Source organism: Gopherus evgoodei, chromosome 7 (genome assembly GCF_007399415.2).
Source record: "Gopherus evgoodei ecotype Sinaloan lineage chromosome 7, rGopEvg1_v1.p, whole genome shotgun sequence".
NCBI lineage: Eukaryota > Metazoa > Chordata > Testudines > Testudinidae > Gopherus > Gopherus evgoodei.
Genome location: NC_044328.1, coordinates 110,658,049 through 110,785,556, shown reverse-complemented (window position 1 = coordinate 110,785,556; position 127,508 = coordinate 110,658,049). Strand labels below are relative to the sequence as shown.

At 44.3% G+C, this 127,508-nt stretch overlaps 2 long non-coding RNA genes across 2 annotated transcripts; one reads left to right on the top strand and one right to left on the bottom strand.

The window, feature by feature from the left end:
• Positions 1-6,478: 6,478 nt before the first annotated feature.
• LOC115655558 lies at positions 6,479-81,391 on the bottom strand. The gene is made up of 3 exons (XR_004001412.1): positions 81,036-81,391; positions 12,336-12,421; positions 6,479-8,022 (listed from the first exon to the last, which is right to left on the bottom strand). It is a non-coding gene; the product is annotated as an uncharacterized LOC115655558 (long non-coding RNA).
• On the top strand, positions 12,459-50,143 carry LOC115655559. Its single transcript, XR_004001413.1, has 5 exons — positions 12,459-12,758; positions 17,535-17,633; positions 34,856-34,907; positions 35,458-35,583; positions 48,082-50,143. It is a non-coding gene; the product is annotated as an uncharacterized LOC115655559 (long non-coding RNA).
• Positions 81,392-127,508: the final 46,117 nt, after the last annotated feature.

The window sequence follows — 127,508 nt, the reverse complement described above, 5'->3', positions numbered from 1 at the left end:
TCACTCACTCTGGGACCCGCCGCCAAAGTGCCACGAAAACACAGAGCGGAAAGACCACCACTGAATGCTCAGAGGAGGAGTGCTGCCGCCAAGGGTGGCAAAACCCTGGTGCCGCTTCTGGTAAGGAATTAATTTTGAATTCTCAGTGCAACCATGCACACTGGAAAACTGGTTTTAACACTAACAGTCCTCCAGTTAGGGAACTGAAAGAGAGCATGTGACCGATGACTAACCAACACAGCTTGAATTTTGAATATTGAAAACCCGCAACAAATTGACTATCTACAACCTGCAGGCTGAGTGTCAATTCTTTGCAGGCATTTCACAAACAGAAAAAGAGACAAAACTCTTTAAATGAATGATTTGCTAGGAATTATTTGCCTAGCTCTCAGGTCCTTATTCAGCAGAACACTTTTGTACATGCTTAAAGTTAAGCATATGCTGAAGTTAAGTATAGACTTAACTACTTTTCTGAAAACACATTGCCTTAATTCATGCTTAAGTTCTTTGCTTTCAGGGAAATAATTAACAGACTATTACTTGTATAAACTTCAGCAACCAAGATTCTGAATGCCATGCCACTTTTGACGCAATTGCATTGGTCACAAATCAACTTTTATGCCAGTTACAACATAAGCCCTTTATAAACCGGGCCCAAGTTATCGCCTTACCACAGATATCATTGCCTCTCCAATTCTTTGATGTGTTAGCTTCGCATGTGGTCTTGTGGCCATGGTGCACCAGAACTGTTGATCTCATTGCATGTTGATGTGACAAATTGATGAACCTTCCCTTTATGACTTAATATGAGGCTTATTACTTTCACTGGTGTTTTATTTTTGACAAATAACTAGCTGCAATGTAAATTAACTTTCAGTGTCAAGGTCATTGTAAAGGCTCTGGACCAAGAAGTGATTCAGCAGGTTAAGGTGCTGTTAAAGTTCAGGGTGCTGTTAGCAGCTTCCAGCAGAGGAAATTCTTCTCTAGTCAGATGATTATTGAGACCGTTGATGCCTTCATTGTCCCAGAGTTGAATCAACAAAAATAAGGAATGAAGGGCCAAATCATAAGTTCCTTGTTTAAAAAGTGATCTTGCAAATGCTTACCCACATGAGAAATCTTTATTCATGTGATTAGTCCCACTGATATCAGGACTACTCATGTGAGTAAGTGCCCGATCCTTTTCCCATTGAAATCAATGGCAGAACTCAATGGTGAAGGATCTCATTATAACCAAGGGTCATAAAACCTATACAGAATAGAATAGAATAGAATAGAATAGAATAGAATAGGGTTCACTATTACCAACCACAAGATCAAGCTCTTCGCTTTTCATTGAGTCCTTACTTAGGCAAACTACCTACTGAAGTCAGTGGGAATTTTGTTTTACTAAAGAAGGAGTCAGTGAAAATTGAGTCACAACTTGAGGATTGAGCCCAAAGTGCATCTGTGATGGAAGAAGCTTTGGTATCGGTATCTGCAGTGTACCTGTTTAGTGGACAAATTGTACCTTTCCTAGACTTCTATACCACACACGTACCCTTCTTGCTTTTTTCCAACAAAAGCAAATGACGGTTCAACTTACTCCATGACATTGACATTGTGAAAACCTGCTGACGCATATGAAAAAAGTGTTTTTACAAACCAAAAACACTAGAAATACTCCTATGAAATATTTTCCTCTCATGGCATGCTGTTTTCTCATTACATCTGTTGACATTTTTCAGAATGACCTCAGCTGGATATTTTGTTCTGGAGTCCCCATTTAGTGGAACATTTAAACAATAACACTTTGAAACATGCTCATTCTCTCTTTTGAAGTCCATTCAGGCTCTGCCCTAGGGTCAGAATGTGCATTCCAGCAATGATGCCTGGACCATCTGCTGTACAAGTAGAAATCCTACTGGTTTTTTAACTAGAGGTACTAACACATTGCATAACTCCCACTGAAAACAGCCTATCAATTTAGATGCATTTTGGACTTGTTCCTGTAGTTGTAGCATGGAACCTTGGAGTGGGGATGACAAACTAATGAGGTAAATAATAAGAACTGACACTAAGTTATTTTATTAGAAATCTGTATTGTACCCGCAGTCTACACTTTCACTTTGTGGTTTCCAGAGCTGAATTATTGGCTTCTCATTCAGATATCTACATATTCCAGAGTGCTCCTTATTTCCTTATGGTAAAACAGGGGTCGGCAACCTTTCAGAAGTGCTGTGCCGGGTTTTCATTTAGTCACTCTAATTTAAGGTTTTGCGTGCCAGTAATACATTTTAACATTTTTAAAAGGCCTCTTTCTATAAATCTATAATATATAACTAAATGATTGTTATATGTAAAGTAAATAAGGTTTTTAAAATGTCTGAGAAGCTTCATTTAAAATTAAATTAAAATGCAGAGCCCCCTGGACCGGTGACCAGGACCCGGGTAGTGTGAGTGCCACTGAAAATCAGCTCGTGTGCCGTCTTCAGCACGTGTGCCATAGGTTGCCTACCCCTGTGGTAAAACCTTGCTACCCACATGACTGAATTTGCTTATTGTCAGTTAGTGGATAAGAGAACATACACAAGAGCAAACGTTAACTGATGTTGGCCTTATCAATTAATTTATATTTAACATATGTTCTTCACTTGGTGGGTTAGCACTGAAAAGTCTCATGGAGGAAGAGTGTGTTTACGGTGACAACATCTGAATAATGAGAGAGATGCTTGGCAACAAGGAGAGGTAGATTATTCCAAGTGTATGGGGTATCATGAAAGAAGACATGAAGAGAGAGGTGGGAGGAGGACACAAGTAGGCATTAAAGTGAGAGGTTTGGAACAACATAGGCTGCAGGAAGAGGAATACATATAGTAGGCCAGATTTTCAAAGGAGGTCAGACCCCATTTAAGCACCAAAATACCGTGCCATATTTTTTCTTTTGAATATCCATCTGCCCCTTATTTAGGTGCCTAAGTGGGACTCAAAATCTGGCCCCAGTTGTGCAAGCTGAGCACCAGAAAATCTGGTCCATTGTCTATCACAGTGTGTCATTCTTCTGTGCTAAGGAGCAAGTCATACAGAAGTAAATATTCAAATAAGGATTGAGATTCAGTCATACAGGCAAGCTGCATCATGCACTAAAGATCAAGCAGCATGAGCTACATTTTCATAAATTGAATGAAACAAAACATATAGCCACAAGGATCGCATTCAAATATTGCAGTAACACACTATAGTTGGAAGGTAGAGAATTTCTAAAGGGGGCCTGTGTTCTAGTGCTTCTGTCTTCCTCTAAGAGCTTGGCAAACTAATTTAACTTCTCTGTACCAAAAGTGCCTCATTTGTAAAAACAAAAGATGGGACTAATAATGATCATCTGTTAGCACACAGGGGGATCGTGAGCATTAATTAGGGCCAGAATCTGGCCTTAGCTGCCAGAGGCACGCTGCAGGGAAGAGCTGGGTGCAGTTACCAAGCGGAGGTGCTCTGAGGCATTCTGCCTGCACAGGGCTGAATCAGGAGCAATGGCTAACAGACTGCAGGGGGCAGAGTGATGAAGAGCAGCACTTACACTTCATGCAGAAAGGTGGAAAAAGTTTTCCCCCCCTCACCTCCCAGCAGCTGTAGGGAAGCCATCCCTCCAGAATCACTAGCCACACCCCACCATGGAGTGAGGAGCCCTACCAGGTGTGTTGGTCAGCCAAGCCAAGCAACCAAAGCTCCTGTTTTACTGTATGTCTTCTCATAGAGTGCTGTTTGCTATTGATTGCTGGTACCCTCCCTTGCCCCTGACCTCAGCATGCGAGTTGAAGCAACTTAAATGCACTAACAGATGTGTAAATGACACCAGCATTGACGTCACCTCAGAATTTGCCCTTGTCTCCCCACAGTGGGCTCCTATTTGAAGGTCAGATGGGGTAGAAGGGAGCAAGATAGGCGTGATCCTTAGCAAACAGGCAGCCAGACAAATTATAAAAAAACACATGAAAAGTCAATGGATTTGCACTTAAATCGGATCTACTTGGAAGTTTTCCTCAGCATGAACATCCCTCTTTAAAGCTGAGAGAAGCTGCCTAGTGATCTGAGCCCCATTAATTCCTGACTTCCAGTCCCAGCTGCGACATTAACTCTGAGGTAAGTATAATCCTCTCATTTTGACATGAAGGGCCCAATCCTCAGCTACTGTAGGTCAGTGAAGCTGCATTGAAATAAATGGCACTACATCAACCCCATTTGAGGATTTTCCCTGGCATCTTTTGCTTTGGGAAAGTGACTTCAACTGTGTGCCTAATTATTAGTCGTTATTTCTATGGCAGTAGGCCCTGGAGGTCCCAGGTGGGGATCAGGTGCTGTACAAACACACAGGAAGACATGGTCCTGGCCCCAAAGAGTTTGTAGCTCTAGACAATATGGCCTGGGTCTGGATTATGTTTAAACTGGGATTAGGAATTTGAGTTCAGGGCTGAATGAGAGTCTGAGGTTCCAATTCAATGGCACTGAAATATGGCAAGCTGTTCTCATGACTTTTCAGCCCCAAATAACAGACATTTCATGAGATCAGGTTTTCTTCTGAGGGCTGGGCATGAACAAGGTGGCTGTTTCACAGCAGCAATTGATCTCACAAAGTTTCTGCCAACAGGAATAGTGGACATCTTGTACTGTCCACTCTATCAAGGAACTCGATGGAGAAACTCTGGCGGCATACAAACCACAGACTCCTTTTGGTTTTGGATCCAGCATGGAACCAAATCTACAGGGGCCAGTTCAGAGCCAGCAACGGGAGAATACCCAATATTAAACAGGGTTTGGACTCAAGGTTCTAGTTTCTATGTTCTAATTTCATCCAGCCTTCTGCTGGCAAACATCAAACATATTTTGGAAACAGCCTCATTTAGTTACACTGATGGCAAAATAAACCCCAGCTCATCACAGAATTACCACAAAAACATCTGATCCCTCATAAAGACTGTTCATGACTCTACAACTCCAAAAGAGTTTATTTTCCTTCTCCCCCGAAACCATGCCCCCCTTTGCTCTCTCCTTGACAAGTTGGTGAGTTGGGAATGGTTTAACATAACTAAATAAATACCATGGCAGGACCTTGAGAGTATGTCTACAGTGCAGCTGGGAGATGTGATTCCCAGTGTGGAAATACAGACTTGTGCTATCTCAACTTCAGCAAGCAGACTAAAAATAACAGTGTGGACATTGCATGCTGGTGGTGGCCCAGGCTAGCCGCCTGAGTCCAAGTCCTCCCAACCCCCTGTGTCCAAGCTCAGGTGGCTGACCCAAGTCGCTGGCCATGCCACAAAGTCCTCACTACTGTTTTTAGCGTGTTACCTCGAGCTGAGCTACTGTGAATCTGTCCACCTGTACCAGGAATGAGACCTCCCAGCTGCAGTGTAGACACACTTCAAGTGAGAAAAATGAACAGGGTTCTTAAATACTTTGTGTAAGGCCCAAAGTACTTAACTTGATGCTTAACTGGCTGCAATCAGATGATCTCAGCGGCTCTGGGAAATAAGCAAATCTTAGAGGAGTGGGGCAAAGGGGAGGGGAAATGGGCTCTGCTACATTGGTCTTTATTTCAGCATGGATTTTATCACAGTATTATTCTTGATTTCCTCCTATTTATAGGCTTTAGCATGTTGTGTTACTTTTGTGTTTGTGTTCTCTCTCTTCCACCGACAGTTCACCTCCGCACTTGCCCAGAGCTGTATCTATGCGTACGTCTACACTGCAATTAAAAATCCGCACCTGACCCATGCCAGCCCACCTGACTTGGGCTAAAGGGCTCAGGCTAAGGGGCTGTTTCATTTTGGTGTAGACATTAGGGCTTGGGTTACAGCCCAAGCTCTGGGGCCCTCCCTCCTCGCAGGGTCCTAGAGCCCAGGATGCAGCCTGACCCCCAACATCTACACGATAAATAAACAGCCCCTTAGCCTGAGTCCTGTGATCCTGAGTCAGCTGGCATGGGCCAGCCGCAGGTTTTTAATTGTAGCATAAACATACCCTATAAGGCCAGGCCAATGATTTTAATGGTACATCTTCTCTCCCAGGACAATGCAAGTGAACTGCCCTTTTCCAAGGCCCTAAACAGTCTAAGACGGTTGATTTAAATAGTCGTGATTACTCTGCACACTATTACGTAAAGAATGTTAACAGTTTGCTGCAGGGCTTTTGTGTAACAAATGTTTAAATTCTTTAGGTTCTCAAATCTTTTATGGCAGTGGTTCTCAAACATGTTCCACCGCTTGTGCAGGGAAAGCCCCCGGTAGGCCGGGATGGTTTGTTTACCTGCTGCATCAGCATGTTTGGCCAATCGCAGCTCCCAGTGGCCGTGGTTCGCTGCTCCAGGACAATGGGAGCTGCTGGAAGCAGCAGCCAGTATGTCCCTCGGCCTACGCCGCTTCCAACAGCTTCCATTGGCCTGGAGTAGAGAACCGCAGCCTCTGGGAGCCGCGATTGGCTGAACCAGTGGAGATGGCAGATAAACAAACCAGCCCGGCCCGCCAGGGGCTTTCCCTGCACAAGCGGCAGAACAAGTTTGGGAACCATTGTATTATGGAATGAAGGGGACAATTTTCTTAAACTAAGTTTTAAAATAATTTGTCTGAAAATCCAATACCCCTCAAGGTCAGGCTGGCTCATTAAGCACTGTGTTAGTGAAAGCTGTTATTCATTATTTTACAGCACCCACATTTGTGCAATGCACTGAGCAGAACATAAACAGGGACTGATTCTCCTCCAACTTATACTGGCTTTACACTGATATAACTCCATTGACTTCAGCTGAGAACTGCGGAGTTAGTCCTGATTTAAACCCGTGTAAATGAAAGAAGAATCGGGCTCATAAACTTCAGGTCCCTGTCCTGAGGAACTTACTATCTAAATGATAGACGTGACGGGCAAGTGGGGATACAACAAACACCAAAAAGTCATGGGACAATGTTGGACACAGGTGTGTGCTCACTGAAGTCAATGATTTACATTAGTTATGGATCTGGCTCTTATTATCTCACTTGATAGTCATGTGTAACTCCTATGTAGTGTGGTTGTACCTTACCCTCCAACGCTAGTCATAAAAATAAGCAAGGTCATATAGTAAATGCAGGCGTCATGTTGCACTAAATGTCAAGATCAGTAATGGTTCGGTTCCTTAAATGGAAGGTTTAATCCCAGATGATAACTCCCTGTCAGGATTTAGTGAGAGAAAACAGAGAGGTTTCACATGGTGGCTTGAGTCCCTGTTTCTAGTTTCTTAAGCGCAGGTGAGTCTGTCTAGGAGCAGAACAAAGAAGCTGAAAGCAGTAGCAGCACTGACCAACCCTTAACCTAGCCAAACATGTCAGCCCTCTCCCTCCTAACAGAGAGCCCTGCTTTGGGTACCTTTCAGAATAACTATTCATCAGAGTTGCCTGTCGTGAGTTGGTGGAAAGTTCCAAAAACAAAATGAAAAGCTTTCTCAGTGATTTCTTACAGGGACTAGAATAGACTGTTGGTTGGAAAAGGCATTTTTAAGTGGTTTCCTTAGTTTCACTTGCTTTATATCTTACTGCATTTGGGGTCTGTGCCTCATTTACCCTAATGTCACTTTGCGCTACCAGGGCAGTGTAGAGGGGCCTTAAAGTGTTGCCACTTTAAACAACTAGAGCAGCATAAAGTGGCCTTAGTGTGAATGAGAATCAGGCCATTTACATTTAAATTATGCATTTCCATGTACACTAGAAGAAGAGACAGGACTTGGCCGTAGGTAACATAAAGGCAGTCCTTTAGTCAGGCTGTTTGACACATTCCGGCTTCTGGAGTTCTCCTTGACTCTCACCAGCTTCCAGACTAAATAAAACATGGCTTGTCCTGCCTGTTGTCATCACACAGGATCTGTCTAAATCTTGGTCTGGAATGAGATGTCCTGGAAGGGTTATGCTGAGTATATGCCAAGCCAATGTTCAAAACAGGAAGGAAGAAAGTGATGGTGGAGGCAAGGAGACACATAGGATGCTGCAGTCCAGTAAGAAAGCATATGAAGAGATGATGCTGGAACAGAAAAGGGATACTTAGATGCTCAGATTAGTTGAGTCTGTTATTTATTTTAAGAAGATACTGAATTTTAACTCAAGAGAAATGCTAATATAAGTGCCTTGCCCACCCCTGCCCCAGCACCATGCGTTATGCTGTTCACATAGGGAGGCTGATGTGAGACATTTGCAAAAAAAAGGTTGGAATTTTATTCTATTTAATTAGAAATTCAAAAACAGATCCATTCCGTGGGAAGGTCGGGGGTGGATGGGAATAATTTTATTAATTGTTTGCTTGAAAACCAGCCCTTTTCCAGTGACAGCTAGCCCATTTCAGAGTGAAAACTGTCCACATTATGAATACCGTATTTCCCAGATTTTCATATGTTGAAATTTGACATTTGAAAGTCTCCCGTACACTTTGAGAGTGAAACTAACCCTTTTGCCACACATGATCTGTGTGTAAAAATGTGGTGCTCTTGGAGCCTTGTTGATCTCTGCATATTAGAGGGACAAGGTGGGTGAGGTAATATCTTTTATTGGACCAATTTCTGCTGGTGACAGAGAGGGGCTTTCAAGCTTACATAGAAGAAGAAGAACTCTGGATAGCTCGAAAGCTTCTTTCTCTCACCAACCAACGTTGGCCCAATAAAAAATATTACCTCACTCACCTTGTCTCTGTGAAAATGTGACAATTCATTTCTAAACCATGAAAAGAGTTCTTTTTCTTCAGTCGTCCACACTCCAAAATGGTGGAAGGGTTTTTGCTCCAAAGTGACCCTAAGAAGTGATTATCTGGGAAACATGAAGGCATGGAAACAGGTGCTTAGAATGGAAATTGTTTTGCAATCTTACCTGACATGTTCGCTCCCAAGCAAATGCTATAAGAATATTGGAACTGATCCTGGGCAGTGCAGGACAGGGCAGATCCTGCGAGACACTGAATGTCCTTGATAATCATTGACACCAATAGGAACGAAGGGAGCTCATCACAGAGTTGGGCCTATCCTTGGGTTCTTTTTACATAAGAACATAGGAATGGCAATACTGGCTCAGACCAAAGGTCCATCTAGCCCAGTATCCTGTCTTCCAAGAGTGACCAATGCTTGGTGACCCAGAGGGAATGAACAGAACAGGTAATCATCAAGTGATCCATTACCAGCTTCTGGCAAACAGAGCTAGGGACACCCTCCCTGTCCATTCTGGCTAATAGCCAGTGAGGGATCTATCCTCCATGAACTTATCTAGTTCTTTTTTTGAACCTTGTTATAGACTTGGCCTTCACAACATCTTCTGGCAAAGAATTCCATAGGTTGACTGTGCATTGTGTGGAGAAATACTTCCTTTTGTTTGTTTTAAATCTGCTGACTATTACTTTCATTTGGTGACCCCTAGTTCTTGTGTTCTGAGAAGGAGTAAATAATACTTCCTTATTTACTTTCTCCACACGTCATGATTTTATAGACTTCTATCATATCCCCCTCTAGTTGTCTCTTTTCCAAGCTGAAAAATCCCAATCCAGATCCCTAATCATTTTTGCTGCTCTTTTCGATACCTTTTCCAATTCCAAACTATATCTTTTTTGAGATGGGGAGACCGCCTCTGCATGCAGTATTCAAGATGTGGGCGTACGAGGGATTTATAGAGAGGCAATATGATATTTTCTGTCTTATTATCTACCCCTTTTGTAATGATTCCCAACATTCTATTAGCTTTTTTGACTGCCGCTGCACATTGAATGGATGTTTTCAGAGAACTATCCACAATGACTCCAAGATCTCTTTCTTGAGTGGCAACAGCTAATTTAGACCTCATCATTTTATATGTACAGTTGGGATTATGTTTTCCAATATGCATTACCTGGCATTTATCAACATTAAATTTCATCTGCCATTTTATTGTCCAGTCACCCAGTAATCCATTGTTTCTTCTGATTAAAAAAAGACTGTTTCCTCTTTATTGTTTAAGAGTCTGGTGGTCCTAGGTGACCCCTGCTCTGTCTTCTGAGAAGCAATTTGATTACATTATCAAATTTTCTCTTGCTACCATTTAAGGAGCATCGGCAAATTGTGGTAATTTTCCAGTGAGACACTGAAATGGTTATTCACGCTTTAATCACAGCCAGATTAGATTACTGTAATTCTTTATTGGCTGGCTTCCCTAATAGGGCTATGAACAAACTCCAGCTGGTGCAAAATGCACCCACTAGGACTTTCATCTATTCTGCTCAAACCTCTGCCATGGCAACTGGATAGATAACATATTGATTTCAAACTTGTTTTTTTTATATGTACAGCTAGAGTCAGATCTTGGTCAGCTACCTTTTCACTCATTGCAGGCCTGAATCTGTTACCTTACTCCCATTGATTTACTACCCTGTCTTTGATTAGTAGTTCCAGCGAAGGAGGTAGGATTAAGCTTTGGCTCTGTGGACATGTTCTGTCCTGAGGTCTGTGCAAAAACTGTGCACAGACACATTACATCTCCAAATCGCTTTACAGACATTAGCCCAGAGTTTCACAAACACTACGACCCCTTTGTGCTGCTCTGATGATGCAAATGGGCTGCAAAGGAGCATCCTGAGGAATGCACCTACATAGAGAAATCTGGTTGTGTAGCAGTTCAATAACACCCCTCTCCTGGCTCACAGCATAGATGGCATGTCCAGGGCAAATGGGCCATGACCAGAATGCTGCTGTGATCCCCATGTGCCAGAAAGCCACTTAGGGATAGCAAGGCACAATTCAGAGTAGCCTTGAGGCTGCTCTGAGTTGCACCAATTAGTGAACTGGCTCCTGGCTAGAGCCAGTATCAGTAATCCACACAAGTGGTGTCAAGATATTTTTGCCCTCCTCATCCTCCTGTCCAATTCTAAGCACAGCTTGGACACTGCAGAGAATGTGGACCATTGACTTTTGGCATGTGACTAAAGAAGTCTCCTTTTTTTAAATCAAGGGGCCATACTGAGCCCAGAGTTTAGAATGTAGGCCTCTCTTTTAGCTTTTAGTGGGTAAATTCCTGCTGGGCTTAAAGGGAAAAAGTCTTAGGGAGGCTTGTATGATTTAAATGAGCGTTAATAAAAATCCAGTAGCGAATTATTGCACTATCTGGTTTTATTAACTGTTATGTACAAAGCAATTTTTGATTTGTTGCATGAAAGCTACTAGAGTCAGTACTGAGCCTTTGGTAAGATACCGGATGGAATGAAACGGCATGGTAAATACAACATGCTCTTGTTGTTTACCTCCTCTGTCACATTGGTAGGGAACCTGTGCTTTGTCACTCATGGAAGTGGATATAAAAGCAGTGTGTGTGTGTGTGTGTGTGTGTGTGTGTGTGTGAGAGAGAGAGAGAGAGAGAGAGAGAGAGAGAGAGAGAGAGAGGAAGGTTGTTAGTGAGAGGCATCTGACAATGAATTTTTGTTTTATACCCATAAACTTTTTGTTTTGAAGAGCATTAACCCCCCTCTCACACACACACACATAAAGAGTTACACTGACTTTGCAAACAGCTACTAAATAAGGAAGAGAAAGTGGAGGTTAGAATTGGGGTTATGGCTGTTGTCCTTTTAAATGCAAAACATCATGTTCATTTCAATTCTTTTCAGTAGCCTGAGGTAGGAGAGGAAGATCTGAAATTGTTTGCCACATGGATTTAAAAAAAAACAACAAAACAGAGAAAACAGTATTTTCAGAAACAGGACAAACCAGGATCATTTATCTGAGACCCCATGAACTTTGGAGTTCAGGTAAAATGAGATCCAGATTAGAGCCCTGCAGGGGACTATTTTTTAAATCCTGCTCCCCTCCCATCCCACAATAATAACTCACACCTGCTCCCACACTGTTTCTTGCATTTTTATTCCTCTCCTACCTGAAAAAAACCTTAAATCCTGCAAGAGAGACAGATTCCCTAATGCTACAAAAAAGAAAAAAAGGTAAATGAATATATTAAATCTATAAATGGAATTCAGCCACAATTTTACCACTAAAAGAATAAAACAAATCTTGCTTAAAGTATGTTAAAAAAATACTTTAGCTCCTGTTATAATAGACACCAAGTCTCTTTCTCTCACTTAAATTTAAGTATTACAAAAATAAAGTATTTTTCCACAAATTACCATAGTGGTTTTGTTTTGTACCACCCAATCCTGTCCACAATACAGTAAATTTTACCAGCTCCATCTATTATGGCAGTGGGTCGTGTAGGACCTGCAGAATCCCAGTCCGACTACAGGGATCTGATCCAGATCACATCCAGTCCTGGACCCTGATCCTTGGGCCCAGAGGATCTGCAGGATCCAAAGGAAGGTATAGGTGGCTTTTATGTTACCTTTATACACTCTCCATCAGATCATGGAACTGGCCTGTGGTCAGTCTGACATCCAGTGGCAAGTTAGAACGACGTCTGGAGGAGATCTGGGAAGGAAACATGAATCAAAAAGCAGTGCCCACTTACCCTTATGTACCTGGACCCAAAGTTCAGGGAAGACACATATATGTAGGAAGAGTGTTATTCCCAGCCCCTAATATCTTCACCTTGTATGGCTAAACTACCTGGGTCGTGACCTGACCTCTAATCTAATCTATCCTGTACATGTATGTGACACAGATAACTACATGAATGCACGCATGATAGACTGCGGAATCAGATGATAAACATCACCTGCTCGCCACAGGTCATCCAGCTATCCCAGACACATAGCAATGAAACCTATGAGCCAAAGCAGACTAAGGGGTAGGATCTCTTGATATGGTAAGTAGAACACTGGATGCTGCAATTCTCAATGGTGAATGACTGTCCTCACTGTGGCATGCGGCTTAGTGGTGCACGTATCATCTCCCAATGCTGAGTAATTACTGGGCAGTCTCCCATGTTTTTAATTCCCTTGCTAGGCTTTGGAGAGATTTAAAAAAAAAAACATTACACATTTTTTAACAGTTCAAAACAAAACAACACACAGCATAGGCCCTGTCTAACTTATTGAAGGTAACGGGAGTTTTGCATGAGCTCAGAAGGTCCCTAAAAGGCCAGATTTTTTAACAGTTAGGGAATTACTAAAAGACTACATGCAATAGTTGTATATGCAGTTTTGAATCTCCTGTGTATATGCAGTTCCTGTGAATGTGCATGTAAATGGCCATTTAGATTTCCAGTTGTTTGGAAGTCTGGCCTTAAATATCTATTATAATAAAATAATTAAAGTGAATTAACAAACATTTATATAGCACCTGTAATTAGCAAAAAAAATTACATACAAGACCTCATGGACCAGCTCCTCAGCAGATGTTGCTCTGCTGAGGAGTTACATCAATTTACACCAGTTCTGACCTGGCTTCATATGTGTATGATTGACTTCCTTCACCACTGAAATGCAGCAATGTATTGGGGGGAACAAAAGGGAACCACAGTACCTGTTTAACAGCAACGTCACTATCTACCAACAGTGTAGAAAAGGAAAAGGAAAACAATTTATCCAAGTGAACCTACAGGGGAGTGTACATAGGTGGAAATTAGCCAGGACATCAGGGCCCTCTCTCCTGCTCTATGTGGGATTGTAAATAAGTGTAAACAAACAGTACAATAACTCCTCGCTTAACGTTGTAGTTATGTTCCTGAAAAATGCGACTTTAAGCGAAACGATGTTAAGCAAATCCAATTTCCCCATAAGAATTAATGTATATAATGGGGAAAAAAAAATTTGCCAGACAAAAGGCATTATATACATTTTAAACAATTTTAAACAAGTAATTTAATACAGGTATAAGTTTTAAGCAATTTTAAAGAAACAATTTAATACTACAATCGTCACTGCTGAATATGAAGCTTGGTTGAGGTGGTGGAGTCAGAGAGTGGAAAAGGATGGATTGTCCGGCTGCTTCTCTTGCTGTTCTTGCAAGCACAGGAACTGTCTTTGCGGGGGGCAGGAGGCTCAACCCTCAGCCCATCCACTCCACTCCTTCCCCCAAACCCCCACCCTTGACTTGCCTCTTCTCCCCCCCACCTACACCCCCTTTACTTCGCACTCTGTGTCCTCACTCCTCCCTCCCTTCCCTTCTGGACGCTGCAAGCAGCTGATTGCCTTGGGCAGGGGACAGGGGAGGGAAGGGAGAGGTGCGATGAGTCCTCACTCCTCCACTTCCCTCCTGCCCGGGTCAATCAGCTGGCTTGCAGCCTTTAGGAGGTGGGGGAAGCGAGGACTTGGTGTGCAGGCTTCCCCCCCCCGCCCCCGCCTCCTGCCCAGGGCAATCAGCTGGTTTGTGGTGTTCAGGAGGCAGGGGAGGGAGGGAAAGCCTGAGTGCTGAGTCCTTCCTCCTCCCCCTCCCTCCTGCCTCCTAAATGCCGCTAGCCAGCTGATTGCCGCAGGCAGGAGGCGGGGGGAGGAGAGGGAAGCCACTGATCTGTGGGGTCTGCCGGGGGGCGGGAGGCTCTGTCGGGGAGAGGGGGGCATAGGGAGGCTGCCAGCTGTGGAGAAAGCAGGCAGCCAAACAAAGTAAGAGTGGAGCATTGCACAATTTTAAATGAGCATGTTCCCTAATTGATCAGCAATGTAACAATGAAACAACATTAAGTGGGACAACTTTAAGTGAGGAGTTACTGTGCTTTGGTTTTCCATTGTGACTAAACTCCTCTCATGTTTTATACAGAAATAGAAACATGTTTAAAAGCTACACGCTAAATCTTGAGGACACACTGTGCCACTTAGCTGTCCCTTTAAACTGGGGCCATGTTTTTATTTTATACTCAAATATACCCTGAACCATTCACAGATTTGGTGCCTTCTTAGATAAATATTTGATCTGAGACCATGCATGGCAATATCCATCTTAGAGAAATGAACCCCACATTTAGTGCTTGTGAAAGGTCCTGGATCGAGTGCCCTGGGGCGTGAAGTCCTCTCCCCAAGGAAAAGGTACAATAGGGCAGTGGCTTGTCAAGCTTGCCCTGCACCTTAGTTCAACCAATGTGCTTCAATCATTACTTGAGGAACTACTTCCAGGGTTGAGAGCGAGGAGTTCAGTTCCCATCTTCATTCATTCCTTGGCATCTCTGTTGAGACTGTCAACAAGAACCAATTGTGGGGGAGCTTGTGTGATGTACAGACAGAGGCAACAGGACTGAGGCCACTGTCTCATTCCTAGTAAGCCACCACAGTAAGCTATTATATAAGTGCAAGTTTCATACATTACTGATACAAGTTAAACTGAACCAGTGACCAAAGGTCTCTGTAGACCATTAAAAATCCACTAAGACATCCAGTTCCCTATTTTCTTGCAGGTTGTCATCTGTTGGACAAATTCAGCTGGATGTCACAAACACTTAATCTCTTACCAATAATGCTCACACTAAATGACAATAGGAAAAAGATCCATGAACACTATGGATAATTACAGTGCTATGGCTGTAGCAAAGAACAAATGTAAGCCAGGCCTGAGCACCCAGGAAATAGGTTGCTGATCTGTTCATAGCAAATATTTACCGAACAGTTAGGATGAGTGATTTTCCAACTTATGGGGTGTTCTCCAACTCTTTGCTTCAACTATTCAGTACTGGTTATTCATAGGTGTGTTTGATGGTCATTGCAGTCAGATGGTATTGTTTCTGCTCTGATTGGATGACAAACCTTCTCAAGAGGACAGAAGTGAACAGCAAATAAGAAATATCACCTGGCATGAATAATCATTCATGCTAAAATTCATGAAACTTTTTCAGTTTGTGAGCATTTTCATTAAATCCCAGTGGTGGCATGAATACCAACAAATATGACCGCACTGTGCTTCTGCCTACCCTACCTGGATTCCATCACTGCTGTAACTGGATATGCTAAAATCTCCATGATTACTATGTAACCAGCTCGATAACACGTACAATCGCAATTAAAGAGCAGAGGCTGGGCCACCCAGAATTCTGATCCAGAGCTGTATCTGGCTTTCCAACACCCCCAAATTCAGTGATGTTCAGATCTGGGAGGGGTTTGTTTGGTTCCCTATAAAAATACAAGATTAAGCAAAATTCAGATTTAGTTAAGGTTTAGCCTTCAAGTGGTTATTTACATAAGCAACCCGAAGTTTGGAGACTTATTTCAAGCTTTTCTGAACTAATCTGAACTTCTGGAATTTGCAAAAATTGGTTGGGAGGTTCACAAGAATAGGCTTCTTGTGTGATTACCAGTGCATCCAGTTAAACCAGAAATAGCAGAAGAAAGGAAGAAGAGGCAGATTTGCAGGGATCATATAATTAATATAATCAATAATGAATTCTTTGTACTTGAATAGCATCTTCCATGGGATTATCAGAAAGCAGTTCATAAATTTTCATCAATTAATTGCCTGTGAAAAAGTTGGGGTAAATTTTAGCATTTTACAGACATGGAAGCTGAGGCATTGAGTAGTGAGAGTGACTTCCCCTAGATCCCATGGTTAGTCAGTGGCAGAGCTGAGGATAGAATACAAGGCTCCATATACACAGTCCTCTACTCTAACCAATAGCCTGCACGGCATCCAACTTTGACATGCATTTGAAGATGCTGACTTCCTCTGATGACCTTTAACTAATTTTCAGGGCCCATGTGCCCATTACTGTGACCTGTCCCTTCTTCCCCCTTGCTGGAAATGTTATCCTTGTGTCCTGTTGCTGTACCTACATAAATATTGTGGCACATGGTGTACAGCATGCACATTTCCCTACCATTTGAAGGGTGATGCAACATTTAAGCTTTTGTGATGTTCCCCTGGTATCATCTGTACCGGTGATCTGCTAGGTCACTCCAATCCTTGACTCTGGGAGCCAGCCTTACCCTGCTCTGCTGTGAGAACCCCTACTCCTGGGCTGTTCACACACAGCGTCTGGCATATCAGCTGCTCTCAGCTACGTGCAACCAAATGACACTAGCCAATATCTTCAGTCCCAGACACAACCCTAGGAACCTCCAACTTCCAGTATCCATTCATGTCCATTGGACACCGCTAGGGTGACCATATGTTCTGATTTTATAGGGATAGTCCTGATTTTGGGGTCTTTTTCTTATATAGGCTCCTATGACTCCCCACTTCCGTCCCGATTTTTCAGATTTCCTCTCTAATCACCCTAGACACTGCAAGCTTATATGACTTTGTCAATTTAACAAAGAAATTGATATGTACCAGGCTTGTTATCCCAAGGGGAGTGTCTGACATGCTTCAAACCAAACACACTGCTTCAGGCAGAATAAATAAACTAATTTATTAACTACAAAGATAAATTTTAAGTGATATTAAGTGATAGGCAAAAAGTCAGAGTGGTTACCAAAATAAAATAAAATATAAGCACACAGTCTAAACTCTCAACCCTATTAGACTGGGCGGCAACTAGATTAAGCACCCACACACACTAGATATTGCAGTCCTTAATATACAGATTTGTTCCTTAAACCTGGGCCAGTCTCCTCTGTTGGAGTCTTGTCTTCTTCTCAGTGTCTTGGTTGCTTGCAGCAAAGGTGGGAGCAGGAGAAGGGCCCAGTATGTGTCTATTTTGTCTGTTTTATACCCTCAGTCCACATTCTTGGGGAGCACAAGTCCAGGCATGCCAAGGGGGCATTGCTGAATCTCTCCAAGCAAGGTTGAGCAGTTCCCCTGGTGAGGCCTTATGCAGGTGAGTCATTGCATTGTAGTTCCCTTGCTGGACAATGGCTTGACACCCCACCCAGGTGTTGCTTACTTTCCTTGTTGTTGCCTCTGGGGAGCTAATATCTGGCTGATTCCCCAACTTATGGGATGTTTTAGTGACAGCCATACAACACAATTCTCATAACTTCATATGCATTAATGTTACACATACATGGACAGAGAAATGACTTTCAGCAGATCATAACCTTTCTCCTGATACCTTACAAGGCATGCTTTATACATAAGATCACGATTATATGAAAATGAGGAATATGGGGGTTACAGTACGCTCCCCCAAGATATGCAATGTCACACTGTCCCTTCTTCCTCCTTGCTGCACATAATTATTGTGGCACATGGGGTACTGCATGCACATTTCCCTACCATTTGAAGGGCCATTGAACATTTAAGTGTAGCCAGCTGAGCAAAGGATGACATTTCAGCCATAACTCTACAGAGTTTTTGATTCTGTGTCTGTGCAGACTAGATGCATAGTTGTGTGTGTGTGTCTGTATATGGGATGCCTCTGAGTTGAATGCTTTCTACTCTAGACTGTGCCCTGATTCCTCATGCATGACTAATAGAATCAGCCCAAATCACTAGGAATTAAATGTTTCTTAAAAAATCTCTGTTAAAACAGCAGAATTGTTCAAATCACCCCAAACTAGGAAATTTGAACTCAAATCCTCACACCCTTATAGCTTCAGGTTGGGATGTAGAACACCACAAAACAAACAGGGTAGGAGGGCTGGTCACTCTACAACCTTTGTAACACTCACTGCTAGCTATTTATGTACCCCTCTCCACAGTCCCGTTTATCTGCATATCCACAAAAAACTCTCTGCTCCACAGTCACTGTCTGCAACTTCACATGACTCCTACATTCTGCTGGTAACATCAAACCCACTGCGGTATTGAACAGTGCTGGAGCTGCAATCCGCCTTTGGGAGTGAGGAAGTGTGTCGAAGCTTTGAACAGAACATTACAGAAGTAACTTTGTTAACTAAGGAGGCAAAGAATTAATTATAAATATATTTTAAAACAGGAAGCAAAGAATTAAGAGCCCAGTCCAGTGAGATGCCGAGAGCCCTTTAGCCCTGTGTTCAACAGAGGCTCTGTCTGTCTTTAGTGGAGACGTAGGGGAATGTGATAACTTTCAACAATACTGTAACACTGTTTTTATCAAGCATGGATACAAAATAAGGCTTAGACTTAGCCTGGTGTACATGTAAAGGGTGTGCTGGCACAGCTGTGTCGGTTTGGAGTCTGAAAAATTTAATCCCTAACCCACATAGTCATGCTGGCAAAATCCCTAGAGTAGACATAGGCACCGATTCCTATGTCTGGAGCACCCACGGGGAAAAATTAGTTGGTGCTCTGCACCCACCAGCAGCCAAGCTCCCCACCCCACCCTGCCTCACCTCCTCCTCTGCCTCCTTCCCTAAGCACACCACGTCCCCACTCCTCCACCTACCTCCCAGTGCTTGCCACCGCCAAACAGCTGTAGCAAGCTCCAGAAGGGAGGAGGGACGAGCAGGAATGTGGTGCGCTCAGGCGAGGAGGCGGGAAAGAGACAGGGCCAGGGTGGGGATTTGGGGAAGGGGTTTGAATAGGGGGAGGGAGTGGGTGGAGTTGGGACGGGGATTTTGGGGAAGGGGTTGGAATGGGGACGGGAGAGGGCGGGCATGGGTGGAGTCGGGGTGGAGCCAGGGGCAGGGGGGAATTGAGAACCCAGGGCCGCCCAGAGGAATCTGGGGGCCTGGGGTCTTCGGCGGCGGGGGGCCCCCGCTTCGGTGGTAATTTGGCAGTGGGGGACCCTTCCGTTCTGGGACTCACCGCCGAAGTGCCCCAAAGACCTGTGACAGGCCCCGCTCTCGCCACCAAATTACCGCCGAAGCGGGACCCACTGTTGAAGTGCAGCCAGGTCTTCAGCGGTAATTCAGTGGTAGGGGGTCCCTGCTGTGGGTCTCCGGGGCACTTCGGCGGCGGGTCCCATAATGGAAGGGCCCCTCGCCGCCAAATTACCGCTGAAGACCTGGCTGCACTTCGGTGGCGGGTCTCGCTTCGGCAGTAATTCGCCAGCGGGCGGTCCTTCTGCTCCGGGGCTGAAAGACCCCCCGCCAGCGAAGAACAGGAGTGGAGGAAGCTCTAGGGGCCCAGGCCCCACAAGAGTTTTCTGGGGCCGCCAGAGCAAGTGAAATGTACTGCTCCAGGGGCCCCGAAAAACTCTCATGGGGGGCCCTGCGGGGCCCGGGGCCTGGGGTAAATTGCTCCTCTTGCCTCCCCCTCTGGGTAGCCCTTCCCTCTGGTTCCAGTAGAAGTTGGCACCTATGAGTGTAGACATGGTTATACAGGCAAAAAAGTCCTTGTTGCAGTAGAGCCTCTTGCAGTCAGGGAACTGGTTTAAGGTATACTGACAAAGAACTCTTGCCAGTATGAGCTGGGCCTCCACTAAGGCAGTTTGCTGGTATAGCGCCACCTTTTCTAGGCATAGACAAGGTCTTATAGCAATATGCAGACAGGTCAAAACCGGAACTTCTGAATTTCAGGGTGAGAGGGGTCTTTTCTGAATACATGGATCTGAACTAGCCCTGTTAGGTTATGTCTACGCTGCACACCGTACAGTGGTGGAGATGTGCTGCTGCAGCCACGCCTTTGTAAAGTGTTCAGTGTAGCCGCTCTTTGTCGCCGGGAGAGAGCTCTCCCAGTGACAAAATAAAACCATCCCCAATGAGGAGGGGTAGATTTGTTGCCAAGAACACGTCTCCCGCTGACAAAACGCTGTCCACACTGGCGCTTTTTGTCATTAAAACTTTTGTCGTTTTTTTCACATCCCTGAGCGACAAAAGTTTTAACGACGAAAGTGCAGTGTAGACCAGCTTGCTTTGGCTTGGAGTTAGAAGATGCCTGTTTTAGATATGGGTGGAACTTCATAAAAAGCAACCACTCTGCAAAGATTCCGCCTAATGTTGGAAATCTTTGAGGACTGCCCTATTTTGAGCAAGATCTTAGGAGCCTGTGAGATTTCAGCACCATAAATCTCAAATCAGTTCCATGATTTGGCCTCAAACCTAGTTGGTATCTGGATCCAAACCATTCCCTCAGTCTGTCTCTACTGCACAGCAGCTGTTTTGCTGTGCTGTTTTCTCTATGGTTGGAAGAAAAGCCCCACAGCAACACAGTGGTAGATCCAAAACTAGAATCCACATTTACTTGCTCCCAGAGCTTGCTTTAGACACAAGGCCATCCTAACCCGCCAGTAAACAGACAACACATTGGAGAATTTATACATAACAACAGGTGCTTGCTTTCCCCTACGTACCGAGAGCTCTGTACAAAGGATCCTTTATAAGAGATCCTTGACTTATTCTCATTTTAAAGGAATAAAAGACACCAGACTGAGATGTAAACACACACAGAGAGATTTTAGGAGCAACTATTTTCCAGCATTTCATTTAATTGTCCAATTCACTGAGTTATAACTTTGGAATGACACATTTTTGAAAATTCCAAGATCATCATAAATTCCATTTTACTGAAATAAACAACGAAGTGCCAAAAGGGTGAAAATTATCACCGGCTGCGGGGTAGAGTAGGATGACAGGAGGGAGGCGTGAGACAGCTAGAATGTCTCCAACGTGCCACTTCTTCTCTATGCCGCTACTTGTCTTCTGCTTCAGAAATGCCGCTTGTTTATTAATACCCTAGTGAAAAATGAGCTCAGGTAATTCCAACTATGAGCACACACTCAATCCTGCTGGCACAAATGTTTCCCCTCCAGTTCCATAGCTCAGTCACACACAGGCTTACTCATATCTTGACCACACACATCACTACTACCCAGCAACATCAGTCTGTGGTTTGTTTGCTGTTGGATGTTCCATACTCCCACTCAGCTGGCTGTGCAATTACAGCACCCTTGGGTACATACCTCTGGTTCTTGAGCAGCAAAGATTTGGATTATTGTCGCAACACACATGTTTACCAGGATTCAAGCTACGTCACACTTCAGAGGTGTGGGGGGAGAAGGTGGTAGTTTGCCCGAACTCCAACCACCGAACAGAGTCTCCCCACACTCCCCAACTCTACCTACAGTCCCAAAATGGGATCTTTCTTCTAATATGGGAGTTCTCAGTAGTCTCCGGAGTTAGTACCCCACTGAGATGAAGGGGCAGGAGACTGCATGTCCCAGAGTTATTGTTTCAAGAAGGCAACACTGCATCATTTCTCATTTGTAAGGCTACACTCACAATGGTAAAGGCTAGAAAACGTAGGGCTTGTCTACATGCACTCTAGATAGGTGTGATTTCTAAAAGTGCACTAATGTCTTGTACATTAATTGGTCCATGTAGACCCTATTTGGCATGCACTAAAGGTTCCCTATTTCCAGGGCCGTTTGTCACTTCTGGGACCAACCCATCACTTCTGGGACTGACTGCTTTGGCCAATCACGCCAGCCCGTGGGGTCCGCCAAAGCATGAGGCCTGGAGTGGTCGCCCTGATTTGCCGTACAGTTTCAAAGAGCACTATGCTAAAGTGCACAAACATGGTCAACATCTAAATGACAGAAAATTCCAGAGACTCTGATGGGGCAATCAGAGCAGAGCTGGGTCTGGTTCAGGACGATCTCTTAGTCCAGAGATTTAGTCAAATAGCTTTCTTCTCTGGAACCATGCACATCTGATCCCTTACTCAGTAGTCCTCAGCTGGTGTTTTGGGAACCCACAGTGCTGGGGGAAGCAGATCCAAGCATATAGCTACAAGTGACAGAAGGAGGAATTTTGTGCCGTTGCAGAACACAGTGGGAAAAAGTATTTTCATATCCAAAATGACAATGTTAGGCACACTGTGTCTAACAAACCAGCTACATTCAGCAGGATGGTACGTTTAGTGCTGCCAAGTTTACCAGTGGGAACATCCTGACATTTAACTAAATTTACAAGAAGAGCTCAGAAAAAAGAGTTATAAAAAAGATACAGCTCCCCCTACTTACCTTGCTGACACTATTTTACCATGAGGGTGTCTTAAATGAACTGTTCCTGCCATTGTACTCATAGTAAAACCAGTGCATTACAATGAAAAATTCAGTCCCATCTTGGTGTGACTCTCATGGCAAAACAACTTTAATAGTAAATGGGCCTGTGGGGAGAAACATGGAGGTTTTAAATGAGATGGGCCACGCTCAGAACTCTAGACAGGACTATCCCCAAACATTGGTGGAAAAGGGACGGCAGTTGAAATCTGGATCTGAGATTCAATTTTTGCATTGTGGCCTCACCTCTACTTGAACCATTCACTTTCCTTTCAATTTTCACAAAAGTTCAGCATCTCAAACAGTTCTTTAAGATCTGCCGTCAGCGATTTGTTACTAACTGGCCACTTGTAACAAATCACTTTGCTTAAAATCATTTGAACTATATGCTATTGTCGTTTGAATGCTCTTTAACTAGCAATAAGGGATTCTGTCTCTGGGATTTTGTGTTTTGTTTAGGATTTCAGGACACACTGTATTAGCGATTATTAGTTACAGCAATAAAAAGGTATTTTGTTTTGGGAAAGAGTTATATATATATCTGTGTCCTTTATTGTTTCCTTAACGACCCTGGAAACGTTTACCTCAGGAAGAACACACTTAGGGCTGGTCCAGACTGGGGGGGGAAATCGATCTTAGATATGCAACTTCAGCTACGTGAATAACGTAGCTGAAGTCGAATATCTAAGATCGGATTACTCACCCGTCCAGACGGCGCGGGATCGATGTTCGCGGCTCTCCGTGTCGATTCCGGAACTCTGTTGGGGTTGATGGAGTTCCGGAATCGATATAAGCGCGCTCGGGGATCGATATATCCTGTCTAGATTAGACACGATATATCGATCCCCGAGCAATCGATTTTAACCCGCCGATACAGCGGGTAGTCTGGATGTACCCTAAGTGGGCAATCATAAGATTATAGCAGCATCCCAAAACCCATTTTTCAGGGTAACAGATCTACACTTTCTTTCCTCTTGCTCTTGCTCCTAACGTATTTAAAGAACCTCTTGTTATTGCCTTTTATGTCACTTGCTAGGTGTAACTCATTTTTTGCCTTAGCCTTTCTGATTTTGTCCCTACATGTTTGTGCTGTTTTTTTGTATTCATCCATAGAAATTTTGTAGGATTCCTTTTTGATTTTTAAGTAATCAAAGAGCTCATATTGGCCTCTAACGATTCTTCCAATCTTGCCTTCGCCTGGGGATAGTTTGCAGTTGTGCCTTTAATATTGTCTCCTTGAGAAACTGCCAGCTCTCTTGAATTACTTTTTTCCTTAGATTTGCTTCCCATGGGACCTTATCTATCAGTTCTCTGAGTTTATTAAAGTCTGCTTTTTTAAAGTTCCTTGTCCTTATCATGCTGCTCCCACTCCTTCCTTTCCTTAGAAATCATGAAATCCTCATTTCATGATCACTGTCACTCAAACTGCCTTCCACCTTCAGATTTGCTACCAATTCCTCCCTGTTAATCAGAATCCAGTCTAAAATGGCTGTCCCCCTAGTTAATTCCTCCACTTTCTGGAACAAAACTCCTGCCCGAACTGACAAACCAAAAAAAAAGCCGCTCGGACTCCCACCCGAACTGATGAAGCAAAAAAAAAAAAAAGCGCTCCTCCTGCGGTGCACCCCCAAGGATCCTCTTGTGCCCCCCTGGGGTGTGTGCACCCCACTTTGGAGACCACTGTCCTAGAGGACATGCTGGGTGTCCCTGAAGATGTTTATTGTGAGCTCTTTGATCTTAGTTGAAGGTGCAGTGATGTTGAAGCTTTAGCAAAGATGTCCTTTAACCAAAATGTCATTAGTTGTTGAAGTTAACAAAACCAAAGGCCCAGATCCTCCCCTGAGGCCATGTGACAAGCATGTTGGAAGTGACTTTAAGTCACATTGAGACCAAATGCAGACAAGTCTTTGCCCCATCCACTCCCTCTACCCTATGAGCACAGAGGGGGCAGGGCAGGAGTCAGTGCATCTGCTCTAAGTCACCCGAGAATCCACTAGGGAATCTTCAAGGTACTGGTTAAGACAGGTTTAGGGCAGCTTTACTCTGCAGGAGTGTCATAAAGCAGATAAAGCAGGGCCCGGGATGTGGCTCCTAATTTACAGAATGCTCTGGGATGCCTCAGGTGTGAAAGGCAGTTTATAAATGCAACATACATTTTTAATATTATCAATATTACCTACCTATCAGCTTGATCTGTGTTAGTTTGGAGAGCAGTGTGTAAGTGTCTCCAGACATTCAAAAAGAGTGAATAATTTATTTATTTTAAACACACACACATACACACACACACACACAGAGTTTCATTCTGTAATTCATTTCTCTCTCAGGCTATCTTGGCAACAAGCATTGCCACTGGAGATGTCTGAAAAACTGGGCAACAAAAGGCAAAACTACTTATTTTTATTTCATTTCACCACACACTCAAACCTGAGCTCTTGAGGCTGGAAAAAAAATCACCATATTTGATTAATTTTTGTTTTAAATACAAAAATCTCCTCACACTTCTTTCCTCAAAGAAAATTAAGCTGTTCCTGAACAATCTGGGTCCCATTGGATGAGTAAGGTGGCTTTGAAATTAAAGTTCTATTTTGGGAGACGTTTGGAATTTCAAAACAGCTGTTTAATTTTTCCAGAAAAGGAGCACTTGAGGGGATACAAAATCACCTAAAATGATACAGCAAACAATAATCATGCAAGAGTCATGGAGCAAAACATTCATCAGTTTGTTACCTCTGTTGCCATGTTTCCAAAACCAAGATTTCAGTCCTACAAACTGCTTCTACTGGGTATACCTCTGCATTTGAATCTATGCAGCTTTGTTTGTGTTCAACAGCCTGTATGTTTGGAACAGCTTCCAGAATTGAGGCCGGATTTTTAAAGATTTAGCTAGCAATAGGAGTTAGGCTTGAGCTTTTGAAAATCCCACCAGGCGCCTATCTGCACCTTTAGGCCTGTATATACTTTCAAACCCTGTCCCTAAGAGTGATTCTGAGCTCATTTACTCTAGTGAGGAGGAACTTGCTTGAAGGCAACAGAGTTGAGAGTTTGGCTGGTTTAAGTGAGATTTTCCCAGATACTGGGTATGGCTACATTTGAAATTTCAAAGTGCTGCCGCGGCAGCGCTTTGAAGTGTGAGTGTAGTCGGAGCGCCAGTGCTGGGAGAGAGCTCTCCCAGCGCTGCACATAAACCACATCCCTTACGGGTGTAGCTTGCAGCGCTGGGAGCCACGCTCCCAGCACTGCGGCACTGATTACACTGAGGCTTTGCAGCGCTGTATCTTGCAGCGCTCAGGGGTGTGTTTTTTCACACCCCTGAGCGCGAAAGTTGCAGTGCTGTAAAGTGTCAGTGTAGCCATGGCCTCAGGTACATAAAGCCTGTGTGACTCCACAGGGTCAACGTGGTTACACGGGATTGATTCCAGTTGTAACAGAGAAGACAGTTTACTCTTTTGCCCCTGTTATAATGTATCTTTCTTAGGTGGATGGAGTGGATCCGAACAGTTAATACTGTACTTAAACAGCAACTGCTAGAATCACCCCCCCCACCTCCTTGTATGGACTCCTTCCATCGATAGTCTGGCTATATTCACTTTGGCTGAGGTTCAGGGGCTTTTCTGGGAAAATGCAAAAGCATCCACAAAACCAGTATCAGATTTATTATTCACATAGTTTGCCTTTATTTTTATTTATTGAAGACTTTAAATAAAACCAAGTCATCAATCCAGAGCGCTACTCAGCTTCCCCAGTCTCTCATGGAAAATGGAAATAACCAGCTGTGCCAGTAAAACGCTAACCAGGTGGCATCCTTCAGGCAAACTTAATATCAAGTCTACAGTGTAATTATTATGGGATTTATTGTATTTCTCTTACACTGGCTTTTCGCTGTGGATTCTTGAAGAGACACTCTCCAATTCTTTCTTCTTTGCATTTCTTTTATCCCCTCCCACCCCTGTGTTTTGTGCAATATATTCTAGCTTGAATATAACATTTTTTGTACTGCTGTTTTCTCCCTCTCCTCTGTTACTTATGGAAGCCCAGCCAGTGGGCCTTCCCTTAAAGAGTTGGCCAACAAGGGTGAAAATCATCCTCGTGCAGAGGCCCAAAACAAGGTCTATGCATGTATTCTGAGAATTTTAATGGGATGTAAGTGATGCCTAAGCTTTGTCCTAAGCCTCTGCACAAGGTATAAGTTCACAAGCTGAGCCCATTTTGTGATGAATAATTCCCAAACCAATCCTGATGGCTGAGAACTTGTTCATAGTTCATACGCATTTGCTGAATAGGTTGGACAAATAATTTTCAACCAATGCATTGTTCATCAAGTGCTGAATTTGATAAGACGGCATTCATTTTACATACTGTACAACTAGTCACCTAACTAGTATAATATTGTTTCACTTCTTTGGCTGAATCTTCTTGAACATGAGGATAATGAATGACTAGTGAAGTTCTGTAATGAATTCTCAAATAGCTAGTTGTTTTGTGCTCACATGTGTGAAACATTTAGGATTTGTAAACAGCGAGACAGATACTTGTATAAATCACAGTTTCATTGAAGTCTGTGGCGTGATACTGACTTATACCAGCTGGGAATGTCACTTTTTCAAAAAAATGACTGATGGGAATGAGTATACAAGGTGTTTTACAGTGATTCCAGCTATTTGTGTAGCAGAACTTTGAATCCCTCCATTGGCTTCCCCTCTGATAGGGTATCAAATTTAAGCTTCATAACCTGCCCCTCCCTATTTATCCTCCTGTGTCAAACTTCATGTCCCCTCTGCTCCATAAATGCTCCCAACCTACTCTACCTGTTAATCAAATTCTCTCACACTGACCTCCATGCCTTCTTCCATATGGCCACCTCTGCTTGGTACACCCTCCTTGCATTTATTTGCAAGGCCCATACCCAATCCACATTTAATTCCCTCTTAGAAACCCACTTCTATTGTATGGTCTCTATAGTGAGTCTTGTTGATTTGTATCAAAATTGCCTGCCTATTGTTATTCCTCTTCCTCTGACCTCTGTACTTCGATTGTGAGGTTCTTGGAGCAGAGATGGTTCTTCTGAAGTGTTTGGAAAGCACCTAGCGAGTGCTGCTGCTAATTTTACAAACATAGCCCTGCCCACAATATTTCTCCAACCAGAGTAAAGCATATTCATAAGTATTTGTAGGACTGGAGTCAAACAGAGTGTAATAAAAAGACTGGACACATTTGTACCATTATGTTTTGCTGCATATTCAAAAACATTTTAAAAAGTCTTGGTACTTTTTATCAGTCTATTAATCAAATTGTCATTGATGGCATCCAGTGAAACTTCTGGAAGTCAGTTATGTACTGTTGGAATCTTTTCTGATTACCAGTGCCTTGTGATACACAAAATTGCTCAAGAAAAAAAGAATAGGCAGTGTAATGGGGGCTTGCTCCTTTACAGGCTAGATGGACTGCCGCCTGTTAGTAAGCAGGCACACCTGAGCAGGGAAAAGGTGATTTCCCTATAAGGCCAGCAGGAAGCTGTAGAGGAGGGAGATGCTCAGGGAGATCAGAGACTCCTGGATCTTGGTTGGGACAGACTAGAAGCAGGAAAGGCTGGGAGGAGCCCTAATAAGAGGGTGAATGCATGGACTAGAGAAGACTTTATTTTGAACTGTTTTTGGTGAAATGATAGAAGACTCCATAGGAGAAATAAAAGACCCCAGCCGGGTAGGAGTGAGAGTGGCCTGCCACAGGAGGGAAGAGCTACTGCAAATAGACTGGGGGGGGAAACAGAAGCCCCAGAACTGAGTTTTTTCTCCTGTTTGATGTCAGTACATTAGTTCCTAGATGAAGAGCAGGCCACTCATTGACATGCAGACAGCTGTTTGTGAAAAGAATAATCTTCCAGCAGGAAACCAAGCAGAACTAGTGGAGAATTTTCATTCTCTTCCAGACCTGAATGACCATGTGTTGTCTCTTTCCCCGCCCACTATTTTTGTGGTTTTACATCATTCCACAGTATATTTATGTCAACGTTACTTCAACTCCAACATGACATGTTTATTTGAAGTCTAATAAAAATAATGAATCAGAACTAATGTTGTACTTTAAACTGTATTATTTATTATGTTAGGGTAAAATTTATCTGCATCCAGACAGACAGTGTTAGGTGTATGCAACAGGTTAGTGAGACCTGAGTCCTATTTGAAGGCTTACAGGATGCGTAGCCCTTGTGCTTGCCCTATGGCCAGAGATTAGTTTAATCCTTAAAGTGCAAGAATGCTCCCATTTTTCCAATAGAAATCATAGAATATCAGTGCTAGAAGGGACTTCAGGAGGTCATCTAGTCCAACACCCTGCTCAAAGCAGGACCAATTGCCAGGCAGATTTGTGCTCCAGATCCCTAAATGGCCCCCTCAAGGACTGAGCTCACAAAGGTGGGTTTAGCAGGCCAATGCTCAAACCACTGAGCTATCCCTCCCCCAGATGCGTTTCCCCTACATGTTTTCATGATGGATTTAAGAATATGTGCACATGCTTCCCTGAAACAAGGCCAATGTGAATTCCTTCATGTACACTGACTTTCCATTAGTGGTTTCTGATACCTCTCAAACCAAACCACGTAAATGGGATTAATGGAAAGGACAAACATAAAGGGGATATTTTATTCAATGAGTTGCGTTAAGATAGTGGGTCTCGAGCTGTAGGCTGGGAGTCATCAATGATCCCTGGTGCCTTTCTTCTGGTCTGTGGAATAAAATATTTTGAATCCAGATGTACAAGAAAGTGTGCCTAGGCCACAATCCTAGTTTCACTGTTAAGAAGAAAAGAGGAAAATTAGGAACACAATTCCAAAGAATGGGAAGGGAATTAAGGAAACAAAACAAGACATGAAGAGATTGAAGCCAGCACTGGATAGATTGTTGATTTTGAAATAGTCCAATTGTTTATACATGTTAAGGCATATTACAAATTTTGTTTTGAGACAGAAAACAATACATTCAGAGTTACATAAGAATTGATTTAGTACTTATTTTGCTTTTAATATTTTACATTTAGTTTTGTGTTTAAGGCCTGGTCTACACTGGGGGGGTGGAATCGATCTAAGATACACAACTTCAGCTAGGAGAATAGTGTATCTGAAGTCGATGTATCTTAGATCAAATTAAAATTATTTACTTTGCATCCTCGTGGTGTGCTGCGGCTCCCCCGTCGACTTTGCTTGCGCCTCTCACTGAGCTGGAGTTCAGCTGTCGACGGGAGAGCGATCGGGGATCGACTTATCGTGTCTACATTACACACGATAAATTGATCCCCGATAGATTGATCGCTACCCGCTGGATCGGCGGGTAGTGTAGACGTACCCTACAGCAGAGGCACAATCCTGCAGCCCTACTCATGCAAACACTTCTTACTCAGAAAGTCCTATTGACTTCTGTGGGACCATTTCTAGGAGTACAGACCACTCACATGAATATGGTTTGCATGATCAGGCTCTTGGTCTTGTCCCATAATCTCCTTCTCTGCTCAGCACAGTTTTAATATGGCTGATACTTCTTGTGGTGTTGCTGCTTGAGGTGTGTCTACAACCAGCCTGCCAGTGGCAAATGTTGGAGACTATCTCTCTTTCTCTATCTGTATTCGTCGTTGGTACCAAAGCACATCATGAAATCAGAGATGAGACTCAACCTCTGGGAACAACAAATCACACACAAGATAAACTAGTAATCCTAAATGAGAAACAGTATTGACAGCTGGTGAATATCTATTATAAGTGAACAAACTGGCATAGAGTGCAAGTGGGTTATTATTTCTTAAGCATATATTAGTTCATTTTAACATATGTCTTGGTATGATAAGATGCACTGGCATGCAACAGTGTCACTTGACTTGCCCCACTGAACCCCAGTTAACCTCGAGACACAGAATCAGATATATAGTTTGTGGATATCCAGATAAAGCAAGAAAATTAACAAAAAAACCCAAAATACTACTTTGATGGAGTGTTTGCAGATACACAAAATGCCTAATGAACCACAGCTTGCTCACGAATGGAGGTCAGATTCAAACCATGGCTGATTTCAAGTGCATCTGAGATGAACCTTTCACACAGTTCTAATGAGAAGTTTGATGTCAAAAGAAGAAAAAAAAATAGCAATAAAGACAGGAACGACATTATTGTCCCTCATGGTTCTCTAGAATAGAAGTTTTTTACATTACCCTCGGAGTTCAGATATTGCAAAACTGCTTCTGTTCCTCCACTCCTTTTTAAAAAAAATAACTAAAGCCAGCAAGATGGCCAGCAAAGTCAAGAGCATTTCCCATCACTTAGCTTAATATTCTTATTATAATCATTGGGGAACTGGCAAGCAGGTCCCTAATTGTCACCTATGGTGCTTGGATATCATAGTGATGGGTGCACTAGAAATACACAGAGACATAGAACAGAATGGGCTCTAGTCATGTAAATGTTAGAAGCAGCTATTTTGCGCTCTGCTACCGAGTGTAGCCTGCAAGAAAACATGGATTCTTGCTGCCAATTTGTACTGCAGTTTCTAAAACCAGGAAGAGTGAAGTAGGTTGCTGGTAATTCTCACTGGCACAAATTCCTCACATCCCAACTGCTTGTGACCAACAGAAGTCCCTTAGGACGAACATAGAAGAAAGTACAAATATTTTTCATGGGCATTAATGAGCCCTCTGGAGCTGGGATCTTGTTCTGCCAACTACAGAGATAGCAGTCAATGGCATCTCAGATGCTGACTGAGAATCCAAGCTTCCTCTGTGTCTGGAGTTGTTCCAATCCAGGTAATTTATTGGGGTCTCTATCTACTTTTTAAAAAAACTGAAAACAAATTGATAGGGAATCCAACTAGAAAATGTAAATATCTAAAGTGGGATAAACATATACCCCAGAATATTCTCATTGGAGAATAATGTAGCTATGTCTTTCCATTAGCATTCATATTTACATGGTTAGGACCTGTTCTCTTCTCTCTTTATTCCAAGACAAAACTACAATAAAATGGGAGTTAAATTTGAGGGTACATACCCATAATTTAAGATTAAAACTTTACAGGTATATTATATTTATCCCCAAAATACACATTATAAACCAATAAATTGTTACTTAACACAAAATTTGAGAGAAATCCAAGCATGTTAAGGTATGGAAGAGCAGTTAAGGCAAACTTTGCCTCACAGAGATGCCCTGCAATAACAATACAATTATGATTGATACATACTAGTGTTTGTGGTCTCAGCTTATATTAAACCAATTTTATAGACACATTAGCTATCAATTGTTACAAACATCAAGGAGCTAATTCTGTTTCCCACTCTGGTCTCTATATGCTGTTTTATGTCTGTCACTTGCATTTCAAGGGTGACACCAGCACATTTCCTCTGTCACCCACTCATTCTTCAAGACACTCAGTACTCACATTTGGAGATTGAAATGGTCACATGCTATGGGTCCTATCCCAACAGAACTGGGGGGATAAAGGGAGAAGAGATAACTTTGGGGAGAGATTTGGACAGAGAAGTGAAGGGGAGGGTGATACAAAAACAATTAAGATATAAAAAGAAAGGTAAAGACAATGGAAAGGTCATATTAGAGAGAGTTTTCTGGCAGGAAACGTAGAACAGGAAAAAATAAAGGAAATAAGTGGGGAAAAATAAGGGATGTGGTTTAAAAAAAAAGTGCAAGAGATATCCTGGCCCCACTGAAGTCAATAGGGGTGTAGTCAAAAAGTTGTAGAAAGTTTGTTTTACCTAAGATTTTTAATTTGTAAATTAAGTGATTTAACAGGGTTTTTGCTATTTCAAGGACAAAATAACAATCTGAGAATATCTCCAGAATGCCTCTCCCTGCCCCCTGAGAGTTGCACATCTCACACACATCTTGTTTTGGAAAGCGTGACAGGTATTTTGAATAATTTTAGTTTGAATCTGTAACTTCCCAGTCCTTCCTCTACTTCCTATGCTGAGGATGAGGCTTGGAAACACCTGCTAGTGACACATGAATCACAACAGTGTCCCAGTGGAGGCCACTCTGGGCCACTGCACTAAGTAAAGGCATTTATTACCAACTATCTATTACTACGTGTAGTACATATGAAGGTATGTGATGCTGAATAGATTTTATTGCCAAGAGATTGCAGTGATTACATTAGCCGGAGTGGTGGAACCACGAGTGAGATAAATATATCCCTCATGAAGAGGCAATACACATTTGTTAATAAGCCCAACCTACCAATTAATTTGTTTGCACCATGGATTTGTCTTCTCCTGTTACACTTCTTTTGCTTTTCTGAATCGCCTTCTGCTTGCCCCAACCCCACAACACACACACACTGAAGGGTGTTGGTTACTATGGAAACAAAGATGTCACTGCTCTGGGCAGAACTTTGACATCCACAACGGCAGAAGGAGTGCAATTTATGCAACCATTTTGTAACTGATATCATGATTTGAGATGGGGATGGGGTGATTATGCTGTCCAGGCATGTGCTCCACTCACACTGCGAACTGCTGGGCCACATTCTGCACTGATTCACACCCATGCAACTCCATTGGCTTCACTGGGTAGCACAGGGCATAAGTCATTGCAGAATTATGCCCATCGTGTTCTGTTCTAGTATAGCTGAAAATTTTCTTTGACAACTAAATACGCTTCCTTGTTTATAGCCAGCTTTTAACAGACTCAGCTGCATTATGAAGCTTTGCAAAGAGATTACTTTGTCCAGGACTGAGCATATACGCTCTGAGCATGAACAATTCAGCATGATGAGCTGCATGTTGCACAGAGCTGTACAGTGTTCCTGCCTTTAAGGTGTCTACTTTGATTTGTGCTGTATGTTTTCTAGTCTGCAATATCTTTTAAAATTTTTGTTGGCTCTTTCGGATTAGTCTCTAAAACTTTCCTGTGTGGACTTGGGAGAATTTTCAATCCATTCTGCATTCTGTATACAAAACTGTGAACTAAGAGAGTCCATTTAAAATAGTTCTTGAGTGTGCATGTCTTGCAATTACTCTCTCATTCTTGCCCTAAACTACTAATTAGTATTTGAATTATTACGGTCATACTAAGAGACTTCAACTGAGATCAGAGCTTGTTGTTTTACGTGAGTGATCATTGTTCTAATCAATACAAAATTATCCACATTTAATCCACAATCCTGCAAGCAGCCTCATGCAAATGGACCCCTGGGCACATCCCGTCTCTCTGCAGAGTCCTGTGAGTCCTTGTCAATAAAAGGGGCTGCTTACAGGATTAGGACCTTTTACTGGAATTTGAGTGAGTTATGTAAGCCATGTTGACTGTCTTCTTTAATGGAGCTTGTCTCAGCAGTTCTGGTGGTCTCTCCTCTCTAGATAAGCTGGCCCTGTGTGGTTGTATGCTTCTAGCCACAGCTTGTTTACAAGTTAAATTAATTCAGTTGCATGCTGTGTTCTATCTTCTGGCGTAGCACAGATTTATGGCACTTTCCTCCGGCTTTGACAAACTTTGCTTCTCCCTTCCCTGGCTTTACAAACATGCAGGATTCACTCTGATATGTATACTATAAGGTCCAACATAAAGACGACTTAGGGCATGATCCTGCATCAGCTAAAGTCAATGGCAAAATTCCTGTTGACTTTGCTGAGTGCAGGAGTGGGCATTTAATTTGATTGCGCTGGGCTGAAAACCTAACTTAGAGATACCATTGGGGATTGTGCTCGAGTAATGACCCCAGAATTTGGCCTTCATGTGTCTTCTGTGCCATCAATTTTTATTCAGTCCATACTCTCGCAAAACTTTAATTTGCAATGAGTCCTGCATTTGTGTTGATCATTATTTTATTATAGTTCTGGAGACATGAGCCTTCTTCTTACAGACAAATTTGACATTTGTCAGACAAACTTCTCTCTTATCCCGTAAGTCAAAACTGTGCCTCATTTCAGATAATTTGAAGAACATTTTATTTATTTGTAAGAATGTATAAAAGACAAACAAACAAATAAAGGAGAAGACTTCTTAGCAGGTCAGTATTTGAAAACATAACAACCCTATTCCTAATGTGCACATTTCACAAAAACTGTCAGATTGTGTGCTAATTTCACGAATACATATTTAACAATCCACAATGTGTCTGTATCTTCTTTGTACTTGCCTAGGTCACCTAACTAGTGAATTCCTGATTCTTTCATCCTTACAGAAAACCACGGATTCTTGCTCACTACCAACACTGTACGAATGGTGATACAAAGGTATACGCAATAGCCAGGGGGTTAATGGGGAAAGTTAGAGCAAAGTTGCTCAGACTGACACATTTGTTTTGTTCTACAAAACTGGCTTAGGGGGAAGTTTTGGGATTTTGCAAGTTCAATTGGGGAAGTTTGTGAGATATTTAGAAACTCTGTACATTTCCATAGCAAATTCTCGCTTCAACCCTTGTAAACTTGGCTGAATCATCAAATGTGCATCTGAATCATTGTGCAACCTGCACTGCTTCATGATCAGTAGGAAAACTACAGTGCAGCTGAGAACAATTCTGTCTAACTCAGCAAGATGCCATTTGTTTTTATGCACCATTATTCGACACCGAAATTTAAAAAATAATTTTGCAAGAAGCTAGTAAGAAAAAGATAGCTGAGGTTTACAAGGAGGAAATAACTTGCTTGGGGGTTGGGTGTCCAGATAGAAAGAGATATTTGCACAGTAATGGAGCGGAAATGAGAAGTCAGTTGCATGAGTGAAGTTAAAGAAGTAAATAAAAAACAGTTCTGTGCATCATGAGGCTTTTTCTTCCCTTTTCAGTAAGGAGACAATAGGCTCATCCACTCTGTGAATAGAAACAGTATCATGTGTCCTGGGAGTCCAAACAAAGCTAACCAATGCAGCTGGAAGGAGGAGGAGGATTTAAGAGGAAGACTTGTTTGATGGGTAAGGCTCTGGACTGGCCTTGAAGAGGCTGGTATATAATGCCTGGCTCGGCCACTGACTTTTGTTCAACATCTTTGTTGACCTTTGTTCCACATCTTCATTAATGATCTGGATGATGGGATGGATTGCACCCTCAGCAAGTTTGTGGATGACACTAAACTTAGGGGAGAGGTAGATATGCTGGAGGGTAGGGATAGGGTCCAGAGTGACCCAGACAAGTTGAAGGATTGGGCTAAAAGAAATCTGATGAGGTTCAACAAGGACAAGTGCCGAGTCCTGCACTTATGACGAAAAAATCCCATGCACTGCTACAGGCTGGGGCTGAGCAGCAGTTCTGCAGAAAAGGACCTGGGGATTACAGTGGATGAGAAGCTGGGTATGAGTCAACAGTGTGCCCTTGTTGCCAAGAAGGTTAATGGCACATTGGGCTGCATTAGTAGGAGCATTGCCAGTAGATTGAGGGAAGTGATTATTTGGTATTGGTGAGGCCACATCTGGAGTACTGTGTCCAGTTTTGGGCCTCCCACTACAGAAAGGATGTGGACAAATTGGAGACAGTCCAGCAGAGGTCAACAAAAATTATTAAGGGGCTGGGGCACATGACTTCTGAGGACATGCTGAGGGAACTGGGCTTGTTTAGTCTGCAGAAGAGAAGAATGAGGCGGGATTTGATAGCAGCCTTCAACTACCTGAGGGTGGGTTCCAAAGAGGATGGAGCTAGGCTGTTCTCAGTGGTGGCAGATGACAGAACAAGGAGCAATTGTCTCAAGTTGCAGTGGGGGAGGTCTAGGCTGGATATTAGGAAACACTATTTCACTACAAGGGTGGTGAAGCACTGGAATGGGTTACCTAGGGAGGTGGTGGAATCTCCATCCTTAGAGGTTTTTAAGGCCCGGCTTGACAAAGCCCTGGCTGGGATGATTTAGTTGGGGCTGGTCCTGCTTAGAGCATGGGGTTGGACTAGATGACCTCCTGAGGTCCCTTCCAACCCTAATCTTCCATGATTCTCTGTGAACTTTGGCAAGTTGCTTAACCACTTCATTGTAAAATGTGGATAGTAATCTTTCCCTAACTCACAGGGAAGTTGTGAGGATAGATTCACTGTGGGTTGGGAGACCATATAAATAGAAGATTAGCTTGAATATTGAATACCAGCGATGAACTGCTCACAAATGATCTACAGACCAAGAATTATTGGGCAAATTCCTTTCTCTACATAATTCTGAATAATGAATAAATTTGAGGAAGTTGCTAGCTGCCTCTCGGAACTTAATGAATAAGAAAAGAGGCAAAATTCATTGAGTAACATATACATATTTGCTAGTGGTAAATTCTCGCCTCAGATCTGCATGACAGCTTATGGGTTTGATCCTGTTACTCCCTGCTGTTACTCACCTGAGTAAAAGGCTTTCAGGTTGGGCCCATCAATTCTCAAATTATGCTTTGTTGACCTGCATTGAACTCTTGATAGACAAGAAGAGAATATTACTCCAAAAAGACATCTTATATTTCTTAATTTAAATAAAAAGGTTCAAAAACTTAATGCTGATGCTATTAACAAACATATGCTTTTTGGCATCTTTATTTTTACAGATCGCTATGCTAGAGATCTTTGATACTTCTTGAAAAAAAATGGGCATGTTAGAAGCAGAATTAGGGGCCCAGTTCTAGATTACTTTATACTGATTAATTCAGTGGTGTTGTACCAGTGTATGTGTGAGCAGAATGAGGCTTAATGCTGAGTACTCAGAACCAGGGCATGCAAGGCTGCATCCAGTGTTCTACCTAGTAGAATCAAGCAACTGCAAAAGAAGAAGAGTTCAGAGGTTATTTTTATGGGTTCTTTAGTGTGGATGGTAAATGCCTTAAAGGTCTGATCAACTTTCCCTGGATTCTTGAAGTGGCTGCAGTGAAATCTACCTATTTGTTTAATTTTGGAAACCCTGAGGCCTAGGAATCTGTGTGTCATCCCAGCTCTCCAGCTAGTCTGCAGAGACTCTGGCCTGGCTACTAAGCGACCTTTGATAAGGTTAATGTTTTAGAAAAGCAAACCATGTGGGTATGACTCTTTCCCCCCATCATTGCCTTTTGTAGCATACTATGATATATTTTGTGCGTGTATGAGTTGTCCTTGACTTGGAAATAGCAATAACAATGCCATAGAGATTTTTGGTCTTCATTCTTCTTCATCTGGTCATTTTTTATAGTTGTTGCTGGATTGCTACAGGTTATTCATCTACCAATTAAATTGCTTTTGGTAATTCAGGTAATTTGTACAACCTTCACCTTTGTTGTCACTGCAGTAAAACACCTGGAGTCAGATCACAGCCGTGTGAGTCAATGTAGCTTCATTGACTCTGGTGGAGTTACACCAACTTACAGCAGCCGAGAATCTAGACCATAATGTCAATAGGAATGCAGGGGAGTAATTGGGAGCAAAGATTGGGTTACTTTGTGATGGGGAGTGGATTAAATTTATCTTGTAGTGCACCTAGCACACAAGACTAGCCTGTTTAGTCTGGCCAAACGCTAGCGGTGAATTGGATATAGATGGATGAAGCAGGAAGATTGGTAGCATTCTCGTCTGGACCAAAAAACATGCAGTCTATGATCAGTGAAATCTACTTTAGTAGGAGAAACTGGAGACACCAGAGAAGTCAGTGAATTGAGACAGCCAAATGACCATCCTTTTATCTTCGGGGAATTTGAACTCTCTAAAGCTTGGGCATAAGATTAAAATGATTTTTAGCAGGGTGGGTTTCAGTTATTTGGTTGTGTGGTTTGTTATTTTTTTCTTCTTTGTCGTCTGTGTACAACCTAAGAAAAATTCCCAGATTGGAGTCCATGTAAGTATCAGCTGTCTAAATCTGTAGATAAATAGCATTAAGGCAGATCAGTACTTTCAAGAAACACTGAATGCTGGTATTTTGGGGTCTGATCCTACCAACATTTTTTAACTTGAGCTGTGCCATTGTCTGCAGTGAGTCTGCTCATTGTAGGAAGCACTAAGATTAGTATGATATGTTAACAATAGCGGACCCTGTGTTTGTAAAGTTTTGGGGGATCCTTCAATATAAAAGGCTCTGTTCTATGTAAATTTACAATGGTATCATTACCATACATACTTAATCTTACAAACATTGTGTGTTTGGGCTTCCAAAGTGCCCCACGCTGGCCTAATTGTGCCCCCATTAAAGTCAGTGTGAGCAAAATAAGCCAATACTGTGCCTGTGAAAATCTCATATGTCAAGCATGAATGGCTCCTAAGCACAGAACAGCTGCATGTCTGTTAAATTCCTTTTGGGGTTGCAGATTAGGGGTCAATATATGTGAGCAGACAGGGCCATATCCCTGCCTCCTCCTCTCCTCTCCCTGTCCCCTTTGTGGCATCACATGCTCTCGGGGAGAAAGGAGTTGTCAGGGGCTGCAAATCTACCTGCCCCTTGCACAGACAGAGCAAATGGGAAAGAAGCTTCTTACTTCCCTCCTCCCTGCAGTGTGCAACCACATATAGACCAGGAAGAATCTAGACTGGTCTATATGTCTATATGGTCTAGCCACCGGGAAGCGGTTTGAAACCATTTCTCTGACTTTAATGAGATGGGAGAAACCAAAGGTGTCTCATGGGTAAGGGCAAAGTAGTAACAGACTCCACAATTCTCTGGTTTCAGACACACACGATGCAATTTTACTCAGCAAATTGCCACAACACAAGTCATCTCTTGCAGCAGCAGCACACAAACATGTTTTGCATCCTCTGTGAACAGGGCAGAAGTCCACATAATAAAGAAATGATTGGTGAGGAATCCCCATGACAGGACAGTACTGGCTTTAATGCTAGTAGGATCATCCAGCTCAGCACATCTTGCAGTGCTGTAAACAGAAATTGCCTCTGGATATTTAGAACAAGGTGCACTATTTAGTTATGGAATGGTGCTAATCTCTCGATAGTGAAGGTCAAAGTAAGCTATTATAAGCCCTGTTTACAACACACATACATCCCAGCAGAACAAAATCCGTTGACATGCTCCATGTGTGGTGCAAGGCCAGAGCAGGAGTTTGAGGCAAACTTGACAAGGCAATTCTGAGCTACGGGAGTTCAGAGCTAGAGCGTGCCTTTAAACTCAGCCCTGAACAAGAATGGTATGCAGGCAGCATCACCCCAGGAGTAACCCCACCAGGCAGTGGGCCTCTGACACACCTGTCTGAGGGCTTGTCTACATCAGAAAGTTGCAGCGCTGGTGAGGGAGTTACAGCGCTGCAACTTTGAAGGTGTACACATCTGCAGGGCATCACCAGCGCTGCAACTCCCTGTTTGCAGCGCTGGCCATACTCCCGTTTTGTCTCGGGTGTAGAGGATCCAGCGCTGGTGATCCAGCGCTGGTAATCCAATGTAGACACTTACCAGCGCTTTTCTTGACCTCCGTGGAAGGAGGAAGCCTCTGGTAATCAAGCTGGTCTCCTTCCCCGGCTTGCTCTCTCGTTCCCGGAACCCCGAGCAAGCAGGTCTCCTTCCCTGCGGTTTGCTGGGTGGCTCCGGGAACGCGAGAGCAAACCGCGGCGAAGCTGGTCTCCTTTCCCGATTTGCTCTCTCGTTCCCGGAACCCCGAGCAAGCAGGTCTCCTTCCCTGCGGTTTGCAGGGTGGCTCCGGGAACGCCAGAGCAAACCGCGGCGAAGCTGGTCTCCTTCCCCGGTTTGCTCTCGCGTTCCCGGAACCCCCCTTGAAGCCGCCCAACAGCGCTGCAGTGTGGCCACATCTAACACCACTTGCAGCGCTGGTTGCTGTAAGTGTGGCCACTCTGCAGCGCTGGCCCTATACAGCTGTACTAATACAGCTGTAACAACCAGCGCTGCAAAATTTTAGATGTAGACATGGCCTGAGGGAGAGTTCTCTCCCTGCTTCCCTCTTGCAGGGGGCAATAATTTGCTCCTGGGCTATTCCAACAGCAATTACACCACCTCGCCCGCACCCTATGCTGACCTCACCCCAAAATATTTTAAACACAAACATTGTGGCATTACAATGCCACTTAAGGCCATCGCATTGCTCACTCAGTATGTTTCATCCTTTTCCCCTAGCCTTTGTCTGGGTGACAGGGCTGAGCTAGTCACTGGTGCAGCCTAGAGGTCAGGTCACTGGGCCCAACCTCTCCCCAGTGTCCCTTGGAGGACATCACGCCAACACTGTGATATGTCCCCCTTCCAGTAGGTAGCAATTCAACTCTCCAGCCAGGTCACCAGTCAAGTCCACCTCCATTATGGGGTAACCATGTCCAACAAAATGTATGGAATCCAACATCCCAACAACAGAAAAAGGTCTTCAGCCCACCTCCAGGCCTCTGGGGGTTACGCACCCTTGTCTCAGGGCTTACATTGTCGCTATTCTCCCTTATCTCTGGGACGAGGGGTTTGTTCCCCCTTCACAAGAGTGTGCTTGGTAGGCGAGCCCAGGCCTTGCCCCTTCACAGGGCTACAGCCCAGGGCCCTACGAAAGGCAGCAAACACCAAAGCAAACATCCCAGAGTGCTTTGAGGCTGCCTCCCTGAGCCACTTCCTACCACTTTATTCCATGGCATGGTCAAAAGCCTCACAGATGATCCAAGTTAGAGTGAAGGGTTACCTAGTGCTAGAGAGAGTCAGTCCTTCCTCTAGGGCTTGGGGAGGCTGCTACACGCAGCCCTCTCCCCTGCAGCAAGAATGCCTACTGCAGCCTTACTCAGGCAGTCCCCAAACAAGCCTCTCCTACCTACTCCCGGGCTCTGTGTCTCTTTCTAGCTATTCCTCCAGCTGGAGCAGGCTCCTCAGGTGGGCCCGGAACTGTTCCTTAACCCCTTCTGTCCCAGTGTAGGGTTAAGACACCCCAACACAGTCAGTTTTGTCTCTCTAGAGTGTAAGCTTTAAGGGGCAAGGCTTGTCTCTTGACCCATGTCTGCCCAGTGCCTAACACAGTGGGGCCCCGATCTTGCCTGGGACATCCAGGCACCCCGTAATATAAATAATTATTAATAAGCCTCGATTTAATGTTACAGAGGGCAATTTATTATATGTCATTAAACTTGAAATTTGATTTCCAGGACAGGGCGACTTTGGGGAGATGGTTGATGCAGCTCAGATGCTCTTTCTTTGATATAACTTTTTTGTGTTCCTAGGGGTATGGGGTTATCTGTTGGCTTTGCTGACAAGTTTATTAGTAGCTGAGTCTAACACCCATTTCATTTTTACTGCATACATGGGACCTGTTTCTCCAGTTGGTAAGATAAGATTTATGCCAGTGTAACTCTATGCCTTCTTTAGGCCCTGCCTGGGTGAGATTGTTACACAGAATGCTGGCTCTGTTGGCACCAGAAAGCTCCTCCATACTTGAGGAACTCACAAATGGCCCAGAGCTGGCAGCTTTCTGGGCACTTCATGGAAAGGGGCTGGAGAACAATTGCGAATCAGACTTAATATCTTTGTATTGTTTAGATGAACTGAGATTGGTTTGTCAATATCAGCAGATAAATATTACCTTTGACTGGAATTCACAACGCTTACGCCCAGCTCTGGAACTCGGCAATGCACATGTAAGCAGAGATGCTACACTGGGATGCCTGAATATCCCCCTGGATGTTGCTGAAAGTGTCTCCATGCCAACCATGAGTAGACTGATGCAAAGGCAGCAACAGGCATGGGAAGGTGCTACAAGAACCATGTTTATGCACATACATTGGTTCCAGTACCCTATGCAGAGGATCTGGCTGTATCGCTTGTCCCCAGGAATAGTTGTATTCCCAGCTCACCCACACTTCTCCCACGCAGAGCCTGATCATTCGGGCTGTCTGTAGGAGGAATATATTTCACCCTTTATGAGTGCACGTTAATCAGAAATGAATTCCAGAACAGAAGGCTCACTAACACCTTATGTTGGTTCAGAGATAACCAATCTACTGTGGAAGCATAGAGAAATCACAGTGAAGAATTATAAGAATCTTATTATGAAGCCATATCCATCAAGAGACAGACGGGCTTGTGGCCAACTCATCGGGCTAGGATTCAGAAGATCTGGGCTCTATTTCTGATTGTTTCACAGATTCCCTGTGCAAACTAGGTTAAATAACTTAACTTCTCTAAGCCTCAGTTTCCCCAAATATAACATAAGGGCAATGGAACAAATGCCCCTGCTGTTACTCCCCTGAAGTCAGTTACACCCTGGCAAAATGTGATCACCTGGATATGTCTACACTGCAGAAATAAACCAAAACAACTGTGGCAGTAAGTCTTAGAGCCCAGGTCATTTGACTCAGGCTCAGGGGGCTCGGGCTGCAGAGCTAAAGCAGGGGAGACATTTGGGCTTTGGCTGGAGCCAAGGCTCTGAGACTAACTCCCTCACAGCTGATCCAGGCCAGCTGGGGCTGTGCCATGGATCTTTTATTGCAGTGCAGACATACCCTTAGAGTCAGAAAGTTTTAGGCTAGTAGGGACCACCAGATCATCTAGACCAATGGTCCCCAAATTTTTGAGGGTCACGCCTCCCCTTACCCATCTGTGCCCCTCTCCAGGTCCACCAAGAGCCAGGGCTGGGAGTGGGGTGTGGCTCCCAGGGGTGTGGGAGAGAGACAGGGATGGGGTAAGTAGGCTCAGATTGGAGGTGGATCTGGGGCCAGAAGCGGGGCTAGGGACAGAACCGCAGCCAGGGGCAGAAGCAGAGCTGGGAGCTGGAGCCATGGCTGGGAGCGGGGCCAGAGCAGAGCTGGGGGTGGGCCAGGGCAGGGTGGCATTACTTCCTCGCCCCCCTTGGGGATGGCCCATGCCCACCACAGCCCCCTGAATGTTCCTTCATGCCCCCTAAAGGGGGCGCACCCCACAGTTCTAGTCTGCTCTAGTCTGACCTTTTGTATGACTTAATGCTTCTTTCCTGCTCCCATTAACATTTATAAAGTACTTTTAACTCTCTGAATGGAAGGCAGTATATGTAAGTGCAAAGTGTTACTGTGTGGAGTTCTGCAGTCTATGGGGAGGTTGGACAGCAATTAGATGAGGTAGACAAGATGTGCTTTGGTTTACTTTAATTCACTGTTCTTGTTACATTAAAAAAAATCCATAAAATTGTTTTGAATGTATGTTCTGCCAATCTCAGGCTAGAAACATTTCTAGGAAAATTGTAGAGATGCTTTGTTCTTTAAGCTTGGAGAGTGCTGCTTGGCTGATGACATAGTGTCAATATGTTTTCATTATGAATTTGAATGTGACCTCTCCAGATGCAGAGGTATAAATAGCCTTCATAGTTACTGCGGTTTATCTTGACCTTGTTGCCCATCTACATGTTTACTCTGCTGACATATTGCAGCCTCATTGCTCAACCACTGAACACTTACAATTATAGAATTATAGGACTGGAAGGGACCTAGAGATGTCATCTTATCCAGGCCCCTGCACTCATGGAAGGACTAAGTATTATCAGGACTAAGTATTATCCCTGAAAGGTGTTTGTCTAACTTGCTCTTAAAAATCTCCAATGATGGAGATTCCACAACCTCCCTAGTCAATTTATTCCAGAGCTTAACTACCCTGAGAGGAAGTTTATTCTAATGTCCAATCTAAATCACCCTTGCTGCAATTAAAGTGCATTGCTTCTTGTCCTATCTTTAGAGGTTAAGGAGAATAATTTTTTCTCCCTTCTCCTTGTAACAGCCTTTTATGTACCTGAAAACTATTATCATGTCCCTCCTCAGTCTTCCCTTTTCCACACTAAACAAACCCAGTGTTTTCAATCTTCCTTCATAGGTCATACTTTCTAGACCTTTAATCATTTTTGTTGCTCTTCTCTGGACTTTCTCCAATTTGTCTACATCTTTCCTGAAATGTGGTGCCCAGACTGGGCACAATACTCCAGACTAACACTGTTCAGTCTGCTGGGTCATGCAACATTTGTCTGTGGGATTTGGTAAAGGTAAAGTTATGCTTAGCAAAATCAGTGCAGATTGCTATCAAGATTGCAAACTGACTTCAAATGTGACTTGATATATATCAGAGGCATGTTTTCTTTTCTGGGGGTAGTAACTTACAATGATTTCTACTGATGCCTAAAGGAGGATGAGACCAACAGGAAAAATGAAACCCCTTTAGAGGAGTTAGATATATTTTTAGAATCACGTGTCTGCCACTGACAATATTTTAGACAAAATATCCCTATAATACAGACTTTGAACTGTGTTCAACATTCGGAAAGAGATTATTTTTATATTTATTATTTTAGCTCTATAAATGGAGGACCAAAGCTGGAACAATTTGTAGATGTCATTAAAGTCTGGAATTTTAGGGTTTTTTTATAATGCAACCAGCACTGATATATTGCCTAGCCATCAATCTCCATGCCCATGTTAAGAAGTGTAAAGTAAGGTGATTTCAATGGGCTCTGGATCAGATCTTTTATCTCTTACTATTGCTCATGCCTCTGGAGTCAAATTTTCAATGTGCCAAAAACGGTACAGCTATTTTTACATTAAAAATTCTGCCTTTGCATGCATATTATGAAGAAAACTGAAAGAAAGCACCAGGGAAGGAGAATTGAGTTGTGGTAATGATGAAGGGATTATGAGGAAAGACACATGAGGTTCTATTCTATGCTCTGCTACTGATGGCTGGGTGACATTGGGTAAGTCACTTAGCCTCTCTGTGCCTCAGTTTCTCAAACAGTAAAAGAAAAGATAATCCTTACCTCCCTTTATAGCTTGCCTTGCAATATCAGGCAAAAGGCACTATTTAAGTGCAAAAGTAACTTGGTAACATTCTAGAGCAGAGGTGGGCAAACTATTTGGCCCGCGGGACTGTCTTGCTTGGCCCCCGAGTTCCTGGCATGGGAGGCTTGCTCCCAGCCCCTCCCCTGCTTTCCTCCCTCTCCTGCAGCCTCAGTTTGCTCGTTCACTCGCTTCTCCACCAGCGCAATGCTCTGGGCGGCAGGGCTGTGAGCTCCTGGGGCAGTGCAGCTGCAGAGCCTGGCCTGACCCAGTCTCTGTGCTGCGTGGTGGTGGCAGCGGCACGGCATGGCTCCAGCTGGGCGCTGTGACTGTAGCGCCGCTGCTCACCGGAGCTCCAAGCATCGCGGTAAGGGGGCAGGGAGCAGGTGGGGTTGGATAGAGGGCAGGGGAGTTCGGGGTGGTGGCATAGATGGCAGGGGTGTGGATGGGGGTTGGGTTGGTCAGGGCAGGAACAGAGGGGGAATAGGGGGATGAATGGGAGCAGGGGTCCTGGGGGGGCAGTCAGGCAGGAGAGGGGGGCTGAGTGGAGTGGCAGGAGGCAGACAGGGGCAGGGGTTCTGGAGACAGTCAGGGGACAGGAAGCAGGGGGGAATGGATGGGGCAGGGGTCCCAGAGGGGCTGTTAGGGAACAGGGAGAGTTGGATGGAGCAGGAGTCCTGGGGGGTAAGATAAGAGGTGGGGGCCAGGCCATGACCCTCTCCCCTAACCGGCCCTCCATACTATTTACAAAACTCGATGAGGCCCTCAGGCCAAAAGTTTGCCTGTCCCTGTTCTAGAGACATACTGAAAGTTTTCCCCTTTAGTCTTCTTGATTTCAAGATCTGAAGTTGGCCCATTACCATTTCTTTCTTTGTGATGTTTTGAATAGATTTGTGGGCGGTAGGTATTAAAGGACAGAGCAGGCTAAGCCACCCCTGACCCAGGCTGTGGCCCCACCCATGTTCCCCCAGGAGGCTTCGCCCTCCCTTCCCCTCTACCCTGAAGCCAGCTCAGGCTGCCAGAGATGGCACTTAGACCAGCAGCCGGGCCTGGTGCTTGGGGAAGCCAACAGCTCAGCCGGGCGCGTAGGCTGGTGCAGCACTTGGGGAGGGGAGGGGGTTGGCAACTTGGCTGGGCACTGGGGCCATCCTGGCACTTGAGGGGGCCAGCGGCTTGCCCTAACGCTGGGGTCGAGGGCCAGCGGCTCAGCCTGGCACTGTGGTGGGGGGCAATCACTGTGGCAGGGATGGGTGGGCCAGGGCTCCTCTGGTCACAGGAGCGTGTATCTCGAGGCTTCTCTGGTCAAGGGGGGGACATTGGGGCTTTGGTGTGCAGGGGAGGCAGAGCATCACACAGAAGGAGTGGGGTAAGCGGGCTAGCCTCCCCGAAGGGAGGGTTCACCCCTCACCTATGAATAGACTAATACAACTTTGCACCTTCCCTCCAAAGATACTGAAGATATTTACAAAAATACAAACCCTATTGACTTATTAAGCTTTACAACACCTTGCTCTGGTAAAGATGTATTATTATGCCCATTTTGCTGATGGGAAAACTGGGAAGTGAACTGACTTGCTTGGACCACCAGGAATGAAACCACGGTCTCATGGCTTTTAGTCCTCTACCTTAAACATAAGATAATCCTTCTTCTTAAGAAGGCTAATTACCAGCTGCTCTGCATTTAACCACGTCCATCATATTTTGCAGCAAATGGGTAGTCAAAAAGCTTTGAGATCTTTAGGCAGGGGCTGTTATGTTCTGTGTTTGTATAGTGCCCAGAAGCATGGGGCATTTAGTGCTACTGCATTAAAACTGTATAATAATAATAGCCATAGGGCTAAATTCAAATCTACTGACACATGAGGGTTCAGTTTGCACCTTTCTGATCCCAAAGGGATAGCTGCACTGCATGGGAGATATACATGGGGAATCAGTGGCGGCAATTCTGCTCCTTCCCTCCCCTGGGAATTACAGCAGGAAGAGCAGCTTTAGAATCTGATGATGGCTGCTATAGAAATGTTCGGATATGGTAGAACTGAGATCTTTGCATTCTAAGTTCCACATTGTCTTTTGGATCAGTGGTTTGTGGTCATTAAAGGTCACTCTGTGCGCTTCAGAAGAGTGACAATGTGTAGCCTCCCGCATTCTGATTAAATTACAGGTCCAGAAACTTTTATACATTTATTGCATTCTGCTTATACAAAAAAAGTCTGCAGTTTCAATTGCATATGTGTATTTTTCACTTGCTATCACAAACTGCTGTATAGCTTCATCATTCGTTGTTAAACAGCAGCCACGTTTCTGCCCAGAAGTGGTTGCATTTCAGAAGTGGAGGAAATCATTGCTGTATCTACGGTATGGTCAACATTTTCAGAAGTGGTCACTAACATTGGGTGCCTAGTATGAAATATCTAACAGCAGCCTAAGTGGTTTACCAAGGTCAAACAGGCTATCCATGGCAGAGCCAGGATTAGTAGCCAGGTCTGTGGAATCCAAATCCTATGGACTATCCTTCTTCAAGTCCATTTTTCTCTTGGTTGGTGCAAGATTGTTCTCTAATTTTTCCAAGAAGCATAAATATAGATTCCCATAGAAAAGTTTTTATAGGGTCCATAATCTTTGGGTATTTCATCTAGTTTCATAGACTGCAGGCTCTTACAACCTCAGATTTCATAGGATAATAGCATTAGCTGGAATCACAGCTGTCCCAGTCATAGAGGCAATTGCCTAGAGCAGCACCATGTTCATTCAGTGACTGTTTAATATATGAATTGGTTGCAGGGCTCAGAATGGTGAACAGTTGCCAGTTTGCTCAAGAACAACAAAAACCTTGTAGATGGTGCTGATGGTTTAAGACAATCAAGCTGTTTGACGCTGCCAGTATTGAGCTCCCCTACTCCCCCTTTGAAAAGAAGATGCTCCTTTCTGCTAGTTTTAACGCAACTCTACTGGCTACTATGACGTGAAAGGAATAGTCATGGACATCTGTGTCTCCTCAGATGGTAATGACCTTAGAACAAGTGTGGTCTTTGGCTACACGTGCATATTTCCTGTTAACGTCAACGGGAGCCATGCATGCATGTGTCTAACGGCACCATTTGACCTCTTATATTAGCCACAGGGATTTCAAGCCACTTTGCAAACTGCTTGGGCGAACTACTACATTAAGTAGCTTTTAGCCTCAGTGATCAGCAGGACTTTGGCAACCCTATGACTGATGCACCTGAAAGATTTCTGATATGCAGAAGGGCTTAAGAGAATACTAGGGAGAAGGCAATAACAATTAAGTTAATTAATTAACTTAATCTAATTAAGTTAGCAAAGTGCCTTGGAGAAAAGTTCCTTACTTCAATGGTGCCATGACATTTCCGACCCATTGTAAGTAATAGCAGCAGGGGGATTACAAGGAATGAATATAGGGAATTTACTCTGTCAGAAGAGAAAAGAAATGTGTGGAATTTAAATGTGTGATTTCTTCCTTACAACTAAATCATGTCAGTTCGGAAGACTTACTAAACATTCTTAGCCACTAAAGTGTCTTTATTTTGACAGCTGAGGAGGTAAATCATCCTCCTAAACATGGTAGAAAACCCCACTGGCCAAGCATGTTTAATTTAATTATTACTATTAGTTGTATTCCTGTATCACCTAGGAGCTTTAACTATATACAAGACCCTGCTGAATTCCCTGCCTCCAGTACAAATGTAAATGCATTATTCCTATTGACATAATGTGCTTGGCACTGAAAAAAGATGTCTTTCTCATTTATTTCCATCCTCCAAGCTCTAGGCTTTGAGGCTTTGAGGTTTATGTGTGATAAATTGTTCTTCCTTAGAGAAAACTTTTCAATATACTGCCTGTTTAATAATATTAATCCTTCCACTCAAGGCACGTTTCATCCAACCATTAATTAAGCTCTGCAATATCCCTGAAAATAATATATTAGTATACCCATTTCACAAATAGTTAAATTGAGGCCCCCAAGAAATTAAGTGACTTACCAAAGTCATAATGCAAATTAGTGGCAGAGTTGGGAACAGAACTCATGGATCCTGAGTCTGACTCCTATTTGCCTGCTCTATGCACTGGACAATACTCATTCCCTTGTCTAAACACTGAAATGGTGTAGTTGCCTTGAATTTCCCATCTCAATTAGATATGACTAGTGCCAGAAACATCTGCCCTTTCTATGATGGCTTCAGGAAAGAATTTCTGAAAAGCTAATTTATCTTGAATTGAAAGCCTGTGAGGCTATAATATTTGTTTAGGAAAGAATTTCAGGAGTAGACAGAATCCAAAGATGCTGCATTATTAATGATCGTTCATTTTTAATTTGGCCTGCCCACCCATTACTAACCATAACTGGTAGCACTCTTCATCTTAACTAACCATGTTATGAATGACAACCTGAAGAGCATGTTAAAAGAACGTAACCTCATATAACCTGACACTGTGAATACTAGAGTTGACCCTGAACCAAAACCTTGGATCCAAACACTTGGGGACTTTGGATCTACAGACTCATCTCTAGTGAGTGATACTTCCAGAGTTAAAATAAGAAAGTTGTACCAAATAATAGCCCTTTCCATTTGTGTATTTTTCCTTTGACTCTGGGGAAAAAAAAATCAAAACTGACCAAACTATTGTGGAAGTTTTCTGATCCATTCTGGCTGCTGAGAAGCCTGGGGAAGTCAAGGTAACACAATGACATATTGTGTGGTGTCCCCTCCCATCTTCTGCTTCTGTCCCTCACTCCAGGAAGAATATAAGAAAATAACATAAGGATGGTCACACTGGATCAGACCAATGATCCATCTAACCCAGTATCCTATCTTTTGTCAGTTGCCAGTGCCAAATGCTTTGGAGGAAGTGAACAGAACAGGGAAATTTATCTAGTGATCCATCCCCTGTCGTCCAGTCTCAGCTTCTAGCAATCAGAGGTTTATAGACACCCAGAGCATGGGGTTGCATCTCTGACCATCTTGGCTAATAGCCATTGATGGGCCTATCCTCCATCTAATTCTTTTTTGAACTTAGCTATACTTTTGGCTTTCTACTGCTATGAGCTACTTCTTTAGCTCAAGTGGTAGAAGCCCATGCTTTTAGTACTGAAGACTTAATGATGATGAACCATGATATGGGTAATTATAAAGGTAACCTTGTAGCAAAGCATTTACTCCCCCAATCTCCTTACCAGAGAGAATCCCCCTGCTCTACTGGTGGTGAGAAAGTTGGTAACCTGGGTGGGGAGATCTCTTTCCCTCTGGTGGTAGACAGGACCAAAGCAGGAGACAAGGCTGGCCCAGGAATTGCAAAGCTTGCATTGGGTCATGGGTCCCCAGGTGGCCTCTAGTTTTGCTTGTTCTTGAGATTGGTCCTAAAAAAAAATGAGTGTCTAAAGAGGCTTTTAGAATAGTTGTCTGTGCCCATTTCCTCCCATTCAGTATCAAATAATGAATTCTGGCTTCTCGCTCCTGTTGGCCTCACTTCCTCCTTGCTACTGTTAGACACCATTAGGCAGGCTTGGGGATCTGTGCTCTATGACTTTCATTTGACCTTCACTGCATTTGCTAATGCCAGCGTGCTATATCCAAGCTGCTATGTGAAATACTAAGCCGTTTGTAGGTATGACATTATAAGGAGGAAAAACTACTTTCTTTTTTGTTTGGATAAAGAATAATAACTGGTTCTCTCTTTCCCTCTGGCTCGTGCTATTAATAAAATGCATTTGAGAAATATACAACTATCTAACACGTGTGGAGCTCATCAACACAACTGATCCCTGGTTAGAATACTTTCCATGATGTGTGTCCCCATATAGCCCATCTTTCATGAACATGTGACCCAGAAGAATGTGTCATCAAGCAGTGACCAGACTGATGACAAAAATTCAAGGGAAACTGAAGCAACTTTGCCTCTTTCACTGCACTGAGCTTACTGCTAACGCTCTGTAAGTTACTGTAACATTAAAGGGATTTTGGCAGCTCAGATTTACTCTAGTTTTACATTTGGTAAAATAGGCTTTTTATAAAATCTAAGATCCTTCCACAGCTTACCAAAAAAAAAATCTAAAAGACTAGGCTTTTTAAATAAATAATCATTCCTTTGCAGTGTTTGAAAGCCAAAGTTGCATCTTTAAGACACTCTAAACGAAAATGACTATTAATGTAAAACTGACATCACTGATTTGATTTTTTTTCATTGTACAAACTGAGAGAAATGCAAAAAAAATAAAATAAACCAGGCATGAAAGAGAACAGTATGCTGGATTTTTAAAATTCCTCCACTATTCATAATCAAGTGTGTTGTCAGAAATACAAAGTAACAAAGGTGTTTGGTTGTGAGGTGTGCTTTTTAATTCGCCAGTCTCATTTTAAGTCTAATGTAAACATTTCAGATCAGGGACGTTCAGACAAAGATGAAACTCCATGAATAAATTGTTTTGTCTAGAATAGAAGACTCGAGAAAGAAAGAGTTCAAGAAGACCACTGAAGTCATCCAAGCCATCATCTTGCCAATGCAAGATTATTCCGTATGGGATATTTGCTAGAGTTTTACCCAGTTTAGTTTTAAATGGCTGCAGTGATGAAGCTAGATATAGAAGCTGTTCCATTCCCTGCTGTGCATGAAATGTCCTCCCAATCTCTGTGCACCATATCCTTCTAAAACCTTACCTCTTCCTTATAGCCCACAAGTAGTGAGTTATCCTGTTTAAACAATGTAGCTATCAGGATATGTACCTACTAAATCAGATCTCATTATTGCTATAACCCTTACCCTATTCTCCCCTTTTGCCTTTTACTTTCCCTCACTGTGTTAGGTCTAAAATTAGGTTGTCAGTACTTCAGGGCAGATATCATGTTATGTGTTTTCTCATGTTATGTAAAGCATGTAATGGTTCCTCACTCTCCCGTGGGAAGGGAGGCCACTCAGTCCGGTCATGTCTGACGAGGACCAGAATCCGCAGGACCATCAGGAGCTCACAGTAGGGCTGGACGACCAATAGTAACTGACAGGCTTTAGCCTGGATTTGGGCGACTCAAGCTGCCAGCCCCTAAACAGAGTCTATACCAGGGATCAGCAACCTTTGGCATGCAGCCCATCAGGGAAATCCAGTGGCAGGCCAGGACAGTTTGTTTACTTGCAGCGTCTGCAGGTTCGGCTGATCGCAGCTCCCACTGGCTGCAGTTTGCCGCTCCAGGTCAATGGGGGTTGCGATCAGCCAAACCTGCAGACGCTGCAGGTAAACACACCATGCCTGCCCGCCAGTGGATTTCCCTGATGGGCTGCATGCCAAAGATTGCTGATCTCTAGTCTATACAAACAGTCTATCAGTGGACTGGGGCCTGGGCTTGATGAGGCTCAGAAGTCAGCAACAAAACAGTCCATAGGTGAGCTGGGACCTGGGCTTGAGGAGACTCAGGCTGTCAGCAAACAAAACAGTCTCAGGGCTGACTTTAGCCTGGGCAGAGCTTAGGGCGACCAGACAGCAAGTGTGAAAAATCGGGAAGGGAGTGGGCTGTAATAGGAGCCTATATGAGAAAAAGACCCAAAAATTGGAACTGTCCCTATAAAATTGGGACATCTGGTCACCCTAGCAGGGCTCAGGCAGCCAGCAAACAAAGTCTCTAAGAGAGCTGGTATGGTAGGCTCCTTCTTCAGGGCTAGAGCTCCCCTGCACAGTGTAGGGAATTGGCCACCCTGGGGGTAGGGCATGAGGACTCAGGCCCACCCTACTCTACTGTGTTCCAGCCCATGGCTCTGGCAGGGGCAGGATTGGCTGCCCCTGCGTCAGTGGGGATCTAGCCACAACACACCGACTGAGCCACACCTGGCTCTGCAGGTGGCTGCTCTGGGCCACTTCCTGTGGCATCCAGGCCTCTTCCAGCTCCTCGGGATACACAGCGGCAGGCACTCAGGACCAGTCCTTCTCGGTGTCTGGGGATCGGCACCAGCCAGGCATAGGTTGTGCTCTGGGATTCTGCAGAACAGGCGGAGTGTCCTTCTCCGCAGGCTTTTCCCCAACTGTTCTGCAGGGCTGGCCTTTTATACTCCTGGCCACTCCCCGGTACTTCCAGTGAGGGAGGCTCCGCACTCCAACGAGAGTGTAATGGTCCCTCACTCTCCAGCTCGGAAGTAGGCCACTTGGCCTCACTACAAGCACCTCACAGGGTTTTGTGCACCACACATTCACTCCATAGTCATAATAATATGAACTGAACAAGGGATGAGGCAGAGGAGGATAAATCATTCTGAAGGCCTTGATGCCAAGTTCTTTGGAATCCATGGCAAAACTCCCATTGAGGTCAATGGTGCAGGATCAGGTGATGTTACCATAGGATTTTTTAATATATTTATTTATGTATTTATTTGCAAAGATAAGAAAAACAGGCAACAAAAAGAGTTAGATTGAGTCACAGCAGAGACATGTACCTTCATGAGGGGAGATAAACCTATTTCACCAAGTGCAAATAATCTTCAAAAGATGATGGACTAATCTATGCTACATTTGTGTAGCTACTTTGATATGCAACACAGATTCATCCTCAGTTTCTTCAGCTTTTGGTCAGTGTTATCCCTTGTTTTACATAACAGCAGAAGAACATTACGTTAAGTAATAGAGTCCTAGTAAAATATCTTCAAAAAGCTTAAAGTAGACCTTCTTTGTATAAATATATTTCCTCCATATCTTCCCCACCAAAGCAGATCCAAAGGTATAGCAGATTTTTTTAGAACTAAAGTGGGAGAAAAGCTTGGTTTCAAAACAATCTACAAGGCTCTGAAAGTCAATTTAAAAGATGAGCGCCATTTACAACTCGGAGGCCCAGTTAGGGCATGGCTGCACTTGCAGATGTAGAGCGCTTTAGGTTAAACCAGCCTTCATAGAGCGCAGTAGGGAAAGCGCTGCAATCGGTCCACATTGACAGCTGTGAGCGCACTGGCGTGGCCACATTAGTAGCTCTTGCAATGGCTACAGAGAGCAGTGCATTGTGGTAGCTATCTTGGCATGCAAGTGGCTGCAATGTGCTTTTCAAATGGAGGGGTTGGGGAGGAGTGTGATAGGGAGTGTGTTGTGTATCTGGGGGGGAGAGAGTGGGGTTTTGGGGGGCTGAGAGCATGTCAGCCTGCTGTCTTGTAAGTTCAGACAGCAGCAGACTCCCTTGCCCCCCTGCCTCTCTCTCTCACACACAGCATTCCACAGTAATGGTTGCTTTGTCTCGGAGCAGATAAGCATGCCGGATGTCAGAAACGAAGCTTTCAAAGGGCATATCCGCATGAGGCATTGTCCTTCAGGATAGGTTACAGATCCTTGATGACAATAGAATGCCACTAGTCATCACCTTCAGCCCCCAACTAAAACCTCTCCAGCACATCATCAAGGATCTACAACCTATCCTGAAGGATGATCTCTCACTCTCACAGATCTTGGGAGACAGGCCAGTCCTCGCTTACAGACAGCCCCCTAACCTGAAGCAAATACTCACCAGCAACCACATGCCACACAACAAAAACACTAATCCAGGAACCTAACCTTGCAACAAAGTCTGTTGCCAACTCTGTCCACATATATATTCAAGGGACACCATCATAGGACCTAATCACATCAGCCACACCATGAAAGGCTCGTTCACCTGCACATCTACCAATGTGATATATGCCATCATGTGCCAGCAATGTCCCTCTGCCACGTACACTATGAAGATGCAATCATGCAAGATCTCTGCCCTTCAGATTCAGAAAGATTGTTAACAAAATAGCTCAATAAATAGGAAAGCATGAAGGCTGTGACAGACTGGGGACATGACTGTCAAACCGGGAACTCTGTTTTGTTTCAGGGTCTCTACTTTATATTGTAATCTGTAGTTTGCAGTGTGATCTTGATGCTAAATAGCAACCTCTTTTGTAGATTGGAGCATCATTTTGTAGCAGAGGCTTGTCACCTAGTGGAAAGACTATGTCTAACAAGCTATGACAGAGCAATCAGGGGTCATCAATAGTGAATTACCTTAATCTATTGGAACAATGGGGTTTCTAGCAATAGGGCCACTGACTTTGAATTACTTTCCACACAAAAAACAGACAGGAGATGGGGGCTGGAGCCCAGAACTTCCAGGGCTGAAGCTCTTTGGACAAAGGATGACAGAGCCTGTTTTAAAAGAGGGCTGCTCCTCTAAGCGAGGGCCAGACCACTGCCACGTGCAAGACGACCAGACTGTCTAAGGAAGGCAGGAAAGGCTTCCTAGCCTGAGGACACTAACCAAACCCAGGACTCAAAGGTGGGGTGAGATCAGACTCCAGAGGTTACATTAAGGATTTTATTGTTTTTCATAGATCTGTAACACTCTAGAGCTTTCAAGATTAAAGTTCCTGTAGCCTCTGCTAGCCTGTGTTTCTTGCTTGCCTTCCGTGTGCTCCCTGAAAGGGTTAATCAGGATGTCCAGAGCACCCACAGTAAGGTGAAACTCTGCGGGACCATATATAAGTGATTTGTAGGAGGACTAGGGGGCTAGTTTGAGGGCCCAAGATAGTCTCACTGAAGGGTTCTGCTGCCCAAGAAAGGCATCAGATACAGGGTCTGCACCTGAGACTGTTCCTGAGGAACCCAGAACTAGGAACAATGATCATTCATTATCTAGATCCCAGGGGCTTGCAAGCACATGGAATTCAGTGGTTGGGTCCACTCTCAACAGGCTGGTATCCATCCAGACAGAGGGACAGGGACAGGAAAGGAAGTATTTCTTCACACAATGCACAGTCAACCTGTAGAACTCCCTGCTAGAGGATGTTGTGAAGGCCAAGACCATAACAGGGATCAAAAAAGAACTAGATAAATTCATGGAGGATAGGTCCATCAATGGCTATTAGCCAGGATGGGCAGGAATGGTGTCCCTAGCTTTTATTTGCCAGAAGCTGGGAATGAGCGACAGGGGATGATGATTACTTGTTCTGTTCATTCCCTTTGGGGCACCTGGCACTGGCCATTGTCGGAAGACACGATACTGGGTTAGATGGATCCTTGGTCTGACCCAGTAGGGCCATTCTTATGTTCTTAGGCTGTGATTATAGTAATTGAGGATTTTGTGTTGAATGAGAGAAAGATACAATACACATAGAAAAGACTCTTGCCTTTTTATGCTATCTTTTCTGATGTTTTTGCTATGTCCCCAGTTACTGAGGGCTCCTTTGATCAAAATTCTGACTGATCAAAATTCGGACTGGCCTGTCTCCCAAGATCAAATTCAGTAATTAAGTTCATGACTATGAGCTTTATTGTGTCTACACTGCATGGGTATCCACCCAGTACTCCGACTAAACCCCCAAAATTGTGTCCGAATATACAGTTGATTCACTGTAAAACATAGGAAGAATTCCCTGGGGTGCAAAGTGTTTTTAGTTTTTTCCAAACTCTTGATCAGAAAACTGAAGGCAATATCTCCAGGATCTTACCATGCATAAACTATTGCCCTATCCATTACCATGCAAAACCATTTGGCAATACTGGCCTATTGCACAGGTTTATACCTTCAGCTAAAGACTCTGTTTTTGATTAGGTTAGATGTCTGTCAGAATTCCCTGGTTTCTTTCATGCATGTAGTGCACATGTTTTTAGGGATGAGAAAATGGATTTGATTAAGTAGCAAATTGGTGCTCTCCCAGATGTCTAATAAATTGTACATTAATTTCCAGGTTGCAATATTACACAAACCAACTTTAAAATGAGGAATCCATTAGAGCTAATGAGGGAACATATGTTTGTTAGAACAAGTGTTCTAAATACCTATCCTGAAGAAAGATTAAATGCAATAGGTTGGACAGAGGAAAGGAAATGAGCTGGAGTGCTGATGAGAAGCACAGTAGGGAAAAGAACTCAAATACGTTCCTGATGGACTGTTTTTTCTAAATGGACACCGTATCCTAAATTCTCAATTACTGAGGGACAATCTTCACTCATGGATATATTTTGCTTTCTGCCACTAATTCTCTGTATTACCTTTTTCATTAGTAATGTATCCAAATAGTTGGATGTTAAATAGATATTTAACTATATTCTTAAAAAAAAAATGAGGAGTCCTTGTGGCATCTTGGAGAGTAACAAATTTATTTGGGCATAAGCTTTTGTGGCCTTATGCCTAAATAAATTTGTTAGTCTCTAAGGTGCCACAAGTACTCCTCACTGGTTTTGCTGATACAGACTAACACTGCTACCATTCTGAAATTCTGTATTCTTAAATTCATTCACCTAAGTTTGGGTTATTGCTGATTATGCATTATACACATCTTACGATTTTGTATTTGTGGATAATCTAAGCACTATACCGAGATGTACAAACACTCTTTTCTCAACCTGTATATTATATAATTTTAACATTAGCTTTAATAAACTTTTTATATCTTACACAACAGAGGTTTTCTCTACCTAGAAGTCTATCACTGTCATTTGCTGGGAATCACATGATTTTATTGATAACAGCCTTCTTCTGTTGTGTAAATAGCTGCGTCAGTTTCACTTTCTATTTCCCAGGCACTAATCCCAACGTGCTGCTGTGTGTTGCTTTTCAGCACTGCAATGGAAATTTTATGGACTAAATCCCACTAAGGTAAATAGGAATTTTTCCACTGACTTCAGTGGACACAGGATCAGACCCTACATCCATCCATCCATTTTTCTGAGGTGAAATTTTTTCCAAACAGTGTTTTAAAAACAAGCAAACATGAAAACATTTCTATTAATTGTTGTTAAACACCCAGAAACTACCCTTCTGGGCCTAACACAGTCCCCCTTAAAGTGCTGGGCTCACTTATCATGGACTGAAATCTCATTAATTGAATTAATGGTGGCATTGTTGGGAAAGAGGCTAATTAAATCTAATAATAAATTGCACTGCTAGCACCTTCTAGCTGAAGATTTAATTGTGCTAAGAATATGAAAGAATGGATTCATTTTAATTTTCTCCAAGAACATAATATTATTATTGTTGTTGATTCGCCTGTCTCCCAAGATCTGATTATTTGTATTGAGGAAGGTATATCATTTAGGGTGCTCTAGTACTTTGCTAGGAAAGTGTCATTAATTTGACAGCTGGGTATGCCTCAGGCTTTCTGCAAGATCTTCAGTAACTCCTGCTTCTGGTCAAATTGGATGTACCTGAAATACAGCTTCTCTCACTACACCTCTACCCCAATATAACACAACCCAATATAACACAGGTCCACAAAAAACATGGTAAAGCAGTGCTCTGGGGGGCGGGGCTGCACGCTCTGGTGGGTCAGCATGTCTGGATCCGACATGCTGATCTGAGTAGCGTGTTAAGGATGGGAGGCGGGTGGGCAAGTGGGGTGAGGCGGCGAATGGGGAAGAGATCGGCAGGCAGGAGGGAAGTGAGGAGGCAGGCGGGCAGGAAGACAATGAGCAGGAGAGCGGCAATCAGGCAGACGCGGGGAGGTGCGTTGGACAGACACTGAGGAGACTAGCGGGGACGTGAGAGGCGGGCAGCCAGGCGAGTACATGGGGTGAGGAGGCGAATGGTGGCTGGGCAGGTGGGAGCACTGTATGAACAGTGAGGAGACTAGTGGGGAGGCTGATTTGTCCCGGGCCCTGCACCTCTCTCGGGATGGCTCCGATACACTGCTCTGAGCGGCATGTTAAGGATGCCGGGCTGAGGCCTAGGGGTTGGATAAGGGGCAGAGGGTCTCGGGAGGCAGTCAGGGGACAAGGAGTGGGGGGGGAGGGGTTGGATGGGTCAGGCGTTCTCAGAATTTAGTCGGGGGGCAGGAAGTAGGTAGGGGTCAAATGGGGGCAGGGCCAGGCTGTTTGGGGAGGCACAGCCTTCCCTACCCGATATAACGCGGTTTCACCTATAACACGGTAAGATTTTTTGGCTCCCGAGGACCATGTCATATCAGGGTAGAGGTGTATATTTTGGCATTCCGTCTTCCAGTCCTCATCCCCAGTCAATGGAAACCACCCCACTGACCTTAGTGGTACTGGAATCAGACCTCTGGTCCCAGGGGGATTTCAGAAATAAACCCTGTACAATACTGAGAAAAAAGTTAAGCAAACATTTTTGAATTTGCTCAGTGTCTCACTGTCATTCTTTTGGGATCTTTGAAAGGGCCAGTATTGGATAGCTGTGTTTTAGCAGGTTATTACCTAATAGTAATTAATTATGAATGGCATTTTAAAGAAACTAAACAAGTTGGGGTGAAATCCTGGCACAACTGCAAGACTCCCACAGAGTTCAGTGGGGCCAGGGTATTACAGATGGTCTCTACCTTAAAGATTGGACAAACTACGGGCTGCAGCCATACGGCCATGGCTATTCCCAGTGACATCAGTGGGATTATTCACACTAGTGACCGCTACACTTGGCAGTACATGTTTACAGAATTGGGTCCTAAGTTAGACCTACCCAAAGGAAATGATGACCAGGAAGGGGAGAGATGAGGGCAGCAACAAATATGAAAATGCAAACCATACCCATGTAGTTAGTTAGATGCTACATATGTAATGTAGTTGTAGCTGTGCCAGTCCCAGATATTAGAGACACAAGGTGGGAGAGGTAATATCTTTTATTGGACCAACTACTGCTGGTGAGAGATAAGCTTTCAAGCAAAACAGAGTTGCTCCTCTCCTGTGTGTATGTGTATATATATATATATGTTTATTTACATAAATAACATAAGCTACATATGTTAAATATGAAGCTTGTAAGAACATGGTGAAAATTTACCTTGCTATAGATCAGGGGTCGGCAACTTTTCAGAAGTGCTGTGCCGAGTCTTTGTTTATTCACTCTCATTTAAGCTTTTGCGTGCCGGTCATACATTTTAACATTTTTAGAAGGTCTCTTTCTATAAGTCTATAATATAGAACTAAACCATTGTTGTATGTAAAGTAAATAAGGTTTTTAAAATGTTTAAGAAGCTTCATTTAAAATTAAATTAAAATGCAGAGCCCCCCTGTCATAAACAGATAGCTAAGGGTTAATGTCTCTTTCACCTGAAACACCTGACCAGAGAACCAATCAGGAAACCGGATTTTTTCAACTTTGGGTGGAGGGAAGTTTGTGTAAGAGGTCTTTGGTCTGCCTGCCTGCTTCTCTGAGCTTTGGAGAAGTACTTTCTACTTTCTAGTCTTCTGTTTCTAAGAGTAAGGACAAAGAGATCAGATAGTAAGTTATATGGTTTCTTTTCTTTGGTATTTGCATGAATATAAGTGCTGGAAATGCTTTGATTTGTATTCTTTTTGAATAAGGCTGTTTATTCAATATTCTTTTAAGCAATTGACCCTGTGTTGTATCATCTTAATACAGAGAGAACATTTGTATTTTTTCTTTCTTTTTTATATAAAGTTTTCTTTTAAGACCTGTTGGAGTTTTTCTTTACTTCAGGGAAATTAAGTCTGTACTCACCAGGGAATTGGTGGGAGGAAGAAATCAGGGGAAAGCTGTGTGTTGGATTGCTAGCCTGATTTTGCATTTCCTCTGGGTGAAGAGGAAAGTGCTTTTGTTCCAGGATTGGGAACGGAGAGGGGGACTCACTCTGCGTAGTTTCACAGAGCTTGTGTCTGTGTATCTCTCCAGGAGCACCTGGAGGGGGGAAGGGAATCAGGATTATTTCCCTTTGTTGTGAGACTCAAGGGATTTGGGTCTTGTGGTCCCCAGGGAAGGTTTTTTCAGGGGGACCAGAGTGCCCCAAAACACTCTAATTTTTTGGGTGGTGGCAGCAGTACCAGGTCCAAGCTGGTAACTAAGCTTGGAGGTTTTCATGCTAACCCCCAAATTTTGGACGCTAAGGTCCAGAATCTGGGAATAAGGTTATAACATGGTGTGCAGCGGCGGGATATAGACAGAATCCAGAAGCCAGTAGGAATATTATATTTTTCTTTGCTAAGGGCTTTTTAGCAGAGAGAAACAGTTTGGTTTTAAAAGGGAACCAGAGAGAATTTTTTTTTCTGCTCTCTCTAGCAGTTTGTGGTTTGCATATTAAGCGAGAAGACTGTTAAGGGTCTTTTGTCATGCAATAGCCCTCCCATTAGGTGGCAAGTACCAGCACTTATATGCATGCAAATTAAGTGGTTTTTCTGGTTTCCCTTCATTGAACATTAGCTAGAGAGAGAAAGGGAAAAAAGCACTGTTGCTAGGCAGACTCCAGGAGGGAACAGAGCCTGCAGTTCAAAAGAGAAACACCGGAGGGCACCCCAACACAAGAAAACAGGAACCATGTCTACCAGGACAAAAATGGAGGCCGAAGACCAATTCAAAGAAGCTGAACACAGGCGAGAGATGGAAAAACACAAACAGGAACTAGAAATAAAACAAAAAGAGATGGAGATAAAAGAAAAGGAAGAAAGCCTCAAACTGGCAGCCTTCCAAAGAGAACAGGCAGCCCAAGAGGCAGCACACAAAAGAAAACTAGAAGAAGAAGAGGTGGCCCACCGCCGAGAAATGGAAAAGCACCAAAAAGAAATGGAAAAACAACAAAAAGAGAATGAAGAGAAGGAAAAACAGAGAAAACATGAACTGGAGATGGCAAAAGCTGGGCTGCATGTGCCAGCCAACCCTAACAACCCGGCGCCAATTATTGCTCCACAGCACAGGAAATTTCCCACCTACAAGGCAGGTGATGACACCGAGGCCTTCTTGGAAAATTTTGAAAGAGCCTGTCTTGGGTACAGCATCCCCGAAGACCAGTACATGGTAGAATTAAGGCCACACCTCAGTGGACCTTTAGCAGAGGTGGCAGCTGAAATGCCCAAGCCGCAAATGAATGACTATAAACTTTTTCAAACCAAGGCCAGATACAGGATGGGGATAACCCCAGATCATGCCCGTCGGCGCTTCAGAACCCAAAAATGGAAACCAGAGGTGTCATTTCCCAAACACGCCTACTACATTGCAAAAAACTATGAGGCCTGGTTAACAGGAAACAACATTCAAACCTTGGAAGAAGTGAACCTCCTCATACAAATGGAGCAGTTCTTGGATGGTGTTCCTGAAGACATCACACGGTACATACAAGATAGAAATCCCAAAACTATCGCTGAGGCGGGGGAAATTGGAGCCAAATGGATGGAACTGGCAGAAAGCAAAAAAGCTACTGTCAAGGGGAACGATTACCCCAGGGGGCACACAGACCATAAACCCTACAACCGAGGACAGCCAAAGACCCTACATACCACCCAAGTAAAGCCACAAATACCCTACTCTTCAACCTCACCAGTCTCCAGTAACTCACCTCGGCCCAGTGACCCATCAGATGGAAGATGCTTTAAGTGTAATGAACTGGGACATATCAAGGCCAACTGTCCCAAGAACACCATGCGAGTGCAATTCATTACACCACCATCACCCCAAAGATCCCCAGGCCCAGATGCCTCTCAAATACCCTTGGAGCGAAGGGAAAATTTGAGAGTGGGCGGAAAGAAGGTTACTGCGTGGAGAGACACGGGGGCACAAGTGTCAGCTATCCACCAATCCTTCGTTGACCCCAAATTCATCAACCCAAAGGCCAAAGTTACAATTTACCCCTTCATGTCACAAGCTGTAGACTTGCCTACAGCTCAACTGCCTGTCCAGTACAAAGGCTGGTCAGGAATGTGGACTTTTGCAGTCTATGACAATTATCCTATCCCCATGCTACTGGGGGAAGACTTGGCCAACCAGGTAAGGCGGGCCAAGAGAGTGGGAATGGTTACCCGTAGCCAAACCAGGCAAGCTTCCAGACCCATTCCTGTTCCTGAGCCGTCCACAGAGGCCCCGTCTGTGTTACCAGAGACCCAGACAGAGGTAGTGGACCCGGATTCCATGCCTACCACTGAAACAGCCACAGCATCTCCAGTCCCAGGCCCGGAACTGGAACAGCAACCAGCACCAGCAAGTGCAACCACATCTTCAAACTCAACGCCAGAGGGCGCCAGCAAGCCAGAACTGGCAGAAGCAAAAGACAGCCATACCCAAAAGGCTCAGCCAGAGCCTGAAATACCCTCAGGTGCACCAGCGGAGAGCGGTTCACCAGCAACGGAAACAACCCCATCACCTACATCACTTCCAGAGGGACCAAGCCCAAGTCCACAGTCTGAGGAAAAACTGGTGACCCCAGCCTCAAGGGAACAGTTCCAGGCTGAGCAGGAAGCAGATGACAGCCTTCAGAAAGCGTGGGCGGCAGCACGGAGCACCCCACCGCCTCTCAGCTCTTCAAATCGATCCCGGTTTGTTATAGACCAAGGACTTTTATACAAGGAAATTCTTTCTGGTGGACACCGGGAAGAATGGCAGCCGCAAAAACAGTTGGTGGTCCCAACTAAGTACCGGGAGAAGCTCTTAAGCTTAGCCCATGATCATCCCAGTGGCCATGCTGGGGTGAACAGAACCAAGGACCGGTTGGGGAAGTCCTTCCACTGGGAGGGGATGGGCAAGGATGTTGCCAAGTATGTCCGGTCTTGTGAGGTATGCCAAAGAGTAGGTAAGCCTCAAGACCAGGTCAAGGCCCCTCTCCAGCCACTCCCCATAATTGAGGTCCCATTTCAGCGAGTAGCTGTGGATATTCTGGGCCCTTTCCCAAAAAAGACGCCCAGAGGAAAGCAGTACGTACTGACTTTAGTGGACTTTGCTACCCGATGGCCAGAAGCAGTAGCTCTAGGCAACACCAGGGCTAACACTGTGTGCCTGGCCCTAACAGACATCTTTGTCAGGGTAGGTTGGCCGCTGACATCCTTACAGATTCAGGGTCTAATTTCCTGGCAGGGACCATGGAAAAACTGTGGGAAACTCATGGGGTGAATCACTTAGTTGCCACCCCGTACCACCATCAAACCAATGGCCTGGTGGAAAGGTTCAATGGAACTTTGGGGGCCATGATAAGAAAATTCATCAACGAATTCTCCAATAATTGGGACCTAGTGTTGCAGCAGTTGCTGTTTGCCTACAGGGCTGTACCACATCCCAGTTTAGGGTTTTCACCATTTGAACTTGTGTATGGTCACGAGGTTAAGGGGCCATTACAGTTGGTGAAGCAGCAATGGGAGGGGTTTACGCCTTCTCCAGAAACTAACATTCTGGACTTTGTAAGCAACCTACAAAGCACCCTCCGACACTCTTTAGCCCTTGCTAGAGAGAACCTAAAGGATGCTCAAGAAGAGCAAAAGGCCTGGTATGACAGACATGCCAGAGAACGTTCCTTCAAGGTAGGAGACCAGGTTATGGTCTTGAAGGCGCAACAGGCCCATAAGATGGAAGCATCATGGGAAGGGCCATTCACGGTCCAAGAGCGCCTGGGAGCTGTGAACTACCTCATAGCATTTCCCAATTCCTCACTAAAGCCTAAAGTGTACCATGTTAATTCTCTCAAGCCTTTCTATTCCAGAGACTTACAGGTTTGTCAGTTTACAGTCCAGGGAGATGATGCTGAGTGGCCTGACGGTGTCTACTACGACGGAAAAAAAGACGGTGGCGTGGAAGAGGTGAACCTCTCAACCACCCTGGAACGTCTGCAGCGGCAACAAATCAAGGAGCTGTGCACTAGCTTCGCCCCATTGTTCTCAGCCACCCCAGGACGGACTGAACGGGCATACCACTCCATTGATACAGGTAATGCTCACCCAATCAGAACCCCACCCTACCGGGTGTCTCCTCATGCCCAAGCTGCTATAGAACGGGAGATCCAGAACATGCTACAGATGGGTATAATCCGCCCATCTACCAGTGCATGGGCATCTCCAGTGGTTCTGGTACCCAAACCAGATGGGGAAATACGCTTTTGCGTGGACTACCGTAAGCTAAATGCTGTAACTCGTCCGGACAACTATCCGATGCCACGTACTGATGAGCTATTGGAAAAGTTGGGACGTGCCCAGTTCATCTCTACAATAGACTTAACCAAGGGGTACTGGCAAGTACCGCTAGATGAACCTGCCAAGGAGAGGTCAGCATTCGTCACCCATGCGGGGGTGTATGAATTCAATGTCCTTCCTTTCGGCCTTCGAAATGCACCCGCCACCTTCCAGAGGCTGGTAGACGGTCTACTAGCTGGACTGGGAGAATTTGCAGTTGCCTACCTCGATGATGTGGCCATTTTTTCAGACTCCTGGCCCGAACACCTACTACACCTAAAAAAGGTCTTTGAGCGCATCAGGCAGGCAGGACTAACTGTTAAGGCCAAAAAGTGTCAAATAGGCCAAAACAGAGTGACTTACCTGGGGCACCAGGTGGGTCGAGGAACCATAAACCCCCTACAGGCCAAGGTGGATGCTATCCAAAAGTGGCCTGTCCCAAGGTCAAAGAAACAGGTCCAATCCTTCTTAGGCTTGGCCGGATACTACAGGCGATTTGTACCACACTACAGCCAAATCGCTGCCCCATTGACCGACCTAACCAAAAAGACCCAGCCAAATGCCGTTAAGTGGACTAATGAGTGTCAAAAAGCCTTTACCCAGCTTAAGGCAACGCTCATGTCTGACCCTGTACTCAGGGCCCTGGATTTTGACAAACCATTCCTAGTAACCACAGATGCATCTGAGCGTGGTATAGGAGCAGTGCTCATGCAGGAAGCAACAGATCACAACTTCCATCCTGTCGTGTTTCTCAGCAAGAAACTGTCTGAGAGGGAAAGTCACTGGTCAGTCAGTGAAAAGGAATGCTATGCCATTGTGTACGCCCTGGAAAAGCTACGCCCATATGTTTGGGGACGGCGGTTCCAACTACAAACTGACCATGCTGCACTAAAGTGGCTTCATACTGCCAAGGGGAACAACAAGAAACTTCTTCGTTGGAGTTTAGCTCTCCAAGATTTTGATTTTGAAATTCAACATATCACAGGAGCTTCTAACAAAGTTGCTGATGCACTCTCCCGTGAAAGTTTCCCAGAATCCAGTAGTTAAAAAGTGTTCTTAAAATCTAAAGTCTGTTAGTTATATACTTAGTAGTATATGTAAAGGTGCATGTGTTGTATTAATCTGTTTATTTTCAAGTTCTAGAAGAAATTGCCGCCAGTGAGCTTCCCCACTGTCTGCAATTTGGGGGGCGTGTCATAAACAGATAGCTAAGGGTTAATGTCTCTTTCACCTGAAACACCTGACCAGAGAACCAATCAGGAAACCGGATTTTTTTCAACTTTGGGTGGAGGGAAGTTTGTGTAAGAGGTCTTTGGTCTGCCTGCCTGCTTCTCTGAGCTTTGGAGAAGTACTTTCTACTTTCTAGTCTTCTGTTTCTAAGAGTAAGGACAAAGAGATCAGATAGTAAGTTATATGGTTTCTTTTCTTTGGTATTTGCATGAATATAAGTGCTGGAAATGCTTTGATTTGTATTCTTTTGAATAAGGCTGTTTATTCAATATTCTTTTAAGCAATTGACCCTGTGTTGTATCATCTTAATACAGAGAGAACATTTGTATTTTTTCTTTCTTTTTTATATAAAGTTTTCTTTTAAGACCTGTTGGAGTTTTTCTTTACTTCAGGGAAATTAAGTCTGTACTCACCAGGGAATTGGTGGGAGGAAGAAATCAGGGGAAAGCTGTGTGTTGGATTGCTAGCCTGATTTTGCATTTCCTCTGGGTGAAGAGGAAAGTGCTTTTGTTCCAGGATTGGGAACGGAGAGGGGGACTCACTCTGCGTAGTTTCACAGAGCTTGTGTCTGTGTATCTCTCCAGGAGCACCTGGAGGGGGGAAGGGAATCAGGATTATTTCCCTTTGTTGTGAGACTCAAGGGATTTGGGTCTTGTGGTCCCCAGGGAAGGTTTTTCAGGGGGACCAGAGTGCCCCAAAACACTCTAATTTTTTGGGTGGTGGCAGCAGTACCAGGTCCAAGCTGGTAACTAAGCTTGGAGGTTTTCATGCTAACCCCCAAATTTTGGACGCTAAGGTCCAGAATCTGGGAATAAGGTTATAACACCCCCGGACCGGTGGCCAAGACCTGTGCAGTATGAGTGCCACTGAAAGCCAGCTCATGTACCACCTTTGGCTTGCATGCCATAGGTTGCCTACCCCTGCTATATATCAACCTGTGGATTCATTTGGATCTAAATTTTATAGGTCCCCATCTTTATAATAAGCTGAACTGCCTCCCCATTAACTTCAGAAAAGTTTACATTCAGATCTGAAATGTGTGTCTCCAGCCTGTCCCTATGATATTCATTCTGAAACTAATTGAAGGAGTCTGACAGCATCGGTCAGATAAGATGGCTAATGTTCTTTTAACAACCTAAAATGTCTTTAAAATGTGAAAATATTCTGTGTAGGGATGACTCAGAAGTTACCATCCTTGCCAACTTGGAAAGCCCTAGGACGTTTGCTTCAAATGGTATCTGGGTAACAAATGTATAGGTCACATTTACATACACAGTTCCATACATAATGAGATTAAAGGTCACAGCTCCTCAGAAAAAAGCCCAGTTAATACTGCTATATAAAAACTGTCTGTTGTCCACAAATAGAAAATTCGCATTCCACAGGGGTTTCATTAGATGAATGGAGCTGTCTGTATCTGCCACAATAGCAAGAAGAGCTGCTTGTTTATTTTTTCCTCTCTTTATTAGAAATTTTTACCATGCTTAACTGTTGCAGCTGGGCACCTTCTATTCCATATGGCTGGAAGTTGAAGTCAGACAAATTCAGACTGGAAATGAGTCCCGGCCCACCCCTTCTGCCTGAGGCCCCGCACCTCCCACCCCTGCCCCCTTGAAGCCCAGAAACCTCTTCCCCCCTACCCCCCATGGCCATCAACCTCCACTCCAGCCCAGGGTCATTGTAGCACCTTCAGGTCCAGAGCACCGGTTGGGCAGTGCACAGGCTCCCTCCCCGCCCCCGGAGCGCCAGGTGGCCCCAGCCCCAGATGACTTCCTAGAAGAGGACCAGCCTGCCTGGGCTAGGGCCAACTAGAAGCAGGAGGGGGCCTCAGGGCAGAACATGTGCAAGGCCACACAGGGCTGTTTGGGGAGGAGGCACAGCTTCCCCAGCCTATTATATGCACCACCCATGCAAAATTGGATGTATTTCTATCAGATCTGCTCTAGAAATTATTTGGGGAAGTTCTATGGCTGGTGTTATACGGGGGGGATCAGACAATGGTCCCTTCTGCCTTGAAATCTATGAATCTCTGAATCACACAGAAGACTGAGGAAGGTATTGACTTAAAGTAGCCACTGGTGCATCCCCAAAATACAGGACATCCCCACCCTAGACAACATAAGCCTTTTCCCACCTGCATTGGCCCCACCTGTGTGCGCCCACTTCCACCTGCATCAGCACATTTGCATGAACCCACTCCTACCTACGTGAGCCCATCTCCACCTGCATGGGCCTACCTGTGCCTGTCTCATTCCACACAGGCACCGCTCTCACCTCCATCCCGATTGGTGTCCTCCTGTGTCCATAGGCCCCTCCTGTCTTCTCTCATTTCCACTGGACAAAGCCATAGCTGGTGCTAAGTCCCTACCTGATAGACACAGTGCTCCACAAAATTAGAAATAGCCTCATAAGGGATAATTAAGGGCCAGATCCAAAGTCCACTGAAGTCCACAGGAGTCTTTCCATTGTCTTCAAAGGACTTTGGATCAGATCCTAAAAATGTCGGACCTGATCCTGCACGCCTTACCCAGGGAAAGCTCTCATTGACATCTATGAGTTTCATAAGGAGTGGAGGCATGGGCCTTTAAATAGCTGTGGCATCGCTTGGCTAAGAAAGGAACATGATAATCGTTTGTTTTAAAGGTGTCAACACCAAAGACACAGAGGATTTATAGACAGTATAATTAGTAATAGGAAGACCCTAAGAAAGGGAAAATTTACACTGCATATCAGTTTAAGCTTCCTGACAGTGGGCTCTGGTGGTCTGAGGAATAGTCTCCCTAGGCAAGGGTGGTAGTGGGGTATTTGAAGGGGACTTTTGAAACTAGACTGGAAAACCAACTAATAAACATACAATGGAGATGAAGTCTATACTAATAGGGAGATGGACTGGATGAGCTAATAGGGTTTTTCCATCTGTAGATTATATTTTTCCAAACCGAGCAATCATTTGAGTCATCCCGCCCAGCCATCCCACAAAATGTATGTCCTGTGTGTAAATTGTACACAAGTTCATTACTCTGGATGGAAACTAGTTGTGCGTGAAAATGCTGAGAGCATCACTGAATTTCATCACAAAATATTTGTTGCTGTTTTTTCTAGGCCATTTTGGGGCAAATTTTATTTCCATACATATTTATATATGAAAGTAACACACACACACACACACTCTTGAAATGTTGCATGCATGAAAATTGATATCTATCCAGATGAATTATATTCTTATATTCAACTTTTAAAAACACCAGTTTATTTAAATTTTAAAAAGTAAGACTTTTGCAGAGAATGGATCATTTAATTAAACTTTTGGAAACATCCTACTGGGGCAAGGCCCCATGAGTTTATACTGCACCTGCTCGGGGCTCTGGGGCTGTTACCTCACTACAAATAATAGACTAGAAACTGACTTTAAACAGTAGCGAAACTGATACTTTCAAGTCACTTTCACAGTATTGCCAACCCCCAAATGTTAATAAATCATGAATCAGACTCACCAAAAATCATGAGATTGGCTTTAAAATCATGACATTATGTAAAAATAATTGATTTGGTGTTCTTTTTATTCTGCTTTTTGAGCCTCTAGGGTGCACTGGGGTCAGTCACATTTTGAAGCTTTCTCCACAGCCACAAGGGCTAGAGACTTCATTTATCTTTAAGAATGAAGGCTGAAATCATCACATATCACTTGATTCCAGGAGCTGGGGCTTTAAGGAAAACAATTATCATGAGACTCATGACAAAATCATGAGAGTTGGCAACACGGCTTTCACTTCTATTTAAAGGCTAGTTACTTTTCAGAAGTCTCTTAAACACAACACTACAGTGATCGAGTTGCAGTTCTCACGGGAGAATATTTAAAACCAAACATCAAGAAAATTCAACATTTTAAAATTGAGAAAAAAATTGAGACTTCTGAGGTATATCTGGGCCACTGCAGGCAGGAATGGAATATAAACAGACACCAGAGTTCTGGGCAGCTCTTCCCCTTGAAAGAAAGTTGGAGGGTCAAATCTTCTAGCTCTTAATTGCCATCAGCACCTCCACTCATAGATATTAACATGTGTTCAATAACTATACACTGTGACAAAGTTCCTCCTCTACCCTGGTGGGTCCTCCACTTATTGGCAGATTTGCTCGCCTCACAGATTCAACCTGTGGATCAGGAAACAGCCCAGAGACCTTCCCCTCTGATAGAAGCCACAGTCCAGGTCAATTCCTCCTGTGTCTGATCAGGAGTTGGGAGGTTTGGGGCGAACCTGGGCCCACCCTCTACTCCAGGTTCCAGCCCAGGGCCCTGTGGACTGCAGCTCTCTAGAGTGCCTCCTGGTACAGTTGTACAACAGCTACAACTCCCTGGGCTACTTCCCCATGGCCTCCTCCTAGCACCTTCTTTATCCTCACCACAGGACCTTCCTCCTGGTATCTGATAACACTTGTACTTCTCAGTCCTCCAGCAGTATTGCTACTCACTCTCAGCTTCTTGCATACATCTTGCTCCCAGTTCCTTGCACACACTTCCTCTCCTCTGGCTCCCCTTTGGGGTGACTAGAGTGAGCCCTTTTATAGCATCAGAGGGGCCTTAATTAGAGTCAGGTGGTTAACAGCCTCACCTGACTCTTAGCAGGTTAATTGGAGTCGGGTGTTCTCGTTAGCCTGGAGCAGGCCCTGCTCTGGTCACTCAGGCTATGGCTACACTTGAAATTTCAAAGCACTGCCGCGGCAGCGCTCCCGCTTTGAAGTGTGAGTGTAGTCGGAGCGCCAGCGCTGGGAGAGAGCTCTCCCAGCGCTGCATGTAAACCACATCCCTTACGAGTGTAGCTTGCAGTGCTGGGAGCCGCGCTCCCAGCGCTGCAACACTGATTACACTGAGGCTTTACAGTGCTGTATCTTGCAGCGCTCAGGGGGGTGTTTTTTCACACTGGAGGTGTAAAGCGCTGTAAAGCGCCAGTGTAGCCATGGCCTCAGGGAACAGAAAACTGCTTATCCAGTGGCCAGTATATCTCCCTTCGATTACTCTGCTGTTCCCAACTGGCTTGGGTCTATCACAACACTTCATACTTAAATATCTGAGCCATTTTATACACATTGGTTCAGGGACTACATTTTCTGGCATGTTCTGAACCGTATTGAGCGCACAGATGGTGCTCAGCGAATAATACAAATCATGACAATAATCAACTTTATCGACTTTGTGGATGCAATTTCTATTCTGGAATTGGCCTGGATACAGCTGAAAACCTAAGAATTTGAGGCATAAACACATCTGATACTCATATGACACTTTCTCATTCCTTCCTGTTTTCAAACTCAGAAATAGTTTTCAGTTAAAATGTAAAATTACACAGCAGCCATTGCTCTACAGCCCAGCCTGAGGCAAAATTGCAACCCCTTGGCGGTTAGGTGATCTTCTCTCATCTGACTCTCATTCTCTCTCTTTCTTTCTTCATCCTTTCTGACGTCTGTGCTGCTTTGTCAGCATGACGTCCTTCGCAACTGCCTGGGACCATTTGCTGGAGTCTCAGAGAACTGGCCTCCTTTGCTCCCATCTATCAGAGCCCTCTTTTTTTTTCAGCATGCAGCAGAGAGATAGGTTGGTTCAGTGGATAGAGAGCTAGTGCTGAGACACCTGGGTTCTACTTCTTCCATGGACTTTCGGTATGACCTCAAGCCAGTACTTTAGGGACAGAGTTTCAAAGCCTTTTAGGCACCCAAAGATGCAGCTGGGCATCTAGTGGGGTTTACAAAGTGCCCAACCTTCTAGGTATTTTTGAAAATCCCACTAGGTGCCTAAATACCTCACTAAATGCCTATCATAACCTTAGTCCCAGATTTGGACCTTAGCGTCCAAAATATGGGGGTTAGCATGAAAACCTCCAAGCTTAGTTACCAGCTTGGACCTGGTACTTGCTGCCACCACCCAAAAAATTAGAGTGTTTTGGGGCACTCTGGTCCCCCTGAAAAACCTTCCCTGGGGACCCCAAGACCCAAATCCCTTGAGTCTCACAACAAAGGGAAATAATCCTTTTTCCCTTCCCCCCTCCAGGTGCTCCTGGAGAGATACACAGACACAAGCTCTGTGAATCCAAACAGAGCGACTCCCCCTCTCCGTTCCCAGTCCTGGAAACCAAAAGCACTTTCCTATTCCCCCAGAGGGAATGCAAAATCAGGCTAGCAAATCCAACACACACACAGATCTCCCCCTGATTTCTTCCTCCCACCAATTCCCTGGTGAGTACAGACTCAATTTCCCTGAAGTAAAGAAAACTCCAACAGGTCTTAAAAGAAAGCTTTATATAAAAAGAAAGAAAAAATACATACAAATGGTCTCTCTGTATTAAGGTGACAAAATACAGGGTCGATTGCTTAAAAGAATATTGAATAAACAGCCTTATTCAAAAAGAATACAAATCAAAGCACTCCAGCACTTATATTCATGCAAATACCAAAGAAAAGAAACCATATAACTTACTATCTGATCTCTTTGTCCTTACTTTAGAAACAGAAGACTAGAAAGTAGAAACTACTTCTCCAAAGCTCAGAGACAGCAGGCAGACAGACAAAAGACCTCAGACACCAACTTCCCTCCACCCAAAGTTGAAAAAATCCGGTTTCCTGATTGGTCCTCTGGTCAGGTGCTTCAGGTGAAAGAGACATTAACCCTTAGCTATCTGTTTATGACAATGCCTCACTGCTCCATCTGTACAATGGGGATAACAGCACTGCTCTACCTCACAAAGGGGCTGTGAGGAGAAATAGGTGGGACATTGTGAGGTACTCAGATACCATGGTGATGAGGCTGCATAAGTACCACAGGTAGAGTAGGAACCTCTCTACGCCACTGCTATCCCTTCCCTAGGTTTTGGCCCCTTCTTTTCACCAATGGCCCTCAAACCTCCCTCTTTTTTGAATGTAACCTTGTCTCTGAGGGCTTAGCTGTATTTCTTCTGAGTCCCCTCTGTTTTCTCTTCAACACCCCCAACCCTCTGCAGAGAGATTCCTGTTTTACAGGCTCATCTAAGGACTGACTTCCTGATCCTTAATTTAATTATCACCCCTTTCTTATCTTAATCACCCTGCCTCTGTTTGTAAACAAAACACTGCCCCAGGCCCACCTCTCTTCTGCACAACTCACATTCCAGACTAATGTTGTGCTGTAGTTAAGGGCTCTGCCTGGGAGCACACCTCCAGTATGAAACTTGGAGGGGGAGAGGGCAGGACTCTCCCCCGCCCAACCCAGTGCCCAACCTAAATGGCGCTCCTACATAAAAGCCGATGTTGATGGCACTCTATCGACATAGCTTCTGCCCCTCATGGGGGGCTGGAGTAGTTAAGCCATTGTCGATACAGAGAGGCTACTTTAGAGAGCTCACAGTGCTGCAGCTGCGCCGCTTGTAATTAAGAATTCAGTGTCCCCTGCAAAATCAGATACTTTGAAAAATAAATCCACCCAGGGCCCATTGGCATAAGGATGTATTTCCTTTGGGTGCGACTCATGTCCGTATTGCCCAAGTGGCCAACCAATAGTCAGAGCCTTGCAGGGTTGTTTCCGTTAGGATGAGAAATTGGTGTTCTGAGTCAGGCATATTATTGGTCTGAGCTTGTTTACTTACAAAAATGTCCACAAAGTCCTGTTTCCCTGAACACAGTAGAAACCAATAACAGCAGGCAGTTTCCTTGCTCAGAAATCTCTGCCAGTCCAGCAAGTTCTATGCCAAAGAACCTCTGAGTCTCTGCTTTTCCTCAGGGTCACACTCACAACTGCTTCTGTTGGCTTTCTCTGTCTCCATCACACACTGTCTGCAATCAAAGTCCTCGCCCCTCTGTTTGCAACCTGAGAAACCCCGGGTCCACACAAGTTAGCTCTGAGCTGCCAAGCAGTTTAATATACAGTACCTTCCTTCTTAACTTGTGCACATTTGATTTTAAACATTAACTTTAATAAAAATGTTAAATCTCTTTTTACTACATCAAGGGAACTGATTGTGCTTTTTGTTGAGCCTGGAAGAGAGTTCTTGTCACACCACTGGCTCTAATGAGGTCTGAGAATACAGCTGGATCTAAGGTGCACCTGCTGGCATTCATTAACACCTTTCAGCATAACACTATTAAATAGTAAGCAAATACTGTACCATGGCACTGATTTTCCCTCAGTGTTTCCTACCTTTAGCACATAGACAGCAACAAAAATATTTATACCACACTGAAGTAGACATTTGCTTTTCAGTGATGCCCCAGGTTGCTCTGTTAACATCTGGGGCCAATTTCCTACACTGACTCACACAAATTCTATTGTTACTGCTACATTCCTTCCTGACCCTACTGAACTTCTCTTGCTTCCTCCCTTCATGGGTCAAGTGAGGTCAGGGGCGGCTCTAGACATTTTGCCGTCCCAAGCAGGGCGGCATGCCGCGGGAGGCGCTCTGCCAGGAGGTCCACCGGAGCCGCGGGACCAGCGGACCCTCTGCAGGCACACCTGTGGGAGGTCCACTGGAGCCGTCTGCCGCCCTCCCCGTGACCAGCAGAGCACCCCCGCAGCATGCCGCCCCAAGCACGTGCTTGGCTTGCTGGGGTCTGGAGCCTCCCCTATGTGAGGTGATTGCTGCTTTCCATTAAATTTGGCAAGCCAGGCTCGGTGGACATTACTCTATGCTCCATTTTGTGACACAGTCATTCCTTTCATATTGAAGCTAATTTAGCATCATAAAAACCGCATGACTTTAAAATACGCTGTGTTTGTTTTTCAGATTTACTGGGAAAGCAAACAGCAGCCTCAACTCTCAGCAGAGGCCAGTGATCTAGGAGGCCATCAGCTTTGGGGGGCCTACTTTGAGGCATCTTAAAGCAGTCCGATTCTTGGGGAGAGACGAGGCTGTCCTCAGCTCTTTCTGAAAATCAGGCCCCGTTTAGGTGTCCCAAACAGGGCAGCCAATAATTGAGGATCTCAAATCATGGGTCGTTGCTGAAAGTTTGGGACAGCAAGACTTACCACTGTGTCAGGGAGTGACTTGAAAAATCCCCAGCATTCGGAATGCAGAGACTTTAATCCAAACTGTATTAACATTTGAAATGTTCACAAATGGTGGTGGGGCATACCCCAAACACACCCCTCCTAAAAATTGTAATGTACATTTATTATTTTAAGGCCTCTTGTGTCTTTTGTTCTTTGTGCAACATTTGTAATGTAAAGAAACCACACTGGCACCGTGGAATTCAAATCACTGTTTACTAAACATTTAACAGGTAAGGCCTAGCTACAGTGCTTTCTGAAACATGGAAGTTAGTGGGGGCCATTAGAGGGCTCACAAGCTGTTTAAAGGGATACTTAAATATTCCCGTCCACTACAGGGCCATATATTAATTCAGTCAAAATCATGCACACCTTCCATATTTCAGGGTTTAGGGGCACTAGAAGGAGACCTTTCAGGTACTCCTATGCAACACTAAAGCAGAATATGGCCATTATGTTTTACCATATCACTTTATAGGTACATTAGAAAACATGTTTTCCCCTCTCATTCTTCATCACCACTATTGACTCTTATTTCTGGTTAGTAGCTGCTGTTTCCCATGGATCCACCTCCCCACCCTCCTTCCTTGCCCCTACCTCGCTTATCTCATTTCTTTCTTGTACAGTTCCCTTTCTCTCACCTCCCTAACTTTGATAGAAATGAGCCTGCAGGTTTATGAGACTCTTCTTTTTAAAAAACACAGCATCCTCCTATAAACCGTGTTTTCTCACCTTCTTTAAAAGTCTCTTTTGTTGCTGTTTGACCATTAGTGTAAAGAAAAAGAATATTCCAATGGGTTTTCACTGAACTGATCATCCCTCTGTCTAGATCAGGGGTAGGCAACCTATGGCACACGTGCCAAATGCGGCACTCAAGTTGATTTTCAGTGGCACTCAAACTGCCCAGGTCCTGGTCACTGGTCCGGAGGGGCTCTGCATTTTAATTTAATTTTTAATGAAGCTACTTAAACATTTTTAAAACTTTATTTACTTTTCCTACAACAATAGTTTAGTTATATATTATAGACTTATAGAAAGAGACCTTCTAAAAATGTTTAAATGTATTACTGGCACGCGAAACCTTAAATGAGAGAAGATTCGGCACAGCACTGCTGAAAGGTTGCCGACCCCTGCTTTACACCTACACACAGTGGGTGTAAAGCAATTATTCAGTCAGAATTCTCCATTCACTCATGCCAGTGGTAGCCTTTGCACAGGTATAAATGACAACACAAGGCCCAGAGGAGGGGAGAAAGAATCAGTTCCCAGGAGTGCAATGAAATAGAAAGAACGGACTTAAATTGATTGCTGGCATCCCCTAATTTTGGAGGTAGAGTGTTTAGATGGACTAATCATGCTAGGCAGAGCCACACAGAATAGTTGTACGTAACAAGATGTTCTTTGTAGCTAAACTGCAGACAAACAACTCGGTGGAACTGCAGTCTGGATTTGCTGCTGTGCTTTCTGTCTCTCTTCAAGGTAGTTCCATGGCTGCAACACAACATAAGAGGTCAATTCCTCGAACCTTCCCCCTCCACAGCACAGATCTGACCTAGTCCTATGACTATTGTCCTAAACTTACTGCTGCTGTTTAACTTTGCAGCTGACCTCAGGATATTCCAATATAACAGTTTTCAAGCAAATGCAAGCAGACAAGGTAGCTCAGCTCTGAGGCAACATGCTGGAATTTAGAGAATGCACAGCAGATGCTAAGAAGTACCCGCAGCACCTTGGAGCATCTCAACCTTTGTATCTGTCTCTGGCAAACACAAACCATCACACTTTGGTACAAGGGAAGAACACGAGCTCCAATTCTTTTGTATGTGCTACAAGAGTTAACACCCTTTATGGAGTTAAAGGGGTCAAGGCACAAGAGGACATTGCAGAAGGTGAAAGGATTTTTGTTTGTTTGTTTGTCTTTGCTCTGCCTGTGCTACCTTGGCTTGTGTGTGAGTATGTGAGCCAGACAGGTATAATCCCATATTACAAGGAATCAGCCTCCATGTGAGGTTTAAGCATCTGACTCTGGCTGCTGCCAAAAAGAGAGATTAGGCTGAAAATGTTGCAGCATGAAAGACAACCATTGAAGCCAGTATCAGAGCCTTCTCCCCCCCGCCCCTGGCCTCACAATGAGAGGCAAAGCCCAGCAGCCTGGCACTGCGGTTCAGCAAATGAAGAGAAAAGCAGTTAAAGCTTCATTGGAATGAAACAGGACCCAGATAACAACAAGAGGCAGATCTTATTTGGAGCCGGGGGGCAAAGTGTAGTTTGAATGGGGCTATCCTCTTGAAACGCACAGCAGTTTATAACACTTGCACATCTTCCTGTAACTGAATCGGTCTTCTTCCACTGTTTGGCTGACATATACCATAAGAACCAGGTTTATTCTAGGCAGATTGCTGCCTGAGAAAAGTCAGTTTCCTTCACAGGCCTTAAGAAAGGGAAATCTTTCCACTAAAGCTAGAGATCCTGGATGTAGGGGTTTATTCTACAGTAAAAGACTTGAAATGTATATTTTGGCTGTATGAACAAAACCGACATGAAAAATCATCACTAGGAACTTGATCCTAGTTATTCAATTCCTGCACTTCTGACAGGGATAGGAAGCAGGGTTGAAATTTGCTTTAAAGCCACGTTTGTGCTCCCCGGATTCTGAGTTCATGCTGAAGGTCTGGCCCATGAATGGTGTAAACTAGAACATCCTTCAGGCTGCTCTAAATTATTCTCTGCTTCTCAGGTCCACTATAGGCTCAAGGAAGCAGAAAACTGCCTAAGTGCACTGCATTCTAGGCATGGACCCCAAGCTGGGTTTGATGCCAGCTCTGCCCTGGTTAGGAAGGGCCCCTTCACAGGGAGTATCCACAGGCAACTGGCTCCACCCCCATTAAGGCCTCTTTATGCTGCTCTGGCCTTGTAAAGGTGCGTGGTAAGCAAGATATCTTCCCTTTAAATATGGTGTAAATCTTGTTATAGGGCAGATCATCCTGAGAAGGTGAGCACATCTTCAGTTGTGTCCCAGGTCACTGTAATCTCTGAATTAATACACTAAGAGGCAGTATTGAGGTAAAGAACCAGCAGCTTTACTGAAATGCTTCTCACAGCTTCAAGTTTCTATGGAATGAAACACCAAAATGTCCTGTCCTAGCATCTGTAAAACCTGTAGCAGAATTGACCAATATTGCACCTGGCCCCGTGTCCTGCATCTAAAGCTATGTCTGTGGGAGCTTACAGAAGAGGTGACGTGGGGGGAAGGGGCATGCGAGGTCACATTCACACACACTCCCCCTAATTTGCTGCTTGGCTTGTACTGAGCATGTTCATGTGGACTGAGCATGCCCAGTAATACCGCTGAAGCCGACTGCCCTCATTCTGACTCCCCACTATCCTATCAACAAGCCTGGGTAGTCTTTGCTTTACAGTAAGATTACTAACATGCAATAGTTATCTCATTGTAACACCTTAGTGGAGACAAGATGCTGTCAGTTTACCACAAGGAAAACTAGAAGAGGGCAGTGCTATACCCTCTGCTGTGGATGACCTCTCCTAGTTTACCTCATGGAAAACTGATGGTATCTTGCTTCCCTCTGGGCTTTACAGCAAGATAGTTGAGACCTGTTAGTTATCATGCTATAAAAAGCATACCTTTTTCATTAGCAGTGAAGACACACCCTAAGTGTAGCCTCTACTAGAGAAATTGTTTCTGACACAAGCTCATGGTCAGCCTGTGCCCCAAGGGGGTGTGTGTGATTGCCATTGTGATCTTTATCCAAGCTAGTGCACAACACAGTGGGTGTCCATAAGAATCATTGTAAATCATTCACAATGCTGGGAGTCATCAATGGATTATGTTATCTTCCGAGGCTGCTATAATGATTAGAATGGTAATCATGTCTAAATTCTTATCTAGACCTAGTTAACAATCTGGGCTACATGACTGTATAGTTCGGTTTGTCAACTAAGATGACAATAAAGCAATTTCCTATTTAGCTCTGAGTTCATTCACTTTTATGCTGATCCTGAATAATGGTGCCTAACTGTCCCTTGTTACGCGTACAATGCTCAACTGGGACTGAGATTGAGCTGAGTCCATCAAACTTGTTGAACCTGTGGACCAGAATCTCTGGGCCAGAATCCGGTCTCAGCCATCACAATGTAAATCTGAAATAACTCCATTAAAGTCACAAGCCTTAGTTTCTCTGTGCCACCGGTGCTGTGCAGAGACAGATATTAATTGCAGCCTTCTGCCAGGGGTTTTTTTTTTTTAATCTTTTGGAGCACAATGCTTTCTAAAATGTAGATCAAGACTTGGTTTTGTTAAAACACATTCAAACCTTTAACATGAAAAAGCGTTCCCAGTTTGCCAATCAGATAATAAGTTTAATTCTTATATCACACTTTATTTGTAGCTCACAGTGTAGTTAGTGGTTGCTGCTTATCTAACAGGAGAAACATGAGAAAGGTGAAACTAGAGTTTAAAACAATAAAAACCTGCATGTCACCAACAACCTGCCAGTGAATCATATTCTTGCAGTCAAGTTCCCCTCCTCGGAAGGTAATTTGCAACAGGAATATAACCACACCCCTGGTTGGCAAAATGATGGTCTAAGAAAACATCAAGCAGATCAAATACCAGAATGGTAATGGTAAAGGTTATTGACCTAGCAGGCATGAATCTGTTTGCATCTGTGATTGTGATTCTTGAGGTTTTAAAGGGACACATGTCAAATTTGGCCCTAGACAATTTCTAAAAACAGGCTTTTACAAAACTTAAGACAAATAGAAATGTTAATGTTTTTTAAATGTCCAGCAAAAACTTAACAAAGAATAAACCTCCCCCTGCAGCATTTGCAACCAAACATTACAACAAGATGTTAGTACATCAGGACTGATGAGAGAGAAATTGACTAGAAACAGAAAGTGAAATTGACTAGTCTATTTTCATTGCCCAAGTGGGAAGAGATGCAGAAAGCAAAGAAGGAGCATAAATACATAGTTAAAAATAAATTAGGTGTTCTTTGTACTATATGTAAGGACATTGATTTTAGTAATATATCATTATTAATTATTTTAACATGATATTGTACCTTTAAACTCTGCACCAACAGCAGTTAAAAGAGGAAACCCTTCCTATTACAAAAAGCATTAGGTTTTCTAAAGAGGACAAAGGATGGAGGATAGGAAAATGAAATACTGAACTAGTCTTATAAGGGAAATGTCATCTAGTCCAGGGGTTTTCAAACTCTGGGTCGCGGCTCCACAGGGTTAGCACTGGCGGATTGGAGACACTATGTTTACCAGTGAGAAGCAGTGTGGGCTAAGCCGCCATTTCCTGCAGCTCCCATTAGCAGGGAATGGCGAACCGTGGCCACTGAGAGCTGAGATCTGTGGACGCCGCAGGTAAACAAAGTGTCTCTGGTCCACCAGTGGCTAACCCTGCGGAGCCGCATCCCAGAGTTTGAAAACCTCTGTTCTAGTCCAGTCCAGTGGCGGATTTAGAGTTAGTGGGGCCCTGTGCTCAGCTTCATTTTTGAGGTCCCCCCACGGGACCCAGTCAAGAAAAAGAACATTCTCTCTTATCTTCATCGCCCCCTGTTTTTCATTCTTTTTTTCTTCATCCTCCTCCTATATTATAAGTAATAGGAAATAAATGAAAAAAAAGTGGGCTACCTTGATTGTTTTTGTAGCCTGTGGGCTCTGTGCCGGTTCCAGTGGCCAACCCCTTCCCCCACGCTCCCCCATGGGCTGCACCCAGCTGCCGCTCATCAGGCAGCGGTAAGCGGCGCAAACACAGGCTGGAGGAGCAGGGGGCAGCCAAGCTGCCAGAGGCCGGAGAGAGGCGGCAGTTTCCCCTTCAAACCATCACTTCTCTCTGGCTGGCTGTGCGGCTGCCCTGTGCTCCTCCTGAGTCCTCCAGCCCATGTTCACAGTGCTCCTGCCACCCACACCTCCCACCTGCTCCTCTGAGGCTGTGCCTGAGCCTCCCTCCCTGCTCTCCTGTTCGCACAGCTTCTACCCCCCCGCAGTCTCCCATCCCCCCCATGGAGGTGACAGAACTGACTGTTGGGTAACACATTATTTATATGTACAGTTGCTGCTGGGTGTTTCTTAATTGATAAGAAAACGACATCTTATCTGCAACTTGGGTGAGAAGCTCTGAAGCTACAACAGTCACTGGCCACTGCTCTTATCACATCGGAGACATCTGTGACTGTGTGTATGAATTTACTATAAAAACACATCAAATCTGCAGCTTCAGAATGAGACAGCAGATTGTGAAGAAATTAAATAACCCACACACCCCTATGGAAAGTGGAATGGAGTCTTCCATTTTCTCCAAAGGGGCAGGGAGAGAAACGTTGGCTATGCCAAGATTATGAATCATCCCTTCTCTATTAACCAATTGCTTCCTCTAATGGGCTTCCTCATGAGGGCCTGTGGTTTTGATACAGGTGTCTGTTGATACAAAGAGCAGCCACGCTTCCCAGAAAATGATTGTCACCTCATTCCGAGCTTCAGCCTGTGGGCAGATCCGAATATATAGTAATCCCCTTTCCCCTTCCTTGCAGTTTTGGTCAAGAAAATATCAATAAACGGGGAGAGGGGGATGTAAGGTGGGCAGGGGTTGGAGGAGTACTAATAGAAAATGGTGGGGGACAGATTTTATACAATGAGCCAGAAGGGACTTCAGCTTCAGGGGAGAGCATGCTAAGCTCACTGTTGCATGGTACCACTTCAAGGGAAGGGAGATTGTGCCATTATCAGTCTATGCTAAGGAAAAAATCAGATGGGTTAAAACTGCTATCAGTCAAGGCCATATAGGTCCCTGCTGTATCCCTATTGTATTTGATGGAGTCACATCTGGAATAAATTTAGAATATAAATGATTTGTAAAATAGGAGACATTCATCCCTGGTATTATTCTTTATGGGTGTGCCTAAGATATATGGCTGTGAATATAAGAACATCTCTCTTCCTTAGCGCAGGTGAGAGCTGCTTAATGTGTGACTTCAGAACTCACTCATCCTGCGAAATGAATGGACGGCTTTTATAATCCTAGAAGCAGAGGGTTGGACTAAGCCCTGTGTTACACTGAATGAATACTTCCCTGCGTGCATCCCTTTCTTCTGTATTTAAACTTTCATGCTAGCTTTTGTAGCTGAAAAGAAACACCTCTGAACGTGAACTGAACCATGATGGGAAACTCCTGATGGAGAGCCTGAATAGCAAGAAAGGTATGAAACAGTAAGTTCCAGCCCAACTGAAGTATTAACTCTGAAGTATTAACTAATGACAAACGCCCCCAATTGGGCTACAATGTTAACCACTTCACTGCTAATCATTTTAGTGGGCACATTTGGGGATTGTGAGTAAGATTTGGCGCATCACAGTTATTTCTCCTGTCTAAGAGTATTAGTACTAAACACACCTTTTTAAAAAAGAAAAAAGAAAAAACTGTAGCTTTTTAATATTGTTTCTAATAAATATACATATATTTTCAAGTACATCTATACAACCAGAAATGTCAGGCATGGACACCGATACTAGAACTATAGTGACATCCACCTAGAGCCCTCATATGCAACCCCAGAGTTCATTCCTTGATTTCGAGCCTGATGAAGCACAAGACAAACGATTCATGGAGGACAAATAAAGAAAGGTTCATTCACTGCATTTGGAACTGGGATCTTTAATGGTCACCAAAGGATCAAAGATAACTAAGTAAACCTTGTAAATATTAATCTTTAAGGGAAAACAATACTCCCAACAAAGGAAGCCTGCCTGATAAGACATTGGATTTTGACATCAGTTTGATAGGAATCTCTAATTTCCTTAAAACATGCCTGGAAAGGGATCAGGAAGGGGAACATGTGCTATCGTTCAAGGAAGTCAATTCATCTTATTAATAGTTAATGTGGGAGAGGTGAAACATTGATTGTTTTTTTGGTGCCTTTTTTATCATTATTATTGGCTAATGGCTTTAAGAACTGGAGCCAAATGTGAAGTCTTGTATTTCTAAAGAGAATAGTTAGTTACAGCAAGGATTGCCGTAGCAGCCTAAGCTTCACCATACTGCCCTGCCTGCTAACACATCAAACCGATTCTGGAGGAACTGCTTTAAAAGGGAAAGAGGACTCCATTGGCCTCTTTGCTAAGGCTGCCAGTAAGGATTTCAGTTATGGAGGTGGGTTTTATGGTGTGCCACAGGGAACTGACCTGAGACCCCACCACTATGATCATTTCCCTTGGCCACTCAAGTTTCAGATGGCAGTGTTGTACACATCAGTGAGTAAGTGGTAGAATCCTTCTCCAGAAGGTGATGACTTCCAGGCTATGTCTATACTTGGAGCTGGGGGCGTGATTCCCAGCTTGAGAAGACATACTTGCGCTAGCTCTCATTGACCTAGCATGCTAAAAATAGTAGCGTAACTGCGGTACCACAGGCAGCAGCAGCATGGGCTAGCTGCCCTGAGTAAGAATCCATTTGGAGTACAAACCCACCCCAGGGCTAGCACAAGTACGTCTCCTTGAGCTGGGAATCAGACCCCCAGTGCCAAGTGTTGACATAGCCTTAGTTACTATTGATCTGGGCTGCTTTTGAACTAGTGAGCTGGAGGTCAATCCAATCTCCTGAGCCTTGTAGTTCCCCTGTTCTGTATTTATGAGAAGGAGAATCAACAATGAATTTATCTGCAGCGAGTGAACTCTAGTGAGATAAAACTGGATTCTTTATTCAAGGACATAAATAAATGGAACAGCTCCCAACAGCCCCTGCAATCTCCTTCCTTCATCTCCCTCTTGTGTTCTCACACATGTGTTACATTTACCTACTTTTGCTCCATTTAATTAGCATTAGTACTTACAATGCTATGGCCTAGGGTGAATACATCCTGCAAACAAAAGAAAGTGATGAGTACTCAAACCTCATGCTCCAGAGTGACTGCTTGATTGAGAGAGGATGGAGATCTCTCTTCCCTTTAAGTACACCTCTACCCTGATATAACGCTGTCCTCGAGAGCCAAAAAATCTTACCATGTTATAGGTGAAACCACGTTATATGGAACTTGCTTTGATCTGCCAGAGTGCAGCCCCACCTCTACCCCCAGAGCACTGCTTTACCACATTATATCCAAATTCGTGTTCTATTGGGTCATGTTATATTGGGGTAGAGGGGTACTACACATAAATTGAAAGTTGACACCTGTCCTTTGTCCTGTCGAGCTGAAGTGAGCTATTTAAAATGAATGATTGTAGACACTAAACACTTTTGTTAAAGACACTTTTAAGAGGCAGCATTCTTTACTGTATAGCTCCCTGCAGTTGTGAAGGTGGTCTGTAAACTAGGGTAACGTTTGCGGTGTTGTAGCTGTGTTGATCCCATAATGTTAGAGAGACATGGTGAGTGAAGTTAAATCTTTTACTGGCCCAACTTCTGCTAGTGAAAAAGACAAGCTGACACAGTCCTGAAGAGCAGCTCTGGGTAAGCTCAAAAGCTTGTCTCTTCCCCAGGGGTGAAAGTAACTCACAGGACTTACCGGTATGGCCAGAGTCCTGGGGGGAAGAGGCGGGGCCTCATCCGGAAGAAGTAGGGCCTCAAGATTTAAAGGCCCTGGGGCACCAACTGTGGCTGGGAGTCCCAGGGCCTTTAAATCACCCAGGGGGCTCCCAGCTGCAGAGGTGGCAGGAAGCTCGGAGCAGCGCTTTAAATGCCAGCCCCAGCCCAGCCGCTGGAGCTGCGGGCCGTGATTTAAAGGGCTTGGGTCTACCCGACCCAAGCCCTTTAAATCCCTGCCACAGAAGCTGATGCAGTCCGGCACGGAGTACTGGCTCTTGCTGGATACGCTGTGTTGGGTCTAAACTTTTGGTGAACTTTGGAGCCAAAAAAACACCCAGACTGGCCGTCTCTGCATAATCCTTTCTGAACCTTTTTTTGAACAAAGCACTGACCTGCAAACTACTCATGACACCCCCTTCCTCAAGTAGCCATTAGCCTTTATCTCTATGCATTTACTTGTTAAACTTGCTCTTCCTGTAAAATCTTGATTGATTATGCATGACCATTATCTTTTATTAATCACTTTGTTTACTTCTGTGTATAAATATTGATGCTCACCCCTAATAAAGGGGCCACACTTATTCTAAAGCTTTTGGGGTAGTGTGAGCCCGTTGATCAACGCATTAGTGTCTGGTCTCTGACAGAATTGTGGGCCCAAATTCCAACTCCGCACGACCTTGGGTGTTGGAGAGGTGAGTGAGGACTTGCTTTATTACCTAACAATTTGGGGGCTCGTCCGGGATTCCTTCTGGTGCGGTACCTCTGTCCAGTGGTCAGACCACTCATATATGAATTGGCAAGGCGCCACAGGAGATTTCTCCTAGCCAATTCAATATTGAGGGGTCGTGTATTGGACAGCAGGGTAAACGCCAGTTGGAGGGCTCCTGTCAGACACCATGGGTCAAGGGACTAGCGTGCCTCTTGAGAGTCCGTTGGGGATTGTAAATAAGTTATGGAACGAAGGGAAACTCCCAGTACAGACAGGAATGTCTAGGAAGAAGTTGTACACACTATGTGTAAGGAATTGGACTGGGTATACCGCGGTATTGGCCGACTCGGAGATGAGGTGGCCTTCGTATGGCTCTTTCGAACAGGCTGCCTTAAGAGGAGTAAAGAGCCAGATCGAAAAAGACCATCCGGGACAGTTATGTTACTGGTTTTGTTGGGACACAGCAGCAGAGCTGTGGAAATCTTTAAAAATTATGGCAGTCAGGTACTCTCCCGAGAGTGAACCCCCTCCAGGTTATTTCGATGAAGGGTGTAGACCACGGCGTGTTTTGACTCGTCAGCTGGTCCCCTCTGCACCTGCCCCTATTCCTCCGCAGGGGAACTCTCTCCTTGTAGCAGAGGGGAATCTGCAGGATCCCAGATTGGAATTTGTGCAGAAGGATGAGGAGGAATTGGAGGGGCAAACCTCGGGAGGAGTAGTTACTAGGCTTAGGTCCAAGCAGGTACAGCAGGGTGCATGCCCCCCCCCTGAGGATAGCCCAGAGGATGTCTCCGTCAAATCTCTTGCGAATAATAAAAGTATGGTTATAGAGATGCCTTTACAGGTGCACGATCAACCTTATATGGGCAATGATGGACGATTGCAACATGCTAGTATTGTGGAATATAAAGGATGGCTAGAATGGGATTTGAAAGAGTGGGGACAGTTGTCAGGGTCTTTTGGGGAAAATCCCCGAAAGATCATAGAACTTCTAGAAAGATTGTTTTTAAGTTATAATCCTACTTATACGGATGTGGATCAGTTGTTAAGTAGAGTTTTGACTGGAGAAGAACGTAGTAGATTGTGGATGGCAGAAAGGACATGGGGAGATAGCAATGCAGCTAATTTTACTTGGATGGATAGGCGGGATCTGGCCGCTGGCTGGAATCCCCTAGACTGGACTCAGCTAAGGCTGACTCAGCTGCGAACAGATAGAGAGCGATTGTTAGAGAGACTCAAGGAAATGGCTCGCCGCTCGCCTAATCAGGCTAAGTTCATGCAGATTCGGCAGGAATCTGATGAGCCGCCCAGAAAGTTCTGGTCGAGGCTATTGGAGGGGGCCCGAATGTTCACTCAGATGGATCCTGAGAGAGAAGCAGACCACCCTACTCTTATTTCATTTTTTGTGAATCAGTCGGTGCCCCCTGTAAGGGATTACTTCTTAAAGTTTCGCCCTGGTTGGGGAGGTGAGTCAGTCACTTCAGTGTTGGAAGTAGCTGATTTTGCCTGGGAGAAAGAAAGGGAAAGTAGTAAAAAGAAAGAGAAAAAGGAAGAATATAAGCTGATGGCTTTAGCTTTTCACGGTGGTGTTCGAGGCAAAGGCCGTGGCCGTGGCAGGGGATTCCAGGGTGCCCGGGGAAGAGGGTCCTGGCGACCCCAGCCATCAGGAAATTGTTTTCAGTGCGGACAGCCTGGTCACTTTAAACGTGAATGCCCCTGGGGACGCCCAGAGGGTCTGGTTGCATCCGCAGATGCTTATACAAGTGAGGAATACACCCCTGCACCACCAGCTCAGCCCATCCCCCAGGCCTGGATCAACTACGGGAAACAGCAGCAGCCGCAGCAAACTCAGCCTCCTCAATGACGGTACCCCGGGGGCGAAGGCAAACAATGTGATGGTCTTATTTCCTTAATGTCTTTAGCCGGCTCCTTTCTCACTTTCTGCCCTCCCAGCAAAGAGCCTCGTTTAACCCTTTCAGTCCAGGGACTGCCTGTCTCTTTCCTCATTGATACTGGGGCTACTTTCTCTCTTTTAAATCATGCCCCCTCTCCCTGGCTATCCTCTGAGGTTAAAACTGCGACTGGGGTGGAGGGCAACCCACAGTCTCTGGGACTCACTTTGCCTTTGAATGTTATTTATGCTGATAAATGTTTTTTCTCACCGTTTTCTTTTTTCCCCAGCTTGTCCGATCCCTTTGATGGGCCGGGATTTACTCTGTAAGCTTGAGGCTACTTTAACCTGCACTCCTGAAGGGGTAGGATTATTGATGACAGTGTTAGGAGATTCGGCCCCTACTCAGGGTAATTGGGAAACACCTCTCTCTCTCTCCCCTGACCTCACTGACTTGCCTTCAACCCTCTGGGGAATTTCTGACACTGATGTTGGCCTGCTCCTTTCGGCAGAGCCCGTAAGGATTCAGGTAAAGCCTTCCTTAACCCCCCCGTCAGTCCCTCAATACCCCCTGTCGCTGGAAGCCCGGGAGGGCATCCGCCCCATTATCGAGGGATTCATTGCGCAAAAGCTAGTCCGCCCTCAGCGCACTCCCTGTAACACCCCTATACTGCCTGTCAAAAAGCCTCCTAAAAAGGACGGAGACCCTGTTCGTTGGCGCTTTGTACAGGATCTACGAGTTGTTAATCAGTATGTGGTCCCTCTTCATGCAGTAGTTCCTGACCCAGCTACTATCATCAGCCAAATCCCCTGGGATGCTGAGTGGTTCACTGTTATTGACTTAAAATCAGCTTTTTTCAGCATTCCTGTGCACCCAGACTCTCAGTATCTCTTTGGTTTCACCTGGGAGGGACAAAGTTATGTCTGGCAACGACTTCCTCAAGGCTACAGAGACAGCCCCACGATTTTCAGCCAGTGCCTCCGCCACGACTTGGAAGGTTTCACCAGTCCGCAGGGATCCACATTGGTCCTATACGTAGATGACATCCTATTAGGTAATCGCGAAGAAGCTGCCCTCCGCATCGATGGTAAGGCACTTTTATTATACCTACACACCAGAGGCCACAAGGTAGACCCTAAAAAGATTCAGTGGGTCTCACAGGAGGTCCGATATCTGGGCTTCCTGTTAACCCCAGAAGGAAGACAGATGGACCCAGCCCGCATAAAGACTATTCAAAACTGCCCTCTACCGAACACCAAGAAACAACTTCGAGGTTTCTTAGGATTAATTGGCTTCTGTCGCCCCTGGTTGCCGTCCTGCGGGGAGTTAAGCAAACCGCTCCACCGACTCACTGCTAACCTTGCTCCTGACCCTTTGCAGTGGTCCCCGGACACTATTCAAGCCTTTCAGTTACTCAAGGACAGTGTGGCCTCCTCCATGTCTCTCCGCCCCCCCAATTACAGCAAACCCTTTCACCTTTTTGTCCACGAGAGGGGCGGAATTGCTAGTGGTGTCCTTACCCAGCTGAGCGGGCCCCACCATTTCCCGCTTGCTTTTTACTCTCAGCAAATCGACCCTGTCGCTCAGGGAACCCCATCCTGCACCCGGACTCTGGCAGCAGCTGCCCTGCTGATCACAAAGGCAAAGAGCCTAACCCTGGGTCATTTTACCACGGTTTGGACCTCTCATGCCTTGTCAGCCCTTCTGCGTAGGGGCACAACCCAAGTCTTTTCGGCCCATCGTCAGCAACAGCTAGAGGCCGAACTCTTAGAAGACACTAACCTAATTTTTGAAAGGTGTGGACCCCTTAATCCAGCTACCTTGCTTCCTGACCTGCCAGTCCCCCAGGACCAGCACGACTGTGTGGAAGTAGTTTACAGCATCTTACAGATAAGAGACAACCTGTTTGACGTGCCACTGGACAACCCCGATTGCATCCTCTTCTCGGACGGAAGCTCCTTCTATGTTGATGGCAAGCGTTTCACTGGTTATGCTGTCACCTCTGAATGGGACATTCAAGAGGCCGCCTCACTGCCAGGCAACTGGGGAGCCCAAGCCGCTGAACTCTATGCCCTGGCCCGAGCTTGCCAGTTGGCCGCTGGTAAGACCGTTACCATTTTTACTGATAGCAAATATGCTTTTGGAGTTGTGCATTGTCATATCCACCTCTGGAAGTTTCGAGGTTTCCAGACAGCTGCCGGTAAACCCATTCAGCACCTCCCCCTCATCCACAAGCTTTTGGACGCCCTCCAAAAACCCTCTGTCCTGGCTGTAGTTCACTGCCGGGCCCATACTAAAGATAGCAGCCCCGTTACCCGTGGGAATGCCCTGGCTGACGCCTCCGCCAAGAAGGCTGCCACCTTACCTTTAGCCATGCCCACATTGGCTATTGCAACCTCCTCCTTTACTCCACCGCACCCCGTACCAGTACCCGCTGCTGAACTAAAATCATGGGAAAGCCTCGGGGCCACTCTGGTCAAAGGGACCTGGCTTATGCCAGATGGCCGAGCCTGCCTCCCTCGCTCCACATACCCTGTGGCAGTTCGCTGGCACCATGATAAAGGGGGTCACTACGGCACGCACGCCCTCGTGGACACTATCGCTCGCTTTTGGTATGCTCCAGGCATTCAACCCTATTGCCTATCAATAGTGAAAGCATGCAGCACATGTCAGCGTAATGGACCTGCTCCACCTCTTAACAAAATTAAGGGTGGAAGACCTCCGCCTGCTGCTCCATTTCAACATCTTCAAATTGATTTTGTAGATATGCCAAAGGCTTTTGGGAAAAAGCACCTCCTTGTTTTGGTTTGCCCTCTGACTTCCTGGGTCGAAGCTTTTCCTACTGCTAATTGTACTGCTGCCACAGTGGCGAAGATTCTCCTTAGAGATATTGTACCCCGTTTTGGCATCCCTCTTGTGCTCGACTCAGATCGCGGACCTCACTTTACTGGTCATGTCCTTGGCCGTTTAGAACAAGGACTGGGCATTTCACACTCCTTTCATACACCCTACCACCCCCAGTCTAGCGGGAAAGTTGAGCGTATGAATAGGGAACTTAAGTTTACATTGGCTAAATACTGTCAGGAAACAGGATTAAAGTGGCCTCAGGTACTTCCCTTGGTCCTGTTTCACCTTCGTACTCGCCCAACCCGCGCATTGGGATTATCCCCCTTTGAACTGCTCTATGGACACCCCCCTTTCAAAGGCGGGGCGCTACCACGTGCTGATGTTTCACTATTGGGAGGGGATCATATGACTGCGTGTCAGTTTCTCTCCCTACAGGCTCGCCTCCGTACCCTTTGGAAAGCCTCGCAGTTTTCCCAGACCGTGCCGCTGGAGGAACAAATCCACCCGTTCCAACCAGGGGACTTCGTCTGGGCCAAAAAGTTCGTTCGTGACGACACCCTCCAGCCAAGGTTTACTGGACCCCACCAGGTTCTTTTGACAACCCAGACTGCAGTGTTCCTGGAAGGACGCAAATCTTGGATCCACCACTCCCACGTCAAGCCAGCCGTAGTGGACCACAGTGACGGACCAGCAGCTCTTGTCACCACTGAGGACACTGCCTTCGACCAGTGGACCAGCTTACCTCTCTCAGACATTAGACTTAAATTAACTCGAAAAAAATGAGAGGACCCTTTATTCTGACAACTGTATGTTTTTTATGCTTTTTCAGTTTATTTTCTGCTTATGAAGATAATGCTTTTATTAGATATTCCCACGAGGTTAAAACTCGTATTTTAGGAAATAGAAGTGATTGCTGGGTATGTACTCAATTTCCAGTAAATGCAGCACAGGGACTCCCCTTCACACCCATTCCCCTAACCACTGCTAATATGACTTGGATGCCACCGACTAGAATAAAAGATCCAGTCCAACCCAATCTTACATGGGACAAAACAGAAGTGCCAATTAACAAATATCTCAGGGTAACCAATCAAACAGGATCACTGTGTTTTGTTAAAGAAAAAGGGTCAACTTTTGTGGGAACAAGTAAATGCAACATATATTTTAATGGCACCGCCTTTAGTAAAAATCTTGGCTTCAAGCCTTGCGCATCCCACTTATCCCATATGTGGATCCCTCACCCCGATCCAACCTTTTCAACTTTTTCATGGAGGGGCAGGTTTTCAGAGTCAGTTTTTAAAAAGCCCTGCTCAGATCTCGAAGGTGTCCAACTAATTGTTAAAGGATACACAATTGCCTTCTACAACTGCTCAAGCAGTACTACACTGCCCTTTGAGGACAACACTACCAAATTGTGCCTCTGCAGTTCACACAACGACCCCTCTGCGTTACCAGGGGAACAGTGGTACAACGGGTGGTGGGTTACCTCCTACTTTGAGAAATGGAATACCCAAAACGCATTATATGGAACATACTGGGTGTGCGGGCCCAAGGCTTATTATTTTCTCTCCCCTGATTGGGCAGGGTCATGTTATTTGGCATGGCTAGCACCGCCTTCTCGGATCTCCCTCACTCCCCCTCATTTTCCCCACGTTCGTAACATCCGTGAAACTGACAGAGATATTAATCTCCGTGATGGTTTGTCCTGGCAGCGGTGGGCTGGTCACACTAGCTTGAAGGGTGCTATCATCCGTCTACAGGGACTATTAGAATCTTTGACCAATGAAACTGCAACCCTATTTGAGAACCAGGCCGGGGAAATGTCCCAGCTGCGCCAGTTGGCTTTGCAAAACAGAATGGCTTTAGATATGATGTTAGCAGCCCAGGGAGGAACTTGCGCCCTCATAAATGAAGAATGCTGTGTTTTTGTAAATGACACCTACTCTGACACTTTTCAACGTACCAAACACCTAAGGGAAATGGCTAAAAACTACTCCTCTGGCCAGCCACCTTATGATCAGTGGGGAGCCTTATGGAATTGGCTGCCCGGATTTGGGTGGGTTAAAAACCTCTTGGTGGGTGTTGTTGGGGCCATGGTAGTCCTTATAATACTGTGTTGCTGTATTCAGTGTGTCCCCTCCCTCATAAACTCATGTAAGTCAGTTTATTCTTTTCCCACTTCAGCTAAAAGCCTTACTCTCTTCGAATTGGCCCAGGCTGAAATTGCCAAGCGGCCCTTGAGATCTTGAAATAGGGTGTAGCTTTTTGATTAATAGTTATCTCAAACCTACAAATGGAGGAATGTTGGGTCTAAACTTTTGGTGAACTTTGGAGCCAAAAAAACACCCAGACTGGCCGTCTCTGCATAATCCTTTCTGAACCTTTTTTTGAACAAAGCACTGACCTGCAAACTACTCATGACACCCCCTTCCTCAAGTAGCCATTAGCCTTTATCTCTATGCATTTACTTGTTAAACTTGCTCTTCCTGTAAAATCTTGATTGATTATGCATGACCATTATCTTTTATTAATCACTTTGTTTACTTCTGTGTATAAATATTGATGCTCACCCCTAATAAAGGGGCCACACTTATTCTAAAGCTTTTGGGGTAGTGTGAGCCCGTTGATCAACGCATTAGTGTCTGGTCTCTGACAGAATTGTGGGCCCAAATTCCAACTCCGCACGACCTTGGGTGTTGGAGAGGTGAGTGAGGACTTGCTTTATTACCTAACAGCTGTATCGGACCGTACTGGCTTACTTTCACCTCTGCTCTTCCCCCAACAGATAGTCCAATAAAAGGTATTACCTCACCCAGCTTGTTTCTGTGATAAAGTTTGTTCTTACAAGGCTTGTCATTAAATATCTCATTTTGGAAAATTATTGGAGATTTTATTTTTTAAATGACTCAGCACCAATCAAGCTGATCGTGAAGGTCACGAAAAGCGGACAGAAATATGAAAACACAATTATTGCTAGGCCCCTTTAAACCCTCCAGGACAAGAGGGAGATAAAACGCCCTCTGTTCTGAAGCCAGGTGGTTTTTAATATCAGCTTGCTTTAAATGTTTCCATGTTTCTGGCCTTTTGAAATTTCAATTGATGTGTAAATACACATAAAAATGACTTATTAACCCTCTAGAAGAAGGCTGTTTTCTGGGTTGAGTTACACCTAAATTCTGAGCATCCACTGAGCAAAGTACATCTACTTTTAATGATATCTTACATGAGGATCTTTGTGAACCAACATGGTGCAAACAAAAGGGGCTAGATACTCAGCTGTTGTAAATCCACAATGGAAGTGTCAGGGAAGCCTTCTGATGATATTTAAATCTGTCAAGACAAACTTTTCAGTAATTGAGACACAAATGCCAGCTACAGAAAATGTCAGTGGACGTATGCACCTTAATAACCTTCACTGCTGCTACAGGTTTCAGCCTTTGGAATCAAGATGTTAGTAACAGGAGCCATGATCCTCTATTACAGGGGTGAGGAACCTTTTATCTATCAGGGGCCACTGACCCATAGAAAAAAAAATCGGTTGCAGGCCACACACAGCCCCGCAGAGGGTGGGGAGGCAGAGGCTTGGGGCTTCCCCTAGACTCCAGGGTGGTACCAGAAATGAGGGGTTCAGGGTGCAGGAGGGGGCTCTGGGCTGGGGGTTGGGTTGTGGGAGAGGGTGAGGGCTCTGGCCGGGGATGCAAGCTCTAGGGTGGGGTTGGGGATGAGGGGTTCCAGGTGGAGGAGGGGGTTCCAGGCTGGGAGTTGGGGTGTGGGTGGAGGAGCAGGTGCTGGGGTGAGGCTGGAGATGAGGGGTTTCAGATGGAGGAGGGGGTTCCAAGCTGAGGCAGGGGTGCAGATGGGAGTCCAGGGTCTGGGAGGGGGTTCAACTGGGACAAGAGGTTCAGGGAGTGGGCTCCAGCCCGTAGTGCTTACCTCAGGTAGCTCCCGGTTGGCAGTGCAGCAGGGCTAAGGCAGGGTCCATGCCTTCCCTGGCTCCACACAGCTCCCAGAAGTGGCTGGCCTGTCGGCCCCTAGGCAGAGGGCTCTGCATGGTGCATGCTGCCCATGCCCGCAGCCGCCACCCCCGCAGCTTCCATTGGCTGCGGTTCCCAGCCAATGGGAGCTGCAGAACTGGTGCTGGGGGTGGGGACAGTGCACAGAGCTTCCTTGATCACCCCTGCTCCTAGGGGCCACAGGGATATGCCAGTTGCTGCCAGGAGCTGAGCAGACTTTTAATGGCCTGGCAATCCTAGCTTCCCCCCACAGTGGGGTGAGCCAGCACTCATGGCTACAGCCCTGCATGGGGGCGCCGAGGCTTGGTGCTTCCAGCCTGGAGACTTGCCACAAGCTGCATGAAATAAAGTACTGGGCTGGATGTGGCCCACAGGCCATAGGTACCCCACCCCTGCTCTATTAGAATTCCCTGAAACAGATCTGAAACTGTAGGAAGGGTCCAATCAGCTTTTGTGGGATTCTGTACAGAGGAAATCTATCTATGGTACTTATATGGACCCCATCACTGCAGTATCTGAGCACCTCACAATCTTTAATATACTTATCCTCACAAGTCTGATGTGAGGCAGGGAAGTACGCTTATCCCTATTTTAGGTGTGGTAAACTGAGGCACAGAGAGGCAAAGTGACTCACCTAATGTCACACAGGAAGTCTGTGGTGGAGAAGGGAAGTGAACCCTGATCTCTCATGTCCTAGGCTAGTGTCCCAATCACTGGACCATCCTTCTTTTCATCCCAAAACACTTCATGCTAGTTGATCGAATAGAGGATCAGATTAGAAGGGAGAGAACTTGAATGTCTACCTTTCATAGAGCTGTTTGAGTCCTAAACTCACACAAAGGAACAATTTGCTTGAGCTAAAAATATCAAATTACCAGAACATCCATATACCACTCCTTGAGCCCAATCCTGAACTCTGAACTCCGTTTTTAAACACTCCTTGTTCAGGCAAGACATCCAACCTGAAAAAGGATTTTGCTCATATAAGGAATTTCTTAAACCTGAGTTTGGGATTTAGCCTTTCATTTGTTAACCGTATCGTACCTGGTTTTAGCCTGAAGTTTTAGGCTGATGAGCCAAGAATTTTGCTTTTAATATCTTTTCCTTGAGATTCTGTACCAGTTGCAGTCATGATGCTCTATAAATAATAATTAAAATAAAATAATTTATAACATTGGAAGACTTGGGAGACTATTATGGGCAGGGCCATCCTCCATGATGGGGGCGGGGCTGGCTTGGGGGGCAAGGGGAAACCACCCCCCAGCACTCAACAACGGCGCAGCTGGGGTCGGGTCTGCACTTCCCACCGCCGGTGAGTGCAGGCCTGGCCATCCTGTGCTCCTCAGGGGAGGAGGGCCAGGGCTGGGATGGAGCAGGGGCAGGGAAAGGGCGAGGCAGGGGTGAAGCTGGGCGGGGGCCACGGGGAAGAGGTGGGGCAGGGGCCTGAGCAGCACGCAACTGAACAGGGCACCAGGAAATTTGGGGCGAAATTTCCTGGCACCCTACACAGTTGCGTACTTTGCGTATGGGTAAGAACGGCCCTGATTATGGGACATGAAGCCTTTTACCCCAAGGTCACTGGTTGGAAACCAGCTCAGGTCTTTAATAGCTAGAAGCTGTTATCAACTAATAGCTTCTTTGTGAAATGAGTTGGTGACAGTCCAAGTCTAGTTCAACATCTGACCGTTGACAATATCAGATTAAGACAATAATGCTCACAGTTTAAAAGGCAGACAGAGGTCCATATTGTGCAAGCATTAACTAAGGGGGTAGTGCTTACTTAACTGGAAGCTACCCATGGTAGTAAACAATATGTTCAATTGGACTTGTCTTTCGCAGTTGATTCCAAAAGATGACATAATGCACTGGGAAACCCAGAGGAAGGTTTCAGCTTGGTTGGGACATTTTGTGTTCTTATTCATTATCTTGTACTTCTTGCGAGCATCATGGAAGAAGCAAGCAATCAGGAGTGATTTGAACAATAGTTTTATTAGGGCTAGATTGTGACAGAGTCCATACACAAGAGTATAAGGAAGTGAAGAGCTCCAAACATAGATTACTTGGACCTTGGATCCAGGTACATTGGAGTAAGCAATGCCCAACTGCTTCCTCTCCAGAGCAGACTGTTGAGGAATCGACAGCTTTTGGCTCCATCGCCTCCACTCCCATTCACACTTACTGGCCAGAGTAGCAGAAGGAGGGGTAGAAGGTCCTTTGGAATGGGAGGGCCTGGAGTAGGGTGACCAGATGAACCGATTTTATAGGGACAGTCCCGATTTTTGGGTCTTTTTCTTATATAGGCTCCTATTACCCATCACCCTCTGTCCCAGTTTTTCACATTTGCTGTCTGGTAACCCTAGGTTGGAGGGATAGGAAGGGGAGTGAGAGGAGGGAGTGACACTCAGTCTCGTGAGGCAAACTGGCTCCAGGCTGGGATAGAGGGTCCTGAGAGTTCCTACCTGCTCCCAGGACCACTCCAGCCCCTCTAGGTCCCACTTCCCATCCTGACCCTGCGTGCTGTGGTGGCCACTCCAATCCCTCTGAGTTCTGCTCTCATCCCCCACATATATACGACTATTTTCATGCTTGTGAGGTGTACTAGCCCCTCCAGACCCACCTGTTCTGTCACCTGTGGGAAGGGTAATAAATTATCCATGGTATAGGCCAACTAATCCCTAGAAGCACAAAGGAAGAAGAGAAGACACTGTGATCAGCGGTGTCTCTCTCAGTCACAAGGCCTAGCTCCATTGAAGTAAATGGAGCTACACTGTCTTATACCAGTTGAGAACCTGACCCACCCAGCATCCAAGGGCTACTCTTGGGTAGTGCAGCTCATTCCTCACCCCTTGCCCAGGGTTCAGCCTAAAGACAAAATCTATCCCATAATTTAAGTGCCACGGATACACTTGTCATTGTGCAGGGCTAAAATTAAGGGCTTAATGGAGCATTAAGTATCCTCTCTCCTCCATGGAGGTGGTGCCCCCAGATCACAGCTGAGAAACACAGGGCTACATTCTGCTCACTTTCACTTTTGCCTCTCCCACTGATGTCAGTCCATCTGTTTCCCCAGGACTATAACTACCTAATTCTTAAAGATTACTGACTGCCTGGATCTAATCGTCTCAAAACTCAAACATATTTCTAGCAGTGCCCTGTATTTCAATGAGTCATAACTGTGAGTTGCTTTTCTTTGCATCATTTCCTTATTGAACCCAAGATGGCAGAAAGTCAGACATACTGTAACTTAGCAGTGTTTCATGGATTACATGCAGTCACATGAAAATGAAGGCAGAATCTGCCCTACCCACTTCTGCTATTTTCTTGTGTTCTGCTGATTTCAAAATGTTTGGTCATAAGATTTGCAGTTGATGTTAGTTTAATTAAATCATGATGGGCTTCCCCTTCCTGCAGACAGACTTACGGGTGCCATAAACCTGTCTCTCCTCTTTCCTGCACTAGCATGAGTGCTGGTAACTCACCAGCTCCTGCATTCAGACAGATAAAACCATATGTAGGGCCTTATTTGTCCACTACTGGAAGATCAAGTAAGTTACATGATACTTTTCAGCTGTAGATGAGTCAAACAGCTTTCTAAATGGCCAACTATGGACCAGTACAAGCAGTGGCTATTGGCCACTGTCATAGACAGGATCCTAAACTAGATGGACTATTGGTCTGCTCTAGTCTGGTAATTTCCATGCTGCCCAATGTGCTTCAGTATAATTCAGACAAACACAAACTAGAGATGAGCCTGAGCTACCAAGTTCAGATCCAAACTTCTCCAAACTCTGAGGAATTTGGATCCCAGGTTTATGTTTGGATTCCTCTACCACAAATACATATGTGTAGCAGAAGAACTGGAGTACATATAACAAACACCAGTACAGCTGGCATATAGGACCTTCCATGTTCAAGGCATGAAGCTCTACCACTTGAGCTAAAGGGGTAAATCTCCAACTTGTTAGTTGTAGCAGACTCACAAACCTCTTCTGTGGACCAGCCACTAAAAAGGGGCAAAGACACATGCTCCTTACATGGGGGACATGCTCAGCATAAGAGAGAAAAGGATCAAGGGAAGACTTACAAAATAAGTGAACTTTAAGGAGGGAGCTGATGGAGGCGAAAGAGCTTGCAGCTGAGAATTGGGAGAATATTTTACTGTATAGGAATAATTTAGTACCCCTTTAAATAGTTTGTGAGCCCTCAAGTAGTGCTCACTGTGTTCTGTGCTTTTAGAAACCACCAGAAACCTGCCAAAGCAGCAGTCTGTATGTAATAGGCCTTGCATATATTGAGCAAACAGTTATTAAGAACGCAGCCCTGCCCTTGTGGTTTCTTCATATTATTTGGTATGTGAAAAGCAAGACACACAGAGGCAAAGGGACTTAAGGAGATAGACTTGGGAAGAGCATAGATCATGTGTTCATATGTATGAGTGCATATGTAACCCACACATCTCCTGGGTGTGGTGTTCTGTCCCATCTACTGGCACAGAGAGAGAGAGAAAGGACAAGATGCATGACCTTGATGCAGAAAGAGAGATGGAGCCAGGGAAAGGATTAGTGAGAGGAAGAGGAAAAGTAATATGATCAGAGCAATGGGAGAGGAAGGTCACTTTAGCTGCAGCACTTTGGATGGAGAGGAGAGGAGGCTGCTGTAGTACTCAAAGCAAGAGCTGACTGAGGACTGAACTGGGGTTTAAGCAGCTGGGGTATATAAGAAAAGGGAGATTGTAGAGTGATATGGAATCAGAAGTGACAGAACTTTCCCAGAGTCCTGAGAGGAGAGCATGGATTTAAGATACCTCTCCAGCTGATGGAGCAAGCCGTGGCTGTGCTCCCAGTGGCATTGCGCACAAGGCAGGCAGAAACACTGTCAGAGCTGGGGCAGTGCAGACCTGAGCTGCCCCTGATACTTAGCCTCACAGGTGCAGCTCTGTTCACCCGGCTTCTCCTTATCCCTTTCACTGAATTCACCATCATGACTGTACATATTCATTTCTCCTAGACTAGGAATGAAGGACAGGGATTATGCCTGACACACCCCGGTATAGGTAAAGGGGGAAAGTGCTTTATTCCCGCCTCCCACTTTCCAATGCACCCATGCGAGGCTAGCTGTGATCTGACCCAGATGTGGGGAGAGAAGGGAGCTGTTAGTGTGAAGATTAAACACATTTGACTTATGAACAACACAGCCAGTACAGAGCACAGCTACTGCTAATGGTATAGGCAGCTCCAGGGCCAGACTGACCTCAATGAAAATCAGGAGCAACTTCATTAAAAATATTCAAAGTTACCCCCATGAGAGATCACAATCAAGCCCACAGCAGATCTAAGGGACCACTGATAATGTGGTACTGACCCTGAAGAGATGTAACCTGAATCTTGCCTATGCTACACAACAACATGGTTCACTAGGAGTGCAGATGGCATGTGGTGTCAGTCTCACTGATGTGAAGGAATAGAAAATCCCTTCACTGTGCAATGTGCATTTATTTCCTGTCTTGGATTTAAGGGCTCCCCCGTTCTCAGGTTTTTATAGCTGCCTGCCAACATTTCTCAAGCACAGGCCAGTTGTTTCTCTCAGCTCCAGTAAATACATGTGTGAAAAGATGGCTCCTAACTTGCAATTCAGAGGCAATGCTGAGAGGTACAATATGTTCAGTAGAATGAGTCTAGCTGCAAGCAGTTTTTTGCAGTCAGGTACAGAGACAACAAAACCATGTATTCAGATGAGGATTTTTTTAAAAAAACAAACAAACACATGATTCTCCAAGTGTATCGTCTTGGTTGTGGTACATGATAGGACTCAGGCGAGCTAGAGAGTGTGTCCAAGTGGTCTGTAAATGAACACAAGTTAATGGGACTAAATTTAAAGTGTCTCAATCCTAATATTAAAAGCCTCTACAATTCGTTTAACATCTTCTGCCTGAAAGGGGGAAGAGGGGGAGGAAGGAGGTTAGTGCTGTGCTTTTTTTGAATTCAAGGACACTGCTCTGAAGCCTGTCAGATTTACACTCCAGACTTTTAATTCAACTTGACAAGTATCAAGTCTTCATACTACATGAGCCTCATTGAATAGACATGTGTACTTCATGGAGTGCAGTGCCAATCTCACCTTGCTGCTGCCCACGAGTGTGGCTTAGATCTGCAAACATAACCAGGAACATCCATGTCCCGAAATATTTTCCCTGCATCTTGATTTAGCTCCCTATAAAATGGGTCATATATTCAGGCTATAGAAATTCCCTGAGATGGGTGGAGGAAGGGAGAGACTAATTTGTTTCTGCCAAAGAACCATTAAACAAACACTAACAATAACAACAGATAATATTTAGCACTTACACAGCATGTTTCAAATCTCTCTGTTCAAATGCTTAATAGAAGTCAAAAGAGGTTGTTGGCCTCATTTTACTGATTGAGAAACTAAAGCAGAGAGAGATTAAGGGATTTGCTCAGGAATAGTGCCCAGATCTCCGGTGTCTCAGACCAGTGCCAAATCCATGGGACTACACTACCATGGAAAGAAGTGTTCATGTGAACTTTTGTTTTAATGGAATTACATCACTGTGAAAGTGGATTAAATAGTGTGTTGGCCCAGGTCAGCTGGTTCTTCTTTAGACACTGTTTCATTCACATGATCAAAGAATTCTAATAGATTAAAGAGGCATCATGTTTTTACAGAAGCCAATGGCCTTCATGACATGTGCATATAGTGGTTTTATATTTCATGTACTGATCTACCTGGTAGTAAGATAAGACTCACTGGTAAGAGCACCTCAAGTGCCTGTTTCAAAGATAGATACAGCTTTTGCTACTCTCTAGTCCTCTAACACAGTGGTCTCCAAAGTGGGGTGCACAAAAGGATCCTTGAGGGTGCACGGCAGGAGGAGCACTTATTTTTTTTGCTTCGGCGGTTCGGGCAGGAGTCCGAGCGGTGCTTCCCCCCCCCCCCCCCACCTTCCCCTTCAGCAGTTCAGGCAGGAGTCTGAGTGGCTTTTTTTTTTTCCCTTTGGCAAAGGAGGGGGTGCATGCTCAAAAGATTTTTCCTGATAGGGGAGCGCGATCAAAATAGTTTGGAGACCACTGCTCTAACATAATAGCTGTTTTTATTGAGACTGCATATTGCAACATTTGAGGCAGCACAAAGAACTCTGAGCAAACAGACTGGAGATGTTGGGATCTCTTCCCATCCCTACAAGTAACCAGTAAGGAGAGTGGGAGAAAGATGACATGTGAAACACTTTAATTTCCACTCAGGAATCTGGGAGATGAAGAAGTGGAAAGGAGATGTTAAATGCAGACCAAGAGAGATGCAGTAACCACACTGATTCTCAAGGTCTCTGTCATACCATCAGCTGATTCAAGTCATATATCTGTAAGTTGTAGTCCAAGCAAGTAGCTATCTTGTAGTCCCGAATCTGCAGTAGAGGCAAGGTGTTGCTCCTACTGATGAGCAGTGGGACAGGTCCTCAGCTGTTTAGAAGTACCCAGATGTTCCCAGAGATCCTCACAGCATAAACCAGCAGCAGTCTAGATCTGCCACTGAAGTGTCCTGTAAGTGTAACTAAATTTTGGGGGGCTCTGAGGCCTTGTCTACACTAAAAGGAAAAGTCGATCTAAGCTATGCAATTTGAGTTACATGAATAGCATAACTCAAATTGATGTAGCTTAGATCTACTTATTGCAGAGTCCACACTATGTGATGTTGATGGGAGACACTCTCCTATTGACTCCTCTTACTCTTCTTGATCAGGTAGATACAGGGGAGTCGACGGGAGAGCGATCGCTGGTCGATTTAGCGGGTCTTCACTAGACCCGCTAAATCAACCGCCGATGCATCGATCGCCGCAGCGTCGATCCTCCAATAAGTGTAGATAAGCCCTTAGTAAAGAAAGAACAATCCATTTTGGCAGGAAAAAATCAGTGGTTACAACCGTCAACCACCTCCTGCACTTTCAATCATCTCCAGTCCTTATGCCAATCCAAAAACTCAGCTTCCTTCAGATAACCTCCATCCCCCAACTGCCAACACTCCCAACTCCTACATTCCACCCGATGACCCTCTACTGGGCCCCTATCTCCCTGCAACACTTCCCAATCCACAACCCTAGAATCAAGTCATTCACTTCCCACATTTGACCCTCCAACAAGCTACAGTCACCTTCTTACCTACAGCCTTGCACCAACAGACTGTCCAGGAGCACCAGCTCCATCTTCCAGTTTTCACAGCCTTGAAATACATCTCTGATTTGCATCCCTCTTTGCATTACTACTGCAGGCCCCTACTCTCCAATGTGCCACCATTACTCTTTCTCATAGGTGCCATGTCCTTTGAGGGGTGGAAGTTTCTCCTTTTTCATAATAAAACTTCACTCGTTTCAGAAGGGTTTTTCTAGAGGGGAGGGAGAAAAAATGGTAAAAGTTTCATGCCATGCAAAGAACAGCCCTGAATAGCCAGGGATGGTAAAACCTTGTTCATGCCCTTAGCAACATTTCATGGTGTGGGAAGGATTCATCATATGTTATAATTACTATCATCATCAATTAAAGCTGTGACCCCATGTAGATTAAAATAGATTGGAACAGGAGAGAAGTTCTCATCTCACTAGTCATTAAGGAGAGGGTCTGAGGAAGAGCACTGGCTACCCAAGCTGCAGGAGAGGGAAAGCTGCTCCCTTTGTTTTAATCTCTGAGCATTAGAATTCTTTTGCACCACACTAGTTTTCTCACTCACTAAGATGATCTAAAGCAAATTACAGGGGCCGCTGGCTGTTGCTCTTTTCATCCTACACCTCCTACCATGAGACCAAGAATTGATGGGGGCTTCACTTCTAGCACCCCACTGCCACAGCCACTCCCTTGACCCCACAGTAGACTGTCTGGGTCTTCCATAACTGGCTAGGTCTTCCATGTCTGGCCCTCAGGCCAAGTCACATTAAGTTCAAGCCCCGCCCTTTTGCAATAGCTTCAAACTAATAACTCTTCCATCCCTCTCAGGCCACTCTAAATTCTTCTGCTTTGCTCCCATTCCTGGGTCCTGCAGCATTTTGCTTCTGCTGTTTTTGTTCAGTAGGACTCCCTTACAGCCTCCCTTCCCTCAGGCCGCTGGCAGTTTACCTCAGAGATCTCCCAGATAGGCCCTATCTTAGGGCTTCACCCACAGAAGCCTACCCTGTTCCTTGGGGGTCTCTTCCAATCCAACTTCCTTTCATCCTTTCCCAGAGAGGAAACTCTTCTTATGCCTCTCTCCTGAGTCTCTGTCCACTCAGTTTATATAGTCTTGTCCTGACCCTTTCACAGCTGGGGGCACTAATTATCATTATGCTGCCATATCACCAGTCAGCTGAGGGTGAACTGGAAGGCCACAAGCAAGGCTCAGCCCAGTTTGCCTTAAGGGCCAGCTAGTCCACTGACAGCCTAGTTATATTTGCCTGTTCTCTGAATTTTGATGTCCATATATACCATACATTTAAATTACTACCCAGATCTGAGTTTTATGCTGAATTGTGAATTAACCTTTTCTCTCTCTTAATGATTGGTGGAGGTTACATCCCATATACTTCTGAGTTCCTTAACAAATGAAATGTTGCTGCTGAATGTTCCAGGTATATCCAGCAAGAATACAGCTGCTGCTGTAGGCTGAGCTGGCTATTTTTCCAGGAAGAACACGCCCAGTGTATTGTGAATTTGTTGAATGCTCCACACAGGCACTCAAGTCTGGCTTAACCACTGTGTTACTACAGTTGTGCGCAAGTGTGAAATCAATGGAGTTACAAGTTTAAAGCTAGAATAACACAGTGGTGAATCAGGCCCTCAGTTTATGGTGATGAATGCAATATAAATGCTTAAGTTGGTCAATCAAAGATAGATAGATTAGATCCGGGTAGAATGCACGTACTGTGCTGCTGGTACATACATGAGGAAAACCTGGGTAGAGCTCATCTGCCATGCTGAGGAATGTTCCAGAAATGACTGGGCAAAGGACACCTGCTTTGCTGCTGAATGTGCAAAACGTGTTCTAGCAACTGATTGACTGTAATGGAACATCAACAGAACATTGGCACCACAGCTGCTGATGCAGAAGGACCAACAGCCAAAAGACCAAAATATACAGTAGATCCAAGCTAGGAATCTTTTCAGCTCTGTTGTTTCTTTCATTCTTATTTAGAGGGCTTTCAGTGTATCCATTTATGCTGGTCCAGAACCTTCAAGTTATCTTCAATCCAGGATTATGTTTTGATGATCAGCTACATTCTGTCATTCAAATGCCCTACTTCTATCTCAGGAATGCTGCTAGATTATAGTGTGTGTTATCCCAGGGAAATGTTGAGATGCTGATCCATTCTTGGGTTACATCTTGGCTGGATTCCTCACACTCCCTGCTGACAGCTTTAACAGGCAGGGCCATGAATACACTGCAGCTTAATACAAACTCATCTGCAAAACTGCCACCTAAGACTAAACGTTCATGTCTCAGTTTCACCAGCATTTAAATCCCATCAGCACTGCTGCCTCACTTGGGCAGTGTATTGATTTTAACAATTCCTCTGTTAACACTTAATGCTGTTCATTTGTCTGATCATTCCCATCAGAGTACATTGCGCCAGGCCCAGCCTTTCAGTTTGCTGCCGGTGGATTGTATTAATGACCTGAAAAGGAGTAAAGAGCAAGCTAATTAAATTCCTAGATGATCAGTCTAACCTCAGAGGTATTGCAAACACCAGGACAGAGAAATAATACAAAGGGTGTTACAAATATAAGCATGTAATAAATGAAATTCAGCCTGGGAAAAAGCAAGGTAATCCATCTGGAGGAAAATAATTTAAAATACAGATATTTAATAGAAGAATCATTGGTTAATTATTAACGCCAAAAGAGACCTCGGGGTGATAGTAGCCAGTAAATTAGATAGGAACTTGCAGTGCAACATGGTTTTAACAAAAACAACCTATAGCTAAAGTGATTTGGAACTTTATTGATCAGGAGCACTGCACAGCCTCTCTGTATCTTATTGAGAGCTGGGCATGTCAGTGCCACCAATATGTCAAAAACTGAGAAGAAAAGTATAAAAATGAGCAATTGATTTATAAGGAAATATTAAAAGAAGTAAGTCTGAGTGGCATGGCCAAATGGATGAGGGGAAGAGTATAATAGCTAGCCAGGGTCTGGCAGGTGAAAACACCAAGAAAGGAGAGGAATCGTTTAAGGAGGTCCAAGGAGTCCAACTGGGAAAAATGGAATGAATTTTTGAAATAGAAAATGTAGGATGACGATCCAGAAAAAATTCCTAATGGTGAGAACTGTTTGAGTGTGGAATAAGCTCCCAAGGAAAGTAGCAGCAGATCCCTAATTTGGGTCATTTATGGGCCAAATGAGATTAACTACTTTTTAAAAAAATTGATAATGTTTATAAAAATAAGTGGGCCAGATCCTAAACTGGTGTAACTCAGCATAGCTCCATTGAAGCCAATGGTGATTTACACCAGCTGATGATCTGGCCCCTATGCATTCCTCCTATAACTCACAGGCTGTGAATTATGAGTTGTCATTTATACCATCTTCATTCTGCAGTATTCCCTTGTCTTTTACATTTGTTACTTAATACTTGTTTTAATACATATGTCAGAAAATTGAGTGTGACTGTAAAATGCTCAGGGAGATTAGAGAGGCTACAAAAAGAGAAAAACCAATAAGAAGGTGGGATTTCAGCTATCCTCATATTGACTGGGTACTTGTCACCTCAGGACAGGATGCAGAGATAAAATTTCTAGACACCACTAATGGCTCATTCTTGGAGCAGCTAGTCCTGGAACTCACAACGGGAAGGGTAATTCTTGATTTAGTCCTAAGTGGTGCACAGGATCTAGTCAAAGAGGTGAAGATAGATGAACCTCTCAGTAAAAGCAACCATAATGTAATTAAATTTAACATCCTTGTAGGGGGAGAAATACCAAAGAAACCTACCACAGTTGTATTTAACTTCAAAAAGGGGAACTACACAAAAATGAGAAAGAGGCTCTTTAAAAAGAGGCAAAAAGGGTCAGAAAGGCATCCTTTAAAAAATTGGAAGCAAAATCCTACTGAAGAAAATAGAAAGGAACATAAACTCTGGCAAATTGAGTGAAAAAGTATAACTGGACAGGCTAAAAAAGTATTTGAAGAGCAACTAGTAAAAGACACAAGAACTAAAAGCAATTTTTTTAAGTACAGCAGCAGCAGGAAGCCTGCCAAACAAGCAGTAGGGCCACTGGAAGATTGAATTGCTAAAGGAAATCTCAAAGAAGATAAGGCTCTCGCAGAGAAGCTAAATGAATTCTTTGCATCAGTCTTTCACTGTAGGGATATGAGTGAGATTCCCACACCTGAGCCATTTTTTTTAGGTGCCAAATCTGAGGAACTGTCCAGATTGAGGTGTCAGTAGAGGAGGTTTTGGAACAAACTGATAAATTAAATGGTAATTAGTCACCAGGGCCAGACAGTGTTCACCCAAGAGTTCTGAAGGAATTCAAAGATGAAATTGCAGAACTACTAACTGTGGTTTGTAATCTATTGCTTAAACCAGTCTCTATACCATATGACTGATGGCTAGCTAATGTAACGCCGATTTTTTAAAAAGGTTCCCAGGGCAATCCTGGCAATTACAGGTAGGTAAGCCTAACTTCTGTGCCAGACAAATTGGTTGAAACTGTAGTAAAGAACAGAATTATAGATGAACATGATACGCTGGGAAAGAGTCAGCATGACTTTTGTAAAAGGAAACCACCCCTCACCAATCTATTAGAATTTGTTGAAGTGGTCAGTAAACATGTGGACAAGGTTGATCCTGTGAATATAGTGTACTTGGACTTTCAGAAAGACTTTAACCAGATCTTGCACCAAAGGCTTTTAAGAAAAAGTAGGCAGTCATGGGATAAGAGGGAATGTCCTTTCATGGATCAGTAACTGTATCATAAACATACAGCTAAGGATAGCATAAAATCTTTATCGTAAGGGGTTAAGAAGCTCAAATAACCTAGTTGGTACCTGACCAAAAAGACCAATAAGGGAAGAGGATAGTTTCAAATCTGTGAGGGGAGGTTTTGTTTGTGTTCTCTTTGTTGTTCTCTCTAGGACAGAGAGGGACCAGGTTAGGAAAAACCATTTCCTAAAACCCCACCTGAAATAAGCATCCAAGATTACAAAAATTGTAAGTAGTAGCAAGGAAATGCATTAGCTTATCTTTTGTTTCAGCTTATGAATTTTCTCTATGCTAAGAGGGAGGTTTATTCCTGTTTTTTGTAACTTTGAAGTTTTGCCTAGAGGGGAATCCTCTGTGTTTCAATCTTACTACCCTGTAAAATTACCTTCCATCCTGCTTTTACAGAGGTGCTTCTTTCACCCTTTTTATTTCTTTATAATAAAGTTCTGCTTTTAATAACCTGATTGGTTTTTAGTGTCCTAAAATCCCAAGGGTCTGATCTGTGCCCACCTTGTTTACCTATTTGGTTGGTATATTATTCTCAAGCCTCCCCAGGAAAGGGGGTAAAGGAGCTTGGGGATATTTTGGGGAAGCAGGAACTCCAAGTGGTCCTTTTCCTGAATCTTTCTCTAACTCACTTGGTGGTGGCAGGCATACCATCCAAGGACAAGGAAGAATTTGTGCCTTGGGGAAGTTTTTAACCTAAGCTGGTAGAAATAAGCTTAGGGGGTCTTTCATGTGGATCCCCACATCTGTACCCCAGAGTTCAGAGTGGGGAGGTAACCCTGACAAACTGGTTGAAAGATAGGACACAAATGGTAGGAATAAATGATCAGTTTTCACAGTGGAGAGAGACAAACAACTGGGTCCCCCCCAGAGTCTGTGCTGGGACTAGTGCTGTTCAACATACTCATACATGATCTTGAAAAAGGGATAAACAGTGAGGTGGTACCAGATCTGACTGTGAAGAGTCAAAGAGATCTCATAAAATTGGATGATTGGGCAACAAAATGGCTGACTGAATTCAATGCTGATAAATGCAAAATACTGCATACTGGAAAACATAATTCTAACTGTACGTACAAAATGATGGAATCTAAATTAGCTGTTACCACTCAAGAAAGAGATCTTGGAGTTACTGTGGATAGTTCTCTGAAAAATGTGCTCAATGTGCAGTGGCAGTCAAAAAAGTTAAGAGAACGTTGGGAACTGTTAGGAGAGGGATAGATAATAAGGCAGGAAATATCATAATGCCACTATATAAATCCATGGTATGCCCACATCTTGAATAGTGTGTGCAGTTCTGGTTGCCCCATCTCAAAAAAGATACATTAGAATTGGAAAAAATACAGAGAAGGGCAACACAGATGACTGGGGATATGGAATAGCTTTCATACGAGGAAAGATTATACAGACTGGGACTGTTCAGTTTAAAAAAGAGATGACTAAGGGGGGAAATGATAGAGTTCTATAAAATCATGAACGAGGTGGAGAAAGTGAATAAGGAAGTGTCATTGACCCCTTCATGTAACACAAGAGCCAGGGGTCACCCAGTGAAATTAATAGGCAGCAGGTTTAAAAGAAACAAAAGGATGAACTTCTTCACACAACACACAGTCAACCTGCAGAACTTGCTTCTAGGTGCTGTTGTGAAGGCCAAAAGTATAACTGGGTTCAAAAAAGAATTAGATAAATTCATGGAGGACAGGTCCATCAATGACTATTAGGGCATGGCTACACTTGCAGATGTAGAGCACTTTGAGTTAAACCAGACTTCGCAGAGCGCAGTAGAGAAAGCGCTCTAATCTGTCCACACTGACAGCTGCAAGTACACTGATATGGCCACATTTGCGGCACTTGCAGCAGCCACAGAGAGCAGTGCATTGTGGTAGCTATCCCAGCATGCAAGTGGCTGCAACATGCTTTTCAAATGGAGGGGGTGGAGTGTGACAGGGAGTGTGCGTGTGTATGTGGGGAGAGAGAGAGTGGATTTTGGGGGGGCTGAGAGCATGTCAGCATGCTGTCTTGTAAGTTCAGACAGCAGCAGATACCCACCCGCTGCCTCTCTCTCACACACACAGCATTCCACAGTAACTGTTTGCTTTGATATCCACATTCCTGCAGCGATTCCAAAACAATGACAAGAGTGGCCACTTGACTTAAGGGAATTATGGGACATTTCCAGAGGCTGATCAGAGTGCAGTAATGCAACACCTCGTTCACACTGATGCCTGGGCATTTCACCCGAGGCGCTCCAAGCATTATTCTTCTCACCGAGGTGGGCACCAGGAGCGCTCTAGCCACAGAGTCAGAGCGCTCTAAGTGCCTCGCCAGTGTGGATGGGTCGCGAGTTAGGGAGCCCGGGGCTGCTTTAATGCGCTCTAACTCACAAGTGTAGCCAAGCCCTTAGCTGAAACACAACCCCATGCTCTGGGTGTCCCTAAGCCTCTGATTGCCAGAAGGTGGGACTGGATGACCAGGGATGGATCACTCAATAAATTGTCCTGTTCTGTTCATTCCCTCTGAATCATCTGGCACTAGCCACTGTCAGGATACTCGGCTAGATGGACTATGGCCATTCTTATGTTCAAAAAATAATTTGTGTTTTCCAACAATTGTATCCCTAATAAAATAATTAGTAACTAAACCTCCTCTGGATGTAACCCTGGGGAATGCACTGTTGATTACAACATGGAACTGGAAGAAAAATGATCTAACAGGTCTTTCCCACCTCTAATTACTTTTGGTCAAATGAAGGCAATGTGAGCTTTGCTTGAAAATAAGGAGATAAGGATTTAACATTAGGACTTCTTCATTATAGTTCCCCTAATAGACTCTCCAGACTGGAATTATCTACCTATCTTCCTACCTATTTGTATGACCCTTATCACTGTAATATCTGAACACAAACACCAACCATGCAAAGACGATGAGTTTGTTCTTTTAATTCAGGAAAACCATAAAACTTTCTTTACTTCCCTTTCCTGAGCAATAAATATGGGTTGGATGTAGGATAACGAGAGCCTAGGGGTGAAATCCTGGTCCCACTGAAGTTGATAGGAGTTTTGCCATTGACATAATGTAGACAGGATTTCACCACAGGGGCATCTACTAAACATCTGGTTCATTTGTGCTTGCTCCTCTCTACCTGTGCCCCCTACCCAGAGGTCCTACCATTACTTCTGGATTCTTCAAGGAAAAAATGTAAAACCTTCATAATGCACCTTTCCTAACTAATGCAATACTAAGACAAGGTGTGGAAATTTCTTCCTCACTCTCCCAATGATCGACTTAAGTTCTGAAGTAAAAGGTTAATAATATCCCCAGTAATTTCTATGCAAGCTCTTGTGCCAGCACATATTAAACCATACATTCTGCCCTAAGTTAAACCTATGCCACTCTTCATAAACCAAATGCTGAATTTGGCTCACTATTAATATCTACCCTTGTTTTCTAGGACTGGGGGGGGGCGTATTTTTCTCCTAATATAATGAAGAGTGAAGTTTTGCTGCTATTGAAAATAAACACATTTGCCTATCTGAAAGATGAAACTGTTAATAGTTGAGTTCACGCACTGGCATTTCTCCTGCACCAGCTGAAGAACATGGAATATCTAAAGATGTGAAAGTTGCTGCATTATGAGAATTCTGTAGGGAAACACAGAACTCTTTACTCAGGTCATGCAATGTGAGTAGCAAGGAACTGGCTCAGAATCATAAAACTTCACATATTGCACTTCTGTTTGTATTGTACAAACATTAGGTTATCCTCACAAACCCCCTGTGAAACAGGTTAATATAAACCAGTTGGAGATATAGAAAGCACGTGGCCTGTGCATATGCTGTGTGAATGACTCAGGAACTTAAACAGATTTTCATTGCTGGGTTTTATAAAGTTTTCCAGTTCACCTTGCTCCGTTTCATCAAAAACCTTGAACAATGTCAAGTGAATGATTCATCCAGGCTGATGAATCTCTCAAACTGCCCAGATCTGCATGAAAATCCACTATCTTCTGGAACTGCGCTGGACTCGTGGGAGGGAGGTGGTTTTTGTACTCTCATGTGTAGTTCTGGCCATCTCAATTTAGCTTTGCTTTGAAATTGTTGGGTCCCACTCAGAGTGGAATTTGGGGGTGCGATGTGTTCAAATTCACAGAGACAGAAACCAAAGAAATCCCCAACATTCAGATCCCTCTCCCCGCAAAGGGAGGGACATGCTGCTGGGCTGAAAAGCAATTTCATATTAAAGACATGCCCTTCTTGTACACCTAATCCAGGAATTTAACAGGGACTTTTAAAATAACTATATTTAGATGTGTATGTTCTGCAGCCTCAGCTTTATTTAATGTTCCCGATTACTGAGGAATGAATTCCACTCCTTATTTGAGCTGCTGAGTACGGATCAATAGCTTGTTCCTTTTTCTCAAAGGGGTAAGGTGTGTTTTTGTTTGGGTTGTGGGGAGTGAGTTTCGACCTGGTGAGAGGTTCTGGCTTGAAGCCCTGGAAACTGAAAACTTGTGATTATTCACAAAGCTGGTTTAGTAGTGGCAGTAGCTGTGCAAGTAGGGTGACCAGATGCCCCGATTTTATAGGCACAGTCTCGATTTTGGGTCTTTTATTATATAGGCTCCTATTACCCCCCCACCTCCTGTCCTGATTTTTCACACTTACTGTCTGGTCACCCTAAGTGCCCCTATTTCCTCCTTCAGTGTGCCTGAACCATCAGATGGAGTGACTATAAGAGAAGAATTCAACCTCTTTGGCCCATTAATCTTTGGCGTCCCTGCTGGGGTTGTCAACAAAAGAGGCAAATGCGACAGTGGGTTTTGTGATGGGGACACCTGTCCACTAGGAACTGGATGGAGAGACCTTCAACTCATTTCATGTTAGGTCCTAGTAGCTAATTGATATTAGAATCTTGGATTCTTCAATCTCTGGTAAATCACTAGGTTTGTTCTATGCATATATGACCTTTATCTATTTTTAAAAATATACCATTCAGGAGCTTAAGGGTACTTGCAGCAGAAGGTGAAAAGGAGTCAAGTGTTTAGATTAGGATAACAGAGCCAAGACTTTTGGGTTCTAGTCCCTGTTCTGCCACTGACCTCCTGTGTAATCTTGGGCAAATGATTTAACTTCTCTGTGCCTCAGTTTCCACATCTGCAGAAGATGTATAATACCTACCCGCTAGCCCTCATAGCTGTATTGTGGTTCTTATAGGCTCTGATCCTGCAATTCATTGCATACAAGGTGCAGCAATACTTCCATATGCAATGAATTTCACGGATTGGGGTTTTAAGGAACCTTTCTGTAAAAGGTCTAGGTGATCCTCAGAAAGATAGTGCTACTATTATTGGTTAGTTGATACATGGGGAAAAGAAATGGATGTGCCCTACAAAGACCAGATTAAACATACGTTCTAAGATTTGCCAGCTGAGTCTCAAACAATTGTGTCAAGAGATTTTTACTACCCAGCATTGAGATAAAGGAAGTAAGAGAGAGAAATGATAGTTTGTAAACTAAGCAAGTTCCCATTAAAACTTCTTTGTTTTTTAGTAATCAGTGATAGAATTGGGAGAGAAATAGTTTTCCTGTCCTGCAAAAATTTTCAAGATATCAGAAACATTTCCCTTCCTGATTCAGGATGAGAAGTTGAAATCTCAAAAATTTTCATGAACCAAAAATCCACTTCCTCACCCCCAAAAAATTTATTCAGGTCAAATGAAACATTTTATTTTGATTCTGATCAGTTTAAAATCATTTTTTAAACTGTAATTAGCTTACCTTTCTAAATGAACTGGAAAATGAGTTGAAATGAATTTTTTTGACAAGTTGAAAATTTGTCCAAACCGACCCTTCCCCACAAAAAAGATTTGGTTCTGATGAATTGGCATTTTCCATCAAAAAAAATTGTTGTCAAAAAATTCCCAAGCAGCCCTCGTTGGTGGCCTTTTTGAACAAACATTTTTCAACAAGGCTGCTATTGTGATAACATTTGAGGGTCTCATGGAGAAGCAGAGGTGTCTACTGATTAAAGCAGAGGACTGGTACTCTGGAGGTCCGTTTCCTAATCCTGTCTTTGACACCAACTTGCTGCTTGACATCAGGCAAGTTACTTAATTTCTTTGAGTCAGGGCATGTCTATACAGATAGTTACTGTGCGGCAAGCTGGAGTGGAAATCTACAGTGCTCTAGCCTGCTGCACACGAAGAGTAGGTGTCATAAACAGATAGCTAAGGGTTAATGTCTCTTTCACCTGAGGCACCTGACCAGAGGACCAATCAGGAAACCGGATTTTTTCAACTTTGGGTAGAGGGAATTTTGTGTCTGAGGTCTTTGTTTTCTGTCTGCCTGCTTTCTCTGAGCTTTGGAGAAGTAGTTTCTACTTTTAATCTTCTGTTTCTAAGTGTAAGGACAAAGAGATCAGATAGTAAGTTATATGGTTTCTTTTCTTTGGTATTTGCATGAATATAAGTGCTGGAGTGCTTTGATTTGTATTCTTTTTGAATAAGGCTGTTTATTCAATATTCTTTTAAGCAATTGACCCTGTATTTCGTCACCTTAATACAGAGAGACCATTTGTATGTATTTTTCTTTCTTTTTATATAAAGCTTTCTTTTAAGACCTGTTGGAGTTTTTCTTTACTTCAGGGAAATTGAGTCTGTACTCACCAGGGAATTGGTGGGAGGAAGAAATCAGGGGAGATCTGTGTGTGTTGAATTTGCTAGCCTGATTTTGCATTTCCTCTGGGTAAAGAGGAAAGTGCTTTTTGTTTCCAGGACTGGGAACGGAGAGGGGGAGTCACTCTGTTTGGATTCACAGAGCTTGTGTCTGTGTATCTCTCCAGGAGCACCTGGAGGGGGGAAGGGAAAAAGAATTATTTCCCTTTGTTGTGAGACTCAAGGGATTTGGGTCTTGGGGTCCCCAGGGAAGGTTTTCAGGGGGACCAGAGTGCCCCAAAACACTCTAATTTTTTGGGTGGTGGCAGCAAGTACCAGGTCCAAGCTGGTAACTAAGCTTGGAGGTTTTCATGCTAACCCCCATATTTTGGACGCTAAGGTCCAAATCTGGGACTAAGGTTATGACATGAGTAGCAGCGGTTGGGATATAGACAGAATCCAGAAGCCAGTAGGAATATTATATTTTTCTTTTCTCTGCTAAGGGCTTTTTAGCAGAGAGAAACAGTTGGTTTTAAAAGGGAACCAGAGAGAATTTTTTTTCTGCTCTCTCTGGCAGTTTGTAGCTTGCATCTTAAGCAAGAAACCATTAAGGTGCTATTAAGAGTCTTTTGTCACACAATAGCACTCCCATTGAGAGTCATACCAGCACTATATACATGCAAATAAAGTGGTTTTTCAGGTTTACTTAACATTGAAGATTAGCTAAAGGCACTGTTGCTAGGCAGACTTCAGGAGGCAACAGAGAACCTGCAGTTCAGAAGATAAACACCGGAGGGCACCCCAACACAAGAAAACAGGAATCATGACTTCTATTCTAAAAATTGAGGCCGAAGAGCAATTCAAAGAAGCTGAACACAGGCGACAACTGGAGCTGAAAGAAAAGGAAGAAAGCATCAAACTGGCAGCCTACCAAAGAGAACAGGCAGCCAAAGAGGCAGCATACAAAAGAAAACTAGAAGAAGAAGAGGTGGCCTACCGAAGGAAACAAGCAGAAGAAGAGGCGGCCCACCGCCGAGAAATGGAAAAACAACAAAAAGAAATGGAAAAACAACAAAAAGAAATGGAAAAACAACAAAAAGAGAATGAAGAGAAGGAAAAACAGAGAAAACATGAACTGGAGTTGGCAAAAGCTGGGCTGCCTGTGCCAGCCAACCCTAACAACCCGGCGCCAATTATTGCTCCACAGCACAGGAAATTTCCCACCTACAAGGCAGGGGATGACACCGAGGCCTTCTTGGAAAATTTTGAAAGAGCCTGTCTTGGATACAACATCCCCGAAGACCAGTACATGGTAGAATTGAGGTCACAGCTCAGTGGACCTTTAGCAGAAGTGGCAGCTGAAATGCCTAAGCAGCAAATGAATGACTATAAACTTTTTCAAACCAAGGCCAGATACAGAATGGGGATAACCCCAGATCATGCCCGTCGGCGCTTCAGAACCCAAAAGTGGAAACCAGAGGTGTCATTTCCCAAACACACCTACTACATTGCAAAAAACTATGAGGCCTGGATAACAGGAAACAACGTTCAAACCTTGGAAGAACTGCACCTCCTCATACAAATGGAGCAGTTCTTGGATGGTGTTCCTGAAGACATCACACGGTACATACAAGATGGAAAACCCAAAGATCTCGCTGAGGCGGGGGAGATTGGAGCCAAATGGATGGAACTGGCAGAAAGCAAGAAAGCTACTGTCAAGGGGAACGATTACCCCAGGGGGCACACAGACCATAAACCCTACAACCGAGGACAGCCAAAGACGCCACATACCACCCAAGTAAAGCCACAGACACCCTACCCTTCCACCTCACCAGTCTCCAGTAACTCACCTTGGCCCAGTGACCCATCAGATGGAAGATGCTTTAAGTGTAATGAACTAGGACATATCAAGGCCAACTGTCCCAAGAACACTATGCGAGTGCAATTCATTACACCACCATCACACCAAAGATCCCCAGGCCCAGATGCCTCTCAAATACCCTTGGAGCGAAGGGAAAATTTGAGAGTGGGCGGAAAGAAGGTTACTGCGTGGAGAGACACGGGGGCACAAGTGTCAGCTATCCACCAATCCTTCGTTGACCCCAAATTCATCAACCCAAAGGCCAAAGTTACAATTTACCCCTTCATGTCACAAGCTGTAGACTTGCCTACAGCTCAACTGCCTATCCAGTACAAAGGCTGGTCAGGAATGTGGACTTTTGCAGTCTATGACAATTATCCTATCCCCATGCTACTGGGGGAAGACTTGGCCAACCAGGTGAGGCGGGCCAAGAGAGTGGGAATGGTTACACGTAGCCAAACCAGGCAAGCTTCCAGACCCATTCCTGTTCCTGAGCCGTCCACAGAGGCCCCGTCTGTGTTACCAGAGACCCAGACAGAGGTAGTGGACCCGGATTCCATGCCTACCACTGAAACAGCCACAGCATCTCCAGTCCCAGGCCCGGAACTGGAACAGCAACCAGCACCAGCAATTGCAACCCCATCTTCAAACTCAACGCCAGTGGGCACCAGCGAGCCAGAACTGGCAGAAACAACAGACAGCCATACCCAAAAGGCTCAGCCAGAGCCTGAAATACCCTCAGGTGCACCAGCAGAGAGCGGTTCACCAGCAACGGAAACAACCCCATCACCTACATCGCTTCCAGAGGGACCAAGCCCAAGTCCACAGTCTGAGGAAGAACTGGTGACCCCAGCCTCAAGGGAACAGTTCCAGACTGAGCAGGAAGCAGATGACAGCCTTCAGAAAGCTTGGGCGGCGGCACGGAGCACCCCACCGCCTCTCAGCTCTTCTAATCGATCCCGGTTTGTTATAGACCAAGGACTTTTATACAAGGAAATTCTTTCTGGTGGACACCGGGAAAAATGGCAGCCGCAAAAACAGTTGGTGGTTCCAACTAAGTACCGGGGGAAGCTCTTAAGCTTAGCCCATGATCATCCCAGTGGCCATGCTGGGGTGAACAGAACCAAGGACCGGTTGGGGAAGTCCTTCCACTGGGAGGGGATGGGCAAGGATGTTGCCAAGTATGTCCGGTCTTGTGAGGTATGCCAAAGAGTGGGAAAGCCTCAAGACCAGGTCAAGGCCCCTCTCCAGCCACTCCCCATAATTGAGGTCCCATTTCAGCGAGTAGCTGTGGATATTCTGGGCCCTTTCCCAAAAAAGACGCCCAGAGGAAAGCAGTACGTACTGACTTTAGTGGACTTTGCTACCCGATGGCCAGAAGCAGTAGCTCTAGGCAACACCAGGGCTAACACTGTGTGCCTGGCCCTAACAGACATCTTTGCCAGGGTAGGTTGGCCCTCCGACATCCTTACAGATTCAGGGTCTAATTTCCTGGCAGGGACCATGGAAAAACTGTGGGAAACTCATGGGGTGAATCACTTGGTTGCCACCCCGTACCACCATCAAACCAATGGCCTGGTGGAAAGGTTCAATGGAACTTTGGGGGCCATGATACGAAAATTCATCAACAAATTCTCCAATAATTGGGACCTAGTGTTGCAGCAGTTGCTGTTTGCCTACAGGGCTGTACCACATCCCAGTTTAGGGTTTTCACCATTTGAACTTGTGTATGGTCACGAGGTTAAGGGGCCATTACAGTTGGTGAAGCAGCAATGGGAGGGGTTTACGCCTTCTCCAGGAACTAACATTCTGGACTTTGTAAGCAACTTACAAAGCACCCTCCGACACTCTTTAGCCCTTGCTAGAGAGAACCTAAAGGATGCTCAAGAAGAGCAAAAGGCCTGGTATGACAGACATGCCAGAGAACGTTCCTTCAAGGTAGGAGACCAGGTTACGGTCTTGAAGGCGCAACAGGCCCATAACATGGAAATCTACAGTGCTCTAGCCTGCTGCACACGAAGAGTAGGTCTACACTGCAGTTGGGAGTGAGCCTCCCAGCCTGTGTAGACAGCCGTGCACCACTAATGCTTGAGCTCATACTAAAAATAGCATTGTGGATGTTGCAGCATGGGCAGCATCTCAGGCTAGCTACCTGCACTCAGACCCAGGCGGCTGGACAGGATTGGACTCATCTGGCTAGCCTGAACCACCACTTTTGCCACAATTTGCACGCTACTTTTGGTACACTAGCTTGAGCAGAGCTAATGCAAGTCTGCCAATCTGGGCTGGGAAGCATGCTCCCAGCTCTGTGCAGACAAACCCACGCTGACTGTGTGGACCGTTGGTCAGAGTGCGGTACGGAACTTCGAGTGTGCAGTAGCAAGGTCAACATGGTGACTTCATGCACAGCAGCACACAGTGCTGTAGATTTGCATCCTACTTTTTTGTGCACTAAATCACCATGTACACGAGACCTCAGTTTCTTCATCTATAAAAAGTGGCTATTAAAGCTTACCCCTTATGTCCTCGGATAAAAGCAATATAAATGTGCAAAATGGTACTCTTCTACTCAGAGGTAGATAGAAGCTAAATTCTACTCTCTGTTATTCTCACACTTCCCAATTTCATTAAGATTAGCACAGATATATGTGAGGGCAGAATGGGGCCCAGTGTATTCAGACTTAGATTTAACAGGGAACTGGAATATTACAGACAGCCTTATATTTAACCTCTGCCTCAGTTAGATGCAAATACGTGTCATATTTTCATCCCATAACTAAATACAAGTTAATTGCCAAGTCCTATGCCAGTAACAGAACTGTCCAATGAAAACCTTATCTGCCCCAAAAACATGTATCTGCTTATAGTATCTTTTGTTAGTTAAACAAAACAGAATTATTGTTGCTAAGAAGTTAATATTGTTTAAGATTTGCTGGCTAACACACGCAGCACTTTTCCTGAGTTCTCCCTACTGAATTCAATTTCTATTCTCTCTTGGGCTGTTTTTGTGTTTTGTTTGGGTTTTGATTTGTTTTACTCCTTCCGACTCCACTGGGGCTGATGATTTTTCTTTGGAGAATTTTCTTGTGAGTCCATGTAAACTTTTAGAAGAATGCATGAATTCTGGATAATGTGATGAATGGTAAAGTCACTCAGGTTCAGGAGAGAGAAAGGGGCAGAAGAGGAATACATTCAAGAAAAGTGGTTGTAGGCTGACCTTAGTGGTCGGTAGTATTGAACTGGAGTCTTTATTTGAGGAAACTCACAAAAAACTCAACATCTCCTACTGTCTTGTTTTTCTTTTCTTCACTATTTCCCTAATGTCCTTTTAATGTTCTCAAATGTGTATTGCATGTGCTCATGCCTGCTCTGTTCAAATAGTATTAGCTGTAGTACAATAAGAACCCAATGTAAAGTTCCAAAATTCTAAGAGGAAATAGACTGTGATATGTTCTATCCGATGGTCTATTTAGAGAACTTTTTTTTCTAGAACCAGGAAGCTGGGTGGTACATGGGAATCCATATCAGAAAATTAGTGTTTTATTTGAACAGTTTACAAGACGCCAACTGTGAAAACGTACAGTAACTTGTGGCCAGAGTATTTTAGATTGTGAACTCTTGGAGAAAGATTGCCAGCTTTATAAGAGGGGACAGCACCTCGCCCATTTTGGATATTACCATACTATAAATGTCAATCAGCTGGACATGAGCTCCCAGTGCAACTCTGGGGCCAGAAGTACAGAGGTGCCACCAATTGATCAGGAGAGTGGCAATTTCTGAATAAAATTAAGCCCCACTCATGATCTCACGATAAAACTCAAATGTCAGGATTTTTTTTTTAAATCAGTTTTGGCACCAAAAAAAAAAAAGTTACCCCATCCCAAACAAAAGAATGTGGTTCCTCCACCAGGCAGGTAATTCCAAAATACTTTAAAAGACAATGAGAATTCAATTCATTTACATATTGGATAAACAAAGCTACCAAGCTAACAAGAGACAGTGTGGCTACACACCAGCAGGGAAGAGAAACTTCATCAGAGATACAAAGAAGGAAGGAGGGCCAACCTTCAAATAAGGAATTGAATCAAATGAAAAACAAAATCCTAACATCAGAGTTCTAAAAATGAGGCTTAATTTTACTTAGAAATCCAGTCAACCACTCTAGGCACGGCTGGCTGGTGCTCCAGCTGTCAGCCCCTACGAAAGCTGCTCCCCTGCCAGCCTTGGAAGTAGGAGAAGGGACCCCACTGCATCCCCTGTAGGCCTGGGGAGGGTGAAGAACCCAAAGGAGCAGAGGTGAGGCTGGGACCTGCCAGGGGGTTGAAGTGAGGGGCGGGAGAGCTGTATTCATAGAATCATAGACTTAAGGTCAGACAGGACCATTATTGTCATCTAGTCTGACCTCCTCCACAACGCAGGCCACAGAATCTCACCCACCCACTCCTGTATCAAACCCCTAACCTATGTCTGAGCTACGGAAGTCCTCAAATCATGGTTTAAAGACTTCAAGGTGCAGAGAATCCTCCAGCCAGGGGCGGCTCCAGGCACCAGTGCAGCAAGCACGTGACTGGGGTGGCAAGCCACGGAGGGCGGCTTGGCAGTCACTGTGAGGGCTGCAGTCAGGCAGCCTTCGGCGGTGTTTCTGCGGGAGGTCCTTCGATCCCACCCACAGTTTCGGCGGTAATTTGGCGGTGGGTACGACGAAGGAATGGACCAGCAGATCACCTGCACAAACGCAGCCGAATCTGCGTGACCGGCGGACCTCTCGCAGAAACGCCACTGAAGGCAGCCTGACTGCTGTGCTTGGGGTGGCCAAAAACATAGAGCCTCCCCTGCCTCCAGCAAGTGACTCATGCCCCATGCTGCAGAGGAAGGTGAAAAACACCCAGGACCTCTGATGGTGGGTCCTGAACAGATGGGGTGAATGCTGGGAGAGTGAATTGAGGGCAGAGAGGGTTGATGGGGTAGGAGGACTGAACGGATGGAGTGGTGAAGACGGGGCCTGGGGGACTGAATTGAGGGAGGTTGGGTCAGAAGAGAGAACTGATGGGTAAGGCTATGATTTAGTCACGGAGGTTACTGCAGTCATGGATTCTATGATTTTACTGGACCTCCGTGACTTCTTCCACTTCAGCTGTCAGCAGCTGAAGCCAGGGCTGGAGGCGGGACTGTGCACCCCTGCCCTGCTGCAACTGGGCTGGATGGCTGGAACCAGGACCCTGAAGCCTCTGTCCTGCGGTTTGCAGGTGGAGGGGCGAGCTGCAGCTGGGCTGTGCACCCTTGTCTCGCAGCTGCGTTCAGCTCCAGAGCAGGGGCTGTGCACCCTCCTCCGCGGCTGCTGTTATTTACCTCTGAATTAGACACTGTTGTGACTACTACTAGAAGACTGTGGCCAGTTCTGTGTCCACAATTAAGGAGGGATGTTGGAAAAACTGGAAAGGATTCAGATAAAAGCCATGAGAATGATTAAAGGATTTGGAAGAAATGCCTTTTCGTTGGAGACATACAGAGCTCAATCTATTTAGCTTATCAAAGAGAAGTTTAAGTGGTGACGAGATCAAGTTCCTCCCAGGGGCACAGAAATCTGATCATAGAGGTCTCCTCAATCTAGACAACAAAGCTATAACAAGATCCAGTGGCTGACAGTTAAAGCTAGACAACTGCAGACCAGAAATAAGTCACACATTTTTTTAACAGTGAAGGTAATTGTTCCAGCGGTTAATTTACAAAGGGTTGTGATGGAGTTTCCATCACTAGCAATTTTAAAATTATGATCAAAAGTTGTTGTTTTTAAAGATATGCTTGGAACTGAAGCAGGAATTCATACTGGAAAGGCCTAGGTTCTGTAATGCAGGTCCAACTAGCAAATCACAATGGTCCCTTCTAGTCTTAAAATCTATTGATCTAAAATCTATCCTGATAAAGAGCATTCATTTTGATTAAGGTCTTCTTCTTACACTTCAGGGTTTAAATGTTTCAGTGCTTGACTTTTTCATGCTAATAATTTTTCAGTATAAGTGCTGATTAAAAATGTTGGCTTGACAGCCCTGCAAAATGAGGCCTTTCTACGCTAATTATCTTCAGCAGATACGGCACTGGAGGGAGCACTGCAGGTTACATTATACTGGAATCAATTTGCAAGCACATAGAAAACCTAACTTGGCTTTTCTTTTAGAGCAGGGGGAGTCAATTTTTTGTCAAGGTATAAATTTTCTGTGTCAAGGTATAGTCAAGACTGTGATACTCTGTATCTCAGGCGAACACCATATACCCCCATGTTCATCCTTATAATATGATTGTGTGGTATCTAATGCAAAGTTTGTCATGCCGGGTGTCTTCAGAAGGCTCATGATGCACTGAGCATTGTTGTTATAGGAATGTTATAGTAATTGTTGTTAGAGTAATGTTACAGGTTGTAATTTCATGTATATAGTTATGAGACTGAAAATGTGTCCTCATGGCTTAAAACAAGCCCAGGCAAAAGCTTTCTCTCTTCCACCTCCATCTACAGACATCACCACTCAGCGACTGAAGCGCTGATCAAAGGGGAGAGGCTGAAGGCAACTAGCCAGCCTGTAATGAGAAGCATCTAAGTTTGTAAGGGCACTGAAAGTGTTAAGATCAGCTTAGAATGCATTTTGCTTTTATTTCATTTGACCAAATCTGACTTTTTGTGCTTTGACTTATAATCACTTAAAATCTATCTTTGTAGTTAATAAATGTGTTTGTTTATATTACCTGAAGCAGTGCGCTTGGTTTGAAGCATATCAGTGACTCCCCTTGGGATAACAAGCCTGGTACATGTCAATTTCTTTGTTAAATTGATGAACTCATATAAGCTTGCAGCGTCCAGTGGGCATAACTGGACACTGCAAGACGGAGGTTCTTAGGGTTGGGTCTGGAGATATTGGCTAGTGTCATTCGGTTGCATAATCCAAGGAGCAGTTTACAAACTAGAGTCTGTGAAGGTTCTCACAGCAGAGCAGGGTAAGGCTGGCTCCCAGAGTCGAGGATTGGAGTGACCTAGCAGATCACTGGTCTGGATAACACCAGGGAGATGTCACAAAGGCTCAGACTCCAGAGAAAATAATTTGAAAAAATAAGTAATGATAATAAGTAAATAAAAAGATTTTGGGGTCCACTCAAAAGCATCTGGACGTCTGGATTTGACCCGCAGTCCATCGATTGACTAACCCTCTTTTAGAGAGTTAGATTCTGATATCGTTGCACTGAGAAATACCATACTCCATGAACAGACGCATTGGAGTCAGTGGAAGTATTCTTAGGTCTAACTCCGTGTAAGTAAGGGTTCTAAAATCTACTCCAAAGAAAACTCTGGAGACTTTCAAAAGATTCGATCAGCAAAGCCCACCTCGATTTTGATTGAAAGTATCCCAACTGAACTTGCAATTACACCTAATTATGTGGATTGAGGATAATGTATAGGCCTATATTTATTCCCTGCCTCACAGACCATAATTCAAAGTGGACTTTGTCCCTCTCCAGAGGATGAGTTTGATACCACTTACGAGACATGTAAACTTAGCAGACCAGAGGTTGAGTTCTCTTATTTTCCTGTAATGCACCATGCACATCTTTGGTATTGTATACATTTTATGTACAGATATTCACAAACTTTTTAACTAACTCGTCTGTGTTTTAATTTTGTAAAGAAAGCTAATACATGAAACATTTTGCTTATTTTGAGGTTCCCATGATAATGTTTTCCACAAAATACTGCAGCAAACTAGCCAGTGAATATACTTGGTCCTGCCTCAGTGCTGGGGGCGGGGGGGGGGGGTGGCAGAGGGGTGTTGGACTTGATGATCTCTCCAGGTCCCTTCTAGCCATACACTTCTATGATTCTATATATCTTTGCCCTCTGATAGATTCAGAAATGTTTAACTGTGTCATAGGACCTATACTGATACCAGCTAACTATGATTCATCTTTGGCTCAAGTGGTAGGATCCTGGAATTTTGGAGCAGGAAGATTTGCATTCTACTCCTGGTATTGCTATGAAGTGACATCTGGCCACTTTGTACAGCACAGTAACAACTATGAGGTCCCCAGATGGCCCTGGATTTCTTACAATATGTCAGTGATCCCTCCAGAGAGCTAAAAAATCCCCAAAGCAGTGTGAATTTAAAAGGTAGATAAAGAAGATCCAGCTCTATTCCATCCTGAAGCGGATTAGATCATTTGATTATTCATTATTATTAACTGGAACAATTCCAGGCCCAAATAAAAATGATGCAGTGAGATCAAAAGGACATTACATATCCTAGAAACAGTACCTCTGCAAACAATTAAACAGAATAAATAAAAGGAACCAAAGTACCTTGATTAGGATAACAGAAGCAAGAACTGAAGCCAAGTCTCATTCAGAGAAGGAATCTTCTTCCTCCTTCAAACAAGTGATAATCCAGGTCTCTGGTTGGGTAGGAGACTCCATCCCATCCCAACAGTTGATGATCTGGCCTCATTTATACACATCTCTGTCTCTGCCTGTTTGGACTGTAGCAATGCATGAAGCCATCAGCTCTTAGGAAACTCCAAGTAGGACAGAATGCGGCAATGTGTCTCTTCATCAACATGGGTTACTGCAAACACATCAAGCCTGTCCTGTGCTCCCTATGCTGGCTTCCCATAGAATAGTGAATCAAGTTCAAGGTCTTGGTTCTTTTTGCCCAAGGTGCTCAATAGCCTGGTACCAGTATATCTTCAATATCACCTAGTGCTCTGGACTGAGAGCTGTAGTTGATAACTCTGCTCTTCAAGCACAATGGAACTTTCTATCACAAGGGTAAAGCCTGTCTATCCAGGAGACAGAGATTTCTTAGGGTCTGGTCCTGTACTGTGGAAAGAACTCCTGAAGAAATCAGGGACCATCACAAGGGTGTGCTCCTATGGCCTGCCCTTCTTAACATAAACATGGAGTAGTGTGTATATATAGATGTTTTTTAAAAAATCCCTACCAAAAGAGAACACTCCACTGCACAAACAATTCTCTCCCTGGAACAGGATGGAAGAGAGAACAAACCACATGTGATAGATGTTAATCGTTGCACTACTAGAATACTGGAAAGCACTCAGGCAGTATGGTGATAAGGGCTGAATAAGAACCTATATAGATTAAAACAGCAACTCTCCTGACTCCCAGTTCAGTGCCTTATGCACTGAATCAAGATGACTCCACAAACACAGCCAGAGAGAATTCCTTCAAACATCCAGAGACACTGTAATTTTATTTATTTTTTGCAGCATTCACAACAGGCACAGCTTCCACTGATTTTAATGGGAGCCATACGTATGCATCTATTCTAAGTTCAGGATATCCATTATCAATTCTGGATTTTCTTATATAAGATACTATCTACTTTCCATCAGTATAGCCATGCAACATGGCTGGAAAAAGAGAAACAATGGGTGGGTTGGTTTTTTTTGTTCTGTTTGGTTTTCTTGAAATAGTTGGTCCAACACATTTGTAAACGTTGCCTAGAATTACATTCCAAATTCCAAGAGTAAACACTTAAACTAGCTAATATATATAGAAGTGTCCCTGCTCTTCCAATGTTTCTAGGCAACCTTGCAACACAAAGTTACAAAGCACAGCTATTTGATCAAAAACATTCTCAGCTACTTCCTCTGATTTTTTTTCACAAAATTTTCCACTACGGTCTATTTGTATTTCACATCAGGAAGAAGGGATAGGGGTGAAGAATGAATGTGAATCTTCTGTTTCCACACACAAAGAGCAAAACCTTTACTTTAAGACTAAAATGAGTTTTAGTTTAAGGGAAACAACAAGAAAGAACAAAAAGAAAGTCTCCAGAATACAGCACAGCCTGTGTGACTCCTCTATAATATACTGCAGCAATTCTGGAAACAAAATGCCTTCCTAACTCGACAGACAGCAGAATTCTTTAGAAAGATTTAACAGTTACATAGCCACGGACATCACAATAAGACAGTCTCAAAAAGCACTTGGCTAAGATGGAGTAGTTTCATTTTGATAAAAAAATTGACACTTTTTGTTTTGACATTTGTGATTTGAAACTTTCTGAATTTTTAGTGCCATTAAATGTTTCAATATTTTGATTTTTTGTTCATGTTCAGAACGGAAACTAATTTCCAAATGTTGACATTTCCCAGGATGCAAATTCTGTTTTCTGAACAGCTCTAGTTCCAACCTCCATTCAATTTTTTTTCATTTGGATATATATTTGTGATGAAGTAGGTAGGGCCTGTATTCAAAATAAACATGTTAATGGAAATTTTTCAGTTCTTTTGAATTTTTTTTAATTAAAATGAGTTTTATCAGTATTTCATTTGTAAAAACATCATATTTCCATGAAAAACTTTGAAAAAAAAAAAGGTTTGTTCCTTTTTTTCTAACTTTTTCACAAAAACAGTCACCATATTCAGCTGTTGCTAGGCTTTCTGGTGAGCAAAGCAGCTGCTGATTTCAAAACAATAAATCCAATTCCTACTATCCTTACACAAGCAATGAAAGTTTTGCCTGGGCAAGGCCCATCATTTGGCTGACGGTTCTTTGTGATTTGGAGTTATGGCATTTCATGGCCCTAATTATCTGCAAGTGAAATAGGAAAAGTAACAACTAACATTAAAAAGAGTCAGAGATTAATTTGACAAGTTTCACTGAACGTTCATGAGTCTACCATGAGTCACTAGCGTCTCCAGCACAAACTTGCATTGGCTGATCAGACCATGAGGCCTGACGCTGTTGCTAGCGGCTTTGTGGAAGCAGCAGTCTCATGCAAATTAATCCTTTTATGAGTGTCTCATACACCGCAGGTTCCTCCATTTACCATGGAGGAAGTCGTGGGTGCAAAGGGAAAATGTTGACTAGCAAAGTGTATAACCTCGCTGCATGAGTTGTTTTCCCTGAAGTTGTTTATGCTCAAAGCTGAGTTTGAGAAGCTGGAACATTGAGGTGAGCATTGGATTTCTTTGCTATGTTTACTGTATGGCCCCAGAGCTACTATCTATGATGAGTCTTGCCATCTAGTGATAACGGGTTAAGATTTCAGTCTTAAATGGAAAGCTGAAGCTCACACTCAAGAGTTTTTGTTCATGTCAGTGCCCAGTGGTGGCATGTTAGGTTCATGGAAAGACATCTTTTTCATGAACCTAATGTATGTATGCTGACAAACTCCTAGATGATCATATCACCTCTGAAATCTCGAAAATAGCACTAGTGACTGGCAAGTGGGACCATGTGGGAATTTCTCCCCCCCCTCAGGAACCCCCTTCAACCTTTAAGACCTTCCACTAACACTGCTGGTTATGCTGGTTATGTTTTTGGGTGGGTTTTATTTTTGTCTCTCATGCTGATCCTGATGGGAGATTCGGTGATCACTCTGAGGAGATAGGCTGGCATTTATATTTTGCACTGGTTATAGCATAAAGATTGTCCTGCAGGCCAGGGGCTCTCAACCTTTCCAGACTATTGTACCCCTTTCAGGAGTCTAATTTGCCTTGCGTACCCCCAAGTTTCACCTCACTTAAAAACTACTTACTTAGAAAATCAGACACACAAATACAAAAGACAAAAAATACAGAAGTGTCACAGCACACTATTACTGAAAAATGCTGACTTTCTCATTTTTACCATGTAATTATT